Here is a 134174-nt window from a genome sequence, read left to right as displayed (position 1 = left end):
CCCGAGCGGCCCCCTCCTCCCGGGGAGCCTGGTATTGTCCCCGCTTTCCCAGGTGCGGCTGGGGAGCGGGCAGGAATATTTGGAAACCGTGTTTCCCTCGGGATCTGGCTGCTGGGAAGTGTGTTTGCTCCCCCTCCGTTTCTGTGGCAGGCACGGGTGGGATTCAGCCCCTCCCGATGCCACCCTCAACCTGGGGACCCGCTGCCCTTCCTCTGAAGCGCCGGGTTGCTACTTGGGGACCAGGGAGCGGACGAGACCCGTACGGTTGGGTGGCATCAGGATGGTGTTTGCGCTCCCTTTCAAGCGGCCGAAATCCCTCGGTGTGTCGGGCTGGTTGTCCATTTGCTGTGTAGGTTTTCTGGAGAAGTGGCATCTGTGTTTCCCACGCTGTCCTTCTGGCTGTGCCATCGAGCCGGTGGCGGTTCTGCCCCGCTGGCTTCTGCAGGCTGCTGGCCTGTGGCTGCCTCCGCTGTCGCTGCCCAGGGAATTGCTGGTTGTATTTTGCCGAGTGGCCGCTGTGCTGTTGAAGTGGCAGCCATTTGGTCACCGTGGCATTACTTTACAATGCTGCCTTTGCTTGCCGTTGAGTTCTGCCTTGATAGCTATTGTATGTTCCCGAAGTTGCTTTCGAGACGGGCAGTGTCTGTCTTTGCATTTGTCTCAGTGCTGTGGCTGCCTTGACTTCTGCGGCCAGTTACTTAGTTGCCAGGATGGCTACTCTAAGAATTTCTATGGCTTTTGTCTGCAGGGTCTATTTTACAGTGCTGTGGTTCTTGGGGAGCAGCATGTCCTTACCGAGTGTCATGGTTTAGCCCCAGACACTCAAATCTGTTTTCCTTATCTCCGATTGTGTTGGGTGGATGGCATGGGAACCGCTGTGCTTTCCAGCATTGGAAAAGTGAGGAGAAGGTAGTGGGCCATTATCCTAAGATGTGTATCAGGAGAGCAGAGGAGAAGGAGTTGGAAATGCCATTAATTTTCTGTCCACCTGAATGGTGGAGCATGGTTACACTCCCTGCAGGTATGCTTATCCCTAAAGCTTCAGAGTTCAGGCCTGACTTCCCACCAGAATTGATGTGTCAGTGCATCGGCCAAATCCATGCCTGGTCACCTCAGTTTCATAACCCAAATCCCACAGTTGTTTGAGTTGAAAGCTAGACCCTCCTTTCTTCTAGGCCCGAGGGTATTGTGCATCGCTGCTGTGCTGCACATGCATCCCTGAGGGGCTGGAGCTCCAAGATCATTACCCATGGATGGGACACTTGTAAATGTGAATGGTCAAATTGTTTGTTGGAATGAATTTCATTCTTTTTTTCCCTGTTTCTTGGCCAACTCGTTATTTTTACGTTTGTTATTGGTGATGGCACAACCAATCATTTGTGTATTTCCTCAACTTCTTGGGAATGATCTGGTTTTCAAACCAGACTTTTCCAACTGCGATTCATGATGGAGCTTTTCAACTATGGCTATTAAGAAGTGAACATAGAATACGATGGTTCATGCTGGAAACGACAAAAATGCTCCAAACATTTGAAAATTAAATGTGCAGTGAATCCTAATGAAGAAGATTAACAGGTTTAACCTGCTGCGATGGCCTGCCTCTACCTCTCTTCGTATGCATTTACCTCCTCCCCCAGATTTTGTACCCCTTGGATACCTCTGAAAAGTTCTGGCATTCTCACCTTTAGGTTTGTCTGCACAAGGAATTACAGTCAGGTTTCTTGGGGGCATACTTGTATTCCAAAATAATACTGGGCATGCAAGGAGCTATGATTCTATAGCATGGCAGGATCACTATACTAAAAGCAACCTGATCTGTGTTTTTCTTCAAGAGGGGGAACCTTTATGTGTAACTGAAATGAATGAGCCAGGTTTTGCTCTTCCCAAAGTTCAGCCTCTGTCACTCCTTATATACCTTCCTGATTCCTCCTGAAGCTCCTCCATGTTCATCAGCATTTTTTTTTTTGGGGGGGGGGGGGGGGTGGAGTTGAGGGGAGCAGTTGCAGAGCAGTGTGGGGAAGGATATTTATTTACCAGATCTGGGGTGAAATACCTTTGCAAATGCAGTCTCTGGAATTGGTCTGAGCATTTATTCAGCTGTGCCCCTCCTTAAATATCTACCTGAATGTTTACCCAATCTTACATATTTCCTCCTGGGTGTCTGCCTTTTCTTCTGAGAACCTGGTTTCCTCCTCTGTCAGGCTGAATCTTCCCCAGTTCTCGTTTTTCTTTCTCCCATTCTGTTTTGGACAAAAAAATGCTTGCCTCCAGTGGATTTTCTGATCTTTCTTCCTCCATTAGGAGAAGCTATGGAAGTATGAAGTATTTTTCCTGCATTTATCACTTCATCCCTTCCCTCTGTACTTCTTGAGGACTTGTTCCTAGTGAAGTATAGAATAATAATGCTTTACAAATTTCTTAAAGGCCAAAGGAGAAGGCAACACAAGTTCTGAGTGTGTTTAACAGTGGAGGCATCTCTGAAAAAGTCATGCTCTTAACCAAGTGAGCTACACCTAGGGTATGTATTCTCTGCAGAATTAATTCGTGTCATCACTGCCCGAGTCTGGTCACAGCGGATGGTTTAACATGAGCATGAGATACTGCATATCAGTGCCTTGCCTGAGTTACTGAAGCTGCAGCAGTGCCCAAGACGTGTTGCCAGGTTGGCCGGGTACATGTCCCATTGCTCTTTGTGTCATGCTGAGCTGAACACCAGAGAATCTTTCTGTCCTTCCAGTCATGTGGTGGGCAGTTGTGGGCCCACAACCCATGTCCTCAGTGAGGCGTGTGTGGAGAAGGATGAGACAGAAGGGGGTGTTTCCAGCTCAAGTGTTTGAGCTTCACCTCTCTGCTTTAGTCTGGTTGGCTGATTTGGGCTTTGAGCGTTTAGAGGTGAGGATTTGGCATATGTTAGAAGTTTAACACAAGTCAACTTTGTGAGGAAGTGATCCCTTCAGAAGCATTGCCTTGCTTCTAGTTCTGGTAATGCTTCTGCAGAAATCTTTGACAGTCTGTTTTCTGTGTTTGTTGTGGCAGCAAACACTGATTTGTTATTGTCTCCTGTAAAAATATCAATGTTTGATTGATTGTTGTGGCAGTATTTTCACCTACAAACCAAAGGGTAACTGCAGTATCTTCTCCGAGCAATTTTAGCTAATGATGGTCTGTCTGGACTTTGCTGAAGAAGGGTAGCTGGTCGCTTTCAATCTTCCTTCATGTCTCCTGCCCTGATGACATTGTTCATGATAGATCAGTTTGGCTGGAAAGTTTTAGTCTTGTACCTTCCTGCCTTACAAGGCACTTGGTGATACCCTGTTTCTTCCACAAGGTCTCTCTGTATTATAGATCACTTAAGTGAAGGTTGCATTTGAGCAACCTTCATGTCTTTGGACAGTGGATTGGATATACTCTGTGTGTATATATATTTATGTGTGCGTATATATATCACAATATATATAATAGTCTGTATAACATATCTAATACATAATGTTACATCTTATATGAAATTTTATATTGATACATATAGTGTAGTGTATTGGATATAAATTGTAAGTATAGCATAGTATTTTGGATATACTACTGCTTTTCTTTCAGGCAGTGCAGTGGATGAAGTGATTTTCCTCAGAATCATTCAGAGTTTGCCAGACACATGAAGAGGGTCCACCCTCTACGAAGAGTGGTTTATCCAGTCATGATTGTCCATCAAGCTTTCCTCATATGTTGCTAGACCATTGTTTTCAAAGTACATTTTCTCCCAGAGCTTATCACCTCTTGGCCAACCCCTCTGTGACTGCTAATGACTTTAGTGTTGAAAAACCTGTTCTGATTGACTGCCTGGTCCTCTCCCCTGCAGAGCACATGGCAAGGAATGTCACCTGGTGGTCTTTGCAGAAAATATTAGAGTATTTATTTTAGAATAAAATAAAATAAAACAAACGTAAAGATTTCCAGTGATACGCTAGATCCCTGTGCAAGTTTTTCAAGTGATTGATTTCTCCCAGTTTTCAGATTTTGCACTATTTCTGTGTAGCATTCGTCTACCTTCGGCTAGATCCGTTGGATCTGGGGTCTTTGTCTTGCAGGTTAAAGAGCCCTCTGCTGTCAGAAATCTTCTCCCTTTGTAGTACTCATAGGCCATGGTCAAGTTGCCTTTTAACCTTTTCTCTGATAAGCTAAATATACTGAGCTTCTTAAGGGTCTTACTGTAAGGGGGAGGAGTTATCAGACTTCCTTATTGTTCTTTCTTGGAAGTTTTCAATTTGTCAGCATCCTTTTTGGAGTATGTGGGTAAAAACTGCATGCATTCCTCCCATAATGGTCCCAGCAATCTTGTATATAGTCAGGTAAAAATAATCTCTCTGTTCCTGCTCCTGAAGAGTGTTCCTCTCTTTATGCACTGGTGGATTTCATTCATTCAGGAATAGCCCCCTTAGAAGTCTCGTGCTGGGAACTTGTGTTCAGTTTGCTATCAGCCGTTAATTACAAGGCCTTTTCAGAGCTTCTGTTTATCCTTGGATCTTCATCCTTGAACACTTACTACATTCTTCTGCTCTTGATGTAAAAACCTTCCCTAATTAAAACGCTTGTCTTTCTGTGTGACCCCGTTGCAGCAGTAACACCAACTGGTCTGTGCCGAAGTTTCCATTTCATCATTTACCATCTCGCCTGCCTCAGCACCACCTGCAAACTGTACCCATGTATCTGCAAACTTTGTTCAGCTGGTGCCTTTGCCAGCTACCAACAAATTCCATGATGGGCCACCATGGCCTCTCAATGGCGAGCTTTGGGGGACTTGCTTTTTGACAGTGGATCCATGCGTGAGGGCTTTTTGCTGGGAGAGGTAATGCTTGTGCCATAGCTGTGCACCAAGCTTCTGCCCACAGGTTATCATGTGCTGCTTCACAGAGATTACCCAAGGCATTAAAAATATCTCCAGCAGTGGTTTCACTTGCCATCATGCCTTTTCTCCTGGCATGCCAGTCTGAGCCTAATTTTGGATCAGCCTCTGGGCTCAGGTGCCCACTTGAGAGGTAGAGGCCTGTGTCTGTGGCCTGTGAGGTGGATTATGTATCTGTAGGTGGTAGCACTTTGGCATAAATTGCTTGCTTTGAATTCTCTTGGGATCTGGGAGAATTTTAGATACTTGTGACTTTTAATCCTTTGTTGTATTGTGACCAGGAAGATCTTGATTTAGCCATAAACGTCGTGCTTTCTGATTTCACAAAATCATAAGAACTAGAACCATACTTCACTGTGAACTTGGTGAAGTATGTAAGACAAAACCTCCCCTTCCTCCCAGGGGTGGTTCAGCACCGGCACAGGTTCGCAGAGAGGCTGGGGAAACTCTGTTTGCCGAGGTGTTCATGACAACCTCATCTAGCTTTGCAGTTTACTATGAACAGGGGGTTTGAGTGGAGACATCCATCAATCTCTTCCCGTGTAAATCTTCCTGTGACACACTGTTGGGTTTCCCTTCCCTCAGCCCTACTGGTGAGGGCAGGATCATCCCACTGGCCAGTTCTGTAGACCAAGGAAAAGCTGTGGGATCCCAAGCAAAGGAATGGCTCAGAGCTTATCAGTGTCTCAAGTCTGCTGTAGAATTGTTCCTGTGCCCATCTCCCTGGCCCCAATTCCCTCCTTTCCTTCTCGATCTGTCTGTACCTCTTCTTCCTGTTCAGATGCTTGCCCTTTGCACAAATGGCTCTCTGGTTGCCTTTGCTGTCAGTCATGAATCCCTAGAAACACAGAATCAGAAGGGTGTCCTTGGGTCCCTTGGGCACCATGCCAGCTACTTTCTTTTGCAAACTTAGTGAATTCTATCTTACTGATTTTCTTTTGCCCCTGTGTCCCTCAGCATTCTGGAAACTGCATTCGGCACCTTCTCCAATCCACTTTCATCTTTCCTGATGCTGGGTAACTGAAGCATTACATTGGTCTACCGGAGGATGTCTGACAAGTGCAATGTCCAGTGGCATTAATACTTTTTCTCATTGCTTGATACTACCTTGCCTGATGCCTTCAAAATAACGATGGCACCCATAGCTCTACTGTGATTAGTAAATCCCTCTGCTCCTCAGCGCTCCCTACTGATGAGCAGAAGTTCTTAAGGTGGGTGTGCTTGTCACTTCAGTGTATCACTCAGTGCTTTGTACTATTGAACTTGTTAAAAACATACCAATAACCCTACTAGGTCCATCTAGTCCAGAGTCCGCTGCTCCAGCAGTGGTTGCTACCAAATCCCTAGGAAGGAGTGTGAATTAAGGCAAACTTACGTGCTGTTTTCCTCTGATACTCCTACAGCTTCCAACTGTTTTCAGCAGAGGGACTGCTGTAGCTGGATGTGGTTTCTCACTATTCAGTAAGCACCAGTTACTCTCTCTTCCATGAAACTCTGCAGTCTCCCCTCAAGTCCATGCAAATTTCTAGCACCTATAGTGTCCTTTGATTGGAAATTCTTCAGCCACCCATTTCAAGAACTACTACCTCTTTTTGTTTGTTTTGAACTTGTTTCCTTGTGGCATTATTTGATGGTCCTCAGTTCTTATACTGGAAAAGACAGTGAAAAATTCTTTCTTACGTAACCTCTACTTTTCATATATGGTTTTACAGTCCTTGATCACGTCCTCACTTAGTAACCCTTTTCTCTGGACAGAGATGTCTAACCCCTTCACTGCCCTTTCTAGTTCCTATGGAAGGAGCAGAACTGCACACACATTTTAAGACGTGGGAAAACCATGGGTTTGTGCAAGGGCATAATGACATTCTCAGTTTTGTTTTCAGTTCCTTTCTCAGGAATTTCTAGGATGTGGTTTGCGTTCTTGATGGCTGCTGAATGCCAAGGTGACATTTTCATGGATCTGCCTTTCATATCCCAAGGGCATCACTCTTGAGTGTCACTGGTCAGCTTAGAGTCCATCATTTTATATGTGGAGATGGAATTTTTTTTTCTCTGTGTGCATTGCTTTATGTTTACCTAGCTTGAAGTTCACATGCCATTTAATTGCCCAGTCGCTCCTCTTGGAAAGTCCTTCTACAGTTCTCCTTAGTTACTTCTTATCCTCATTATTACCCTCACTAATTCACTCTCATCAGCCACATTGGCTTCCCTTTGCCCTTTTTCTATATCCATCCTGGTTTTGCTTCTTTAGTGTTTTGTTCTCTCTTAAATCGTGATCATCTGTGATGCTGACACTGTCTCTTAACTCAATGCCGTTGGGAGGTAGGACATCGATGCTGGTGAGGATCCAGCAGGCTTTCTTCCACCTAGCCTGATACTTTCAGCGCTTCATTCATTCAAATCCATTTGCAGAGTTTGATCCTTCTAGCTTCTTCTCTACAGTCTGACTAGTTTGCCTGGGACTGAGCAGAATCATATCCTTGACTGGACCTCCCTCTGCCAGCTTCAGAATGATACAGGTTTTGGCAGAAAGGGGTGACCATGCTTTTTACTGGTCTGTTACTGAAGAGAGGGATGGATGACGTGGCTGCCCTGACTTTGGATTCAGATTCTGGTTTCCTGTATTCTTATATATGTCCTGCAGCTGCAAAGTTACCAGCAATTTTCCCCAGTAAAGACTTGCAGCAGAAGTCTGGAACCACGATGGATTGACAGGTGGATAACTTCCATGTACCAACAGTGAGGAGCTATGGTAGAGGGAGTCACGGTCACAAATTGCAGCAAGGAAATTACGACTGGTAATGGGTGTTTCAGCACTGGAATGGGTGTCCAAGGTCAGCTGGGGAAGCTTCACTCCTGGAGGTGTTCAGGACTTGCCTTGGACGAGGCCCTGAGCAGCTCCATCTAGATTTGGGGTCAGCCCAGCTGTGAGCAGGAGGTTGAGCAGAGAGCTGCAGAGGTCCCTTCCAGCCGACATCTTCCTTTGAGTCTCTGGGAAACTAGCCTGTAATGTCTTTGAGCAATTTACTTTGCATTCCTTAGTAAAGGGACATCTAAAAGAGGGGTCTTAAGTATTACAATAGATGCTTAAACCCTAACAGCTCCACAGGTAAGGTGTGCTCAGGCATTGCAAGTATAGAAGGTGCTGCACTTCTTAAAATAATGAGTATGGAGAGTGTGATGTGTCCTTCCTCTGCATCATGCGTCCATAGGCCTCCATCCCAACCGCAGAGGGAAGAGCCCAGCGTGTTACATTTTGTGGTCCTCCATTGGGCTCTGTCAGCCTGTGTCTCCAAGAGATCCAGAGGCCCTACTCTGGGGAGACTGAACGACTCTTCTGAGATTTTTAAGTAAATCTGTTACATACTTACAGTCATTTTAGTGTGCCCTCAGGAATCGTTTTACGATTAACGTAACCTTCTTTAGTACATCTAACCTTCATTTAGTGAATCAAACTTCATTTTCAGTTGCTTCTGCAAAAATTAATATCATCTTTTATGCTGTAAATTAAGCTATTGTTAAATGCATGAATGTTTTTATTATTTATTACCTCGCTTTAGCTCTAATTGTTTTTATTTCACTCTGCTCATCAGAAAATATTTTTTTTCTCAGATAAGTTTTTCATTGAATGGAGGTTCCAGAATTACAGCTTTCACACTTAAAATAACATCCTTACTTCTCATGGTTGTGCAGAATTAAGAAAACAAAACATTAATATAGACTTAATAAAAGGTAAACTGGCTTTATCTCCTAAGACTGCCAGCACTTTGCAAGTTTATTTTTAGTACTCTTATTTGGCACCCTTTCCTGAAATGTGAGCATTTTAATTTTTATTTATCATTTTACTGGGGAGAAGGTGCACCTAGGTAGCATGGTAAGTGAATTTGTCAACAAGTACTGTTGACAAATAAGTCAACAAGTACATGTAAGAAGAGGATTAAAGCTGTTGGCTCAGATTGAGTGTGGGAGGTAGTATTTTAGGCAAAGAATCATAGGATGGTTTGGGCTAGAAGGGACCTTTAAAGATCATCTAGTCCAGCCCCCCTGCTATGGGCAGGGACATCTTTCACTAGATCAGGTTGCTCAAAGCCCCCTCCAACCTGACCTTGAACACTTCCAATGATGGGGCATCCACACCTTCTCTGGGCAACCTGCTCCAGTGTCTCACCACCCTCATTATAAAAAATTTCTTCCGTATGTCCCATCTAAACCTATCCTCTTTCAGTTTAAAACCATTGCCCCTTATCCTGTCACTACAGGCCCTGGTAAAAAAGTCTCTCTCAGTCTTTCTTATAAGCCCTCTTTAGATATTGAAAGGCCACAGTAAGATCTCCCCAGAGCCTTCTCTACTGTGGGCTGAACCACCCCAACTCTCTCAGCCTTTCTTCATAGGAGAGGTGTTCCAGCCCTTTGATCATTTTTGTGGCCCTCCTTTATTGTACTGGGCACCCCAGAGCTGGACGCAGTACTCCAAGTGGGGTCTCACCAGAGCAGAGTAGAGGGGCAGAATCACCTCCCTTGACCTGTTGGCCACCCTTCTTTTGATGCAGCCCAGGATTCGTTTGGCTTTCTGGGCTGCAAGTACACATGGCCATCTCATGTTCAGTTTTTCTTCCACCAGTATCCCCAAGTCCTTCTCTGCAGGGCTGCTCTCAGTCCTTTCATCCCCAGCCTGTATTGATACTGGTGATTGCCCCGACCCAGGTGCAGGATCTTGCACTTGGCCTTGTTGAACTTCAGGAGGTGAGGTTCATAGTGGCTCACTTCTTGGACCTCTTAAGGTCCCTCTGGATGGCATCCCTTCCTTCAAGCATATCAGCTGCACCACTCAGCTTGGTGTCATCTGCAAGCTTGCTGAAAGTGCACTCAATCCCGCTATCTATGTCATTGATGAAGTTATTAAATAGTATTGGTCCCAGTATGGACCCCTGAGGGATACCACTTGTTGCTGGTTTCCACTTGGTCATTGAGCACAACTCTTTGAGTTGTGCCCATCCAGTCAATTCATTATATGTCAAACCCATATCTCTCCAATTTAGAAGTCCAGGTAGATGACATCTGTAGCCGTTCCTTTGTCCACTGATACAGTCACTCCATCGTAGAAGGCCACTAGATTAGTCAGGCACAATTTGCCCTTGGTGAAGCCGTGTTGGCTGTCTCTGATCACCTCCCTGTCTTCCGTATGCTTCGACCTAACTTCCAGGAGGATCTGCTTCATGATCTTACCAGGCACTGAGGTGATGCTGACTAGTTGATGGTTCCCAGGGTCCTCCTTATTATCCTTTTTTAAAATGGGTACAATACTCTCTTTTCTCCAGTCACTGAGGACTTCACCTGACTGCCATGACTTTTCAAATATGACTGAGAGTGGCTTTCCAACTACATCACCCAGTCCCTCAGGACCCTGGGATGCATCTCGTTGGGTCCCATGTACGTGTATGTTCAGGTTCCTCAGGTGGTCTCGAGCCTCGTCTTTTCTTACATACATGGGCAGATGTAGATCAAGAGAGTTCATTTAGCATGTCTAAAGTGTGTGTAATTTGCCCTTCAGTACAGAATGAGGTTTCTGAAAGTGTACATAAACATTTCATAGTGACTCATTTTGTGCAATATTTTGAAGATAGAAGAATCCATTGAAATTCCAGTACATTGCCAATATAAAAATCAATTTACTCATAGAAAATTACAAAAATTGACAACTGTCACTGATTTTACACTGAACTAGTATATTTTGACTTCTGAGTAGTAACAGCAGTTTTCACTTCAGTTGCAGATGGTTGTTTTGTGGTACTTCAGTCTAAGTTTGCCATGTAATGCCATGCTGCCAAGCCTCCCTAGTGGGGCAGGTCGTCGCCCTTCCCAGCCCTGTCCAATAGCCACTGGTGGTCAGATGCTCCTGTCACACACGCAGTGTTGGGGGGCTGCAGAGGACAGGGAGGTGTGTGCTCTGATCGCGGGATGCATGTGTACAATGGCACAGGAGTGGCCCACGGGAGCAGGGCGAGCAGGTGGAGAGAGTTGTAGCTGATGCTGACTGCCTTCAACCCAGACTCATGAGTATTTGAGTCCCCTGGCATCCTCCAGCTTCACGTTAGTATTGGGGGAGGGATGTAGTTAAACTTCATCCACTGGGTAGGCAAGAGTGTTAACTGGAGTATGATTATTTGACCAGGTCTACAGTCTTATTCCTTGATTAATCAACCTTCCAGCCCGAGTTCACAGCCCCTGCATCCACCCAGTGTTGTGATTATTTTATAGGAGACAGAAAAATGCCTGAAAAAGGTAGTTTCAAAACTACCTTTCATTTGGTGTCGCATAAATGTATTTGTTCTTAAGAAAATTTACTGAGTAAAAAAAATTTGCAAGTCATGGGAATAGTCATGCCCAAGGTAATACTAGCCGCAAGTGTTTGCCCACTGCCATCTTGGTATTCAACCATTTTGGCATACTAATCCCTTTGCTCACACCATCATTTTACCTTTTAACAGTAATGTCACGCTCAATCAAAAGACTGACAATAAGACTATGACATGCAACCTGAACCCTGACCTATTAATTTATTGCTATCTAACACTAAACACGGCACCCTTCCCCTTCCCTCCCTGTCTCCACCATGCCCTATAAAAAGACACCAGGGTTCAGACATGAAGTCAGGTACTGAGCCATTGGGAAATGTAGTACTTCAGGTTGTCTCATTGTGGTATTTTAGACAAAACTTTATGTTTTCAAGATACTACACAGTTATTAACACCTATTTCTGGGAATTTTCCTTTCATTTTATAAATGAGGGAAATGGAGACAGGAATTAAAAATGTATTGCCTGGGACTGTCATTCACTGGGCAGTATGTGTAAATATGATGACTTCTGACTTCCCACCCACGGTGCGTGGCCCCTGGCTATACAGCTCCAGTGGGCACTCCCTTCTGAGTGATCTTTACCTGTCAAGAAGGATCCATTGGTTATCATCCCATCTTACTTTCAGGACACTTTCCAGCATCTGCAATGTGTTAGAAAGCAGCTGTGTTCATTTCACCTCCCTGGTTCCTCCCTCCAGTGCTAACCCATCCTTTTGCAGAAGGGGGAAGAGAAAAACCAGGATGGGAACACAGCTAATGAATTGCAGAGAAACAGACTCAGTTTAGTTCTCACATCTTCTGACTTCTAAATCCCTGCCTTTGTAAGCCAAATGCCTTTGATTTCACGTAGGATTTTGGATGTAGTTCCTACATTTCAAAAAATGACTTAAGGAGTAGTCACTATGTACTTTCAACAGTTCCCAACTGAAGAAAACAAGAGGTTTGAACTTCAGAACATCTGTACTTAGACTAAAGGAGGAACTGACTCCTCACTCCAAACTTATTTTCCGTGGACTGGCATCTAGTGGAAGATAACGCTGGCTATGTCTATAGTAACAACACTGGTGCACAGCCACAGCACCATGGCATTCCTTTGTAGTGTGGTCTTTGGTCTGTGCCAACGAGTGCTCTCCCAGATGATGCCTGAGTGTGGTTTAGGAGTTAGTGTGGGACCATGCTGATTGTCAGTGGCCAGGTTAGATGTGTCCGTCCCCTTTTGGAGGGTAGGAGAACTTTGCCGTCTGGGTGCAAGCTGTGTAATGCCAGTCACCCCCAGGACCAGAGAACAGGCACTGTCCCATTTTATTTAAAAGTACAGGTGCTGTCAAATTGTCCCTTCTTGCAGCATTTGTGGTCCTGATGGGTGGCAGAGTTTTTAATTCATTTCTTCTTTGAGACTGAATGATCCAGCCATGCACCTTGACGTGTTTGCACTCAGTGCCTGCAGCTAGGTATATGGTCAACCAGGCAATGCCTAGGCAGAACCTCGGTGGAGAGAGGAGGCTACATCAGAGCTATTCCCCTCCACCCCCAAATCATCACTGGCTAGCTCAGGGGGGACTCCTGTGCCACCTACCATAGTCACATTCTGCCTGCTGCACCTCCCCTCCTGCTTGGACCAGATCTGAATCTGCCCAAGATTACTGGGATGTTACAGTTGGAGAAGATCAGGCGTAAATAAATAAAACCAAGTAGTTGTGCGGGGGGTTCCCCCCCTCCCCGAGAGAGGAGTAATACAAAAGAAGATCGTGGTAACTATTCACAACTGAGTACCAGCAGCTAATCTTGGTGAGGACTGGATCAGGCCTTAAATGTCTGCTGGCTAAAGAAACGCTGCTGAAGTAATGGTGGTGTTAGCTCTTTTTCTTAAGTGGCATGGATGCTGGGAGCCTTCAGCTCTCCCTTCTCCTGTCACTGGCCCTGGGGAGGGCTAGCTGGACCTTAGCTGGCTTTTAACCTTCTCAAGCAGACTGGAGCTCTGGACTCGGGCTGCCCATCCTGGAGCTTGCTCTGCCATTGAGCACCAGCCAAAGTGACAAAACCTTTCAGCCCTCATGGATTTGGAGGCACCTCCCAGACTTCCCTGTCTCACTGGAAATTGCCTCCCTGCTGTTGGAACATGTGTTGGGTGTACCTGTGTGTGCAGCCCTGGCATGTGCAAGCCTTTTGGGCACATGACTCATTTGTCATTTACAGTCCGGGCCAAGACCCCAAACACCATCCCAGACAACTGGGTCCTATTTCCACTTCCTCTGCTTCTGTTGCTAATCTAGGAAAGTTTATTTTCTCAGACCCTCAGTCTAATATGTAAATGCTATCCTGAGCCAAGGACATTGACCCAACTTTCTGAGAGAGACCAAGGGTGTATACTTAAATAGGTAAAACTTGAGTGCATCTCATTTGAGATGGACTTTATTCCAGTTTTGTTACCCATGAAGAGTTGCTCCACACTACAGCCTGGGAAGGAGAGTGCTTATCTGCCTCCTTCCACAGGAGAGGAACTGGAGCCCGTGATCTCCTGGCTGCCTGTGTGGGATAGTGCACCTTTGGCAAGGAGAGTTACTTGAAGCTGGGGAGGAGGAGGAGGAGTGGGATCCATTTTGGATACCACATGGGGATGCCTGTTGAGTGTGCATTGCTCACAGGAGACTGCACCAGGGCTTACGCGAGAATATGGAGGAGTTTGGGCAGTAAGCCAAACCAGGCTGGGTTGTATGAAACACAAACAGAAAATAGCAATTTGCAATGCCTCGTAACTCAATCAAACCTGTAAAGGGCTTCATCAGGCCAGACCTGCCAAATGTCTCATTTCCTTTCCAAAACCACAGAGCCCTAGGAACTCTTCAGAGACATTTACAGGGACCTTTGGTGATGGGAAGGGTTAGGTGTAACATTGTTAATTGTCAAGGCTCACAATGCAAGCTTTTATTTCATAGATATTAAAATTAGAAGGTGGTGGTGTGATCCTCTCATTCGGCCTCTGACATAACGGTTGCTGTACTGAGCCTAATAATGTGTGCGTCAAGTCTGTTACGTATTTTAGAAAAGTCTTCGCTCTCTAAGTCATAGAAACTTCTGCCCCAGCGGTTAATTATGTCTACTGAAACACACCTGTTTGTTTCTGGCTTTGTTTGGTGCTGCATGTTCAGCAGTTGACCTAAGTACCCAGCTGGTACTTCTTTTAAAAAGGGAAGTTTCAGGATGTGGCTGGCTGCATATTATTTCTTTGATTTAATTCTCTGGAAAGAAGACCGTAATTGTCATTACAGGGTTACTGGAAAGCTGAAGTGAGACCTGTGTGGTGCATTGTGATGTTCGGTTCTTTGGTGTGGGAGGTGTGGGTGGCATCCCTGTTGAATGTAAAGAGCAGTGACATATTGGTAATGTGCTGTTGCTGCTTCTGTGCGTTCAGAGCTGAGCTAATACTTGAAGGTTGCCAACATGGCGTGTGCTGAAGTTGAGTCAAATTAGGATAGCCTTACTTACAATGTTTGTTTCGTGTAAGAAATGTTAATTCTAGATGCTTATCTAGAATAGCATCAGTGTAACTGGCTGAATTAGCAACCACAGGCCAAAGTATGACAGAAATGTAAGGCTGTAAAACACATCAGCTGGTAGGGATTAGGAGAGTGCTCTGCCTCCATTAGGTCAGTTATAAACCATTGTGAGCTATTTTTCTATTAAAGAAGAGGTCTCAGTTAATGAATTGTTGTGTGTGGGAATTAATGCTGGATGAGTCCCCCGTGGCTTTCATGATGAGGGTCAAATAAAATATTAATCAAATTAAAACAAACAATCCCCTGCTCTTCCCAAGTACCTTCCGGATGGGTTTCTCTGGTCAGGGAAAATGTGGAGCCCCACAAGAGACAGGCCGGTGTCATTACTCCTTTTACACAGGTAGGGAGATGGAAGCAGTGGAAAGCAGCGACCCTGGGGCCACACAGTCCAGCAGCAGGACTGTACAAGAGGTCCAGGAGTTCTCTTGTCTCGTGCCTTTGCTCTGATACCTAGTTTCAGCTCCCTTCTCAGAGAAATGAAAGTACATCCAGACTGCTCTTGCACTGGCCAGCTGGCAGCTGATCTTTCCAGGTCTGGGATGGCCTTTAGGAGTCCCAAATCTCAAGTCTTCTTATACTTACTCACAAAACTTCTCTGTGCTCCCAGACCAGAGAATATAAACCAGGAGATGTGCATCTCTTCTCCCAGTGCCTCATCCACAGGACACATTTCCTTATCTTGCAGATTGTCCATTCCAGAGGCCAAGTATAGGATCTCAAATGACAGGCTGGGGAAAGACAGTCTCTTTGGTTACACCTGCGCAGTATAGTGCGGTGCAAAGATCTTGAGCTGGATGGAGCCAAGCAAACTAGCTTCAGGAGCAGCATCCCTGAATCACTTCAGTCCAGCTCCCAGGCTCTCAGTCCAGTTCCCAGGCTGACACATTCATGGTGCTTTCCTACTCTAAACTAGGAACTGTGTGGCATTACAGGGTGTTAAATAGCTACAGTGCTTTTGGACATAGCACAAAACTGTAAATTTATTCAGAGGGAGCTCAGAAATCTTCTCGCTGCTGCACAGTGTAGGGATGTACTCTGCATCTCTGGGCACGACTCTTTGGTGAGAAGGAGTCCAGTGTATGGAAAAGAAGGAGACCTAGGCAGGCACTCCAAGCTGAACAGAGTTGGTTCTGTTTGTGTCATGCAAAATCAAAGCTAAATGGATTTTCTCGCACCTATTTGTGTACCTTGGACACTGAACAGCCTAAGCAAGACTTGTCTCATTTTCTGTGTAACATGCTGGTGCATGTTACATGTGCATATGCTCTGGAGACAGTAGGGCTATATAATACCCCTTCAGCAAAGGCCACTGGGGGCTCATTATGCAGAGCTGGCTAATGACAGCACATGGCCAGTTAAGGATAGTGTAACTTACTGCACTGACAACAAGTGCAAGGAACTTACGAAACCAGAAACATTGTCATTAGGAATATTTTAAAGCACTTTCCCATTATTTTTTCCCCTCTCTCTGAAGATCAAATAAACAAGGAACTGGAAATACTAAAATTATTTCAGAGGACGATCAACATACTGATAACCATCCCTCTCTGCTTCTTCCAAAAAACTGGAGGACTGCCTGCCTCTCATTGTGTTGGTATCACTCCTAGAAACTGGAAATCCAATGTGACAGTGGCCAAATCTTTTCCCCTTCTGATAGGGAAGTTTATTGCATTTTTAGTAAAGATCCTTGCATCTGTAAATAATAATTAAGGAAACAGTACTACTTTTGTCATATTTCTATAGCAGACCACAAAAGGATGTCCTATAGTCCACTCACTCTTTCTCCCCTCTCATCTCGTCTGCCTTTCAGGATTCACCGGAATCTTGTTGCATTGCTGGTGTAAGCCCCCCTTCCAGAAGAACTGCTCTTGCTCATCTCCACCTCCCCGGGAACAGCCGAAGGGGGGTGCGGAGTGAAAAAAATTTATGTTTTCATCAAACCGGGCCAAGGAGAATGGGGGTCCCACACCCAAAAGAATGAAGACACGACAGAACAAGGACTCAGTACGTGAGAGGGGGCGTGGGACACCAGAGACAAGCTGGAGCTGTGGGTTGGGACTGAGGCTCACCGCAAAGCTCATGGACATGAGTTTGGCATAGTGGAGTGCCAGGGGTTCAGGGGCTTTGGGAGGCTGGGGACAGGGCAGGAGTGGAGGGAGGTGCAAAGAAGGACTGATTCAGTGATCTCTCTCTTAGATGTCAATGCGGAGTGGACGGAAGAAAGAGACTCCAGGGCCCCGAGAGGAGCTCAGGTCACGGGGTCGAGCTTCCCCCGGGGGCGTCAGCACCTCCAGCAGCGATGGCAAGGCTGAGAAATCCCGACAAGCAACAAAGGTAGCATAAGCTAGTACACCAGCGTGGGCTACCCGAGGACTGCCCACACCGGGTGGGATCTGTTTGGGGATCCAGGGACGCAGACCTGAAGGAATCCACTGAGGAACCCATGCTGGGTTAGCTCTCTGGAATGGGTGGGATCCCTCTTTCCTCAGTATCTTGCACTTCCCATCATCTCCCAAGAACTGGTCTTCCGTCTTGCCAGCCCTTTTTAGTGCTAATTTTTGCCATATTCTGGATCGGCGTTGCACTGCTAAGCTCTTCAACACATGTGCCGTGGTGGCTATGTCCCACCTGCTGCAGTCTGTGAAGGTCTGGCAGGGTGGGAAGTTTCCCCATGATCCTCCCACCTCCCTGTTCTCCTCTCCCTTGCAGAAAGGCCGGGTGGAGGAATCCTGCACCCCCAAGGGTAGCAAGCAGGGCCGAACAGAAGAGATCTCGGAGAGCGAAGGGGAGGACACCAATGCTCCCAAAAAAACCAAAACCGAGGTAAGTTGCCCCTGCTGTGATTGCTGGAATGTCCTGGGTCCGGGGCAAAAGATTCTCCTGTTCCCTACCTGTGCTGCTCACACCTGCCCAGATTGAGGTTCCCGCTGCTTGGGAGCCCTGGCACCTTGGGTTTCACACTGCAGCTCTTCCAACCTCAGTGGCATCTGCCTGGCTACAAAAACACCCCCAGGAGTGACAACTGAGCAGATGGAGGCTCTCCATCTCTTTTGCCTTGTCTGCAGGGGACTGCTGCACCCTGGGGAGCTGGGCACGTACCCTGCCTTTCCTGGCTTAGTGACAAGAGCCTGGTTCCGTGTGCAGCTGCCAGTCAGGTTAGACTCGGCCACTTTTGCTCCCCCAGAGCAGCATGAGACGGAGGTGCTCAAGTCTGGGTAATGGTTGTGCAAAACGTGCTCACGCACACACTCTGCATAGCTGTGGCAGGCTTTTCCAAAATGCCGACAGCACCGGGCTGATCAGTGATGAGATGGTTGGAGGAAGACTCAGCTCTTGCACTTCTCAGTTCCCTGTTAGCCTGTTCAGGGAACTGGCTGTAAAGGCCTACAAACACAGGGATATTTGCTCATGTTATGAGGACATGGTAATTAAACCACTGTGGCTACACCTGTGTAATTTCTCCACGTGGACACTTCATTCAGCTCTACAGTGATTGTTTTTCAGTTTAGCCTCTCTTGTAAGCCCCTGAGGCTCAAAAGTGGCATTTGTTGATTGTCCATGCTAACTGTTGAATCACTGATGCTTCATTGCCTGAGGCGAGAGGTGGTGGGGAGGAGCAGGGATTGGGAAGTGCAGGGGGGACATCTGGAGGTAAGGAGCAGGGCAGCCAGAGGAGGGAAACGCTCAGGGCAGGGGGCCAGAGGGAAGCGGGTCTCCTCACCGAGGGAGAGCCCTGCGGGGACAAGAGCAGCAATCCCGGGCCTGGGGGCTGTGCTGGGCACACTGTGGTGCATGCTGCTCCATGTCAGCTGGTGGTATGCTGAACCGTACCCTGGCCAGCAACCCATCGCCGGTGGTGCTGGTGCTAGGACCTTTTGTATCTGTTCACTCTCAACCTTGTCTGTAAGAACAGTTCCCTGCCCTCCCTTGCTGCCTCTGTAACCAAGGTGCCCATCGTTGCCTCCTCCCTGAGCATGTCGTGCTCATGAAGGACGTGAGGGCACTGAAGTTGCTCCAAGGAGAGGCAGGAGGACTGGTGGTGTTTATACCTTGCCAGACGATGTCTCCTTCCCTCTGGGGGGTCTTCTAGTGCTGGCAGAGAAAGGTCAGAAAGCAAGTACTCTGGGAACTCGAAAAGTATTGTGCATGGTCTGGGAGGCCACGTAACACCTCTCTCCTCCTTCCTACTTCAGGAGTTGCCCTGCCCTCCGTCCCCGTCCGATGTTGACAGCCTTGACGGCCACAGCTTCAACGATGAGATGAGCAGTGACCCACGAGACATTGACCAGGATAACAGGAGCACCTCACCCAGCGTCTACAGCCCTGGCAGCGTGGAGAATGACTCCGACTCCTCCTCCGTGCTGTCCCAGGGGCCATCTCACTCCTACCACCACCCTCCGCTCTTCCCCCAGAGCCCACCAGTAGCTCCCCCTCCCGATAGCCTGGCCCGTCCACCCGAGCCCAGCTTTGGGCTCCCGGGCGAGGTGCACCCCCAGGGACCCCCCGCAGGGAGCTACCACTCCCAGTTGGAGGGCCAGGCCTCCCGCATTTTCCAGGCTCAAGCCCCGCAGACACCCGCCTCCTCCTCCTCCTCCTCCTCCTCCTCCGCTGTTCCTGCCCCTTCCGCTCCCCCTTCCTCCTCCTCTGCCTCTTCCTCCTCTTCCTCCTCCTCCTCTGCCCATGCTCCTCTTTACCCTGCGGCCAACGTGGTCCAGGTTGGGGCCAAAATTGCCGGGGGAGTGGGGGGGCTCCCAGCACCAGGGGGTCGCGAGCAGACCCTCAGCGCCAAGCACAATCCGCCACCCACCACCCCCATCTCGCTGGCGTCCGTGGTCGGGGGGCTCCCCCCTCAAAAGACGCCCCCAGCCAACCCTCCGGCCGCCCCCCCGGCTTCGGCCCCTTCCTTCCCCCACGTCTCCGCCAATCTGCCTCCCCCGCCGGCCCTGCGCCCGCTCAACAACGCGGCGGCCGCCTCCGGCTCCCCGGGGATGGCGGGGCAGGCCCTGAGCGGCCACCTCCCCTCACCCCACGGGATGGGGCAGGAGAAGGCACCCGCCCTGGCCCCCTCCCGCTACCCCTACGCCCCGCCGCCGCTGCCGCCTTCCACCTCCTCGGCCCAGTACCCCCAGCCCTCCCCGGCCCAGCCCCTGCCCAGCTACAGTGCCTCCTACGGCCACTCCTTCCCCCCGCCCAGCGGCCTCTCCGTGTCCAGCCAGCCCCCCAAGTACACCCAGCCCTCCCTGCCCTCCCAGCCCGTCTGGAGCCAGGGGCCGCCCCCCTACAGCCGCCCCCTGGGCAACGCCGGCTCCCACCCCCGCCGCCCCCTTCCCCGGCCAGCCCCCCCATCACCAGCAGCCGCCCCAGCAGCACCACCACGGCCACGGAGGCGGCGGGGGGGTCTCCCCGGCAGCCGCAGCTCCCCCCCAGCCCCCCGGGGGTTACCCCCACGGCCTGGACTCCAGCAGCCATCACCCCTCCCACGCCACCTACGGGCTGCGCCTCTACCCCCCCCCACAGCCAGGCCGCTTACAGCCAGGCCCCCTCGGCTGCCGCCGCGGCCCCCTCTTCCTCCTCCTCGTCCTCCTCCTCGTCCTCCGCCGCCGCCCCTTCCCAGGGAAGCTACGCCGGCATGTGCGCTCACCCCCCGGGGCAGAGTCCTGCCACCTACACCTTCCCCCCGCCGCCGCCGCCCTCCCCTGCCCATGGGGCCGGCCCTCCGGTCACTTCCGCTGCCACCACCCTCTCCACAGTCATCGCCACCATGGCCTCCCCCTCCGCGGCCCCCTACAAGACCGTCTCACCCCCGGTGCCCCCCTCGGCCGTGGCTCCCTACGGGAAGCGGGCGGCCTCCCCCGTCCCCACCTTCCAGCCCCCGGCCCCCTACAAGCCGGGCTCACCCCCCGCTTCCTCGGCTGCCCCGTTCCGGGCAGCCACCCCTCCCGGCTACCGGGTGGCCTCCTCCCCCGTGGCGGGGGGCTACAAAGCCCCCTCGCCCGCCCCCTCTGCCCCCCCGCCCCTACCGGGGAGCATGGCCGCCCCGGCCCCCCCGCCGGCCCCGCTGCCCCTCAGCGCCGCGCAGATCAAGCAGGAGCCGTCGGAGGAGTACGAGCCCCCCGAGAGCCCCGTGCCGCCGGCTCGCAGCCCCTCGCCGCCCCCCAAGGTGGTGGACGTGCCGAGCCACGCCAGCCAGTCAGCCAGGTGAGGGTGTCCCCAGGCTGGGGAGGGAGGTGTGGGGCAGGGAAGGGGCGGTCACCCTGAGCGTGGGGTGCAGCTGCGCCTTTCTGCCTTTTCCATGATGCTCTTCCCTTTCCTGCAGCGCCAGGCCTAGCTTTGCCTGCCCCTGTCCCCGTCCCTGTCCCCATCCCCATCTCCATCCCCGCCCTCCAGCCCCTTCTGCACTGACAGGCTTCGCCTCTCGCCCCCAGATTCAACAAACACCTGGACCGTGGCTTCAACTCCTGCTCCCGCACAGACCTGTACTTTGTGCCCCTCGATGGTTCCAAGCTGGCCAAGAAAAGGGCAGACTTGGTGGAGAAAGTGCGGCGAGAGGCTGAGCAGAAGGCACGGGAAGAGAAGGAGCGGGAACGGGAGCGGGAACGGGAGAAGGAGCGGGAGCGGGAGAAGGAGCGGGAGCTGGAGAGGAGCGTGGTAAGTCTGGGGGTCCTGCTGCCGCAGTGCAGCCGGGGCAGATGCTCGAGGGCCCCCTCAGCCGCTCCCTGCTGAGACCGTGACGCTGGTCTCTCTGCTCTCTTGCAGAAGATGGCTCAGGAGGGCCGGCCAGTTGAGTGCTCATCCCTTGGGCCGGTTCCCCACCGTCCCTCCTTCGAGCAGGGCAGTGCTGTAGCGACTGTTCCCCCATACCTGGGCCCCGACACCCCAGCTCTGCGCACCCTCAGCGAATACGCACGGCCCCATGTCATGTCCCCCAGCAACCGCAACCACCCTTTCTACGTGCCGCTGGGGGCGGTTGACCCGGGCTTGCTGGGGTACAACGTGCCGGCCATCTACAGCAGCGATCCAGCGACACGGGAGCGAGAGCTGAGGGAGCGGGAAGCCCGCGAACGAGACCTGAGGGACCGGGACCTGCGTGAACGTCTCAAGCCTGGCTTTGAAGTCAAGCCAGCCGAGTTGGAGCAGCTCCATGCTGTGCCAGCTGCTGCCATGGATCCGTTCCCACGCCATGGCGGGCTGAGTCTGCAGACGGCCCCTGGCCTTCATCCCGCTTTCCCCTTCCACCCAGGGCTGGGCCACTTGGAGCGGGAGAGGCTAGCGCTGGCAGCCGGCCCGACCCTTCGTCCCGACATGTCCTACGCCGAGCGCTTGGCTGCTGAGCGCCAGCACGCTGAGCGGGTGGCTGCTCTCAGCAATGACCCTCTGGCCCGGCTGCAGATGCTCAATGTGACACCTCATCATCATCAGCATTCCCACATCCACTCCCACCTCCATCTCCACCAGCAGGATGCCATACATGCAGGTAAGGACCCCATGGTGGTGGTGCCCTGCACAAAGCCCTGCTCTCCTCCTACTGCACCCTCCTTGCGTTCACTCTCTTTGGCCCTGGGGAAGCCCAAAAGCTGCCAAGACTAGATTTTGAGGCCCCGGATCCACCTGTTCAGCCAGAAGAGGTCAACATCGCGGTCATTCAGTCTTGCCCTCACTCCCATCCCACCAGAGAAACTGACATCTGTTGCAAGCATCGGGCTGTCTGTCAGTTTGCTGCTTGCGAGCGGAGCTGTTTGCACCATGTCCTTTAGTTCTGGATCTCTGGGGACATGATATGAGTGCTGGGGTCCCCCACTGGCTACTGGGGCGGTGGTGCTGTGGACTGCATCCCTCGCAGAGGGAGTGGGAGCCCTGGTAACAACAGTTTCGACAGTGTCCTTAGGACTAATGAAATGTTGGTTCTCTAGTTTGCTCCTGTGGTTCTTGCTGTAGATGGTGGGATGGGATGGGAGAGAAGATAGGCTAATTGTAAGGAACTGGAGGCTGCTGTCCTTCAGAATTGAGTGGTGGTCCCTTCCATTTCCACATGCTACAGGGAAGCAAAGTAAAAAGAAGTTTAGGGATGAAAATCTCGGGGAAGCAAAGCCCAAACTACAACACAGTAGGAGCAAGTGCTGTACCTGCTCAGGTACTGTGAGCAGTCAGTGGGATCTGGTGGCAGTCACAGACAGACACCCACTCTAAGCAGCTACAACTACTCGGAGATGGCATCAGGTACAAATGCATGTGCATTCCCCCACGCTCTGTAGCTGGGCACCTCCAGCGGGCACTCTGGCAGCAAGTCCAAAACACTGGAAAGAGCAGTTTTCATATAAATAGTACCTTGTACTTCAGCCTTAGATAGTACTTGCAAACTTGCGTGCCTGACACTGAGCATCTGTGCCAGATGAGACCTGGAAATGGAAGCACCAGATATGAGCATGCACATGAACGACAGCCAGGGTGGCAGATAGGCACGGTACTGGGTACAGACGTGATTGCAGAGCAGGTCCTTGCAGAATCGACCTTAAGGAGCAGTACTTCTCCCTGAGGAGGGTAAGGGACAGAGCTATGCCAGGCTGATTCACGTGAAATTCAACACAGGCAAAAAGAGTAACACTTGGAAGGACATGGTACTGCATTGTCTAGTCTTGAAATCGTTCCATCCCTAACACATACTAACCCTCTCCATATCTATTTTGTTGTGCCTTGTGCCTTGTGTTACTTCCTACAAAGCACGGGACAATTATCTTGTGATATCTTTTTCTTCCCAGCCTCAGCCTCTGTTCACCCTCTTATTGACCCACTCGCCTCGGGATCACACCTCACCCGGATACCATACCCAGCTGGAACCATCCCCAACCCTCTCCTGCCTCACCCTCTACATGAGAATGAAGTGCTGCGCCACCAGCTTTTTGGTAAGGATGCTCACAGGGTACTGCTGGTCTTCTCTGAAGAGCATCAGCAGAGCTCCAAGGGTCAGGGTGGTCACAAGGGGTCACAGGACCGAACCGAGGTCTATTAAACAGAGCTCTGGCATGGTGTAGGACAAGCCTACAGTATCCGGGGATGAGCAAGTCCTGCACATGGGCAGGGCTGGAAAAGGAAGTGCAGTAGTCTTGATAGAGCCTATGAGGCCATGGGAGAGGATGGAGCTGTTACGTTAACTCGTTTATTCTCTGTTTCGTCTTTGGCTGCAGCTGCACCCTACAGGGACCTGCCGGGCTCTCTCTCTGCACCCATGTCGGCAGCACATCAGCTCCAGGCCATGCACGCGCAGTCAGCTGAGCTGCAGCGCCTGGCTCTGGAACAGCAGCAGTGGCTTCACGCCCATCACCCTCTGCACGGCGTGCCACTCCCGACGCAGGAGGATTACTACAGGTGTGTGGACCTGCTCTCTACGCAGTGTGGAGCGAGCAGACTGCTCTGTCCTCACAAGTATACCTCCGGGGCCAGCCCCAGCCTGGGGGTGGCAGAGGCGGTGGGGACAGGGAAGCATTACCCCTGAAGTGGGTGACTCGGCCTGAGCCCAAACCTGGGAGCAGGGATGCCTTGCCGCTGGGGCACAGCTGCGGGCTGGCCACCAGGAAGGTCATTCTTGGCAAGTGGCTGTTTGGTGGCTAATCTCATGTAGAGTCTCAGCTCCTCTCCTTGGGGTGGGGTTGGGATAAACTTGCATGTTTCACACATGCTAATACAGTTCCGACTAACTGATACTCCTGCCAAAATACCAAACATTCGCAAGGGTTGGATGCTTTTGCCAAGACGAGGCTTTCACAAGTGCATGGGGAAGCATGTTGGGAAAGAGGGAGGTGCAGTGTTGTACCTTTTCGATAGCATCTCCTACTTCAAGGATTTGCAAAACTTTCTGAGCCAGCAGTGTCCTGGGGGTCTAGACTAACAAAAGGCGGTGGGAGATAGTAAATTGCCTTTTTTTCTCACATGATCACCTTGTTCCTCTTCTTTATCCTAGCCACCTGAAGAAAGAAAGTGACAAACCCCTTTAAATGGACTTCTCCTGTCAAAGTGACATCATCACGTCTTTCTCTCAAGAGGAGCAATCAATCAACCAAATCCTGGGGGAGGGGAAGCTGCGGAGTGACACATCCTGATCCCACCATGCAGTAGAGTGCAAGAGAAGATGGGACAAAAAGTACAGGATGGCATCCTGGGAGCAGAAAGTGGAGGAGAGAAAATGGGGAGGGACTGAAACACCACTAATGGACACAAAATGATCGGTACGTGATTTCAGCAGAGCTCTGAAGAAAACAGCATCAGCATTGCACAGAGCTCAAAAAGACAAAGACTGATGTGAATTCAGGATGGCAGCAGCTCCATCCTTTGTTTTGGGGGAACAGTTGCGTTAAATAAAAAGTGCAGAGCATTACAGGACTTGATGGACATGATGCTGCTGCCTTTTCTGCTTCTGTGAGGAGGTGTAGCCAAGAAGTAACTCAAAACCCAACAGAACCTTTTTTCAAGATGCCTCCTCGCACCCTGCCCCCCTTTAGGTGTAAGATACTGCTTAGCGATACAGAAAACCAACGTGGAACTTTTTCAGATTAGCCAGAGTGGCTTCCCATTCTCCAACATCCCTTCAGATGCAAACAAAGCATTACGGGACCCCTTCAGAAGCAGCTGCTCCTGCCTGCAGAGGGACAGGTCCCAGCCATCAGGGTGCAAAGCACCGCAAGACTGTTTGCAAGATGGTGGCTGTGCTTTCCCACGGCTGACGGGAACGGGCACGGCCACGAGGTGCAAAGCACCGGGAGACTGTTTTCAAGACTGCAATCACCACCACAACCCCTTCGAGCCCCGTGGGGAGAGCTGATGTGGCCGAGCATACTGCATCCTGGGACTGTCTGTAAGATGGCGGCTGCCCCTTTCCCCTCACCCATTCTAATTGATGTACTTTAACTCATGCACATCCTATTAGACGTGGCAGTTTTATGTAGCAACTTGTGACTCCCTTGCCCCCGTGTGCGTGTCTGATTTCACAGTTGTATCTCTCGATTGGTCCCCATATATATATTTACTTAACCATTAAAAGGAAAAGAAAACCAACCAACAACCCAGCTATGGAAAAACACCCAAAGTTCCCCCACGCACTCCCAAGCCCCAACACACATTCTAATAATTTATATATATAAATATATATATGAAGCTCTTAAGAAAAAAACAAACAAAAAAACCCTTCCAGAAACAGGCTCTGTTGTGTTCATTTCTTTTTACCAGGCCCAGGAGGGGACCTGGCTGTGCAGGGCTGTAGCAAGCACCTCGCCTTGGGAGAGGGCAGAAACACGCGCTCCCCAGGCAGGGGGGTGAAAACCGGGGCTGCTAAATAGGGCGGGGGAGCCGGTGAGCGGGGCTCGTACAGCCCGCCGGCGGGGAAAGGGGAGAGCCCCGCGACCTGCGAGGTCCCTCCTGCCGGCCAAGAGGGGAGCACGGCCCGCAAGGCCCCGCCGGCGGGACCGCCCCTGCTGCCAGCCGCTCCCAGCAGCCCCAGCGCCGGCGGCCCGCGCCCTGGGGCCGGCGGCAACGGAGAGCCCGCCCCCCGCGGGGCGGTGCGTGTGGGCAGCGGCACCAATGGGAAGCGCGATATCTGCATACCGCCCGGACGGCGCGGCAGGGCCGGGATTTCGGCGGCTGCCGCCGCTTGCGGGGCGGAGCGGGACGGCGAGTCAGGGCGCGGGGCCGGGGTCTCACGCGGGAGGCGGCCCGAGGCGGGAACGGCCCTCGCCCTCACCTAGGGGTGGGCCGGCCCGGGTGGGGCCTTGCACGGGGGGGAGTGCCTGCAGTGATTTCAGCTCTTTTAGTATTTGTCCAGCAGGTTTCCCGCTGCGCGGGAAGCCTCACCCATCAGTGCAATGGCAGGGGAGGGCGGGGTCGCGCAGACAGGCGGCGGTAGGCGGGGCTGCGGCGCCGTGAGGCGGGTAGAGCCGCGGCCGCCCCGCCGGGCCCCATGGCGGCCTCCGCGCAGGCCGGGGCGGTGTCGCTGAGCGCGGAGCAGGCGAAGGGTGAGTGCGGGAGGGCGGCGGCGGCCGGCTGTGGCACCCGGGCGGGCTGGCAGCCGTGTGCTCCTCTCCCGCAGCGGTGCTGGCGGAGGTGATCAAAGCCTTCGGGGCGCCCGAGAACGCGCAGCGGATGGAGGAGGCTCGGGATAACGCCTGCAACGACATGGGCAAGATGCTGCAGTTCCTGCTGCCCGTGGCCACGCAGATCCAGCAGGACGTGATCAAAGCCTATGGCTTCAGCAACGACGGCGAAGGTGGGTTGTTCCCCGCCGGGCGGGAAGCTCCGGGCACGCCGAGGGGGCGGCGGCGGGCGGGTACCTCCTTCCCACCCCTTTTCTTGCAGGGGTCCTGAAGTTCGCTCGGCTGATCAAGTCCTACGAGTCGCAGGACCCGGAGATCGCCAGCATGTCGGGCAAGCTCAAGGCCATGTTCCTGCCGCCCATGACGCTGCCGCCGCACGGGGCCGGGACCGGCGGAGTGGCAGCCTCCTGAGATCGTGGACCTGTCCTGCCCCGCCGGGTCGCGGTGCTCTGGCCGGCGCTGTCCTCCCGAGGTGGGGGTCCTGTCGGCCCCGGGAATGGAGCACTTCAACAAGGGAGCAGCTGACCTGAAAGCAACGGGATGCTTTGTGCATGCTTATGTGTCTGCTCGTGAATAAAAAGTGTCTTGAAAATGCCCTCGTCTTATGGATGAACGTGAGCTCAAGCGGTGCTCCTCGGGCATAGATGCATCCCCTGGTGCAGAGGCGGTTACAGCGGTGCCCACCTCATTCTTGATGAAACCCGTGCTAGTGTTTTGAGGGGCTCAGTATGTACCAGGTTCTGCAAAAAGGTAATTGCTTATACAAGGCTTGGTGTGCAGCCCTAGGACTTGATATCGAAGTGACTATTTTCTTTTTTAACATTTCAGAGGTGCTAAGCCCTGTCTAAAAAGCAAGCATTTACGAGCGTGCTATTTGAAACATACTAGGCGATGTGTCCTGAAATGTAATCTACCGCTATTGAAAAAGTGCCATAAATGCTGTTGAGACCCCTGTCCCCAGCGGGGCCGGCACAGCTAATTTGCTCTTACCACCACTGCCTGTGGCTGCGTTGTTTTCTGGCTGAATGTGCAATCAAAACACGTCGGCCCTAACGAAAAAGGCAGCAGAGAGCAGCGAGTGGTGTGGTGTGGGAGGGCTGGGCTTGCCCCATTTAGCCACAGCCTGGATTAGAAGGACATAAATGATGTAAAGCGGTATCTTGCGTCTTCTGGGACTTGAAGAGACAAACCTAGTGGAGGAGCCTCACTGCAAGTGTGACATTTTGCGTTCCTGGCTTGATGCAAATGAAGGAGCACCAGATAAGTCTGCTTGGAGCCTCCTGGCCTGCGCGCCTGCCGCTCTTGGGAGCGTTGAGGTCTTTGGGGAGGGCGGTGGGTGGCAGGGCTGGGGGTGAAGAAGCTGGGCCAGGGAGAGCGTGGAGCCGCGAGTCAGGTGCGAGAGCGCTGCGTCCGGTTTTGCCTTCTGTGCCTTTCGGATACGAACCAGGCAGGAATGTAGCCAGCGAGGGCGTGAGCTTAGCGGATAGGAGGCAGGAAGAGCAGTCAGTCCCTTCCGTCTCCATCCACCTCTCCCAGCTTGGCCTTGGCCTTCCCCCACCCCTCTAATTATTCATTAACTACAGCCCAGGAAGTGCTTTGCAAATGGTGAAAATTAAGCCCTCTGCTTGAGGCCTGCGGTTTTCCTGACCTGGAGCCACCTTCTTCTTAGTCTGCCTGGGAACAGGCGGAGTTCGGGACTCTGCCTGTGCGGCTCAGACGCAGGTGAGTCACGGGAGGTGCCACAGCCCCCAAGCGCTGCCAGCTGCTCCTCCAAGAGACATGGCACTCGCCGCCGTGAGCAGCCAGCCCTGTCGGGAGGGTGCCAGTCCACCCGTCCTCTGTCAAGGTCTTTGATCTCGCTCCCAAGTCTGTCTTAAGATACTGTCTTGATAATTCCAATATTGCTTTATTTTCTTTAGTAGGACCCCTCTGGTTAAGGGCTGTGGTACTTCCTCCGCCAGCTGCTGTCAGTCCCCCATCAGTGGGGATCTGGGAGTCAAGATCCCGATGCCATCCTGTGGGTGAGTGCTGTGAATGCTAGTTAGGGGAAGAAAACAGGAGTTGCTGGTGAGAAAAATAAAAATACTGGCAGTAGGAATCAGGCACAGAAGGGAAAAAAAACCCACCTTCTAATAGGAGCTACAGGATAGCTGGAGGACTGGAGTTCACTGTGCTTGGGATTGTTACTGCCATTTGTTCCATCTCACTTTGATAAAGAGCAAGCAGGGTTTGCCATGCCCAGTCTGCCACAGTTACTCTGCCAGCCCCACAGCTGCAGCATCTCTGAATGTTTTTGTACAGAGAGGGGTCAGGTGGCTGACCTTTTAAATCCTGGTTATTTCTTGATTCGCTACAGTCCTTCTAGCCCTTTATGGAGCAGCAGGACATAAAACCTTCATGGTCAGTCCAAAGGGGTGCTCTGCTCTGGGGACTGCAGTGGCATGGTGTAAGGACATGGGATTTAGACTGGCATTAGTTTGTGGTAAGGATCTGGGCAACCACGATGGTCCAGCACCGTCCTGGGGTCCTGTGGCCTGATGGAGAGCTTAGCAAGCCACAGGAAGATTGTCCACCTGCCCGTTCCCCAACCCCAGGTGGCCTTCACTCTGCACTAACAACCAAACTATGATGCAGTTCTGTACAAAACGGCAAAGCCTCCTGTCTAAATTCATCTCAGTGCTGAGAATTAGAAGTAACAAATGCAAAGCTGGTTCTCAAAAAGGGCTCCGAATTAGATCCCCCAAATGTGAGGTAAGCATAGAACAGTAAAGCTGGTACCTGGGAAAGAGGGTAGACAGCGTAACAGAAAGCAATGAGTATGATATTAAAGAGTCAGCATCTGCTTTTGTAAAGGCAAGTCCTGTCTTGTAAAACTGGAGTTTTTTTGAGAGACTTGGCAAGCTTGTGGATAAGGCAGGTCTGGCTGATACAGTTTCCTTGGATTTCTAAAAAAATGATTTTACAAGATTTTCTCATCAAAGTCTTGAAATAAAGCTAAAGTCATGACATAACAAAGAAGATGATGCTTTTCGTGGGTAAAGAATTAGTAGAAAATAGGAAACAGAAGGTGGGAATAAACATCCAGTTTTTACGGCAAAGGGAAGCCATCAGTGATGAGACCACAGGGCCTAACCTGAAATATATGCTGTTCAGTATATTCCCAAACGACCTGGAAATAGAGCTTGTATGGTGAGGTGAGAAAATTGGCCAATGGCAGAAAGTTATTCAGGGTAATAGGGTGGGAGCTGACTGAATAATTGCAGAAGGACCCTATGGTAGTGAGTGAGTGGGCAATAGAACAGCAGATGAAATACAAATATAGGCGTATGTAAAACAATGTTCATGGGGGAAAAAGTAATTAAAAAGTTACATATAAAACAATGAACTGTAACCTCTCTGGAGTAAGACTCTGATCATGTGTAAGTCCATGCAATTGTTAGCCTCAGGCTTGGTTGTGGTGAACAAATAGCAGAAACCATCACTGTGTGTGACATATATGTCCATGTCTCACCAGCATCTTGAACGCTGCAGTTCTGTGCCACCCTTCACCCTTGTCTCCAAAACAATACACCAGAGCTGGAAACAACTCGGAGAGGGACAGCAAAGGTGATCAGAGGTGTAGAAAAGCTCTGTACGAAGAATGCATAAATAGGGTTGGGGTCTTCAGCCTGGCAAAGAGCTGAGGAAGGATGTGGATGTTATGGGTCTGTATCATGAGCAGCTTGGAGGGGGTGCATAGGAATCAGTTGCTGATGTTTCTTTCTTTACAACAACCAGATGTTAATAAAAATGAGGCAGGGAGCAGGTTACAAGCAAGCTGAAGGAGGGGGTGTTTCTGTAGCTGAGCAGTGGAACTCCTTGCCAAAGGATGCTAAATTTGTTATGGATTTGATGGTTGGCTCTACAAGTAGCTGCAAGTAGAGGCTTAGGGAGTACAGGGGGAAAAGAAGCTCCACGCATAACCTCTTCCTCTACCCTTCCTTCAACTACCATTTTGATATCTGGATCACCTAGTCCAACCCCCTGCTCGCAGCAGAGCTAACCCTAAAGTTCGATCAGGTTGCCCGGGGCCTTGTTCAGGTGAGTCCTGAACATCTCCAAGAGCAGAGATTCCCCAGCCTCTCTGGGGACCTGTGGCAATTGCTGAACAGCCCTCGGGGGGGAGTGCGTATGCAATTTTTCTTGATACCTAATCAGAATTTGCCTCGCTGGTTGCTGGGCCTGTTGCCTCGTGTCCTTTTGCTGTGTCCCACAAAGAAGAATGTGGCTCTAAAACCCCCAGTCCCCCTCTGGGTAATCTCAGACAGCTCTTAAATCCCTCCTTAAGTATCTTTTCTCCAAGCTGAACAAACCCAGCTTCCTCCATCTCTGCTGTGCTCCAGGCTCCTCACTGCCTTAGTGGCCTTATGCTGGATTCTGTCCAGTTTCTCAGTGTCTTTTTTTACAGCAGTCCAGATGTGGCTGTCTTTTAATTAGCTATTTCATTTACTGTCTCTAAATTTGTTCCTGTGCTAGCTGTGGCTTGGCTCCACAATGGATTTCCAAGATGAGGTTCTACCATCTGTGTTGTACTGAAAGCCAAACAGCAGCATAGGAGTAGTCTCTTTGAAATCTCTTGACCTGTCAATTATATTAAGAAAGTATTTTAGCAGCTCAATTCTAGTCTGCTCTTGCATGCTGCAGCCATTCAAGAGAGCAACCTCAAAGATACCAACAAATTGCTTCCCTACTCTGATATTTCCCTCCCTTACCAGCAGGAGGTCCTCATTGGTAGTTTTTAATTAGGTGGGCCAGATCAAAGACACCAAGGCAGCTGCATGCATCCAGTCCTTTCCTGAGCAAGTCCTTTCAAGCAACCAGAACTATAAATTAATTCTGTAAATTAGGTGATTTGGGATTTGTATCCACACAAATACTGACATGTGGGTGACACTGCACCCCGTGGTTTGTCCTACTGGAGGAAAATGAATTACATGGGTTTAGTGCTAACTCACCCTTTCTGTTCTGATCTGGACTCTTTGCTACCTTGTTCTTTCCCTGTTCCCCTGTGTCCCACTAATGTTCTCTTCCTCAGACAGATTTTCTGCTTCAGCCAGTTCAGAAGGTGTAGGGATGCCTAGGGTTTGTTTTTTTTTTTTTTTTTGTCTGCCATGGCTTCATATCAACCCTACATAATGTAATATTCTTGTGATATCAGGAATTCTCTTTTGGGACTTCTGCCCAGAAGTTCCTGTCATTTCTGTCCTACCACTAAACAATATTTCTTTCCCGTGCCAGTGCTATATTGGCTCAGATTTAGGTGCAGTCTTTTAGGTGCAACTTCTACAACTTTGTGTAGAAGTTATTCCCTTGAGCCACAGCCTTTGTGCCTTTAAAGTGTCCTTTTTTCTTAATATCAGTTTTAAGTCAGTACAGCTGGATCCCTGCAGCTCAGAACATCCCATCCCATCTCATCACGTGTGTGAAACTGGAAGTATTTCAAAAGAAGCTGTTGTAGGTGCCTGGGCTGCCTTTCTAGCAATGAAGTTTAGCTTCCCACTTGTCTCTCCTGTACTTCCCTTTGTTGTTAGTTTCTGTCTTGGCCACGAGTTTTGTCTCAGTCATTGCTAGCAGCTTTTTGCAGGATTTCCTAGGCTGGTGGTGTGTAGGGAAGTCTGCAGCTGCCGATACTTGAAATGGGCAAGTCTCTTGCTGTTCCTGCTGCCTACACCACCACACAGGGTAACTGAGATGGCCCCAGGGAAGATCCTTTGCCAGCTGGATTGCCCTCTTTGGCCACCGCTTAGCCCCCATTCTTTCATGAAACCTGCAGACCTTGAAACCAGTGCTGTGGAAAAGGGCAGTCATGGGCCGTAGCTGGACATCGCTAGGTAACTGGAAACGGTTAGTTTTCCTTTTTTGTATCTGGTTGTCCAGGTTAACAGCTTTGGCCTCAGTATGCTGTACTGGGATCTTGAAGGAACCAGGCTAAGCTCTCATGGTGCTGTGTGGGCCCACTGCAGACAGTAGTTGTTTGCCCTGCGTTCTGCCTGCTTTTTTGGGCAGCTTCAACACCACCTCCCACCACATCCCTTTTGAGCTACTAATGCTCGTGTCAGTTGCATCCCCCAGCAGGCTGTTTTCAAGAAGGCAGTGCTGTGCTTAGAGTGCTAGCCCGGACCTCAAGTTTGCAGCTCTGAGTTTGCACAGATTCCCCCCGTGGCTGTACAGAGCACATAGGATATTTACCTGCCCAGAGAGTTCACCAGCCAGCGAGCCAGAGTATGGAGGTTTCAGCTGGGTACCAGAGGGCAGCCCAACAGAGCCAAGCTGTGTGACTGGGCAGTCATAACCTGTCGTAGGGTGCTTCGTTGCTCAATGTATGCTAGTGTGTGCTGCCTGCTTCAACCTTGCGGGTGTGTGGGTGACCCCAGGCAGCTGTCGTCCCCTTGGCACCACGACAAGGGCTTGGGGGTGGGGAGCACTCGTGTCTCTCACTGGCGTTTTGGGGAAGGAGGGGAACAGAGGACATGCAGAACTGAATTTTGTGAGCACAGCTGGGACCCAAGATGTGCTTGCAGAGCTGACCCTGGTGTGAAAAAAAGACAGGGACCCAAGAATAACAGGGGCATGGGGAGGAAAGACACAAAAGGAGAAGCAGAAGTGTGTGCAAAGCAGCTTGGGGCTGGGGAGCTGATGGCTCAGAGCGCTTCCTGTTCCTGGAGCCGCGCGTGCCCAGCTGCGCACGGGCTTGCGCCTGCCTGTGCCCAGCAGCGCTGTGCAGAAGGCCAGAGATCAAGGCACGCATCCAGAAGCAGGTGGATGGAGAGGGTCTGAATGGACTGACGGTAGATGCCAGGGGAGATACATGGCCAGCTCCCAAGAGGTGCAGAAACAGCTTGGCATTGGGTGCTCCAGCACAGACCTCCGACTTCCCTTTTCTCGCCAGCGCAAACTGATTTTTCCTCTGTGTTTTCTGAGTTGCTTTGGTGGTAGCCACTTGGTCCCCTCTTCTTTCACCCTCCAGGATGGTGAGGTAAGAGGGGCTGAGAAGTGTGTGTGTGTGTGTCTAGGGAGGGGGACCAGGAAAGTAGGACAGATCAGAGGGGAGATCATCCTAGAAGCTGTACCTCAATGGAAACCTTTCATAGGCTGGGGGAGGTATCGGGTAGGAAGGGATGATGCTGCTGGCTGTCACCTGTATGGGTATCTCTAGGGATGCTGACTGGGGACCATTCTTCACTGTACAAGTCTCCACAATAGTGCCAGGCCTTTTTTTATTCACCTGGTCTTTTTTTTAATCTCCTCTGCTAGGTGGTTTCACCGTGACCTGAGTGGGCTGGAAGCTGAAGCCTTACTGAAAGGACGAGGTGTCCATGGGAGCTTTCTGGCCAGACCCAGTCGGAAGAATCAGGGGGATTTTTCTCTTTCAGTTCGGTAAGTAACTTGGACCCCAACTTCTGTTTTTCCAGGGTTACATATGCAGAATGCTTAGATCCTCACATGTCCTGTGGCATCTTCTTCATCCTGTCCTTATTCCTTTAAGTTCTTTCCAAGCTCAGGTAAAAGGATCTGAGCTTCCCAGCACCTTCTAGACCCTCCCTCAAGTTGCCCCAGGAGCTTCTCTTTCCAGTCATCTCCTTTCACTGGGATGGTTTGCTCGGGTTCCATGGCAGGAGGTAATGCAGAACATTTTCTGCCTCTTTTCCAACTGCCTCACTGGACTGCTCTGTGCATCATCCCACAGGGTTGGTGACCAGGTGACCCACATCCGCATCCAGAATACTGGGGATTTCTATGACCTGTATGGAGGGGAGAAGTTTGCCACCTTGTCAGAACTGGTGGAGTACTACACTCAGCAACAGGGCTCACTGCAAGACAAAGATGGAACCATCATCGACTTGCGATACCCGCTCAACTGTTCTGACCCCACTACAGAGAGGTACAGAGAAAGCAAAGCAAATGGTGTGTCTGTGATGAGACCTCCTCTGTGCTTCATGGTCTTCATTCTGCCCTGCCTGCATCCCCAGGGCAAACCCTGCAAAAAGTGCCTCCTGCCTCCCATACCCTCCTATGCTTCCACAGGGGCAGCAGCCCCAGGAATAGCTGGACACACCTTGACCCATCACAGCAGACCTAATAGGGGGCTCTATTTTTACTTCTGGTTTCCTGTTGCCTTTGCTATTTATATACTGTTCCTAAAAGCAAAGCTTGTGGTCTTAGTTATGGGTCTGCAGTGGTTTGTAGAGCAGCATGTTATGCAGAAGCCCTCAGCTTTGCCCCAGACCTCCTTGGTTCTTCCGGGCCTCGGTGACTCGTGTAGCAGAGAGCGGGACCATGTTCCCCTGCTATTCCTAGCCTGCTTAGTCTCCTTCCTGTCGCCGCTTTGCATATATCTCTGACACCAAGTTCCTAAATCAAATCAGGTGGTTTTGCCCTTGCGTCGTGCTTTCAGGCTCTTTGATGCAGCTCGGGGAGCAGTTGCGCTGTGCTCTGGGGCGGACGGGTCCTCCTTGTGCACCTGGAGGCAGGGAGCAAAGATGCCCTGGGCAAAGCGTCCAGGTACGCCCCTGCTTACTCTGGGGCCAGGTTGCAGAGGGGCCAGTGTCTGCATGCCGGCTAGCCTCTCCACTCAAGGCCGTTGGGTTGCAGCCCTGCAGTTTCCTCCCTTCCTCCCTGCGGTTGGAAACTTCTCCCCCCACCAGGCTCTTACGAAAGCTCCTCTCACTCTCTCCCCAAGTGATTTTCCATCACGTGGCTTTGAGGAGCTGGGCTCTACTGGGGGAAGGGAGGGGGGGAACCCATTAACCCCTTCCTACCTGTGGAGGGGAGGCCCGGAGACCTCTTTGATGAGCAGAAGGGGTCAACCACTCCCTGGGGGGCATCTGAGCACTGGCACACGATGGCTGAACCCTTCTTTGGGAGGCGGATCAGAAATTAATGACTGCTGTGCAATGGAAGTCACCAGCTATTTCTTGCAGTGCATGAGGTGAGGATCAACAGAAGTTACTTGCCAAGGTGCAACAACTGCCTGCCGCGTCTTGCTGTCAAAATGGTTCCTAGATGTTGCGTAGAGGAATATGTTGATCTGGCCAGTTACAGGGGTGAATGAATGCCCTGGCTGCTTCTGCGACTGGGGCGTGGCCTCCCAAACTTCATTTCAATTCTTGGGAACAGATAGCCCTAACAATGTGAAGGTCACCATAGACACCAGTATCGCCCTAGGCCTCCAAGCTTAGCTGCTCTGTGGGCAGCAAACCTGCTCTCACAGCTCTAACCACACTGGCTTGTCTACTAAGCATCAGCCTGGCCTTGATGGCAGTGCGCACAGTGATGTATGGAGCGTGTCTGGTGCTTGTTACGGTACCTGCAACGAGCGGGAGCAGGGAGGGGCGTTGCAAGTCAGTCTGATGCAACAGCTACCTGCTTTTGAAATGCTGTTTGCCACAGGAGATGGCCAAAACGGCTGTGTCTCCAGCTGCTGAATCAGCTCTGTGGAAGCCGGACAGAGCTGCAGTGAACACGGCCTTTGGCTGGCGCAGCAGCCGTGCTGCAAAGGCCCCTGAGCGCAGGGCCCAGCACACGGCTCCAGCTGGAGGTGGGGATGTCCCAGGACCAGAGGGGCCTGCTTGAACCAGGCTCATCCCCGCTGGAGGAGAAGGGCCCAAATCCCCTCCCTGACACTGAGCTGGGAAGGAGGGAAGGGGCTGGGGCAGGAGGACCAGGGCTGTGGTGGCCCTTGGGCTGAGATGGGTTCAGAACCAGTAGAGGTTCCACCAGCAAATGGGTACCAGAAGGAGTGGGATGATTCAGAGCATTTCCCAGTGCCCAGAACACCTCACAGCTCTCAACTTTCTATAATTTGGATCTCTAGCTCCAGCTTCCAAGTGTGTTTTGTGGAAGCAGGACAGAGCTGCAGTGAATGCAGTCTTAAGCATCTCTGCTTGGCAGCTCAGCAGTACCCCCCAGCACCTTCTGGTGTGGTCCAAAGAGACTGTGGAGCTTGGGACAGGCACGAGGAACTAGAGGATCAGCACAGACACAACCTGGGTCACATCTGGAGTTTCTGCAGGGCCAAGAGTCCTGCAGTAGGAGGAGAGGCCAGGGTTATCCCATCTCCCAGCCTGCTTCTGGTGCCCATCACTTGCACCCACACCGCACAGTGCAGTGAGATCCCACCAGGCAGGCACACATCCCCCCAGAGACCTTTGTAGGTGGGGAGGGGCTTGGCAGCAGCTGTGCCATTTGCACCACACTTGTGTCCCTCTGTGCCCTGCGTCCAGTCCTGCAGCAAGGCAGAGAGCACCTCAGTCAAATGGGGGTGTTCCTCACTTTGTGCTGAGAGGAGCAAAGGAGCTGCTGAGTTGTTTGCATTGAGGATGGGAATGTGCACATGGATCAACAACATCGATAAGTACCAGGAGCAGAATATGGGCTCCAGGTGGCTTCTGGTGTTCACTCCCATGGCTAGGCTGATTGCTGCAGCGTGATGTGCCCAGAGAATGGGAATTATCCTTTGATTGAAGAAGTGCCTGAGGTTCAGAAAGAGGGATCACTGGGATGGTTCTTTAATGGATCTGATCTCAACACAGCCATCTTGGGTGCTGCTAAATCTGATGGGAGAGTTTCTGACTCACTGGGGGTTTATTTTTGTTTCCCTGGTGTTTGAGTTTCCAAAGCACCCTGCAGCAGTAAGGCTAGAATTCCAATAATGCTGGGAGGTGCCGAAACCCACAGACTACCCTCCCGCAACTAGTCTTCAAGCCAGCAAGTGTTGCTTACCTGTGCTTGTGTGTATCACGCAACTGGATCACACGGTGCTTTCCCATGGTGTCCTCTGTTACCAGCATTCTGCTTCCTGGGTCCTTTTTACCTCCACCTCATCCCTTGCCCTCTCCTTCTCTTGCCAGCTCTCTAATTCTTTCTGTCTCAACTGCTTTTCCCAAGATCCTGCTCCTCCCTTGGTTCCCTTCCCTCTCTCTTTCCCTCCCCTCTGTCTCTCCTTCCTTTCTTCCTCCCTCACCCTTCCCCAGCATTGCTGTCCTTACTCATTGGCTCAAGGGCATCCACTTACCTGCATCTCCACCCCTCTTTTGACCCTCTCTTGTCTTTTCCTAGGTGGTACCATGGGCATCTGTCAGGCTCTGCAGCTGAGTCACTTCTCCAGGCCAAAGCCACCCCTTGGACCTTCTTGGTGCGGGAGAGCCTCAGCAAACCTGGGGATTTTGTCTTGTCTGTCCTCACTGACCAGCTTAAACCTGGGTCTGATGCTCCACCAGCTGGGGCAACCAGTGCCTGTGGGGCCCGGCTCAAAGTCACACACATCAAGATCATGTGTGAGGTGAGCAGTTGGGAGAGCAAAAGGAAAGGGAGTAGAAGAGGTCTCTGCCAATCTCTGCTGATCATGTCCTCAAAAGCATGGGCCCTGTCAGCTTGATTAGCACCAGCAGTGTTTCTGAATTTGGATCAAAGCGCTGTCACGTTGCAGGTTCCTTATGTCCTTGCCCCGGCCTGTGTGACCATGGGCAGTGCTGGGTGCTTAGACATGGGGGGAAGCAGGGCTCAGTGTGACCAAGAACTCCAGTACAGGGAGTTTGTGGTGAGAGAGAGAGAAGGATTCACAATCTAATTATGAGTTCATCAAAAGAGTTAAAATCTCTTGGAGGAGGAGGAGGGACATCTGCAAGGCCTCCACATTTAGTCTGAAGGATGTTACCAACCTGGCTGTCGCAAGTTCTCCTATTTCTTTCATGTGGGATGGGAGGGAGATTTCAAGGACAGAAAGCAACTGACCTTAAATGAGAGCTGAGGGCAATATACCTTCTCTGGGCTTCCATCCACTGAGAATAGGAGTCAGTACCCATGCTATGAACTTGGTGTTCTCAGGGCAAATGACCATTTGACCTTCCTGCCAGAGGAAATGCTTTTCTAGGTGGCACAGGGTAGTGCTTATGGCTTTGCACCCCAGCGTTACCTTTTCCCTGAGCATTACTAGCTTTGTCTATAGGAATGTTATGAGTGGGACGTTACACATTCTCCCTCCATTTAGAATGGACGCTACACAGTTGGAGGCGCTGAAATGTTCGACAGCTTGACAGATCTGGTGGAGCACTTCAAGAAGACTGGAATTGAGGAGGTGTCTGGCTCCTTTGTGTACCTGAAACAGGTAAATCCCGTTTCCTCTGTTTCTTAGGGATCCTTTGGAGGTACCCACTTGCTGTTTGTTTCTGCTTTGTGTCCCTCTCCTCCTTTTCTCCACAGCACATAGAGGAGACTTTGCTCTCCAGCAGCATCTGTCTCATGCCAACCCATTGTGTTTTCCCATCCCCAGCCCTACTATGCTACGAGGGTAAATGCTGCTGACATTGAGAATAGAGTGCAGGAACTGAACAAGAAGAGTCTATCTGAGGACACGTCCAAGGCTGGATTCTGGGAGGAATTTGACGTAAGAGACTGCTGGGGGACATTATTCTGGCTTTTTGGGAAGTCCCTGTGCACCACCTCGTTCTCCATCCCTGATTTTTTCCTGGACAAAAACTTCTCAGGTGTCTTGTAAATTCTTGTCAATTTATCTCTGCAAGAAGTCTCTGTTTGGAACCTGTTCCTCTGGGGAGTGAGTGTCATCTTGAAGTGAATGCAGTGAGGTAGAAATGTGCTTTTTCATGGTTGGGAGAATGAGTCACCAAGACAGTAAGGGAATGAACCTTGGACTTTTCAAATCTAGGTTTGCTTTTCACTTCTCTGCTCCCCCACAAGCATGCCCATGTGGCCACAGAGTCACCACTGTTCCTCTGAGTGCCCACCTCCCCTGCTATACATTGTGACCTTGCCATGACTATTCTCTCTTCTGCTCTCAGAGTCTGCAAAAGCAGGAAGCCAAGCACCTGTTTGACCGTCAAGAGGGTCAAAGACCTGAAAACAAGAGCAAGAACCGATACAAGAACATCTTGCCCTGTGAGTCTTGCTTCTCTACTATAAAAAAAAAAAAAAACAACAAAAAACCAAAAACCAAAAAAAAAAAGGCAGGCAATGGAGCTGTCCAAGTCGTCCCTGGCCCTGCCTCAGCCCGCTCTATCCTCCAGAGCAGGTTACAAGGTGTGTGGCATTGAGGATTTAAGAGCTGATGAGAGAGGTCACAGCCTTTTCATGTCCTTGAAGGAAGGCGGGAGGGTTGCATAAGACTCGTTAGCTTCTGATGGTCCATCATAGGGGTAGAGAGATGGGAGGATGGGGTGAGATTGGTCTGACCCCAGAGAAGGAGAGGTGAAAATATGGGGCATGCTGCATGCACTGGGTAACACAGATGAGGTGGTGGTGTGGGGCAGCAAAGGAGCTTCATTTGGCTGGGCACAGAGTATGTCATTGTTCTGTTCATTCTTTCACTGCGTCACCAGTTGATCACTCCAGGGTCATCCTCCAAGGAAGGGACCCAAATATCCCTGGATCTGACTATATCAATGCAAACTATGTCAAGGTGAGACTCTTGAAAAATGGCTGTATGCCCAAAATGGGGGAGGGCCTGCCTGCTCCTGCAGCCCTCCTGATCTTCCCCTGTCCACACTCAGAACAACCTGATCAGCCCAGACGAGTGCACCAAGACCTATATCGCTAGCCAGGGTTGCCTGGATGCCACAGTCAATGACTTCTGGCAGATGGTGTGGCAGGAGAACACGCGCATTATTGTGATGACCACACGGGAGGTAGAAAAAGGGCGGGTAAGTAGCAGTTTGTAGGTGTCTTGGAGCTGCCCTCTTTTCCCCTTCAACCACTGCTCTGCTCTTTCTCTCTTCCCTGCCTTCTGCCTGTCCTCACCCTGCCCTCTCTGCCCACACAGAACAAATGTGTGCCTTACTGGCCAGAGGTGGGCAGCACGAAGGAATACGGTCCCTACCTTGTGGAGAATGCTGGGGAGCACGATGCATTGGAATACAAGCTCCGGCACCTCTGTGTGTGTCCAATGGATAACGTGAGTGTGCCTAGTCGAGGGCTGTCATGGAGCCCATGAGTCTAATGGTCACTGTATGTCTAAGGCTGGGAACTGCTGGGTGCTGTGGTGATGGTGCTTCTGTGTCATTTCTGGGGTTGCTGTTCCCACCTGGTTTGGGCTGGAATCACACTGTTGGAATCACCAAGAAGTGCGCAGGAGACAGAGATTCCCTCTGGCTTCCGACCCGCCTCTCCCTGGGACAGAAGCCAGGGACAGGACTGGGTTGCAGTTTTACCAGTAGGGTGTTTTGTTATTATCAGGATAAGGCTGTGCGTGAGATCTGGCACTACCAGTACCTGAGCTGGCCTGACCACGGTGTACCCAGCGAGCCAGGAGGAGTGCTCAGCTTCCTCGACCAAATAAACCAGAAGCAGGAGAGCATCCCAAATGCAGGGCCTATTCTGGTGCATTGCAGGTTGGTACAGAGGCTGGGGTTCGAAGCATTCTCCTTCTTTTATATAGAATGAGGTGTAGAAAGTCTGTCCTGCTGCACCAGCTCTTCCTCAGGACTTGCGAGTGAAGCTTATGCCAACCCCAGTATTTGCTTTTTCCTCTTTGATGCCCTCAAACCAAATTCTGCTGCCTGTTGAATCCTCTTTTGTAGTGTTGCTGAACAGCTTCTACAAGTGCCGCATCCTTCCCCAGAAGCAGCTGTGTTTTGTTTCAGGAGATGTATTGCTCTGACCTCTGCTTGTCCTCTCCTTGCAGTGCTGGGATTGGCCGCACTGGGACTATCATCGTCATTGATATGATAGTGGAAACAATCTCCACCAAGGGTAAGAGGACCCCGAAGTGTCTTGAAGTGAATTGGCCTACCCAGTAGGGCTGTGGTCTTAAGTCCAGCTGCAAAGGCATGAAAACTATCAGGTATTAGTGGGAGAGATCCTGCCACAACCTGAGAAGGTTGTGCTGCCCTTGCTATGTGGCAGCTGCTGGATCCCTGCACCATATCCACTTATTGTGGCTTCAGCCTTCACTGAGCTTGGGCTTTTCCTCCAGAGTCAGACTTGGAAGATGCTGAGTAGGAAGGAGGGATTAGGAGGTCCGTACAGGAGTAAAGAGTATGGAGGGAGGTGGAAACTTCTTGACTGACCTCCATTGTGATGGCTTTTGGTGGAGAATTGGGGTGGGGGTGGGGGTGGGGTGTCAGCGAACACATCCATAAGTTTTTCTGGTGCCCCTTGCTAGGGCTGGACTGTGACATTGACATCCAGAAGACCATCCAGATGGTGAGGTCCCAACGCTCAGGGATGGTGCAGACAGAGGCCCAGTACAAGTTCATCTACATGGCCATCTGCCAGTTCATAGAGACAACCAAGAAGAAGCTAGAAATTATCCAGGTGAGAAAGGGGACTTTACTTTCCTGTCCTGTGAGTCTAGGCCCTGCATGGTGGTGGCTCTGAGCCCCAAGCGCTCTGTTTCCCAAGCTTTAAGCTAGCACTGGAACCTACATAGACTACAATGGTGCACCAAGATTTGAGCCCCTGTTCCTCCCTTTAAAATTCAGGGGACAACATTGGCAGCTCAAGTACCAACCCATTCTGAATTGCTAAACAGCAGTAAGTTTTAATGCAGTTATTTCAACTACATTCTATATAATGTCTCCACCAAGTGTTGTTTTGTTACAAGCTGAATCTAAGACAGGCAAAGACTTTGCTCTCTCCTTTCCTCTTTGTCTTTCCCATCCTGGTTCTGCCGTTGCCTCCCAAGCCCTTGTGGAAAGGATTTTCTCCTACTAGCTGAGAAGTGGCATCTTTTATCTCTCCTTGTAGCCTCTGGCATCATCCACTAGCTGCTGCTATCTGTTTAATATTCTTTAGCTGGCACAAGGCACTCTCAGGTATTCCAGTGCCTCCAGAAATTTGTTGCCCCACTGTTCACCCCTATACAAGGATACACTGGCATCCCTGCTGCTCACCTCTGCGACAGCAGTGGGCAGAGTGCACTGAGCCTGAGGACTTCAGCAATCCACCAGCCTCTACTGAGATCCTAGCATGAAGCACAGTTAAACAGCCAGAACTCTTCTGTGATGCCTCACATGCTTCTCCCAGACCACACTCTTCTCAGCTTGGTTTTTCTTTCCTGTAGTCTCAGAAAGGCAAGCCGAATGAGTCTGAGTATGGGAACATTACCTACCCCCCTGCAGTGAGAAATGTGCACGCCAAGGCTTCACGAAAATCCTCCAAGTAAGAGCTCACCTAAACCAGAGGCCCACCTATGCCTGCCTCTGGCAATAGTCTCCCTGCTGGCTTGGCTGGCTTTTTCCTCTTGCTCACTTTTTCCCTTGTTATTCCCTGGTCTCACAGGCAGAAAGAGGAGTCAACGGTTTATGAGAACTTGGGGAAAAAGGAGGAGAAGGTGCGAAAACAGCGCTCCTCAGAGAAGAAGCTGAAAGGCTCACTAAAGAAAAAATAAGCATACGTTGCAGGTAGCCCCATGAGGGTTTTGAACACGGGGTGCAGGACTGAAGCTCATGTCCAGGCTGGCCTCTCTTGCATTCCTCGCTCTTGGACTGGAACTAGGCCTTCCCCTTCTCTTCTGTGCCACTTTTCAGTGCCTTGAACCAGACTGCTTTCCAGTTCAGCTGACTGACTTCATTGTCCCTTGCCTGTGCTGCCCCTTCATCATTCATTAACAGGAAAAAATCACACCCCTTCTTTCCTTTGCTGTCTGAGCACTGGGGCCCAAGCTCACCTCTGCTGTGTCAGCTTCAGCAGACTTCTTGACGAAGAGCTGAGGAAGCTCTTTACAGGAGCTACACCTCTGCCCACTGCTGTGAGTTAGAGTTTAGCCTGTTAGTGTTCCCTGAAGCCTCATCTTTTAAAGTCTGGAGTTTTTGGCACATTTCAGCTCAGCTCCTCTGTAATTCAACAGGAAACTTCCTCTTGCCTTAATACCAACCCTCTGCCCTATGATCCCTTTTCTACTTGATCTTTCAATTGGATGCTGTAAATATACCAGAATTTGATATGATGGCCACATTTTCTCTTTCAGTTGTAAATAAATGTGTATTTGTTTGAATGCTGAGTCCCAAAAGTTTTTTCTATAATTTCTCTTTGAGTGTAGCTGTACCCCTGGCTTCACTTGCAGCCCTGCAAAGACTTACAAGAATGGCTCTAGCTTAGTTTTCATCACTTCCTGCAGCCTTCAGACTCCTGAACAGAAGCTGTGACCAATTACAGTGGCTCCTTGCTGTGAGGCTTCAGTGTTGGTAGTCATCAGGTAAGTCTGAGTGCAGAAAGTTAGCTGTGACAGACTCAGATGTAGGCTTTTGCACATAAATTTTGGTATTTGGAAGAGTCATCCTCATGCCGTTAGTCATTTTGTCATCTGTCTGTGGTGGTACCTAGCCTTAGCTGGAGGGTAAGTCATAAGGGCTGCTTCAGCAAATAGTGCAGTGCCTGACTGCTCCTTTCTAGGTACCACTTGGTAGAAATGAAACTTCATCTTTATGGAGAAGATAGACCAGAGCATGGACACATTGGGGCTTCACAGATACTAGTCAGTCACCTACAAAGAGGGGCTAAAGGAGCTGGACTGTTTCGTCTAGTAAAGAGGAAGCTGAGGGTTAAGCTACTGTCTTCTACAACTACACAGAGGGGTGGTAAGAAAATGATGGTAGTGGCAGATAATAAAACCAGAGGCATTGGTCCCAAATTGCAGCTTGGGAGGTTCAGGTTGAATACTAAGACTGCTTTTAGCAGACAGCATTCAAGCAGATGATCAGAGGGTGAACCCTGTCCTTGCAGGTTTTCAATACCTGAATGGACAAAGCCACAGCTGATCTGACCTAGTGCTGGTAATAGTGCCACTTGCAGCAGCAGCCTGGACTAAAGACCTCCAGAGGTCCCTTCCCACCACTATTTATATCATTCTCTGAATGCTGGAAAGCATTCCTTAGCACTGGAGCCCATCCTTGGTGGTGTTAGAATAGGCCTCAGCATGGTTTTTAAAGTCTTGCCAGTTAAAACTAGGCCCCAGCCTGTGAACTGTATCCAGGAACTATTTGGGAGAATGCTGCGAGAATTTGGATAAAGCCATAGCTAAAGAGTGCAGACCCGAACTTTCCTGTGGCAGCTGGCCTAGATTGCAGAGAACGTGCTGGGGAATCCTTAATTTACAGGTACCCTCACTGCTTAGGCTGTGCATGTTTGCTAGTCAAAGAAAAAGGTGGCTCAGGTGTCCTGGATTAGGACCTGGTTAGAGCTGATGGCAGGAAGAGCTCCGTCCCACTTTGGGAAAAGTCGGAGCTAGGTCACAAAGTGACCTAGGACGCAGGCCAGGAACACTTGGAAATGTGGGACAGGGGATTTTGTCTGGTCTGAGCCACATCTAGGCCCTGTGTAGGAAGATAATGGGACTGAGGGACCTGCACAATCAATCCCTGTCAGCTGCCTGACACAGGATCGTACTGAGCACTTTAAAAGTCCAGCTGTAATTGTCCCCTGCTTTGGCATGGGGGTCCCTAAGACTGGGCTCTCTCCTCTCATTTTAGAGCACAAATCCAGATGTGGGAAGGGGCAGACAAGAGAAGGAATGTGGCGTGCCTTGAACTCTGTTCCATGTAGCTTGTAATACAGTGGCAATGGCCAACATGCCTGCAAGGTGATGTACCTACCTGGGAGCTGGCAAGGTGAGCCAGCTACCAGTTTGTACAAAGCAGCTAGAAGCAGGCACTGCGTCCTTATAACCCTGCCACCTGCCAGAGGACATGCCCTTTGCAGGAGAGAGCGGGAACCCCATCAGCAAGGCAGTGGTGGGATGATGGGCAGGATGATTTAGCCAACTTCACCTAAGTTTCCTGCTTTGATCTGGTGCCAAATGCATAAACAGAGCCAAGGCAAGGTTGGACAGTGGACAAGCTCTGTGGATGCTGTAGTGATTTCAGTCATGCTAACACAGAGAATAGCGTTCCCCAAGACAATGCTGCATGGGACAGGTACAGCAATAATGTACTTCCAAGATGAAAGGAAAAAACAACTTCACCCTATGTCTAGGCAACAGGCAAGCTTATGAGACAAATCACAGCACCAAGGATGAGTGCCATGTGCCATCCTGTGCATACTAGGGGGTATTCTGCCCCTGCTTAGCTGCACACTCTGCCTCGAGCAAGCAAAGGCAGAAACAATGCCATGGCGGCAATCCCATTCTTTTTGAGTTCAGCAGCTGTTTCTGGAGCACGTGGCTGAGAAAGCTGTCTGGGATAAAGGCACATACCTGAGACACAATATATTAGGAGGAAGGACACTGCTTGCTGTCATTTGACATGGCAAGAAAATTGGTTGGAAGCACTCGGAAGAGAGATGATACTTTGTCAGCAGACCCTCTTCTCCATGTGCAGGACTTCAGCTTCCCTTAGCCTGTAATCGTGCACAACAGGCGCATACATTTCCTGGCTGGCTTTGCAACTCTGCTGCCACTAGAGGAAAAGGCAGGAAAGGAACAGTGGGGGAAAACAATGGACAGAGAAGTAAAGATGAAAGATGAGTAGCGGTATACTGTGTGTGTCATCTCTGAATGATGCCAGATACCCTCTCCTAATCCATGGGCCTAAAGACCTACTCTCAGGAAACACCTGCTTTTGTTTTAGACTCCAATCCACCTCCTTCTTTAAAAGTTGCTACAGCCTAAAGCAAGGCATACCAATGGTTAACTTAAACTCTACCCAAAGCATGAAAATGTGGAGCAAGTTCGGGTTACACAGAGAACTTAATTTGTGTTTAAATTCCAGAGCTTAATGTGTCCATAATACCCACTGACTGCAAAGACTATAAACTGACAAGAACTTTCATGATTGTATATCAAGAAATGCAGCACTGAAGTAAGCGGTCTACTCTTTACGCTTAGGCACTGTTACATACAGATTACTTTTGGGTGGCTATTTCAGAATACATTTTCAAAGCTGGTTCAAAAAAATTGGTGCTTCCTTGATGTTGCAAGTCAAGACATACAGGTGTTCCTTATGTCTCTGATTTCCATTAACAGTGAGTTGTAAAACCAGGACTCCACAGATAGCTGTTCATTTAAACATCTTGTGCTCTGCTTCACCCACTTATGAAGTCCCTAAAGGCCTCTCTTCATTGGGGAGCTTAAGTTGGAGTTGTTTGTAAATAGAGATAGTTGTTTGTAAATACAGATGGTCTCGTGGGTGGCTGTCTTGGCCATCGTGCTCATGAAACAGTTGAGTTTAAAAAAAATCTTTGGAGAAAAACTGTTAGCAGAGCTGCTACCCTGGATTTTGGGAGAGCCGACTTTAGGCTGCTCAAGGAACTAGTTAGTAAGGTCACCTGGGAATCGGCTTTTGATGATATTAGGGTCAATAAATGCTGGTCACTTTTTAAGAGCCCTCTTTCAAGAGCACAGGAGCAGGGAATTCCAATGTGTCTGAAGTCAAACAAGTGAGGCAGAAGGCTGGCTTGGCTGAACAGGGATCGACTGCAACTTAGGTGGAAAAAGAAAGTGTGTGGACTTTGGAAATAAGGACAGGCTACACAGGAGGACTACAGACATGCTATTCGCCTCTATAGGGAGAAAATTTGTATGGCCCAAGCTCAGTTGGAGTTGAAGCTGGCCAGTACTGTGGTCGATAATAAAAAAGGCTTTTTCTTTAAGTATGTTAACAGCAAAAGGAAAACTAAAGAAAACATTGGTCCTTTACTTGATGAGGTTGGTCACCTCATCCCCAAATAGGGATGAAGATAAAGCAGAGACATTTAATGCTTTTTTTCGCCTCTAACACGGATGATGGGCTCTGGGATGCCTGGAGCCCTGGGTTGGAGGACTGCAGCTGGGAATGATAAGCTCCCAGTTGACTTTGAACTTGTACGGGATTTGCTGCTGCAACTGAATGCACACAAGTCTATGGGGCCTGTTAAGATTCACCCCAGGGTATTGAAGAATCAGCCAATGTTATTGTGAGATGTCTCACAGTTATTTATCAACAGTCTTGGGAACCTGGAGAGGTCCCAGTTGACTGCAAGCTGGCAAATGTCATCCCAATTTTCAAGGAAGGCAAGAAAGAAGACCCTGGTAATTACAGGCCTGTCAGTTTCACTCTGGTGCCTGGTGAAATTATGGAGAAGATTATTCTGGGAGTTACTGAAAAAGACTTGAAAGACAATGCAGTCATTGCTCAAAACCAGCATAGGTTCATGAAGGGGAATCATGCCTTACTAACTTAATAATCTTTCATGACAAGGTTACCCACCTAGTGTACAAAGGGAAGGCAGCAGATGTGGTGGGTTTGTTTTAGCAAAGCTTTTGATACTGTCTCTCACAGTGTCCTTCTGGACAATGTCCAGCACACAGCTAGACATGCACTCAATACAATGGGTGAACAGTTGGCTGCTGGGAAGGGCTCAAAGACTTGCAGTAAATGCAGTAACATCTAGCTCATGGCCAGTCACTAGTGGTGTTCCCCAGAGCTCGATTTTAGGGCTGGTTCTCTTCAAAGCTTTTATCAATGACATAGACACTGGAGCTGAGTACACACTAAGCTTGCTGACAATACTAAATTAGGAGGAGCCATCAATTACCTTGAGGGGACAGGGGCCTTACAGAGATCTTCATAATTGAGTAGCTTGCTGGGCAATCACCAACCACATGAAATTTAACAGGAACAAATGTCAGATTCTGCACCTGGAATGGTGTAATCCTGGATGTATGTATAGACCAGGGGACAAGAGGCTGGAGGGCAGCCCTGCAGAAAGGGATCTGGGTGTTTTGGTTGATGGTGAGCTCTGTGAGTCAACCATGTGCCCTGGCAGGCAAAAGGGCCAATGTTATCCTGGGGTGTGTTAGGCATGGTATAGTTAGTTAACTGGTCAAAACAAGGGATGGTCCCACTATACTTAGCATTGGTCCAGGCTCACATGGAATACTGTGTGCAGTTTTGGGCTCCATAATGCAAGACAGATATAAAAATATGTGTCTAAAGGAGGGCAATAAAGATGGTGAAAGAGGGCATGACTTATGGGGAGCAGCTGAGGATACTGGGTTTGTTCAGTTTAGAGGAGACTGAGGGCTGACATCACTGCTGTCTACAACTTCCTCATGAGGCGAAAGCAGAGAGGGAGGTGCTGATGTCTTCTCTTTGGTGTCCAGCAACAGGACACGAGGGAATGGCTTAAAGCTGCACCAGGGGAAGTTCAGATTGGGTATTAGGAAAAAGTCCTTCACTGAGAGGGCGGTCAAGCTCCCCAGGGAAGTGGTCATGGCCCCAAGCCTGTCTGTGTTCTAGATGCATTCAGACAATGCTCTTATCAATGGTTTAACTTTTAGGTTACCCTGTGGGCAGTGAGGATTTGGACTCGATGATCCTTGTGGGTCCCTTCCAACTGAGGATGTTTTATGATTCTGTGAATTCTCCAAGTCCTAACTCTAGTATAGGGCAGGGAGAGACAGGGAAAAAGCTAGCCCCTGAAGCAGACAAGATTTTGCCTTGGAAACCCAAGCACAGAAGAGTTTAGTCAGTGGAGGAAGACTTCTCCTATACTTTTGGCCAAGGAAGGCAGGGGGAAAAGAAAACAAGGTGTAACAATGGAGGTCAGGACACAGCACATACATGCTGCTGTGACATGGAAAAGCAGGTAAGCCTATGCTCATCTCTAGCATCTATAGGCAGCTAAGAAACCAGCCCTGGTCACCCGTGTAGCTGTATGACCATCCACACCTGCTCATTCTCTCTCCACCTTGTGATTTCTCAGTGAACAGGAGGGTATTTCCCTTGCTCTTTTTTCCTCACAACATCCTGATTCTGCCTTCAACCAAATAAAAGCTCTGTTCCACCTCCCCCTATGCAAAATAACCTCTTTTTCTGGCACTAAGCACACTTAGACACAGTATATATTTCAGGGGTTTTAATTTTTACAAATGTTTGAAAGAATCACTGAGCAGTGACACAAATTCCAGCAGTGACAGGCACCCAATGAATGACATTTTCCTGAATTCAGTCCCAGGTTCTCTTGGAGAAAGAGAAACAAAATTCACTAGAAAAAAAAGCCTGGTGCTGATGGCAGCAGAACTCCCTCACTTGTCCAGAAAAAAAGAATTCTGATTTTACCCTACAGAAATCTAAAAATTAATGAAGATTAGAGGTGAATTACTATATCCACATGGGTTAATACCAGTAAGCACCCTTGCCCCTTCCCCAAATTGAACTGGTGGGGTGAGAAAGGGATTACAGCTGCCTAGCGGCAGACCCCAATCCCGTAACTGGATCACCACAGATGGAGCATGGGAACCAAATCTGGCTACTGGATTAACAACTTCAAACTGAGGGCAAACAATGCTAGTGGAGGGACTTCAAAGGTCCTCACTCATATCTTCTGCTGGGCCGCGTCGGTGGTTCTAGGAGGCTTTAGTTTCTTTCATTTCTTCCCTTGTTTGAGTAGGAGACTGTCACTGAAAGGGAGACAGAAGTGAGTCATTAGTCCAGACAGCAGAAGCAAAGCTTAACCAGATCCTCACTACAGATGTGGGGGTGTGGGGTGTCACACCCAAAGGACCTGGATGTCAAGTCCTTCCTATTAGGTAGTTTTTTCAAAGCCCCTTAAGCCTTCGGGGATGAGTAAGACAGAATCGGGTCAGAGGTAAGGAAGAAGGATCTTATAATCAGAGATCGCACAGAAAAGAAACCAGCTCTGGCTTCCTTTCTTGATTCTAAGAAATCTCAGCTTTTAGCTGCATGCTATTAGCTCAGCTGGCACTGCCCTCTCCAGTAAACACTGGACAGATTAGGCAAAGCCACCAAACTCCTGCCAGCTCTGAAAGCAGGGAATAGGGTTTTCTAGCATGGGCTGGAAAGCTTTTGGAGAGTAACAAGAACATCTTTCCTAGAGATCGTTACCCCAAACCAACACAAATTCCTACGATCATCTAACTGCCTTCTTACAGCCCTCTGTGCTGTAAATGCAGGATGCCCTGTATATGCAGGACAGATTAGAGGACGCTCCTCAGTTACTCCTGCCTTCCCCACACAAGGTTCCTTATGGGACACACACATTGCTCCAATTACCGAGTATCTCCTATTTGATGTAGATGTCTGTGTGGTGCCTGCAAGGAAGGCTTCAAGCTTCACATCAGAAATGGGAATTGAGGCAGAGATGGAATAAACTTTCTGCGGCCAGAAAGGCCCAAGCCAGAAACATCCCAGGCACCAGGTAAACATCAACACTCTTGTTCCAAGTACTAACACAAGGATCAAAATAAACAGTGCCTTACCTTCCTCTGTGTGTCAGGAGATGCAATAACGGGAGGGAGGAAGGAAGAAAAACATGAGTAAATTGATTAGATTTAACAAAAATCCCAATTTCCACAGTAAGTACTGCTCCCTACTTAGCTGTGTCCTCTGGCATCAGGCTCCTCTCAGAGAAAAGATCCTGAGAGAGCTCCAGAAAGGGGACCAGCTTCACAGGTAGGGTGCAGATAAATCCAGTCAACTATCCCCTTTACCTGGTGAAGCCCTCATCCTGCAGGTTCAGTACCAAGTTATCTGCTGCGAGATACACACGGTTTTGTGAGCCAGCAATCTGAAAAAGAAATTCATTACAGAGATCGCATAAAGGAATATAAATGCACATGGAGAAACAGCACTAATAATGAACCTATCCACCTGTCCAGATGCAGCACTCTTGTTTTGTTCACTTAAGATCTCGGTTAAATGCAATTCCCCAAAACAACTCTCTAACTTTCTGACTTCCTATCCCAGCACCATCAGACTTTCTAAAAGAAGTGCACATTCTGTCCCCCTGTCAGACAGACCTTTGATCCCATGCTAATCTGTTCCCTTTTCTCAGCCTGCAGGAAACCAGGAGCTTTTGGTGGCTGCAGCTGAGTGTGGGTGATGGAATCTGATGTGGATCTGGCCTTGTCATATGGAAGGCATGAACTCCTAGCCTCACATCTAATTGCCGATCATTGCAAGCTAAATCTTAAGCTCTACTTGCAGAGAAGGGCTAGGCAGGAACAAAGATCACGACAGGGCAGGTCACATTCGCCTTAAATTCATCATGTGGCCACTGGGCTGGGAGGGCAGCACAAGGACTGCAGAAGGACAAAGGAAATTCTGTGCCTCATTGCTCACCGTTTTTGAGATGTTTTGAGCAGCTCGGATCTTACGTAGCTTGATGTAGCCAGGATTCCTGCTAAGAGCTTCACCGAGGTACAGAGGAGCAAAAGTTAAGGAAAAAACCTGCTAAGAGAAGCTGCCTACCCTCAGGGAATTCTTACTAAGCCATATCAAATATCTTGGCAATCTCTATCCCAGTAACTTGGGCCTTTGGGCAGGTATATTTTTACTTCCCCAAATCAAGAACAACATTATGGATTATGGTCACACACAGCCAATAAAAGTTAAACTTTACAACAAGGAGTGAAAGCTCATGGCCATCTCTGCCCTGACCTGTAACCTCACTCCAGCCAACTATAGGGGGGAAAAAAAAAAAAAAATTACAGTGACCTACTTGAAGCTATCATCTGATAACAGTCTCCTAAGCCTAAGCCCAACATGACAGATTCTCAGGACTGTCAAGCTCACAAGCCACATCCCACAAAATGTCCCAAAGCAGGATATCATCTTGGCAGCTGTAGCTTCCCCTTCAGCCTGAACAATCTTCTGCTTCTGCTCCTGCTTGGCCTTCTCCACCAGAAACTGTGCGCGCTGTGCCTCCTGCTGGGCTGCAGAGAGAACAGCCAAAAGCATTTGAAGGAGATCCCATTTTCTGAGCCCTCCACCAGAACCCAACAGCTGAAGCCTGGGGCCTCCACTTCTGAAAGAACTAATAGCATTCTGGGGCCATATGCACAAATAAGAAATGCATCTAAGTGTACTTTACTTTTTCTTAAATAAGATCAACAGCATCCAGGCCCTCTAAACATAATCCCCATAGTAAGTGACAGAGTCCCAGTTTGAAGAGGAACCCTACAGTCTTAGGAACTCAGTCCCACTGACAGTCTATCCCATTAGCTATGACCCAAAGTTTTCTGATAATACTTGTGAAACAACCTGTTTAGCTCCACTACTAAGGAAGCTGAGATCTATAACTCTGTAGCTGTATCGGTGCAAAAACAATGACACACTAGCCCAAATTCTGCTTCCTTGTTTAATAATTCAATGAAAAGGCAAAGGCAATCCACCCTTTCCAGGCATAAACTGAACTCACCCACTTGCTTAGCCTCCACAGCTGCTGTGTATTCACGACTGAAACTAAGCTCTGTGATAGCCACATCATCCAGGATGAGGCTGAAATCCTTGGCTCTCTCTGTCAGTTCTCGCCTAATGAGCAGAGACACCTGAAACACAAATATAGCAAAAAGAGTACCAAACACAGGCTGTTTCTCACTTCTCGTGCACTCCAAAAGTGAAGCACAACTGCTCTTCACAGTTCATTCACATCGGGCCCAAGAGAGACATTACCTAAAACAAACCCTGAAACACGGACATTAATACCATCTCTGAATCTGTCGCCTCTAAATAATGCTGCATATCCATAGCTACATACCGCATTTTCAAAAGTGTATTACAGCTTATTTGTAGTTATTAGTTAACTATACAATTAATAGTGCAAAAATAAGAAAAAACCTCCTTCAAAGTTTTTTTGCTTTCACATCCTATCACATCTAGTTCCACGGTTCCTACACACATTTTGGCAATAAGTATTTCCTTCTCCTTCTTGAATTTGCCACTGTTTGCAGTTTGACTGTCTCCTCATATCTGTATTCAGATTACGAAAATAAAAATTACCACTCCCCACTGCTACACACTGTAGATGTATCACATCTCTTAATTACTGTAGCTACTCATCTAGTATGGCTACTCCACTTTTTTGTGTCTCACTGGATCAGTGTTGTTGGTAGATCTTTTGATTTATTCTACTCATTTCCGAGTTACCTTTAACTCGCCAGTATCTTTTTCAGGCAGGCTGACAAATCCTGCACCAAATATTGACTTAAATAGAAATTATTGCTACAGTTATCACATCCTTGACCAGTCTAGCAGTTGCTTTTACTTTTATTGCAGCTGTTTCTGAGCAGAATTCTAAAATGATGGCAGAATTCATCATCTGAGTGAACTGCAAGCACGTAACTACGTAAAGTCACTTCATTTTCTTCTGATTATCAACCCCTTCAATATGCATCATTTCACAGTAACAAACACTAGGTGAATATATGACAAGAAGGCAAATTCAAGTCACTTTGTTCAGAAATTTCAGATAACTAAGTCGTCTTTGCTTCGATAAACCTAAATCCCTTGCAGACATTGTTTCTTTGCTGTCTCATCCTCCCTTCCCACTCATTGTCTTTACACAAGATGATTTAACAAATCCCGTCGGTGCCAGCACATGGCCTAGCACAAAACCCTGAAGCCCCTGCTATGGATCAGTTCTTACAAGAAGACCTGGACGCTTAGTTCTACTCTTTGCTTTTTTGTCATGGATCAGCAACTAGTTAACAGATGCTTTGTATTTCATCTTTTGGACAATTTATCCTCTTCAACAGTCTCACGCAGAATCTCCTCTAAAGCCTTTTCAAAGAAGATCAGCAACTTCTCTCTCCCTCTGCTGTGATAGGTGACACATATTCTCAGAATCCCTGGCAAGCAAATTATCAGAACACAAACTTTCAGGTATAGGCTTTTATAAGCTAAATATTTCTATCATTTTGCAATCTGCCCAGGTTACTCCCTAATCTTTTTCTAGACAGAAATATCTGCTACCCTTCTGTAGCAGCCATTACTGACAGTTTACTGCTTTGTTAGCTGCTCATCCACTTCGCTTTTCAGATCCTTTAAACCTGTTTAATTTGCTCAACAGCTCTTCTGAGATCCATGAAGTGCCAGCTAATTGCTTTTTAAAGCCAGTTCTACTGTTACCTGTGGACTATGAGGTATCAGCTCTCCCTCCCCCACTGTTACATTATGGTGCAGTTTTGCACTCTGTATACCAATGAATACAGTTTTCTTCTCAGAAGCTAGCAATACAGCCTTAGCGTTTGTATCCATATGGGAATCAAACTGCAAGCAGGACACAGTTCCATGCCCTTTCCGTTTGGATGCACCATCTATCAGCCTAATACATTTATCCTTCACCTGTTACACCATTCCCCATATCCACAGTTTAGTTGTTTCTTTGCAATCTGAGTGTAAGTCTCCTCTGGAAGAGTTTACCTGGGCTCTCTGAGTGATGAGCTGTGAAGCGTTAAACTTGGCTACCACACTCTTGAGCACTTCATTTACGATGGAAGGCAGCACTCGCTCCTCATAGTCCAGACCCAGGCGCTGGTACATGCTGGGCAGCTCTGCAGCATTGGGGCGCGTGAGAACACGCAGCGAAATGTTCACCATCTGCAAATCTGAAGAGAAGAGAGAAAGGTGAGCAGGGCCAGCGCCGCAGCCGGACTCCCACCCCCTCCCACCCCACAGGTGCCGCCTGGGCCTCTTGCTCCGGCCTGCGGGGCCGCTCTCACCTTTGGAGCCAGTGGGGGAGGAGATTTTCCGTGGCCGGGCTCGAATGTCGTAGATGATGGGGTACTGGAACCAGGGGATCCTGCGGGGCGGGGGGAGGCCCGTTAGGCGGGGCCATCAGGCCAGCGGAGCCACTCGCAGCGGCCGGGGCCGGGCCCGCGGTGCCGGGCTTGGGGCGGGGGAGCTGGGCCCTACCTGAAGTGCAGCCCCTCGGCGAGGATGGTGTCCTGCTGGACGCCACCGATGCGGTTGAAGAAGATGGCCCGCTGCCCGCCTTCCACTGCGGGGAAAATGGGGCACGGTCAGCGCGGGAGGCAGAGGAACGGGGGGCGCGGGGGGGCAGGGGAACTCACCGATGAAGACAGACTCGCGGACGCCGTAGGCCAGGGCGCCGGCGCCCAGCAGCAGCTTGAGGGCGGTGCCGACACCGCGCGGCCCGGCCGGCAGCCGCCCCGCTAGGTCCTTCAGGTTCTGCGCCATGGCCGCGCCGCGCCGCGCCGCGCGCCCCGCCGGGAAGGACACCGGAAGCTGCTGCTACGACCAGGCGCTCCGGCGGGAAACCGCGGCGCGGGAGGCGACGCCGCCTTGCGGCATGGCCGCGCTGTCCTCCGGAAGTGGGTCCGGCCGGAGCGAGATAAGGCGAGCGCCACAGGCGCCATCTTGGGTGGCCGCGGCGGCCGGGGGGCGGCCGGGGAGGCGGCCGGGGAGGCGGGGCAGGGCTCCCAGTGACGTGTGCCCGGTGCCGCGCGGTGCGGCGGTAACAAAATGGCGGCGCCCAGGCGGCCTCGTGAGGAGGAGGAGGCTGAAGCTGAAGGCGCTTCGCTAGAGGCGAAGCGACCCCGGGGGCCGCGGCGGCTCTTGGTGGTGCTGGAGGGGGCGAGTCTGGAGACCGTGAAGGTGCGGGCGGCGGGGGACCCGGCCGGGCCGAGCCGAGAGGCGGCCGCGGGCGCCCTTGCCCACCTCTCCGTCCTTTGGCCGTAGGTGGGGAAGACGTTCGAGCTTCTGAACTGCGACAAGCACAAGGCGCTGCTGCTGCGGAACGGCCGGGACCCCGGGGAGGTGCGGCCCGACATCACCCACCAGGTAGCGGCTGGATCCGGGCAGCGTCTGTGGCGGCCTGGGCGGCGGCAGGGCGGCCGGGAAGTTGGCTTGTGGGAGGCTGCCTCTCAGTCTGGGGGTCTGCTTGTGCCCCTGGAACGGGGGTGAGTTTGGCTTTATCCACTATGTTCGTGACTTCTAGCTTTAGTAATTCTCTTTATTTGGATATGGGATTGCTTTCTCCCAGCATTACAGTAGAGCTTGCGTGGCCAGGTGAACTCCTTTCTGCCTCAGCATTGGTCCCTTCTGCATTCGTAGAGCTTAACCCTCAAGTCTTCCAAGAGTCCTCCAATAGGCACCTTTTTTACTTCCACTACTGTGTGTTTTTCTGTTTCAGAGTCTCCTGATGCTCATGGACAGCCCCCTGAATCGGGCTGGTCTCCTGCAGGTTTATATCCATACCCAGAAGAATGTTCTAATCGAGGTCAATCCCCAAACCAGAATCCCAAGAACTTTTGATCGATTCTGTGGTCTTATGGGTAAGTGATTCAAACTTTATACCAGCCACAAAATAATGCAGGAGGGTGGTTAGGAGCGGAAGAATTTTGGTCAGAGTCAAAAAGTTGCACCAACCTTAAAAATGTGAAAGTGAGAAAAGATCAGAGAAATGAACGTGGTTTTTTGTGAGTTCCAGGATGCATAGTCTAGCTGTGTGTTCCTTAGCATAGTGGGGAGTGCCTGCGTGAGACTGTGCTAGCAGCAAAATAGTTTGCTGATCAGTATTGCTTAGGACCACTTTAGAAGATGCTGAGAACTCTAAAGACAGACTGTCTGTTTTAGCTCTGATTACTAGGTAGAGGATAGGATTCCTCTGGCAAAAGAACTGACAGCTTAACTGATTTTCTTGTCTTGTCAGTTCAGTTGCTGCATAAGCTCAGTGTTCGAGCAGCTGATGGGCCTCAGAAATTGTTGAAGGTAAATATTCTTTGACTGTTCACGGGTAATGTCGCAACATTCCTCCTTTGCAGCTAGTGATGCAGGAGTGAATTCTTGGCTTTTTTTCATACAAACCATGGACTTAACTGTGGCGGGCTCTCTTACCTCTATGCCCCTATTAACTTTCTGCTTTCCGTAGGTGATTAAAAATCCAGTCAGCAATCATCTCCCTGTGGGCTGTATGAAGATAGGTACCTCTTTTGCAGTTCCAAAAGTGTCAGATCTGCGTGAACTGGTTCCTGCAGCGGAGCCAGTTACCATTGTTGTGGGAGCTTTTGCCCACGGTTCGGTAAGTGCATGTATCCCTTACTTTTGAGTTGTAAAAATCTTTTATCAGAATAGGTTTGTCTTGTTCTCAGTATGTTTGTGGTTTTTTTTTATTTCTACTCCTTTTCTGCTTGGTCCCCCCTGTCCCGCCCCTCCTTTCTTTCCCCCAGGTAGGCTTGTCAAAAAAGGGCCCAATGCTGCAACACTTGGGACTTTTCTCCCTCCTGAGAGAGGGCACTAGTGACGGCTAGCGGTTGTCTTATTGTGTTTTACTGTGGCTGTGTTCAATGTTGGAGAAATATCACACCTCTCCAACCAATGGAGATAGATGGGACTAAGTGGAAACTTGCAGCTTGATATTTTCCTCCCCCCCCTTTCTCTTCGTCTAGGTCAATGTTGACTATACAGAAAAGATGATCTCCATCAGCAACTATCCCCTCTCTGCTGCCCTGACATGTGCTAAAATTACTACTGCCTTTGAGGAAGTTTGGGGAGTAGTATGAGCTTCTGCTGCTACTACTGTCATAGTGGACTCCTATACAGTGACTCCATGTTTTGGAGAGGCTCTTTTACTTAGGTGTGGACCTGGTGCAACTTTGGGCTCCTGGAAAGGAAAAGGCTTCAATTTCATCCTTGTAGCTTCTGGAGCAATGAAACTTTAAATGGACTGCCCCAACGACCTTTTTTCCTCCTATTAAAGGTCACTTTTGGTAAGAGTGCTTGTGTATTTTACTTTCTCACGCTTAATACGTGGACAGGCTTGATCCCTTTATAGCAGGGACTCAGCCCAAATTTGTCATGGAACTGAAACTGATCACCCTGCAGCTGAAGTTACTCAGTCCTGTAGAATCACCCTGCGCGGTGGTGCACGACAGTTCATGCTCCCACCGAGGCACCCAAGAGGAAAGGAGGTGAAGCAGATATGAAAAAAGACCAGGAGCAATTTTTATCTTGGATGACAAACGTAGAAAAGTCAGGAGGTGGCTCCAATCCAATACAGTGCCTGCGTTGAGTGTTTTACAATCATCTGTTATCAGCAGAGAGACACGAGTGTCCAGTGGAGGGCGGCAGAGAAATAAGGCAACATATAGAAGGTGGAGGCTCTGGAAGGCTTACTCCACTCCCCTCTTTCGGGTCTCTGACCCTGTGCTTTCTCTTTCCCCCTCCTCGCGTTGAAAAAAGTCATACTTCAACACAGCAAACGTGGCAGGTGATGCGTTGCTTCTGGAGTGTTAAATCAACTCCTACCAAATGCACAGGTGGTACAATCTGAAAAAGAGAGAAGTGCTAGACTTTAGGTTGTTTTTATGTTTGCCATTCACCTTGGGGTGTAATGTTGCTGCCCCACTTCACCTCCTCATCCAAATGTGGGATTCTCAACACATAGTACAGCCTTACCTTTTGGCTGTTACTCTGCTTTTTTTAGCTTTTCTTTTCGTGGCACAATTAACCTGCGAATGTAAGGCAACACCAGTAACAAGGTGAAGACCAACACATGGCCAAGGAAATAAATAGACCTGTACACCTGTAAAGAGAAAGGCAGGGTTGAGGATCAGCAAGCACCTTTGAGCCAAGAACATATGAGAAGGCAGGGAGGGAAAAGGATTGGTTGCATGGGTTGTCTGTTTGTGGCTACTAAATACCTTCATCCATTTGTCCCAGGTGAAAAGGCAAAATGGCACCAGAGAGTAACCCATAAACATCCAGTGGTTAGCCTGCAGCAGCACGTAGAATATGGGCTGCAAGGCAGTGATGGAGGCCAAAGTGCTTAGCGTAGGACTGTCCCGAACAAGGCTTATGATCTAATTTAAAGAAAAAAAACAGAATTCTCTTCAGTTGGATGTCCTATGGCTATATATACAGGCTCTGGGGCCAAAGTATCTATCCAGCTGTGTAAAATGAATTTTAGTAAGCAGTTAGTCTAAAAAAGTAGCTAAATACCCCATCCTGCTCAAAGTTTTAATTAAAAAAAAAAAAGGTTAAATATGGAGTATTGTTCTCTCAGTACTGGGAGATTTAGCAGAGGCATTCAGCTCATGTGCTTGTCCTCCAACCTTTCCAACTGCCAAGCACTTCAGTTGCCCTCTACTCATATGCCAAGTTCTCCAGTTTTCTTCCTGTCAGCTTCTCCAATAAATTTATGGCTTGCCTGTGCAGAAGCCAGCAACCTGCTGAACTCCTGAGAACAGAACTGTATCACGTTTGAACAATTCCAAAGTGAGCAGCTATTTTTTGTATTTAATCCAAGTAAAGCCTTCAGCATGGCAGTTTCCAGATGCATGGGGAAAGGCTAATGCAGGCCACCCCATTCTGGTAAGTCAGACAAAGCGCACCTGTCTTTCAACGATGACTATAAGCAACTCCATTTGAAAGCACACCAGGTAGCCAGAGTGCAGCCCATGCCAAATGGCCAGGAAGAACAGGGCCAGTGCCTGTGACAGCAGTTTGTTACCCAGGAACTTCAGACGCTTGAAGATGTAGCTAGAGCAGAAAAGAAACAAAGTGCTTCTAGTTTATTGTCTGTCCTCCCCTCTCCATGCCAGAGGTGCAGGGCCCAGTGACCGTACGCCTTTGCACACTCTGTAGTGACAGAAACAGCAAGACAGCTCCCCTTACCAGGGCCAAATGTACCTCAGCCCTTGTCTTAAAGAAATCCCAGCTAATGCGGAGAAATGGTTCATTCGACAACGCACACAGAAATGAAGGTATTTTACAATTCAGTTGTGCCCCCAGCAAGTGCCGAACCAAAACGCGGTTGAGTCATTGCATAGGGAGCATCAAGAGGCATGATGTAGGAACCAGCTGTGAGAGCAGTTCTGTGGCTGTTTGACCAGGCAGGCCGAAGGGCTCACTGTAGTCCTGTTCTAGCCTCTGCCCTCCTGCTGCCATCAACTGCTTGCCTATATTAATGAACTGCCCTTTTAGATTGAATTAAAAGATCTGTCTAACGCAGTAACCTGGTTCAAATGGGACAGCAGCAAAATGTAGAAGAAAGACTGTAAGACCTGAAAACTAGCAGATTCTTCCTCTAATGCTCCCTCTCAGCCTATGATCTTGGTTCTGTTGACAGATGTTAACTGACACATTGTAGAAGGGGAATTTTGTCCTGCTCACCGGGCCACCCAAGCATTGGTGTTGATGTTGAAAGAAGCAATGGTCCCTGTGAACAAAGGTGTTGTCTCATACAGCCAGACCTTCATGTTGGCACAGGCATCCCACAAAGGCTTTCCATTCTGGTCCTTCCCGTTGTACCCCAGACCAACAAGGATGCAGACACCTTCCTATGGAAAAAGATTCACAAGAAAGATGAGAGGAAAACATTGCCCCCTTTTTTTTTTTGGAAAGGCAGAGCTGGGGAAGCTCTGACTCTCACTGTCTTGAGTGGAGAGACACCACTGCAGATGGAACAAATGGATTAAAAACTGCCTGCTTTTTAGTTGGCTACCCTTTGCTAACTTAAAGCAAGCTAAATGGACCTCCACTGATCTCCAGATAGTTGGAATACTTCAATTTAGTGCTAAGTCCAAGAGCATACTAAGTAGTTGCAAAGGTGATACCTTTGTTCATTTGTCTTTTGTTTCTGGAATGACATCTAGACTCACCGTAACAAGCCAGCAGGTTACATATTTGTAGAGTATAATTTTGCCCCAGACCAGTATGTAACCACAACGGAACCAGAAAGGCTTCTCCTGCAGAGATAAGAGTGAAATAGAATAAAAATTAAAAATGGAGTTGAGTGGCAATAATGAGACAAGGTAGATGAGATCTCATCATTGTCTTTCATTTTTTTAATTTTATGTATGTGTTGAGAGACTGCTTCATGGACTGGACTGGCAGGCTGTTGGCTTATGCAAATTTACACATCATTCTCCTTCCTTTGGTAATATTTGGCTGTACTGAAATAGGTACTTTGGGAAGACTCTGGGATTAGCATAATCATTGTGGAATTTACACCCTCATTTATTCATACTGACACAGAAACAGTGATAATCTTCAGGTAGGAATTACTTGTTAAGAGTTTTCTAAGAACCTCAAGATTCTGGTAAGCCTTGCAAGTTACTCTAGTGAACTTCTTTGTGTGCAATGGTTAAATGGAAGATCATTAAGAGGTCACAAAATACGTAAGTTAGGTTTCCAAAACCAACCGTAGCATCTAAGATTAATTCTCTATTTGTAAAACTTTTCATTTGGTTCAGTTCAGCTTAACACATTTGTGTTCTGCATCAAATGGAATCTACAGGACAGGCAGTAAAGCAAAATCGGTTGTGGAAAGGCTTATCACTAGTTCCTGACTTATTCTATTTTTAAACTGAGGCAAAACTAAAGGAAAAAAAGAAATCCACTCTTGTAGATCCAGTGCCCACCAGAGAAGTGGAATTTCTTCCACTCCCCAGAACTATCAAATGAATACATACCATATATTCATCTGAGATGAGGTACTCATCAGAGATGTACAGGCTTGACAAGGTGTAGGTTACTAGAAACAAGAGACCCAAACTCAGGCGCTTGAGAGCAGGCACAAAACTGAGAAAGAAAAATACGAAGGTCAAAGAAAAGCCTTGGAAAGAGACCTTCAAACTCATAATGTTAAAAACAGAACTGGAGAAGAGGAGGTAGGGGAGATAGCGATAGGGAGTCACCATGTTCCACTGCAGCAGATGCCTCCGTTTGGAAGCTGGGATGCTAACATTACCAGGTTGGGACCAAGTCTGTACTGAAGATGTCAAATGGTTGTTGATGTTCATGCCCTGAAACAATGCTAAGACATTAGACATTATGCAGAGAGTTATGAGTAACTTTTGAAAGACTGCCTTGTCTTATAAATCACGTTTGGTCACAGTACTTCAGGTAAGAAGGCACTTTGCTGCAGGGAACATGTGGAGAATTCAGCATTCTGGGATCTTAGGAAGGTGAGAAGCTAAGTGGCTTTTTATTACCTATTGGGTCTCTGGCCTTGAACGTCGGTCATCTCACCCCTTGCCAGTTTCTGATAGTCTGTCATGGAGAACTGAGGCCCCACCATGAAGGCACCATAGAAATAGGAGAATCCTGAGACCTCCAGCAAGGTAGGAACTCCCCGGACAGCAAGTCGCTGTTGCTCAGGGGTCAGGAACTCCTGCACCAAAGGGAGTGGCATTAACATCATCCTAAGAGATCTGACACTAGCTCTGGATGTTATGGTCTCAGCCTACCTCCTTAACGGCCTCAGTTCTTGCTCTCCATGTATATGGAACTTTCCACTTTGTACTTCATGTCCGTTCCTCTCCCCAACCCTCTCTATTTACCCCCTCTAAATAGCAACAAGATCCAATGGTTGAGACCAGTTGCACAGATCTCTATTCCCACATAAGCTCAAAACATGGAAGGGATCTATTGACATGCATATCTGCCAGCATAGCAGGTACAATAAAAGCACTGTATCTGACCTGTTGCAGTCCCTGACTGCAATTGCGTGTACTCTCCCAAGACCTTATCATCCTAGAATTCCTACTTCTTGATGCAAGAATTCATTGTCTTTAAATACTTGAAACTTCAGCTTAGGAAATTTCAGCTCAACCTTGTCTTCTTGCAGACAGCAGTGATTCCATGGATGCTCAAGACTGGGTCAGGCCCCAAACAGGAGATGGAGAATGCAAATACTTGAAGTAGGATTAAGAGACTGTAGCAAGTGTTCTGCCCTCTCCCACACATTATGCTGTGCAACTTCTCTCGCTGTTTCATCTGCTCTAAAACCAGGGCCCTAACACATGGTAAAGGGCAACCATTCACAAGGATATGGTAAGACTAAACAAAGGAAAGGAAGATGGGAACTGAGATCCAGTGCTGATGGTCTGCAAGTTAAAGGTACACTACTCACAAGACACAGAGCATTGGGGATCGGGAATCTAAAGCAACAGATCTGGGGGAAGGACATGGTGGGGAATTTGGAAGGGGGCAGAATAATATTCTGACATGATTGAAACAACTTTTGTCCATCTCTAATCACTACTGTCTCTGTTCCAAATTATTTCTTTCCACTCCAGAATTCAGTGCCCTCAGACACTCACAGATGCTCCCCTCTCAGCTATGGCTTTTACCAAACAGTGAATGCAGCTTGCTAACTAACATCCTTTGAACTTGATTTTCTGAACTCTAGCTCACTGGAATAGCATGGTAAGAGGAGAGGGGAATGAAGGAGAAATGGTGTCTTACTCACCGGATCTTTTCCTCCATCATAGTAATCGATGGCCAGACCTAGAGGTGAGAAACAATTATTTGAAGCCCGGGGATGGGCTGGTTGGGCTGAACAAGCAGTCCTCTCTTCCCTGAGGCACGGCTTGCAGAGCATAAGAGATAGGAAGGAGGTGTCACTCACCAATCAACTTGAGCGTCAAGACACAATGTGGCATTGTCCACTTGATGTCATACTGCTCTGTGGCTGTGAAGTAGTATCCAGCCATAAGGTAAGTCTGAAAGAAACCATTGTTTGGGTTATTCAAACTAATTCCTCCAGCTGGTTTTGATCTGTCTCCACTTTTCCACCCACAGTTGCTACTGGGAAGTACAAAACCAAACAGAGGGCTCCTTTCTACAAACCGATGGAGTAAGAAAGAGAGCTTTACCATCTGAAAGAAGAACGTGGAGAAGACAGCAGTGATTGTGCGACCCATAAGTCTCAGTATGAGGAACTGGATTAGGACACATAGCAGGGAATGAAAGAACTGCATCCCTGTGGAGGGAGGAAAGAGAGAGAGAGATGTGAAGCAGAAATTACATTTTCTGATTATAGGTACTCCCAAACCACAGCACGCCCTGGGCCAGGCAGCTCTTTCTTCCCAAACTCATCTTACCAAAATTGAAGTAAGCAATTGAGAGTCCTGTGAACACATTGTAGAGATGAATGAGGTAGCTCTCCTTCTGGAAGAGGAAATAGCGCTGGAACAAGGCAAAAGGATATCCTGAGTAGAGGAGGAAAAAAGAAAGATGAGAGAGTTGTAAATTAGTGTAGACAAGCATTTGTAATGGTCCAAATTATAGCTTTCTTGAACATGGTATTAGGAACATGTACTTTACATAGACACATCATCAACACAGGTCACAGTATACATTCCTGATATTGGGTTTCCATCTCAGGAGATAGATACCAGATGACTTACTCTTTATATTATACAGAAGAAAATACTTTAACAGGAACGTTGTTATATCAAAGTTGACACTGAACTGCAAGAAATTCCAGGATTACCGTTTCTGGCCTCATTCAATACATGAGATGGATAATGCTGAAATACATGAATCAGACTTTAGTGTCTGATTCATTTCCAAATTCTGTGACAAATATAGTGAACATGGCAAGAAGCTAGATTAAAAGAAAAAAATAAAGGAGCGGGGGGGGCGAGGGGCAGGAGTATGGTTAATACCATTACATTGTCCTCAAAAATTCAGTACCTGCTCCCACCTCAGTGAGTTCTTACATGATGCTGACCAACTTTATCCCCAGAGTTCCCCAAGTGACCTCCAGTAGTACACTCTTTCTTTTCTAACTCTCTATCTTCAGATTTGCATCTGATTTGTTAAGTACTGGGCACACAAAGCTGTAACTAAAATCCACGGGGACTACACCTCACAGTTTATAAAAAAATCAAAGTCAGAAGCATTTCATATGGAGCAGCTAAGATAAGTGGAAGCATTTTTTTCCTTGCATTTTGTGTGTGTTAGCTCCCAGGCTAATTTAGGAATGTCTCCAGATTATTCATCTGCGGCTCTAGTGAGAAGCAAACATTTGTGAAGCACTCTGGTAGTACAGTGAGAAGTGCTATACAGAAACCCATAAGTAAATTAAATTCTGTCGTCTAGGTGAGGTTCACGTAGCATGCAATAAACATTGCCACATATTAGACAATAAATATATTATGCTGTAATACACATTGACACAGGAAGTGTTGTCCACCTCATGAGTATGTGAAGTCTGTTCACGCAATTAGCGTTTCTAAAGGCATGTGCACGAGCTGAAATGGGATAGCAGAAGCAACTTTAATTCTGGCATTTCATAACATATTGCTTTACTTTGCAAGCTTGTGTTCTTTTATCCTGATGAAAAACAAAACCAAACAAATCTCTTCTACAAAAAAAAAAATGAAATTCATCACATACCACAATACTGGCATCCACACTGCTTATTAGCCTGGCTGAAATCTGTAGCAGCGGATAGATCTCTGCTACTTGCACTAATGGAGTAATAGTAGCAGTAGGTAGTCATGTTTTACATGAAGCAGTAATAAAAGGTGATGAAATGTACATTTTGCTGAGAAGTGTTTAATGGATGAAAGGTTTCCGTTAAGCAAGGCCAAATCTAGTCACTACTCTGAGAAGAAACAAGAAACTCTGTCATGTTACACAAAATACATGTATTGCAGTCTGTCAGTGCTAACGGGCTGAGGCATGACTGGAGCCATTTCAAGGTCCTTTCTGTCCCCCCAAATCCCTTGGGAGAGAGTCACAGAGTTTGGGACTTTTGGACTCCCTTCTAGATCCCGGATGGTGGCACACTCTGCTGAGTCCAGGTGTGTACCTGCTGCTTCCTGAAACTGAGCTGCTGCTCCCCATTTCCTCAGGCTCTTGCCACCCCTCCTTTGGTCTTCCCTGCTTCCTCATTCCTGTTCCTTCCTCCTTTTGTGTCCTGTGCCGGTTTCCATGCCACAGGCTGCTTTCTCAGTCTGAGCGGCCGGCCAGCCCCACATGCCACAGTCCTTCACCCGCAGAGCCTGGCAACCTCACTCCTGCACATTCATCCAGCTTGCTCTTCCTTTCTGCAGCAGCAGCTCCAAATTCCCCTGCAAAATGCCTTACCCAAACCATCCCTTTCCCTTCCTGCTCCGACACCAGAATCAGAGGTACGTGCCTCTGCCATCCCTGAACGCCAGCTGATGGGGAAAGAGAGAATTGGCAAACACAGTTCATCTGTCAAAGACAGGAGCTCTCTGGGGATACAGGAGTAACTCAAAAGAATTAGAGCAATTCACATGATTAAAAAAAAAAAAGTTAGTAGTATTGTCTATCAGCCTTATACACAGAAACACATAGACAATGATTCTTTTTTCATGTGTCATTTTTCCTGCTGAAGTTTAGTAAACATATTAACAACTGACAACAGATTTGTGAAATGGAAAGTGGTAAAAAAAAATTTAAAGTGTTACCATCAGTTTAGACCAAAAGTTAAAATACCGCGGTTTTCCCATAGAAAAATGTTTCCCCCTTTTGAGCAAGGGAGAAAGATCAGATCAGAAATATAGGCAAAGCACAATTTATTGCTGTTTGTCAACACTTATGGTTTTAAAACCATAGTATTTGGATTTCGACTCTCTCAAAAATTGTACAATCTTGTAAAACATCCCATTTTCATCAGGGGAAAAAAAAAATAAAATCTGTTTTTTGGCTCCAGCCATTGCTGTAGACAGAATTAAATTATGACTGAATAATGTAATGTACCTCAAGTTTCTAAAAGCCAGAAATTGTATTTATTTTCTCCCATCCCCAACTACTGTTCCTGCTCTTTAAAAGACCTGTCTCACTTGTCATGCGTACTCCTTTTTAGCTCTACACAGGAGATCATATCGTGGTTTGGGTAATGCTGCTCTGAAGGAGAATTACGAATTAGAATTATTTGCCCTTGCAAATGAGAGCTACTAATATGCACAGCATATATGTTTTTAGAAAGCCACAAATTTAAATCCCAGTCTTGTACTACACAGGTGCTGTTCCAGTTCAAAAGTCACAACATCAGCCTAAATTCTTCTGATATCCAGAGCAACTTGCTAGTACTCTGGACTACAATTTAGTTACAGTTTTGCTGCATGCAAGGTAATTTTCTCAGCTTTACAACTGGGCTAGTTCCACACTGCAATATAAACTTTAACCCCTAAATGGCAGTGGATACTGAATATCAATGGCCATCCTGCTGGGGCCTGTGCATTTTTGAACACTCAGAAACTATCTATTAAATAACAAGCTATTCATACCGATAACAACGGCAGTATTCCCGCTCCACTATGGTGTTCTTGAAGCAGCCTGAATTAGCACAGCAAAAGCAGGAGAGCAGGTTTTGAAGTTACTGTTGCCACCTGGCAAGCTTGCTGTCACATTTGGATACGTCAGTGGCAGGATGCTGCACTGCTTTGCTTTTGCCATTCAGAAGCAACAGGACTGGAGTCCCCGCGCCTTGCTGCCGAGGGACCCTGCATAGCAGCTCCCAGTTTGCCAAACTCCTCTTTCACAGCTCCCTCAGGCAGAGTGGACTGAGGCAGGAAACCAGCTGTAATACTCCTGGAGAAAACAAAAGGTGACCTCCTGATCCAAGGCAATTCTTTCTCTATGCACCATGGAGTTGGAAAACAGTCTGCACGCAGAGTTGATTTTTGCCTCTAGACAGACTTCCTACAGAAGGGAATTAGCAATTGATATAAAAGGGACAAATTAGCTGAGACATGCTGCTGCTGATAGATTCCTCCTTTTTTTTTTTTAAACTTCACAGGAACAAGAGGATGACCTCTGGTTAAGAGAACCCTGGCACTGGAAGGAAAGGACATCAGCTTCTTCACCACAGCCATTTGGGAGAGTAGTGGGCCACTGCCTGACACCCAGGTTGTCCACAGATACAAGAATCTAATTGAGCAAAAGAAGTAAATGATCAAAAGGCTGGATTAGGCAGGAGGAAAGTTCTACTAATTCCAAGCAAAAATAGCGCTGTCAAGTTTGCCATCTTCTGGAATGGATGATTAAGATGCCTGTCTTTTTCCGCAGATAAAGCTGCAAATAAGAACACCAGAAACATTCTTTTAATCTCTGCTCCCTTTATTTCCCCTTTTATATTCATTAGCTTTGTTTCATCTTCAAGAGAGCAGATGAGACTATTTTTCCTCTTCTCCCTTTTGCTGATCAGTTAACTCCACCTTTGTTAACATCTAGCAGACTGGCTATCTCCATTTTCTTATAAGAATGCTAAAACTAAAAGGAAGGGGAACAACAGGAAAAAGACATGTTAAAATATAAGCCTTACCTAATATTTTGACCCCAGAGGTATTCTCTTTTTCTGTCTGTAATACTGCAAAAGTCCCACACCATGTTATCCATTGAGTGCATATACATGAGTATTTTAAGTCAGCTCAGGAGTGTACTCTTGAAGTCCGCTTACAGTGCTTTAGTTTGCAGAGCAGAACCACCTCAAAACACGTGAGCAGGACTCTTCAGATGAAACTGAACCGAAAATGCACTCCAATGGGTGCTCAGTCCGTACCACCAGACTGAAGCAAATCCAAAGTAAATGCCCCAAACCCATGTAGTGAGGACATCAGGTACTGCACACAAACTAGTCTGCTCTACAGACCTGCTCCTACTGTGCCATTTTACTTGCTAACGTAGACACAGACAGTGTGTAGCATTATGCAGCTCTCTCTTTTTTTATTATTATTATTTAAGGAATAAGATGTATTTGAAGTTAAGAGCTTAAAAAAGGCAGCACCATAAGCGCTCTGAGAAAGGGCTGGTTTCAGCACCTGTGGCAGGATGGTGCTGCCTCTTACAACTTCTCCCACCTCTTATCCATTAAAACCAGTTGTTTGCCTTCCCTTCAGTAGGGTTCTTGCTTGGCTGACCAGCTGGGGACTTGATTTGGGCTAAGTCATCAGCTATGGGTGACCAGGGGGAGAATTTCACTGAGCCTAAAAATCTTCAGGATGCAGAGAGCAGGAATAAGCAGAGGATGTAAAGAAATCGGTGAGAGGTAGAAGAGGAGATAAGACCACTTGCAAGCAAAGCAGCTGGTTTCTGGCACCTGTTCAGTAGGAATGTGTTACTTTCTGCAGGTCACTGCTATGTCTCTAGATGAGGGAACACTTCCCCAGTGCTTTTCCTGGCAGGTCTGGGCAGATCAGCAGGGTCAGTTCTGGCTCAGGGCTGTAGACAGTATGTTGGCCCCCCTCCATATTATGCAGCAGAACATGCCAGGTTGCTTGTAAGCCACTGTGTAACAGTATGGCCAGTTAAACATCTTTAATTCTTTGGGATCATACAGCCACGCAAGAAATAAGATCAACCTAAAGTCTGAAATACACAGTGCCACGAGGCCTTCTGTATCCTGGCTTACATTTTGAGTGGTGACAGCAGGAAAGAAATGTCTCCTCTCATTGGAGGACAAGAGCAGCAGCACAGAAACCCTCATCTCTCCCTCGTACCGCTGGATGGGCTCCCTCCCTTTCTCCTCCGAGAGGCTAGGACAGCATTGGCTCAGACTGCTTACCCCAGCAACCGGAAAGTAACTCTGTAGGTACAGAGCTGAGACCATTGGTGTCTTCCATGCTGACCTAAAGACAGAGTTTCTCCTGGGGGAGCACTGGGCCCTGGACCTACTGAAGAATGCAAGATAGAGTACATCTCTCAAAAGACATTTCCATATGATTGACAGACATTTGTGTACTAGACATACCACAATTTTTTAAATGACAGGGTCGAGAACTATGCTTCAAGTATTACTGCTGTTGATAATATTGCCAAATTGCAGCCTAATTTCTTCAAAGGTCATTTATGCAAATTTTCACATATGGGAACTACGAAGTAAGTTTTTAATCTTGTACACTCTGAGTAATGAACTCTATTCTAGTTGCATGCTTTGCTTCAAAATTGCAGGATGTATAAAAGGTGTCTCTGATTTAAATACAAAGCTGTAACTAAAATCCCCATAATGTACTCAGCAGTGTGGTATTACAGTCTTCATTTGTTCACTGAGAAAACGTGGTGCCCTTTACAACTACTCCAATTTTTGTTCTTAGTGGCTCTTCCTTCCTCCTTTCTCCTTCTCTCGTTCTCCCCTGTATTTAAATTTTTTTCCAGTAGTGGCAGAATGTTAACAGTTTTAAATGACCTCTTTTGGTTATTTCAGATCATGACTAACTGAACACTGTTAGAGTCCATTCAGACCATTTTTTCAACAGTAATTCAGCTTTCTCCGGAAATAAATGTAAGAAGTTGCAAAGTCCTTTGCAATTCTTCCTCTTTTGTAGAAGGCTATTTTTACCAGTTTCTGGTGACCTCCTGAACAGTGAAACCTTAGAAACAGTTGTCGCAGTAAAACCGTGCAGTGTAGATGGTAAACTGCATCACAGAGGGAGAAATAAGCAACAACTTTTCAATCCATCTTTGGAACAAGAGTACTGCGCTTCATCCTCATGGTCTTGTTCTGAAATAATTCAGCAGTATTAGCTGCAGCCAACAAAAGTAATTTTCTTCCTGAATCCATGCAAACACCTGAAATGGAGGAAGTGAAGGAAAAGCCATACCTTGCCTGTCCTAATGCCATTTCCAGCTTTCAGAAATGCCTTTCATTTATACCCCATGCCATCCTATGAAGTGGTCATCAGTGCTACTTGCATTACCAACAGGCTTAAAGCTTTCAGTCACATTAAAAGGATTGTAAGCTAAGCTGCAATTAAACGAACATTTCTTTTCATGTTAGTTCTGGGTTAAGGAACTCTTCTCACTCTCCTCTCATGCTGCTCTGGAGTGGTGCTTGGCACTACCTTTTAATGTAATTGTATAATGCTTTGCCACCCATCCATTAATCAGGAAAGCTGGAGTCAATCCTCCCTGCCCGAGTGGCTCAATCTACATGACCTGCAAGAGTACCAAACTAGAGGCGAGGCTGTTTTGCATGCCTTTAAGCCTTCCGTCTGAAGTTATGCCTTCAATTGCATGTAATTAAGAGATACTGAGCGAGGGAGAAAGGACAAGGAAATGTGCAGCTCCAGCCTCCTGGTTTGGTATACATTTCAGGTATGCAGGGGAAAGAGATGTGAGCAGGTTCCCAGTCCCTGATCCCCAGACTTTTAATACAAGTGATAAAGACCCATTAAGACTTTATGCAAAATAGACAGTGGTCTACACCAGGAAGGGACACTGTGCCGTCTCAGTGGCTTAGTGTCAACACTATGTGGAATGTTTGTAATGACACACACGAATCTCGAACTTGAATCTATTGACTGCAGTGGGCATCTCTTCTTACCACAAAGATGATAATTATCTGCTGTTCATTTCAAAGAAGCAAGTGGTTTTGCTTACCTGTAGGACACGAAACAGGTACAGCCTTCCCATGTCATGTTCTAGCTTATTGCTAGTAAGAAGTAACTCTGAGACTATGTTCAAGTATGTGCATTCTGCAAAGGCATCACTCTACTGTATGTGTCTGCCTCCACACACGCTTTCTAACACCTTTTCTGCATCTGTACTTGTTAGACTAGTCCTTTGGTTGGTTCAGTTGACTAACCTGATAGTAAACCATCTGCTTTTTCTGGTCTAGGTTTCTGCCAGGCAAGTAAATTCAATCAGATCATAATTAAAGTACCAGGGACAGATGTGGAAGAAAGGAAAGCAGGACTTTTCCCATTCTGGGGAGCTGCTAGATTAATTCACGCTGACTTATGTGCCTGTCCTGTATATGTTTCCTATTACTTTTTTCTTGACAGAAGAAGTTTGGTTTAACTAACTTCTAAGCAGAGTTCAAAATGATAGTCAGTTCAGTCCCCTGTATCTACCCTTGATGTGAAGAATGTTTTGGTTCAGTTTGATCTTACATGTCATAGATTAAATCAGGCTGAAGTAAGTCTGATCCAGACCACAGTTATGAACTGACACAACTTTTCTTGCATCCCTTTTTAAAAATTATACTTTTAGTTAGCCAAAAGAACTTTATTTTGACAGACCACACCATAGCAGCTGTATCCCTTCAAATATACTTTTAGGTTCACAGAACAGGTCGTATTTCCTATCTGCTAGGTGACTACACCACCACAAGCTCTCAAAACCCAAAGTTTCATTAGGAACCTGCAGAGATGTATGTAGACAGCGTGTATACATACATCTGAATTAATGTTTTGGGAGCTATAACCTCCCCCTCAGTTGTTAGCCCACACCATAACTCTCGCCCTGCCTTAACCATTTTACATGTGACTTCACTCTCTCACGTTTAGGTAAGCATAAGCAGCATGTGTTTTGCAACATCCTTCACATGGCAGATGGAGTGCAGCACAACATCCCAGGTCTTCTGGCCAGTTAGCCAGCAGGCTTCGCTCACCCTACCTGGTAGTCCCCGTGACAGCATGCCGCTCCCGCATAGTTCCACGATTGCTGCAGACGCTAATAATGTCTCTTGGCAGTGAGCTGCCCTGCGCGCGGACAGGGCGACATCTCGGAGGGGTTGTGGAGATTCCTAAGCGTACATCCCTCCCGACATGTGGTCATGAGGAATTTGGTGCACATGCAGCACCTGGCACTCACACAATGCCAGCGGAACAACTGCGAACAAAGTTCTGGCGCCCAAAACGGCGCTCACGACACAGACCCAAACTAGACTCGTTTCGCCCAGTGCCAGCACCACGGCGAGTGGCTCCGCAGCTCTCAAAGCCAGGCTCGCCCCCGGACGCGGGGTGCCTGCGCCCCTTTCACAGGCAGCCTGCCAGGACCACACCCCCACCTCCCTGAGGGGAAACCCACCGGCTTGCCTCTCTCCACCGGGAGAGCCGGAGACTCGGCCCGGGCTCCCAGCCCGACAGCTGCTGCGCGCCACGTCCCGACCCCCGCGCCGCGCCGCGGCACAAGCCGGGGGCACGCCACCCTCCGCCGGCCGAGCCGGGCCGTGGCGGGGCGGGGCCGGTGGCGGCGGGGAGCTCGCCCGCCGGCTCCGCACGCACACGTGGCCTGGCACGGCGGCGCCGACACAGCTGCGGCTCCGCGCCGGCAAAGGCGCTGCCCGGCCCTGGCCCTGGCCCCGGAGCAGCGCGGCGCGGCACGGCGGTGGGGTCGCCCGGCCCCACGGCGGGCCAGGGCGGCCAGACCCGTCACCCCCGACCGCCGCGCCCTCTGCCCTCCCTTACCCATCAGGATGGACACGATGAGGCGCAGCGCCTGCTCCGACGAGCCCAGGGCCTCCGCCAGCTGGGCCAGGCCCCAGCCGGACCCCGCCACCGCCATCTTCTCCCCCGGCCGCCCCGCCGGCCGGTTGCTCCTCGAACCCGGCAGCGGCACCAGCCACCGCGGCCCCCGCACCGCTCACGGCCCCCTCCGCGCCCATTGGCTGCGCCGGGCCGGCCACGCCCCCACGGCGCCTCCGATTGGACAGCCCGTGGCAGCGGGGCAGGGCCCTGCGCTCACTAAGGCAAAGGTTACCCCGCGAGTGGGCGGTGCCGCGGGGCTGTCCCCGCTAGCCAATGATTGGAGAAAGCGCTTCCGAGGGCGGGGCTCGGCCCGGGCGCGGGGGGGCGGGACCAGGCAGGCGAGGCGGAGCCCGCCTCCCCATTGGCTGTGGCGGGACAGGAGAGAGCCGGGCAGGGAGGGGTAGGGGACGGGGCGGGGACGGGGTTATTCGCGGGCACGAGGCGCGCGGGGAGGGCGGTGGGGGACCAACGGTCGCTCGAGCGGGGCGGGGCCTGGCCCCGGGCCTGGGTCTGGGTCGCGGTCTCGGCTTGGGTCTCCGCCGCGGCCTTGGCCTGGGTCTCGGCCTCGGCTTGTGGCGCTGCTTTGCGGGCTGGGGACAGGGCAGGCTACCGAGCCTCCCCCGGGCTGCCCGGTCCCGCCACCCAGTGGCTCCTGGAGGACCGGCTGTGGGTGCTTGGCTCTTGTGGCCTGGAAGGACCCGCTTCCCATACCAGGCGTCACAGCAGCACCTCTCCCTCGCCCTGTCCCTGCGGCGCCCAACTCTTTGTAGTCAGTAGGCGGCTCTGCCTACGCAGCATCTTCCTAACTCATCTGTTGGAGGATCTCGCCCTAGGTGTGTCCCTTCATGTGGAGGTCCGTGGGTGCACCCCAACTTCTCCTCAGCAAAAGCTTCAGGTGCAATGGATGTTACCCTTTTCCCCCTGTTTGTGTTACCGTTTTACCGCCCTGTCGTTCACGTGGGCACCATTGCCCAAACTTAGCTGGAGGGGCAAACACGGACTCACCCAAAGGTGTATATGAAAAGGGGCCTCTGGAGGTCTCTGATCCAAAACCGTGCTCACAAGCAGGACTCCAAAGCTCGATCAGGTTGCTCCGGGCATTGCCCTGACAATTGCTGTATGTTTTCATGGATGGGGAGCTCCCAGCCTCCGTGGGCACCTGAGCCAGTGCTGAATCATGCTTTAGGGGAAGGATTTTTGTCTAGATTATACTCCGAATTGCCTCTGTTGCAAGTTATGCCCATTGCTGCTTGTCCTGGGTAGGGTCTGACTCCATCCTCTTTATAACCACACTTTAGGCAGTAGCACCTATTCGATCCCATTCCTTGTCAAATCTGACTGGGAGAGGGACTGAGCAGCAACATGCCCACATAGACCTCATTTACTTAGGAGACCAGGCTAAAAACCTTGCCTGCCCTTGCCCTTCTCTTTTCCAGGCTAAACAAATCCAGATTCCCCAGTATCAATGCTCTAGTCACCTATCCAGTGGTCCTCCACTGGGGTCTTTCCAGTTTGTTCACACCTCTCCTGTGCTGGGGAGCCCATCTTGGACACAGTGAACCAAATACATCTTTATCTGTGCCATACAGAGGGAAATAATCACTCCTTTTCACCCATTGACTATGCTGTCATTCGGGCCACCCAGTGTGCTGTTAGCTTTCACTGCTACAAGGGTGCATCATGGGCTGGTGTGCCAGGATCCCCAGGATCTCTTCTGCTGAGCTGCTCCCTAGCCCGTTGTCTCCCAGCATGTGCTGGCACGTAGGATTGCTCTGCCTTAGGTGCAGCTCTGACCATAAGGTTACATTGTGGCTTGTGGGGTGGGCTCACCTGCTGGGAACAGGCCTTGGTGGGCATGGGTTTCAGTTTAAATGATGTGTTTTTCCTCCTATCTTCCTTTCCCTGCCCCATAGTGGCAAAGGCACAGATCCAGAGAAGGAAGAGGAAAGAGTCTTGAGAGAGCAGTTTTCCTTGCACATTGGGCAGTGCAGCAGAAGATGGAGAGAGTTCGGAGAGTAGAATAGATAAAGAATGGGAAGAATGAAGGAATGATTTGACAGAAACCTCACAAAGTTCAGAAAAACAAATGCACCCAACATAATGTGTGGCTTAATGTGGGTTCCATTCCCCAGCCCCCCTCCATGAAATTAGGGAGTTGCAGTTCGTGTCCCCTGTTTATGGTGAGTGAGCTCAGACACAACGTGACCAGCACACACTGGTGTCACCCGCGGTGGGGTCAGGGAGCACAGCGTTAGGCATGCCACCCCGGTGACATCCATTTGGTCGCTGGGAGGGTGTGGGGGGGTGCCCCCCAGGCCCAGGCCTCCCTGCCCTTGCTGGCTTTGCTGCCGCCTCTTGGGTGCCGCCAGGATGAGCTGGGGCAGGCTGGGCCTCCGCCGTTGCTTCAGACTGGGGGAAACAGGCAAGAGACCCTTGCCCGTGCCTGCAGTGCTCATCACTCATGGCATGGCAGCTCTGCCCTGGATGGCAGGAGCAGCTGGTGCGTCTGAGAAAGCTTGAGCATCTTGTCACCCTACTAGCCCAAGCTAGCCATCTCCTGGAAGTTACTGGTCCTGTTGCAGAAATGTTGCATTTCCTCTCACAGCAGCTGCTCCACCACTGCAGTTTACAGCCTTGTGGTTTAAAGTAAGCCAAAGTTCTTAGGAACAATTTAATAGACGAAACTCTGAACTGTTCTTCTTCAGCCACTGGTTCACCGCTGGTGAAGCCATGCATGTGGTGAGGATGGAAATCCCTAGGAAGGTCATGGCAGAACCCATGCCAGTTGTCCCACAGTGGGATATCTCCAACTGTGAGTCAGAGCCCCTCATCCACAGGGAAAAGGCCTTGGGTGCAAACAAGGCTGTAGGGCTTCTGTTTTGTAGGAAAGGTGGTGCATCGCCTGTGCAGGCATTGTCTGTGCTTAACAGTCATGGGCCCTTGAAGCTACATCCAGGGATGTAGAGGAAGGGAATCCAGAAGGGAAGAGGCATCTCAGTGTGGTACAGTGCGTGGAGCAGAATGGTCCCAAGTCCCAGGTTTTACTGGGAGGCTGTGGGAGCTTTGCGTTCAGACTTGGTGCTGGAGGGAGTAAAAGAGGTGGACAGACGCTGGTGAAAATTCCCCTGGTACAGCATGCAGAGGTAGCAATCAGTGGGTTATACCAAGCAGTTCTGAGCCAGCGCAGGTTTTCCTGGGGCTTACCCGAGGCTCTGAATTTAACCAGTGACAACAAAACCAGCCTGGATTACAAGAGCTAGGTGGGGAAGTGCGGCATGCAAGAAACCCACTGAATCCTCTTATTGGCAGAAAGGGAAACAGGCAAACTACTGCCGAGGTCTTGGTAGATCAAGGATATTTTACTTGCTACTTATGTATCCTTGATTCCGTGCTGAGGGATTTCATCTAGTTAATGTTATGTTTTCTCTTTTAATATTTACTCCCTTTGTTTTATGCACTGACTCAGTGTTTCCAGATGGGAAAGTGTGGCTTTTCTTAAGAACTTGGGAAAAGCTTTTTTTTCTCCCAACTTCCTGGGGGAAGACAAGCCCGTCAAACCTGTTTTAGATGATAATTTTATGAAAACTGGAACACTACTGCTCTTCATAACATCTGGCAGAAAGGTTACAGCTATGCAGCTCTGAGTCATCTTAAGAAAAGGTTTGTCATGCAATTTGGGAAAAGTAGTATGTGGTCATGTAATTTAGGAATTTAAGAGAATGCGTGTACCTCTGAACAGAATTGTATTGCAATGGCAAAGTTAATATTATAATTTATTTACCTTAATGGCATGATTTTACCTCTTTTAAATTATTATTTTAATATAATTTCTGACATAGTTTCAGTTAATTGTAAAATAGGTTACCTAGCTGTTTCATCTTCTGATTGTAAAAACCATAGAGATCTAGGCAAATGCAATTAAACGCTGTATGTGTATTCAATGTAAATATATACATCAATATCACTGCTCTTCTGCATAACTAGTTAGCGTTATGCAGATATGTATCCATATAAAATGCAGCTACCTTTTTATTTAGCTATCTTCAGCAATCTTTTTCTTGATTAGTAGGTATATGTCTTCTAAAGAATTATTAATATTTACACACATATTAATTTACCACTGGTACAGACAAGTTGAATCAGGTTTATATGAAAATATACAATTCCCTTGCGATGAAATGACATGCATAATATATCAGCCCACACTCATTTTACTTCTGCCATGCCCATTTAAAAATATGATTGTAACTTAAAGAGTCACTGATGGGGTCTTTACTTTGCCCAGTTCGGAGAAGAAAACATCTCTCCATGATTTGTTGTGTATCTTTCATCGCTGTTTTTCTGGTTCCCAAAATTCCAGTTAGAAGCATCATGCTGTGCTCCCAAGAGATATCAGAAGTGAGATGACACACTGTTTTCTTCCTCTATCCATTCTCAGTTTGACAAAAAAAACAGACTAGGTATCTTCTTCAAGTAAAGCCTTTATCCTGACTACAATGAAGTCAGTTATGATTCATCTGTAGGTGTTTCTCTCCCTTGATAATACAAAGGAATCTTTCAGCTGGGCTTTGCTAACAGACTTTGCCTATGGCCTGTTGAAACTTGAATAATTTTTTTCCTGGCCAAAACAAGTTCTGGAGCTTGCTGTGCTGATTGTAAAGGGTAGAGGTTGTAATGGAGTTTTAAATTTTCATTTATAGTCTGGTCCTGGTGTAGCTGGTTTGTGAAGAGGAGGGTTTTTCTAGAGTATTTGTGACAGGTCTTTTAGCTTCTACGGTGGTATTTTGGTCTTGGCTTGTGGGCACTGGCTGGATTAAGGGCCCTACCTGGCATAAGTCCTGAAACTCCTTTCGGGAAGGGTCTTAGATCTAACTTGCTCCAGAGATAAGTCCGATGAACAGTTGCTCTGACATGAAGATCACTTGGTAAATAAAGAGGTAGTTATGAGTTCTCGGTCAAGTTCTTACTTACAGGAGTGTTCCCATAACAAAACCCAGCAAAACAATGCACTCTTACTCTTGCTGGTAGCCTGAGAGAGGCACAAAATTGAACAGGCCACTATCTTTTCCTTTTTTTCCCCTAAAAAAAGGGTCTCTGAAGCATCAGATGAGGAGCAGTGGCAGCAGCCCTGTGGCCACCAGGTTGCAGTAACAGAGTGGACTCTGGCAAGGTGGTCTCTGGACAGGATGATAAAACATTTTTTTCCATGCAAAAGCATTGGACCAGTTCTTATGTGGACTCTCCTGTTTCTACACCCTTTGGATTTTGTTCCTAACTTTTAAAAGGGAGGGGGAAGAGGGGGAAAGGGGAGGCAGCCGAAAACTCTGTTCCCCTCCCCTTTCCCAAAAGTCATCTGATTTCCCGAAAATGCCTAATACAGACCAGATCTACAGCCTGAGCCAACAGGATTGTGCAACTTGTTCTGGAAATTCCCGTTCCTGCCGAAAGCCGGCAAGCCGAGCATCTCACCCCAGCCGGGAGGCTGGGAAGCCGCATCCCGCAGGTAGAGGGTGCTGCGATACTGCGAGTTAGAGGTCTCTTCCCCAGCCTTGGGTACGTTTGGAGGAGGGTGTGAACAGGAAGAAAAAAGAAAAAGAGAAAGAGAGAAAAGAGAAGGGAAGAGAGAAGAAAACCAGACACGAACTAGGGAGAGAAGGTAAATATTGCAAGCGTTGGAAATGGGAAAGGAAAATATTCCTGAGCATCACTGCCTGAGAGCTGGAAGAGTCAGGACAAGTTGCTCCCCAACCCCAGGGTCTTAGCATAATTTTTGGGGTGGATTGGAATGGATTGGGTACGCCGGGGTGGAGGTGCTTTCTATCTGAATTTGCTGTGCACCAGCATGGTACTTGGAGACACTGATGGTCATAAGGGGAGAACGTGAGTACCAGTGAGCACCAAGATGTAGATCATCTCTCCATTTTGTTGGTATGGAGCCTAGTATCCCTTCTTGATGCTTGGGGTTGCTGTATGCAGGAAGGCACAGAGATACAAACTTGCTTTTGAGACAAAACATTGACATGTTCTCCACAAGCTGGGGTTCTAGGGTCTTTGACCTGCCTAGCAGACACGCAGAAGCACAGGCAACATTAATCAATCACACTGTTTTTTGTCCCAGACCATAACTCCAAAGTCCAATTCCTGAAAGTTTTCAGAAAGGAAGATCTGCTTTTTCCAGATGTGGTGAGTTATTGAATCTCCAAGGGGAACTCAGGTTTATTAATAATTTCATTTTATAAATAAGGTGTTTTTCCTGTAGTACTGTACTGATTCTCAAATCTGAATGTAGGTATAGCCCAAGTAGCCTCCAGAACAAGGCAGTGAAGTAGGCAATAGCACTTAAGACCTTTGTGTTCAACTCCTGCCGCATTACCAGCTCTCATAGAGTAGAGAGGAGCAGAGAGCACGACTGAGGTTGTACTCCTTCTCTGTGGGAGGCTACAGGAGAAAGACAAGCCCCACACAGCCACAGCATTGGCCATTAAAACTCCAAAGCCAGGAGCTATCCTGCATGCTATGTACAGCCAAAGACTAGCTTTTTCACTAGGGACTGTGTGTGTATGCGTACAGCGAAGTCTACTGCAATGTCATCTTCCTTCCTCTTTTTTCAGGTACCTTATCTTCTGCTGTCTCCCTGTCTGGGCTGATGCAGCCTCCATGTATGGTGAGATCTTGTCACCCAATTATCCTCAGGTGTATCCCAATGATCTGCAGGAATCTTGGGAAATCCAGGTCCCTTTGGGATATGGCATTCGCCTTTATTTCACACATTTGGATCTTGAACCATCACCGAACTGCGAATATGACTTTGTGAAGGTACTGTCCCTGTCCTCAGGTCAGAAAAAGAGGGTGGGTTAGAGCACAGAACAGCAAAGCTGTGTACAAAGCTCAGGGATGGAAGAGGAGATAGACATATCCTTCCTGTGCTGAGCTCCAAGAAGCCCAAATGACTGAATGTATCTGCACTAGCAGCCACTAAATTGAGTTGAGTTTTCCTCATAACCACATGAGCAGTGTCTGCCAACTGAGTGTCCCATCTATGTCCCCCTCCCCATGTTTCTTCTATATTCATAGGAAAAGCCGCCTTAGCCGTCATTGAAACCTCCATAGGTGCAAGGCATATTCTTAGCCAGTGAACCATAGGTATAAAGCCATAGGTATAAATGGACCATTTTCTTAGGGCATTGCTTTTTTATCCCTGAAATTATACAGAATTAATCCATGAGTGGACATAGATGATTTAACGCAATCAGAAATTGATTTGAAATGATGAAGGTTAAAAACAATCAAGAGATCTGTGTATGGATAGTGGGCACTGAGATAAAGTGCTGTGGGTCTGTGGCACCACAATTTTCTATGATCTACGCACCACAGATTTCTTAAAACTTGGAGACCCACTAGCTCTGCTCCATGTTGTCCCACAAGACACAAAAGATCAAGCATTTCCACACAAACAGAAACGAGACCATCTTATCCTGCAATAGCTATGTTTGAAAAGGACCAATAAGATCAGGTGCAGCATCAGAAGGAGACCTTGGAGAAGGACAAAGGTGGGACAGTAGGATGGATGTGCTCTGATGGGAGCTGTAATAACATGTGTCCTTTTGCAACAAACTGATGAACCTGTTAGACTGCTCTGCAGACCATCAATGATTGGTTTTGCCATTGTGAACCATAGTGTTGAGTTTTTGTACAAGTGGGCCTGAGGAAAGGATTTTAACAGAGAACTTTCTGGATTAATTTGTATTTGAGAAATTAAGACAGGTATTTCACAGCTAGAAAGTCAGTAGGAGGGAACACCCCTCAAGCGCCTTATAAATGTCATGAAACTGGTTTTCTAGGGGCTCTGTTCAGCTGTACCTTGGCTGGCTGTCTTCCACCCTTGGCCAGCTTGGTGGATGACACAGCAGCCTTGGTCCCTCCTGCTAGCTATGTGACATAGCTGTGCCCTGGCAGATCTACCTGAATGTTGTGAGAAATGCATGCAATTTAGGAGCCTTTGGTTAGCCACCTATAAGCTGAAGGACTCAAGTGTTGGTAATTACACATATTCCAGTAATGAGATAAGACCTCTCTGCATTCTTCTGCAGATCCTGTCTGGTGGCCATGTCGAAGGCATACTTTGTGGTCGGAAGAAACCTCGTGCCCCTGGCTCCTCGATTGTGGAGGAATTTCATGTCCCTTATAACACCCTCACTATGAGCTTCCAATCAGACTTTTCCAATGAGGAGCGTTTCACTGGTTTTGCGGCCTACTATGTTGCAGTGGGTAAGGTTAAAACAGCCTCCTCTGAATCTCTGTAGTGTCCAGGCTAGTGGGGGAGGAAAGCTGACAGAAGGGTTTTCCTTACAAGAATGCCTTATTTAAAAGAGATCCCAGCAGACAGGACTGCTTTCCAATATGGCCAGTACAAATGCTGCCTCAGACATACCTTTTCCTTGTTGTCCACCAGTGTTTGCTTCTTCACTTTCTCATGTTCCTCCTGCCCTTAGGGCCCTCTCCTAATTTTGGCTGATTCATCTTTTCACACTTGCAGACTTGGATGAGTGCACGGATTTTGTGGAGACACCTTGCAGTCACTACTGTAATAATTATATTGGAGGTTACTTCTGTACCTGTCCACCAGATTATTTCCTTTATGAGGATAATAAAACATGTGGAGGTAAGAGATCTACATGAGCTGTGGTCAACAGCAAGAGTTAATTTAAGCCAAGTGAGATATTGTACATGGAAGACCTTCTTTATCAACCTGCTCAACCAGTTGTGACAGGTATATTTTGGGGAAAAAAACAGCTCAGTGCAAATCCGAACTGGCAGCAGACCGTGATTTTTGGGAGCTTCTATTAACATATTCTTAACATTCTTCTTTTTTGTGTCAAGAGAATTAAGCAACTACTAAGTGACATTCTTTAAAGGGTGCGATGGAGACCCTTCTTAGCATGCTGCTATCTGTGAATCTTTTAATCTCTGACGAAACAAGGCAATTCGATAAAGACACAAAAATGGCCAAGGGGCTGCTTGGCTTGAATCAAAAAATTGCAAAGTCACAAATGGTGCGTGTTGAAAGGAGTATAATATGAGGACCTGAGCATGAGGGAAGGGGGCCTAAATTGCAGGTGGAAGGTAAAAAAAAAGGCCACTAGAAGTTAAAGTCCCTGGCTAATTGGATAGAGAGTGGCCCTAGTTTCTGTTTCTTGGGAAGATGCAATGTTGTGACATGGTTAATGCAGGTGACTGGGGAGACTGGAGATGTAGTGGAAGAGGGAAAGCTTGTCAGCTTCATACATGGACCATTTCCTTTCTGAATCCTACCAGTGTTCCTTCCTTAATCCTAGTCAACTGCAGTGGAAATGTCTTCACTGAGCCATCAGGAGAGATTGCCAGCCCCAACTATCCCAACCAGTACCCAGAGAACTCACGGTGTGAGTACCAAGTGGCTCTGAGGCCAGGCTACTTTGTGGCGTTGACCATACGCAGTGGGGACTTCGATGTGGAACCAGCCGATTCAAAAGGGAGTTGCCACGACAGCTTAACAGTAGGTGTGGGGCTTAGGGAGGGAGTCAGGATGCTCTGGATCTCCCCTCAATCTCCTCATATTCAGAAGACCCTCTGACTGCTTAACTTTATTTTCAACTATGTTGCCTTTTGAAGTTCTTGGGAATACATTTGAATATGTATATATTGAATGTATATTTCAATATCTTGCTGAATACATTTGGTATTTCTCATTTCTTCTTGTTTGTTATTTTCCCAGCTTGTCTCTGGAAAGCAGCATTTTGGTCCCTATTGTGGCAGCAAATTCCCAGGTCCTCCTGAAATCAAAACTAGGAACAACATTCTTGATATAATCTTCCAGACAGACCATGCAGTACAGCACAAAGGCTGGAAAATACGCTACTATGGGGATCGTGAGTAAACACTTGGGAAAGCATTCCCTCTGCTGCTGAGTTAGAGAGAGAGTTTGTCCCAGGTCAGATTCATGGTTCAACAGCATGTTAACATGTTCACAGCTGCTGGTATTGAGTAAACAGAGGAAGCCTGTTTACTAGGGAAAATAATCATTGGGGAGAAAGAAGTTGGGAGCTGGAAGGAGAGTAAATCTTGAACCAGTTAATCACTGATTTCCACCTATCTCTTCAAAGCTGTAACCTGTCCCTCAAGTGTCATCCCCAACTCTGTTCTTGAACCAAAGAAGGACCGGTATATCTTCAAGGACAATGTGAAGGTGACCTGTGTGGAAGGCTATGAAATTGTGAGGGTAAGTTACATAAAAAAAGCATATATCCTCCCTGGCCCTCTCAGCAGCTTCCTGATGCCATTTCCCATCAGGTGTCCTGAGCACCTTTGGGGACTCAAAGTTTTCATCACAGTGGTAGCAAGTGGAAACTTCTTCCAGCCACTGCAGCATTGTGAGGACCCTCCACTGGAGTGCACATGTCAGATATATTTCATGGCCAGTAACTTACATGGATCATGTGTTCTTTTCCCTAGCAACGAGACAGCATCAAGACTTTTCGCTCCAGCTGTCAGGACAATGGTGAATGGAGCAACTCCCATTTCAGCTGTGTTCGTAAGTGACCCATCTCGATATTGTGGGAAGCAGACTGGAATGGAGCCTTTAGGCTCTAGATTCACTATATCTCCAGATTAGGAGAATACTGAAGGACTAGGATGTGAGCATGCTGAAGCGACAGAGGAAGTGAGTGCTGATGACTGTACAGGGACCAGAGGAGCTGAGTGGTTCCCCATCATACAGAATAATCATATTGTTGGGTGACAATGCCCCTTTGATTATATTTGATAGTTTTTGTTTCTTCTCTACAGCTGTGAACTGTGGTGATCCCATTCCTATTGAAAATGCTCAAACCATATATGTCTCTGAACTTCATGAGCCTCTGTACAAAGCTGCTTTCCAGTATCAGTGTGATGCACCTTACTATACCCTAAAAACCAAAGGGAGTGGTAAGCATTGCCTCTGCTACACAAACACATTTCTTTGATCAAAGGCCTAAGAAATGGTACTGGCATCATCACAGGGCTGGGATTATATCCCATCAGGTCAAGACTGGGAAAAAATTCTTATTGGTGTGGGGTTGCAGGCAGTAGTTTTGTGTTGCCTTTGTGTTTAATACACCCTAATAATGTCTGTACTTGGGCTGTTGACCTTAAATGTATTCGCAAGTCTTCTGCATTTTCCTGGTGTGTGAACCATGGAGATTTTTGTCACATGTAGCACACATTTCTGGTGGAGAAGTAAAGGACTGAAGAAATCTATTAGATGAGGTCCCTCCAAAATAGGGGCAGAAGTACCCTGGTGGGGTTATGTACTTCTAGGGAGATCTCAGCAATGTTTACCAAGCTGTGCTTGCTTTGGAAATGAGAAGGGTAATACATCATCTTATACAGTAATGCTACTTACCCTCTCTTCATCTTGATTGTATCTTTATGGCGTTCTTTTTTCTTGTATTTTCCAAGCGGTGTATCAGTGCTCAGCCAGTGGAGAATGGGTCAACGAAGAGATGGGAACAAAACTACCAAAATGTGTCCCAGGTACTGCCAAAAACTGTGTATATGTACACACAGCATATGAAGACCACTGCTTCTTTCATCTCTCTGTTTTTAACGTGTTAAGCCTGAAAGTACAGTTAATCCTTTCTATGTTGTTTGAATCACATCAGACAGGGTATTTCTGAAGGCTGTGGGCCCCAAAGAAAGGTCAGATGAGGCAGTGGAAGGAGACTGGAAACAAAAGTGGGCAACGTAGTAAGACATCTGATATAACAGGACCTCTTCAAGTATCAGTGTGTGTTTCTGCACCAGTTTCCCCACCTTCAAGTGTGCACATTCTCAAGTCATTCGGTGCTTTAGATGTCTGTCTGCATTACAGGTAGCAAAAAGACTCACAGGTCAAAAGAGATGTCTGACAATGCTGGACCGTTCTGTCTTTGGTCCCTCCCAAACTACTTTGAGAGCTGTAGCTTCTCTTCAAACCTCTCCTGGGGGAAGTGCCCAGCTGTCCACGGGACGCTACAGATACAGTGCTATAGGGAAAGTTCTTTCACTACTCTCACTGGAAGTCATAGTCTAAACCCTTAACGTTTAATGTGTCCTTTGGTATTCAGCAACACTTACTGTGTCTGAAAGCTCAAGCAAGATCCCTGTCAAGGACCTTCTCATCCTCTCTTTGTGTACTTGGGAGACACTGAGGAGGGAAGCACATGGGTACTACTCCTGCTCCTGACTGCTGGTAGTTATGGTTGGGTCTTAACTTCCAGCTGACAGAGAGAATTTTAAATCCTTTGTATGCTGCACACTGTTCAGCTTACCCTCTTAGAGGAGGCAGCATGCCTAGGGCTAGTTGTACGTGATGCCTGCTCACTACTCCAAACCCCCAAATCCTCATTGGCAAAGTACAAGATCCAGCTGAAGACGATTCAGCCTCTTAAGGGCCAGCTCAGCCAGTGACTCGGACTATACAAGTGCACAGTGCAAAAGGCAAATTGTAAGATAAGGCTCAGGGAATTTACTACCCAAGAGGAGGTTACAAAGTATATCAAGCCAGACTCTTCTCAGCAGGACACAGCAATAAAAGACAATGACAGGCAATGGACACAAGTTGCTACAAAGGAAATTCTGACTGTATTTAGGGAAAAATGCTCCCCCACAGCACTGGAACTGTTGTCCAGAGAAGCTGGCTAATCACCACCCTTGGAGATGATCAGAAGTCACCTGTCAAAGCCCCTGAGCAACCTAGCTTTGCAGTTAGGAGGGCAGGGGAAAGGGCAGTTAGGGATGAACAGGTTGAACTAGAGACATCGAGAAGTACCTTCCAGCCTAAATCTTTCTGTGATTACGTGAAATTCTTTAACAAAGTCTGCTTCGTTTAAGTTGGAAGCTACCTACTGGCTCTTGTTCCTTAATCTCTGACTATATGACTAAGGGTTCAATGTAAACAAGGTAATGTGGTAAGAAATCAATTTCTTAGCTATGTCAGAATGGCCAGCCTTATTTATGCCCTTAGTGCTCACATTGTGCAAAACCTTATAGAACATTTTACTCAGAGAGCATGGAGCATCTCAGCACCCATAAGACCCACAGATAAGATCTCCATTAACCCACTGCTTAAGATTTTACATAGTAAAAGAATGGAGAGGAAAAGTGGTAAAACATCAGTGACAAACCTGGACACTTAACCTATCTGGAGTTCACAAAAAAAAAAAATAAAATTAAAGAGCAGTGTTGTATTTCTAAAGCAAATATTTTTTCAAAGACAATCCCTTCACCTACAGGACATAATTCAGCAAAGGAAAAATGCTAACTAGAATGCAATTAAATTGCGAACTTTGACATACCCAACACTGGCAGGGTGACAACTGCTTTCCAGACCAAGAATTTGAGAATGAGTATTTTCAGCCTAAATTGAATGTTGATAGTAGTTTTACTTGAATTTTATTGAATTTCTCTGTAAATACTAGTGGCAAATTCTATGACGTAGAATATAAACATCAGCTACTCAGAATTAAAAATGATTTAGACACAGGAAGGAGGGGACTGTGGGCTTCTTAGCAGTACCAAAGAACCCCATATGTGTAAACTGCTAATTCTACCATCTGGTTCCTCTTTTTTTCTTTTCTTTCCAGTCTGTGGGGTGCCTAGTAATCCCATCAGAGAGAAAGCGAAGATTTTTGGAGGCACCCGTGCAGAAAAGGGCAACTTTCCCTGGCAGGTGTATTTCGATTACCCAAGAGGAGGTGGCGTACTCATCTCTGAAAGATGGGTAATGACTGCAGCTCATGTGCTGGAGGGATACGACAAGCCCAACATGTATGCTGGGGTAATCAATGTTGGTAGAGATTCTCTGTACCGGGAAGGCAAGCAGTTGATCCCAGAGGCTTCCTTCATCCATCCTGGTTGGAAGAAGCAGTCCATAGAAACCAGGACCGATTTTGATAACGATATTGCACTACTGAAGCTGAGGGATCCTGTGAAGATGGGCCCAAACATCTCACCCCTCTGTCTTCCTGGTAAATCATCTGAGTACGAGCTGCAAGAAGGGACTCTGGGCTACATTGCTGGCTGGGGCCAGAGAGAGAAAGGAAGACTGCCTATTTATCTTTGGAAGGCCCAGATTCCCGTGGTTGACATGGGTAAGTGCCGATCTGTGAAACCAGAGGGCTCTGCTGATTCCAGTGCTTACAGATTCACTGACAATATGATCTGTGCTGGTGGTGACAAGGACAGCTGTAAGGGGGATAGTGGTGGAGCCTATGCTATCCAAGATCCTCTTGATGACAGACGGTACTATGTGGCTGGGCTGATCTCCTGGGGACCAAGATGTGGTACCTTTGGTCTTTACACCAAGGTAGTGCGTTATTTGGACTGGATTACAGAGACCATGAGCAAGCATGAGGATGCAGAAGCTTGGCAGGATTAGCCCTTTCTCCTTTCAGCACAGTCACCCTTTCTAAATGTGTTGTTTACATGTTCAGGCTGGCTGTGATCCTGTTCACTCTGTGTATGTAATGGGTCTACTCATTGTGTCTGTGCTGAGTGGAGAGTCAGGAATATGTATCTGTTCCTCCCGCTGTTATCATGTCTGGGAAGGGAAATTCTCTTTCTTCTACTCATAGTAGCATAAGAAGAAGATGCTATTCTGGATAAAGAGGCTCCCTCTGCTTCCTCTCATTTTTTTCTATCCCATTTTTTCCCACTTGGATAATACCTAGCCATGCCCCACCTGACAGGGAGATTTCAATGAAGACAAGAGAGAATAATTGTTGGTTCCCAGGGTAGGTTCGAAGCCTGGTTTCTGATTTATGTATTTCCTGTATTGTTCAGAATATCTAACAGCATTAAAGAATGTCCAAATTGCCTTTTGTGTAGTGTGCTATTGTGTGCATATTGCCTTTCTTCTTCTCAGTCTACACCTAGCTCTCCTTGACTCTCTGTAAATCAAGTGTCTAGTCACATTTTGACCTGCTATGCTGCCAGCTTTTGTCAAGCTGTAACTTGTGCTACCTCACCTCTCTACCTAAGAGTCTTTATGAAGTTCTTCTGAGATGGTTGCATCTCATTGACCAATCATTACCAGCAATGAGGACTTCAGATTTCTGAATCAAGCTGAGCAGAAGAGACATCTTGAAAATCCTTTCATTCACCTGTCCTCAGGGCTTTATTTTTCAAACTTTATTGTGTTAGATAAGAAACAAAGCTTGCTTGAATTAGGGAAGGTAATGTTGTGGGAGAGGATTAACTGACGTGCATTACGGGTGTCTTCTGCTCCAGAAAGTCCTATATCACTCACAGATATCCTTCCACGAAGATGGTCAGGGAACTGGTGCAGATGACATATGATGAAAGACAGGGAAGCTGGGTTTGTTCACCTTGAAAAGGAGGAAGCTAAGAGGGGGATCTAACTGCTGTATTCAAATGCCTAACAAAGAGCTAGAGAGTGCACAGAGCAAGACTCTTCAGAAACATGAACACATAGGACAAGAGACAATTCACACGGCTTGCAATAAGGGAATTTCCAGTTGGACTTTTTCCCAGGGTGTGGGTCAGCAGTGGAACAAGTGCCATAAAAGACTGGGGAATCTCTGTGCCTGGACATCTTCATAACTTGCCCAGGCAAGGCCCTGAAGCTCTGAAGTTAGTCTTACTGTCAGCAGTGGATTGGACTAGAGACCTCCTCTTCCAGCCTAAGTTTTTCTGAGAGTCTAGGAAATGGTGAGGAGGATGTGTGCAGCTCTTGGGAGATTTCATATAGATTCCTGCACTCAGCTCAAGCACCTTCAATTTTGTGTAACAAGCAAAAGGTTATTCTGTTGTTGGGCTAGGAACCAAGGATCTTATCCTACATTCCTGAGGAACTGTGACCCACAGGGTGTTGAATGCTTTTTACTTTTACATCCATATGTGCCAACTTTAATCTAGTATAAACTTTTATAGTCATTCCTTCTTGTTGCTAAGTAGGTGGACTCATCTCAGTTTTCACCTTTCGGAGCACAAAAGGGAAGCGTCCATCCCTGGTAACTAGTCCAGGCTGCAATCTTAGCCTATATTCCTCTTGTGCAAAGAGGTGACTATATACTGGTAAAGAAACAATAATGATGCAGTGGTGCCATTGTAACAATATTTTATAACTTCACAGTATGTATTAGAATTTCATAAATCATACAGACATACCCAAATATCTGGGGTAATCGTGAGCAAAGCCACTGGAAATCTTACAGACTGCTATGTCTGGCTATTAGGAAGCTTCTGCTTTGGTATGTGATGGATACTTCAGCAGCAGAAATAGCTCAACAAAGTACAATTTGGGGAAAATTAATCCATTTTAAGTTCTGAAAAAGTGACCTTCAAACTAAGGGAAGACATTTCCTTTGCTTCTATGACCACAAAGCCACTCGGGCAAGCAGTGTCACATGATTATTCAGTAGCTCACTGATTAACTCCAATCTTTCTGGAAAAGGACAGGAAGACAAACTGCTGAAATCAGTTCAGGACAGCAGAGGAGGAGAAACAGAAATGTGGCTGAATGGTCCAGGAGACAGGAAAGATACTTACTTAGCTGAGATTGCTATTCCTAGGAGGGTCACAAATTGCTATAGGGGGTTTGGGCAAATCGTCTATTCTCCATGCCTCAGCTTCCCAAAGTTTCCTAGTCTCCTTGCAAAGCAGGAGATTCTTTAAGATGGCTTCTCAAAAATTTTTCCCAATTTTTACAAGGACTGAAGAGTCGGGTATTTTGTTGTTCTTGTCACCTGTACTCACTGAGCATCCCAGAAATTCCCTGTTCTTCATCTGGAATACCCTCCAGTTGCATATGCTTTGTTCTCCCTTCCCTCCCCCTGACCAGGGTTTATCCATTGCTCCTGTACAACTGGACACCTTGTTTTTCCATGCTCTTGTTGCTTCTCATGCTCCCCTCTTGCCCATACAAATGGGAAAAATCAACAGAATTCTGACTCCTGGAGATCATGGCTGAAATTATATCAGATGTGCAATTTCACAGATCACTCCCCAGGGTATATTATCTCAAAAGCAAATGAGAGATACTGACACCTGAGAAGATCTGGAGCTGGATCTCACAGAAAACAGTGCGAGAAGGCAACTATGACCTTACCCCCTCTGAGTTCCCCTGTCAAGCTCTCACAGACTTCAGTTCTCTCAGTGACTCACAAGAAAAAGGTAGGTTGTTCTGCAGCAGCAAAACTAACCAAGAGATAACTCCAGAGAATACCCACAAGAGGGGTCATGTTCTCTCTGAGTCAGCATCATTTTAGAGCTGCTGTCCTGCAGTCAGAACTTTATTTCATATAATATAAAAAAATCCATCCTCAAATTCTGGTCGGTGAAGGTTCCTGGGCTCTTTTCTCCATGAGATTGTTGTTGTCTTCCCTCTCTTTTGAATGTGGCATCACCCAGACAACTTCTTTTTGCCTCTTTTTTTCCCTTGAAGTCATCTGGAGTTTCAGACTGGGTAATCTAATGGTAGTTTTGTGACAGGTGAGCAACTGCCACATGCCTTTACAGAACTGGAAACACTTTAGTGGTAGGTAAAGCAATCCCTATATAAAGTCCGTAAGTTACTTTCAGTGATGGGGAATATTTAGTAGTTGTTAAACAAAGACACAAAAAACATAACACACCTGGTTTCTCCAGCAATGATTTTAATATTCATAGAATCTCACTGATGCCAACGGGCATATGCAAACTGTACTCAGCACAAAGTACCAGATCCTTCAAGAAAGTCTGCTGCCCTGCAACCTTCCCACACAATAGAGCACAAAAGTAGACTGCAGTAGTCTGACGATATTGTCAGCACTTCAAACAATAACATGTTTGCTGTCATGAGATTTCCTGAATTATTAAGGCTTGATCTAGTAATAAGATTTGGAAGAACTAGAACGTCCACAAAGGCATCCCACAAGCTGCCAGTGTTACAGCAGCTTTGCTAAGTTTTGATGGTACCACCAAGAATTCATCAAACAGTATGGTGGCTTTCAGAAGTGCGCACGATGAAGGTACATGGTCTGCGTGTTTGAAAAGCCTTTGGGACATCATCAAAAGCTTTAGATATGATTTGCTGTGTCTGGAAATTTATATGCTATCAGTGATTCTTCAGCTAGTAGAACAGCAACATTCAGAGCCTATCTTCCCTTATTATCCCTTTGATCCAGTCCAAATAGTTGAGGGTCTTGGTGTAGAAGCCGTAACCTTCGGCACAGCCAATACCCCAAGAAACAATACCCGTAGCCACCCAGCGACCACTTTCTGTGTCTAACACTGTGAAGACACTCCCACTGTCCCCCTGGCAGGTATCCCGTTTGACTGTGAGGAAGCCAGCACAGAACATGTTCTCAGAGAAAACCATAGATATATCTCTCTTCTTACTGTCCAGCCAACTCTGACACTTCTCTCGAGCAACTGCTGGTAGGCTCACATATTTCAAATCATTTGAAAGAAAGTTTTTTTCCACACCAAAGCCACTCACGTAGCCCACGTGCCCATCCATGTAGAACGTGGTGTTGGTAATATCTGGGAGACAGATGGGCAGTACTGTAGGGCCCAGGGTTACTGGGTGTTTCAGCTCCAGCAGGGCTATGTCCCCATTGAAATTGTGCTCATCTTTAGGGTTGTAATCTGGATGGATAAAGATCCTACGTACAGGGTGGTTACCCATCTTGTGGAGCTCTTCTACATTGGTGTGGCCAAGGAAAACATTAGCCTCCTCTGCTAGCTGGTCCAGGCTTACATTATTCACTCCTGCCCCTTTGGGGAAGATGGTGTGGGCAGCAGTCAGGATCCAGCGATCGCCCAGGAGTGCACCACCCCCTCGTCCATGGATGCCAGTCAGAGCCTGCCAAGGGAAATTGCCACTCCTTGCTGGCTTGCCACCCAAGATCCGCTGGACTTCAGTAATGGGACTGACCGGCTTCCCACACACTGTGGAGAAATGCAAAGAGATCATGACACCCTCCGTTACCCTGGATTGTGTCTCTCTTTCCTACACCATCACTGTTCAATTTCACCTTATTTTTGCCTTCTTGGATAGATCTCCCTGTCCTCCCTTGCTGATACCATTATCCTCACTCCCCTCCCTGCATGTTGTCCCAGCTTTGTACCGAGTGTAAGCATGAATTGGTAAACACCAGACAAAGTCAGAGTTTTTTACTGACCTGGTAAGCAGGCAGGAATCCTCACCTGGCCATCTCGATCCACCCAGGTTCCCTCAGGAGAGCAAGCGAATCTGTCTGTAGGATGACAGGGAAGTGAATGAGACCCAGGCCTGCAGTCATGGGGTGGGAAGAAAGAACAGAACAAGAACAGAACAAGAACAGAACAAGAACAGAACAAGAACAGAATAGAACAGAATATTTTCAAGGGGTTCCTCTCTCCAAGGTTTCCCGCATGCTGCACTCAGCCCTTCCATCCCAAAGGCACCCTTTCCCATGAAAAGCCGCCTGTGGTATAGTCTGGAATGTCTCCATCTGGGATAGCATGTACATCTTGAAGCAGCTCAGTTCCAGGGGACCAGTAAAGCTCAGGCACTGCTGCTGTAGAAGAAAAGCCTGAAAAGCCATCTGAGTGAAGTCTTAACTTTGCTCAGTCCACATGCTTACAGAGCACTGTTTGACCTTATTTAGTCCAAAGAAGGGAGAGAAGTAGTGAAGACATGGCTTTTAGATTCAGCTTTCTGGTCTCTGTAGTTTGCAGAGACTAGGGCAAGGTGGTTTGCTCCAGAAACAGGAAAAAGATGAGTCAGTTACTGTACATGCTCAGTATCTATTTCTGAGGTCATATATTGCATATATTGAATAGTTGAATTGCATATATTGAATAGTTGTTGTTTGCAGGTTTGTTAGCATAGCTGAATGCCCCATTGGTCAGATCTGTAGGGTTGCCACAGTTCACAACTACAAAAAAGAAAAAAAATACTATATTGCAGGTCAGCTAACTTGCATGTCACCTCTCAACACAAACTCCACTACCTCCAACATTCTCGCTTTTCTTAGAAAGTTTGTGTTGGTGACTAAAAATAATTTATATACATTTTATCTTACACTGTAGTAAATGCTTCCAAGAAAGTGTTTGCTGTTCTCTTTCAAAATTGACTAAATCATGACGCCTCCCCATCAGAATTTGGCTGGTGCTGATAGTTACTTGCTCCTGATTTTTTCCCGATGAGATTGAGCTCTGACTCTTTATGAAAGAGTTAAACTCAGATGCAAGAATAATCAAATTCAACATTAGCATGAACTTAAAGAACTCCTTAGCTGCTTGCTCCTGGCCCCAGTGCTAGCATGTCACCTGTCTCAGGCATGCTGCAGAACCATGCATCTGTGCTGGCAACCATATCCAAGAACCGATTCAGCTTAAAAATCTACATTTTTTGTGGATGCTAAATGAGCAGCCAAGGCAAGGAAATCATGAGCTCCTTACACTGTTCTTGTAACCAAAGCTCCTGTGTCATCAAATCATATCTCAGGTGCAAAAAGAAGGCATGTGAATGATTTTGAATGTTGCCTTAATTTTTGTGACCTGCTGCATAAAAATAGATTTTTCTGTACATATATTATTTAGTCCTTAGATGTCTCTACTGCTGAACAATATTCCAAAGAGGTAAACAGTGTTACAGTGGAGTGGAGTGTGTTTCTTTATTTGCATCTGTAGCAACTTGGACTGGTGTGGTGAGGTTTCAGAATTTTGGTGATTCCCAGACACTATGCCTCAAATTTCAGTGAAAGAATGAAATCCACTAGAGAAGAATAAATCATGACTACAGCTGAGAGAATAAGACCTTCTGCCAAAGTTAAGGAAAGTGTGGAGGAGAGATGTGATGGACTCTGGGAATGAAACACGGTGGGAATAGGCTGAGACAACAAGCCTTAGGAGCTATGCTGCAGAGCCAAGGAAAGACTGGAGAGCCTTCACAGGAGGAAAGCATGAGCTCTAAGCCTGGGGAGCAGAGTCAATTCTAACTGGAAATCTGAGAGGGCTTTTCATGCACAGATTTCAATGTCTGTGTGGGATTAGGACTCACCACCGCCTGTTCCGGTGACAATGTGGTAATATGGCTCATTGCATCGGTATGTGATCACTGACTGGTAGTTGTTGTTTGCAGGTTTGTTAACATAGCTGAATGCCCCATTGGTCAGGTCTGTAGGGTTGCCACAGTTCACAACTACAAAAAAGAAAAAAAAGAGATGAATCAAAGATAGTCTTACTGCCTGCAGGTTTAGGCTCAACTTGGATTGTGGCCATGATGTGAAGGATCAGTTAGTACAGTGGGCAGAGAGAGGTTGTTCCAAAATGGATCCCAGACTGCAATATTTTGCTTTTAGATGTTACAAGATTATAGCAAATTTTCAGTGATACTTTATGTGTTTTTGTAAGGGAGGAAAAACATTTAAATTTTTGCAAGCGGAAAAATGTAATGAAAGTCAACAGTGGACCTCCACAGGTCCTTCCAACCAGCATATCCATGAGTCTATGGCCACAGACAAATTGAGTCATAGAGGCTGAACTTCCCCGTGTTCTTGGAGGGGAAAAGCCACGGCAGGGGGCATAATCCCCGTTCTCAGATCACTCACTTTCACAGCGGGGCATGGATTGATGCCATGTCCCATCAGCCTGGCAGACAGCTGTGAAGGACAGCAGCTTTCGGTTGCCCTGCATGGGAGAGAAAAACATCTCTGTTGGTTGTACAGAGCCTTACATTCCCTTCCTCATATTAAAATATTATTCTATCTGCCCATCTTTTCACTGCTGTCCAATAGTTGCCCCTCTGCAGTCTGTTCCAGTTGCTGTCCTCTCCCTTTGCTGCCTTCCTGTGTTTGCCACAGGCTACAAATTCTTCACAGCAGGCCAAGATATCAGCAGCCAGCAACCATAAAACCGTGACAAGTCTGGGGCACTACCCGGTCCTGGCAATAGGATGGCAAGGGAAGCAGGTAACATCTTCTGCTTCAAGTCTGATTTCACATCCTTCCAAAGAGATATTCTTGTTTACCAATGTTTCCTGGGATCTTTGTCTCTCATCTTCTACCAGGGCTTTGTGAAACAGTAACTGCATAAGGAAGGGAGCTGGAAAGGAGAAACCACTGGAAGAAAGACAATAGAAGCAAGGAAGAAACAGAAATTGCAAGAGGTTGCCATGAGTGAAATCTCCAAAGAAAGTTTTACTGAAAGGTGAAAGACTTACACAAACTGAAGAGAAGCCAGAATATGGCTGAAGGGAGTGGAGAAGGGATCTCACCTCCATCAGGTTATACCCAGTCTTGCAGCTGACAACGAAGTAGTCCTGAAATTGATACACAGGCTGCAGGTCTCTGATGATGGTAAACTGATCCCGTGGGACAGGCTGTGGGCACCGTATCTCTGTTAGAGGACGGGACAAAGTAAGTTGGCATTAACAAATGGTGTAGATAAGTTGTAGTAGCCACTGGGGAAGAAATGTCTTACTCTCCGAGGTGTAGTGGATCTTCCAGCCACGGCTGAACCCTGACTCATCGGTGAGGAAGAGTATGTCCACCTCATTGCTGTTGGTTTCAATGCTGCCAGGTGACTCCTTGCCACAGAATTCACCAATCTCTCTCCCTCGTGCTTGGATCTGATGAGGAAAACATGTATCACAGGGACAGAAACACACATGGCTCTCTGCCCCAGTACCCCTATTTCAATCCAGACCAAGTTTGCCACAGAGCCTATGATGGTGAACAGGGCTGTCTGTGTGACCCATCTTTGCTGATGTCTGCACTGACAGATCAGAACAAAGGGCTGACCTACCACAAGCTCAGCTTCTCCCTTATCAAGGGAATCAGGGCTATCAACCCCTTCAAATCCTGAGATTAAATCAAAGGGAGATAAAACTGAAAGAAGAATGATTTTTTTGTCTCCACTCACAGGGGCCTGTGACCCAGAGCCTCTGACCTCCGGACAATGGTAATTAAGCATTGAGGGAGGGACAAGGGAAGAGCTCAGTCCTTCATGCTGGGGCATTCTCTTTATACTGATCCCATATTTCTCATCCGAATAGTGGTGTCCCCACAATTCCTGTCCAGGTCTGGCAGCAGGGTTGGATGTAGAGTTTGCTAATCTCCAGTACCTTCAGCTGGTCATAAGGACAGTGGACTTGCTGGTGTTCATCAATCTCAAAGGGTTCCAAGAACTTGAGGATGATAGACAGGCCCTTTTGCAGACGGATGCTGTAGTTACACCGGAGGTCTTCAGGATAGGGCTGAGGGTACTCAGGGCTGCTCAGGTACCCAGATGCCTCTGTGAACAACTCACTGCTGCACTCCACTGGTGTAGAGGAAGAAAGCAGAGGTCACATTGTGAATCACAGAATCACAGAATCATAGAATGCTTTGGGTTGGAAGGGACCTTTAGAGGTCATCTAGCCCAAACCCCCTGCAGTGAGCAGGGACAGCTTTAACTAGATCAGGTTGCTCAGAGCCCCATCCAACCTGACCTTGTGGAACTGTGTCTTCTGCAGCCCTGTTAACTGCTCCCTAAGTCACTTCTCCCACCCTTCCTGGCTGAAGGGCTCCTTCCCTGGAACCCTCTGATCTTTCAAAATTTCAATTTACCTTTGCAGGAGTGGTGGTCACTCTGAAGCTGGTAGCCAGTCCGGCAAGAACAGAAGTAACCACCCACATAGTTGTGACAGAAGTGCTGGCACTGAGGCCTTTCACCTTTCTCAGCAGCATTGTTAGGGTCACATTCATCAAGATCTGAAAATATACGAGATGCAGGGACAAGGGGAGGAAAGCATTAAACCTCTCTGCTGTACACTGAAAGTACATAAAGATCCATACCCTTGCTTACAGCTTCTTTTTATTTGCCTGACAAGGAGGAACATTGGTTGGAGCCACACAGGCTTCTTTCTGCATGCTGAGGGTATTGCCTACTCACCCACAGCTTCATAATAGGCCAGGAAGCCCCTGTAGGGAATCACCATGCCATTGTCTTCATTGGAGAAGTCAGAGTGAAATGCCAGGTGCATCCTGTTCCCCTTAGATACAAACTCCTTTCTTCCTGGGTGATTGCCTGTGGTTGACCCAAGCTGGCCACAGTACCGGCCCAAGTTCTTCTTGTCTGCTTTGATCTGTCAAGGTTAAGGAGAAATCACTGTAGCCTCATAAGATTCAGTCTGCTCCATGCATTACTATTACCCAGCCATGAGTTGCCAGTACATGCTCCACCCATTTCTATCTTTAACTCCTTCCCTTTCCTTTGCAGGAACCATGAGAGGAGGCCTGGTGAATGAAGAGCCATTGCATGTGGTGGCCGCTAGATTCCCATCTCCAGCCACCCCTTGGCCCAGGTATCTATGTACATACCTTAACATAGTCATAGTAGCAGGACTCAGATGGCTCCAGGTCAAAATATCTGAAGGTCAGCTTCACCACATAGCCTTTTGGGACGTGGATATCCCAGGTGCTGATGTTATTGTTGGGATATGGCTTGGGATAACCAGGGGATCTGATCTCCCCAAAAAGGTTTCTTGGGACTGGACTGGAACTTGGGACTGGACTGGAACCGATCACTCCAAAAAAGAGGAAGGCCCATAGGAGAAAGGGAACGTGCCTGTGAACATGGCAAGTAAACTATGACATTGCACAAAATTAAGTAATCCAAAATCAGGGGCAACTTCACAAGTGGCTTGAGCACTGCCTAATGGAATCCAAACCCAGGAGGCCTGGTTGCGGGTCCAACTTCTGGCTTGGATCGCTCAGGAACAAGGAGGACAGCTGAAGTGAAGACACGAGTACTACCCAGGTTCCAGCAAGGCATTGTGACCCAGCCAAAGAGATTCATCAACCCAGGAAACAGTTTGAAGGAGCATGGGTGAATCCCCTGAGCAATGTCTACTTGTTCCCAGCAGTCATGGGGCTAGGTCCCTTAGAACCAGGGGGAGTCTGGTTCCCTTTGGCTCTGGGCCAGCGGGTCATTTCTGTCGATTGCTCGTTTAGGATCTCTGCCCAGTTCATTTGGTGAGGGTCTGAAGAGCTTAAGCTCAGTTTGCTGAGGAGCAAATCCTGCAGTGCCTCCTGGGCAGCCCTCTACCCAGTCAGGCCTCCATCCCTCTCCTCCAAGAGTTGGCCCTCATTTTTTAGCTCATTCTGCAGATCGCCCCTCTTCCCCTCTGGGGAACGGGGCTACGAGCGTTCCTCCAAAACAAGCTCACCGCCCAGATCTCATGAAAACATCAGCCAGGAAAAGCCTTCTTCCTCAACCCTACATGCTGGCAAAGCTTTAATGGAGGGACAGCGAGCATGAGCTTAGCCCCTTGGACCTCTTCGCCTTCCTGGAAGGGTCTAACCCTCCTGCTCTCTCCCCGCAAGGATGTGGCCCCGCGTTCCCCCTCCCCAGCTGCCCCCACTCACATGTCCATGCGCTCGCCCGCCGTGCAGGCAGCCCTGCCCGTCCTCCCCGCTGCCCCGGCCGGAGCTCCGGAGCGGCGGTCAGCGGGAAGCCCGGGGGCCGGTCAGGTAGGTGGGGAGAGGGGGAGGGAGGGAAGGGAGAGCCCGGCTGCGAGCAGCCTGGCAGCGGACCAGGCTCCGGCGGCCCGGCGCCTGCTGCCCTCTGCTGCCGAGCTGCCGTCGAGCTGCGGGTCCTCCCTCGGGCCGCGCAAACACAGGCTCCGGGGAGTGCTTTTGGGGGGCTGTCACATCCGAGCGTGGCAGAGCCGATCTGTCTCTCCTGGGTGAGAAGGCAGGAAAACGATTGCTGGAGACCTTGCCTAGGGTATGAGCTGCAGTCCAGCAGCTGCTCTGAGTTTGGTGTGTCCCCCCCAAAGACATCCTCCCAGGAAGCCTCTCCCACTGCTTCTGGGCAGTTTTCTGGTGTAGGAAGAAGACCAGAAATTTTAGTCTTAACAAATTAATTTAAACTTTAGAAAAACAAACCGTCAAAAAAGTCAAGTTCCCTCTGTTCTGGCTTGCTGAAGAGTACTGCAGAGTTTGATGGGAACTGGGAGCTCCTTCAGGGAAAGCAAGAAACCTCAGACATTTGAGTTAAATAGCTACTAAGAAAAATGAACAAACCTGTAAAATTAAGAGCATTCTGAGAACAAGGCTGTTTTCAAGGACCCTTCTTGCTGTTTGTTCTGCAAGCATTTTTAGGAGAAACAAGATAGATAAGGCCTTCAGTATTTAATGGGGAAATGAGAGAAGAGAACAACTTACAAACACATTTCAGACTTTTGTCAACATAGTGCCCGAGACATATATTGTGTGCCACCAACTTTGTGAAGTTTAAAGTTTCTTGGCTTTCAGACTTTGGAGTAAGAGGTAAAACACCATTTTAGTGTTTTCCCTTAGAATTACGGGTGGCTTCAGAGAAATTAGCAAATTTCGTACATTGAAATCATAGGAAATAATTCACAGGTACAAAAACATGTTGAATGAAGATGAAAATAGTGTTTAAAAGAATGAAGAAAGCGTCTTTGGGATATTTATGGAAGTGTACTAGAGAACCTGCTCATCAAATGTCTTTGAATTATTATCTGAAAAAGACCACATAAACATGTAATTAGTGCCTCTCTAATAACAACATATGGCCCCACACATCCAAATTAAGATTAAGCAGGGGACATTACCCCAGTACTTCCTGATGTCCAAATATCTCCCCTGCATGATGAACATATTTGGGCAGGCTCACTGCTGTGCTGTGCCATGCCATGCCGGAGCAGGTTCTGCTGGCTTACTGTGCTACCAGAAGGGAAGCTTTTACTCAGAAACCGCATCTGGAAAGTAGCTGGCAGGCACTGGAAACTACCCTCTGAGAGATCTGTTATGAACAGGCCACCGGTGGGAAAAGTGTTCCCTGGCAAAGCACGGATAGACAGATGTGCTTGAGGATCATTTGTAAGGAAGCTGATCATTTCAGTGTCTTCTTGACAAGGAATCTTCTATCCAGGGGGCTCTACTGGGAGTTCCCCGTGGCACTTTCAAAGCATATCTCCCGTGTCTTCATTTCCTCCCCGCGCCCCGATAACGCCGTCTGGGCTACTAGGAGAGTACTTCAGCAGGTAAAGCAAGGGTGGTTAGCTGCGGATATGCCTAACTGGAGCGGCCCACCCCTAACACATGTCCCATAGACCCACCTGATCTGGACAATACAACTGTGCTCTGAGTCCTGCTCAAGTGCTCCCACTGGTGGCGTTCCCCTTCAGATGCTCTGTGCAAGCCTCTTCCTGTTAGGTAGGAGCCAGGAAATACCTGGTACCTTTTTTCCTTGGGAGGATGTCTGTACCTTTCCTTGCTTAAGGGCAGAATACACGTAGGACCACGGAATACATGCAGGACCACAGAACGCCAAAAGTAGCACCTGTTTGCTTGACTCAGCTGGGTTACAAGAGGACTGGACAATAAATCCAGAAAATATCAGAGCAAAGTAAAGAAACAGTAGCTCTTCAGCATGGTCAAAGATGCGACCATCCTCTCATGGAGAGAGACTCCTGCTTTAAATACAGTGTGGTGCAGGAGGTCACTGGAAAGAAACCTGCTCTACAGCCTCAGAAGCCATGAGATCATCCTCTGATGTGCAGACCTTCTCATCCACTGAGGAGAAGATGAGTTGGATACTTTAGCCTCAAACCTGAAGTGAGGAGGACAGAGATATACCTCTGTTGAGCCTCCTACAGCTACACCACCTACCCTACAGTACACTGGGGCCACAGACCCAGGTTCACCTGTAAACATTGAGCTGCTTTTCCAGGGCACTCAACCTTCAACCCCTTGGTCTGGCTACCTATCACAGCCTTTTGGGGACACTCTGCCACTAGCCATAGGGCTTGGGCTTCACACAGCCAGGCCTGTCCTATCCAATGGGTTACCACTTTTTTTCAGACAAATCATGCTACTCCTGCAGCTCTGGCTGATACAGAGAAGATGACCTACACTAAAAGAAGGCTCAGGACTCTAAGAGTGGGTCTTCCCCCTGGCATGAGATGGTGAGCAGCAGCTTCATCTTGGTAGTCTGTTTCTGTGCCTTCTAAATCAAGGAGCAAAGCCAAGTGTAATACCCCAGAAGGGATGTAGTTCTGCAGTACTAGCCACTCAGCAAGGGAAGAACAAAGACACTGTTCTCCCAGTATCACACCTTATCCCCTGCCCTATGCTAGCATCCTCACCTCCCACAGGCTTGTGTCTCAGCAATATAGTACTGTTGTGCAAAGTCACCATCTGACAGGCATCACACCTATAGCATGATTACAAAATAAAAAAACAGTGAATTATTAGTGCTGGTAGTTACTAACTGTAGCCCTAGAATAGGTTGGAATACTATCCCTTATGATTATTATGAGTGTGGACCACATCAGGTGGCTATGATTCCCATCTATGGTTCTGGCACAACCAGATGCTTCCTGAAGATCAGAGGCTGTCATGGATACATGATGGCTGGCACCCAGTCAGAAGCAATCCACTCATCACATAACCTCACAGGCTTACATGACAATTACATGGATGGTTGGCATGCCAGCGGAAGAGTCTGGCTAACCACCTGAAGGCAATAGCTGTCTACCATCAAACCAGAATGCACGCTCAGAAAATGAAAGTTTGTACCAGCTTTTGGTGAGCTGATTAGTTGTTGATCACACAGTCTGGAAGTTACCAGTCTGGACATGGTGAAGTGAGCTTGGTGTTGGGGATCAGAAGCAGCTCAGAAGGACTCTCATGGTATGGAGTATGAAGAGGGCAACAGTTGAACCAGCTTCAGCTGCCGTCAGTCAAAGTTTTGCCTTTTGCAACCTCATGATACAACAAAGATAATGTAGAGGTTCCTTATGATAGAAGGAATGATGGGTTGTGGAGGTCTGCATAGAGCAGATAAATGACATGCTGGATGGCGTGGCTATGATTGCTCATTGGGTTTGATTGTGTCCCACTCAGTGGTACTCTTCCACTGTGGATATTGACAGGGTGCTGCAGCTTGGGATGTCCTCAGAGACAACCTTGAAGAGCCAGAGGTCGACATTGTAGGTACAGCTGCAGCTGCCCAACCCCTTGCTTATCGCATGTTCTGAAGTAATGCTTTTCTCATGGCACTCATCTTTGCAGTTCCCTGAAAAGAAGCTCTTTGGAAAATACTACTTTTTAGATGAGCTTCTGGAGGAAAAAAATGCATTTTCTCAGCTTGAAAAGGGACTGTCTTTTCAAAATCTGCCTACCTCTTGGTTCTCTGTGATGTCAGTAGCTACACGTTTCTGCATACCCTGCCCTTTTACCTTTTGTTGGGGGGCAACCACAAGTGTCTTTCAGAAATAACTGCCTGTGGGCTCGTGTATGTCCCATCAGGTGTCTTCAGTAAAGGACACCTCTGTCTTTGGCACTGGTCTGGCTTTTCAGGGGACCTCACCTCCTTTGGTTCTGTCCCTTGGTCTCTGTAGAGAGGAGCTGTGAACCAGGGGACCTATGATGGCCATGGGGAGACACTGCCAGGAGTGCCAGAAGGAGTGCTGGGGCTGGAGGTGCTGGCTGTGGTTTCTTACACCAGGACGAGAGCCTGAGCGTTCCTCATCCTCGGGACCTTGTCAGGAGCGCAGTGAACACAGGGCTAGTTCCCTTGCCCCAGCCCTCGGATTTCACACCATTCCATGAAAATCCTTGACTCTGAAGGACGAGTTCTGTTTCCCACCCATCCTGCTCGAGGATCCCGGGATCCTGAGAAGAACGTGGCGTCCCCAGAGGACAGAAGACTGCTGGTGCTGGTGGCTGCAGCAGAAGGGGCAGCCTCTGCCACCCTTGCCCACTCGGGCACCGACTCCTGCGTCCCAGGGGGAGCCGGGGGGGCACCGCGGGGTTGGGCCTCGGCAGGGGCGGCAGGAGGAGCGCGGGAGCTGGGGGGGCGGGACGGGCGTGGGGCAGCCCCCGCCTCGCTCCTCCCCGCACCGCTCTTATTCTGAAAGGAGCCTCCGTGGAGCCGACGGCCCATCGCCCTCCCTGCCCCGGCCCACCCCGGCCGCCTCCTCTCCCCGCCTCCCGCTCCCCGCAGGTCCGGCCCCGCCGTGACCCCCGGCCGCGGGAGGTCCCGCTCCGTCCCATCCCGGCCCGTCCTATCCCATCCCATCCTGCTCCGTCCCATCCCGGCCCGCTCCGTCCCATCCCGGCCGCTGCTGGGCGAGAGGCGAGGCAGAAGAAAACACGCTGCTACGGGGGAGGCGGCGGGGGGGTGTGTGTCTCGCCTCGCCAGGGTCTTGTTTCTTTTTCAATCCGGGGCAGTTTGCATTCGGGAGCAAGGGTCCCATCCGGGCATCCGTCCAGGGGAGCGTTCACTTCACTTTCTGGAAAACCTGGACACAGACCTCGTCTTCAGCGGTCATGCGCTGGAGAAAGGAGGGCGAAAGAGGAGTTTAGGCTGGATCCCCTGCTTCTCTCCCTCCCCACCTGCCACCACTGCAGCCCTGCCTGCCCTCCAGGTGCCGGCTGGAGTCTTGCAAGGCCACATGCTGCTGCACACCCTTCCTGACCCTGCCAAAACCCCAGCTGCAGGGAGGGAAGGGCCATTGCCTTTGCTGACCTGTATTAAATTTTAAACCCTGCGGCGGATGTTTGTGTGAAGTGGTGGTTGCCCCCGAGGAGCCAGGGCTGAAGTCTGAGGAGCTGGAAGGAAGCTGCTCGGCTGGCTCAGAGCCCGCAGCACTCGCACTGTGTGTGTCCCCCGCCCACTGCGATTGGGATTTAGCAAGCTGTGCTGGACCCCTCCTCACCAGATGCAGCTTGTCCCCTTCCAGCCAGTGCCTCCAGCCTCGGTTCCTCTTCTCTCCTAGCTGCTCACACACCAGCTGATCCCCCTCCCAGGAGACAGTTGTCTGAAAAAAAAGGACAAGAGGGGAAGACACGGTCCCAAGACAAGCGGGTCCTGGAAATACAGGTTTCTGGCGATGACACTGGCTGTTTCTCTCGGACACATTTTCAAATGCAGTCCCTGATCTGGTGCCTCTTTGGTGGCTCCTTGGGGCTGATGCTCTTTGTGGGAGGTGAATGACCCTCCGGCTTCCAAGTGTGAGAGAGTACTGCCAAGTGGGCTGATGTACTGTCTTTTCAAGGCTTTGCTCCAGAGGATATACCCTCTGGGTCCCAAAATACTGGGTTTCTGACTGTTTGGTGCTCATCCCCTTTGCTGTGAGTGATTTACTCATAGAACCACTTATTCTGGGACCTGCAGGGGCATGCCAGCTCTGGGCTGGGCTCTCTCCTGCTTCATGAATCAAAAGCTGAGTGAGTCCCTGAACTTCTAGTGCACCCCAGTCCGCAGCCAGCCTGTGCTGCTTGGGCTTCTCACCTGGCACTTGCGTCCATCCACAGGTCCCAGGTCTTCCTCAAACTGGACTCCCAGGTCAAAATCCATAACGTAGTCCCGCAGGGAGGTGATTGTGCGGATGACCATATGATCTCCCGTGTGGATGATCTCTTTGTCAGGCTTCAGGAGGCAAACCAGTTTTCGCAGGACCACATTGATATCTGGAGGATGAGAGAGAGGGAAGACCTGTGGACGACCTGGGCCCCTCCTCTGGCAGCATCCCCGCGGAGCTCCTCCACTCTTGTAGCCAGGGAGCCCCAGCCACGACGCCTCCTCCCCGCTCCCACCACAGCGCAAAAGTGACGGTGGCAGACACAAGGACCAGAGGCTTCCCAAACCCCTTCCTCCCCTTCCCGACTTCTGAGGTTTTTGGAGACAGAAGGGCGCAAAAGGGGAGGGAGGAGCAGGATGAGGAGGGCAGAGTTACCTAAAGCGCGCAGGTAATTGTCCATGTTCTCCTGGGATACGAAGCGGTAATAGCCGGTGAGGTTGGGAGGCATCCCGGGGCGGAGGGACGGGGCCGACGGCGAGGAGGAGAGCGGGCACGGAGCGGGGCAGGCAGGCACCGGGGCCGAGGTCTCTCGCCGGGCGGGCCGGTGCCTCTCCCGCGGCGCGGCGAGCTCTGCGGGGCGGCCCGGCCCCCGGGCTCCGCGCTGCAGTAAGAGTCCCCGCGGCGGGGGGCGCGGAAAAGGCCGGCACTGCCCCCGCTCCCGCCATCTCCGCCTCGGCCGGGGGAGGAGGTGAGAGCGGCAGGTCACCTCCTCGCCCTCCGCCCTCCCCGGGGGCTGCTTGTCTTAAATTGCTGGCTGACAACCGGGGCCCGCCGCCCCCGTCGCCACGCCGGTGGCTGCGAGCTTCCTCGGAGCAGTGCCCCGACCCGGCCAACCCGTCGAGCAGCCGCGGCGGCAGGCTGGCAGCTCCGCCCTGCCGAGCCCGGGGCGGGATGGGCGGCGGGCTCCGGATGCGGTCTGCAAGCCCCTCGCCCCGCCACCCCCCCCGCCATCTTCACCCCCCTCCTCCCGCGCCCCCCTGCAGCTGCGAGGATGTTTCCCGGGGCGCAGCCGCCCCCACCGCCAGCCCTCGCCGCTCCCCGCGCCCTGCCCGGATTGCGGTGAGAAGGGAACCAGCGGCGCCCGCCCCCCCCCCCCCCGCCCCTGCCCCGCAGCACCTGGCGCGGCGGCCCCTCGCATTGGCTGCCGACCCCCGCCGGCCCCCGCCGCGCCCGTGACGTCATGCTGCAGTGGCGGGGCGGGGCCGGGCGTGGAGCGGAGCGGGGCTGGCGGAGGTGCCGTCCCTGCGCGCCGCCGCCGCGGGAGCGAGGGCGTGGGCCGGGCCGGGCAGGGAGGGCAGGGCCGGGCCGGGCCGCGCCGCGCCCGCCGCCGTCCAGTAGCCCCGGGCGGGCTGGGACCCGCCGCCGCGATGGGCGACCCTCGGCCCCGCGCCGCCGTCCTCCTCCCTCTCCTCTGCCTCTGCGCCGCGCTGCCCGGCGGCGCCTCCAACAAAGGTGAGCGGCGGAGCGCCGCGGGCACGGCCCCGGGCGGCGGCGGCGGCGGCGGCGGCGGGGCGCTCGGCTGGGACCCTCCGGCTGCCCCCGCCGCGACGGCGGGGCCGAGGGGCACGCTGGCCGCGGCTCCTCCGTCCGCCCCCGCGGTGGCCGCGCTGCCCGTCGCCTCCGTCTGGCACGTTTTTGGCGGGGGATCTCCGCGGTCCCCGGCGGCTCCGGCTTGCCGAGCCCCTTCGGGCGCCCGCATCCCATCCGCTCTCTCTACTTTCTCCATCTGTCTCCTGCCGCCGCTTTTTTCCTCTCCATTCTTTCCTCTCCTTCTAGCGTTCCCCTCGCGTTTTCCCCTTTTCCACCCACTTGTCTTTGCTTTTGTTCCAGTTATCGCTGTGTGGGTTTAGCTTCCCTTCCCTTCCTTAGCGTGCCGAGAGAGAATATGTTGCTTCTCCACAGACCCCCGTGGTCCCCGAAACACATCCCCTATCTCCATCTTCCAATTCTAGTTCATCCATCTACAATCTGTCAGTAGGAATTATTGTACAGTTAGTTATGTGTTAACTATGCAGGTTGCTAATATAAAACAGTGTTTTATGTGCTAAATATGTAAAAAAAAAACCCTAATGCTACAGCTGTAACGTTCTGAATGCGGATTTCTTTGAACATGTAGAGCAATGGAGAAAGATGTAGGTTTCTAGATCTGTGGCTGTAGACACAGGCGCGAGAAATTCATCCCAGGGGAGTCGGTGCATCAGTAATCTAACAGGGTGGGAGAATGCGAAAACATGCGAGGGACTCAAGGGTCATCAAGGAATGTGACACCTTAGGGTGCTTTCTGGGCTTTGGCAGAGGTAGGGCTACAGGGCGGGTGCAACGCAGAGCTCTTGTGTATGCTGACATTGGCAGGGGCATTTATTTGTACTGCTGTGGTGCCAAGGGGCCCAGTGGCGAGGCAAGGCCCCTTGTGCTCTGGATTTTCTCTCTCCTTTGTGAATTTACACTCTGAAACATCTCCCCACCTTTTGCAAATTATTTTAGATTTACAGGAGCTTCCTTGAAGCTGGTAGGAGTCTGTATCCTAAAAATATTCCCAAATGTTTTTCTAGTCTCCAGTAACTCATTTCCTGAGAAATCAGATTGGTGATTCCCAAGTTGCAGGTAGATGCAGCAAAGGATTTGTCTCTCTACCACCGGCTTGTTACCCCAGCAACAGGGCATATTTGGCATTTGTAGCTATAGATTCCCACCTCGGTGGTGTGGCGCATGGACTAGAGCCATCACAGAGTGGAATCTGGTGGGGGCAATGGAGGGGCGGGGTGAGACGTGGGCACTTGCACACAGGAAGGATTCCACCTGCATACTGAGCAGGATGGATGTTTCTCCGGATTTCCTACGCAGTGCTTTATAATCTTAATCAATACGGGGAGGGAGAAATGCCAACCCACGCTCTTCGCTGCTACGCCAGGCTGGGTCTGCCCGCTCTGCCCTGCTGGTGCATCCCCACTCTGACCTGTCCCCTGTCTGCTGGCCCACCACCCAGCTCCGGCAGCACCCCCTCGCCCCGATGAGCGGAAGTGCTTGGTTGTAAGGGATGCTGTCCCTCTTGAGTCAACGCATCACGCAATGCCGGTATGGTTTCAGAGGATACTGTGCTGCAGAGAATGAATTCACGTATTGGAAGTAGTGCCCTTGAGGGAAAGGCTCTGTATCCGACTCCCCACCAGCTCTGAGCCATGCTGTGCTCAAAATACTGCTCGGTTGTAATAAATCTTGGTCTCCAGCGGGTGGGAGAGTGGGGGATTATCTGGCAATGGGCGTTGTAACTAGGCCATGTAATATAATCTCTGAGGCCCATTTGGCAGGGAGTGGGCATGGGGGAGGGGTTTTTAATTTGTAATGATTTTTCTTCTCTCTCCCCGCCTCTCCCCTCTCCTTCCCTCCCCACACCCCTTTATTTCTCCCTTTTCCTGCCCCGGAGCCTGTGTGATAAAGATTAATTTGCTATTTCTGGGCCTGTGACATTTTTCAGAGCCTCCTGCTGGCTGCTGCCTCCATGCCAAGCCTGGCTGGGCGCCAGCCAACGGGATTAGCAAGGAGGGGCCAAGGGAATATGGTGCTCACCATGGAGTAGGGATGGAAGGAGCAAGGGACTCTGAGTAGGTTATTACACGTGTAGGATGACTGACTGAAAGTGTAGCTGGGTACACATGTGTAGATCCTGGGCCTTAGTCCAACGGATGCGAGGCATAAGTGATAATAGCTGCATGCAAGGCTTGTCCCCTGGGGACACCCCAAGGGAAGATGTATCCTGGATCCTTTAATTATGGCTTCAGTGAGCTAAAGGATTTCGTATTTGGAATCTGTCTCCAGAATCAGGCTACTTCTGCCTCTTGATTTTTTTTAACTGCTCCAGCTTTCCTGAGCACCTAGATGCCTCTCTACGTATTTCTAATAAGATAGTAATGAGGAGGCCAGAAGGAACACATTGTTTCTGATGAGGTCTCCCAAGACCTGTGTAGAGTAGAACTAAAGAAAGATAACTTCTTCCTCCCAGCCTATTTTAGACTTCTTTATTTCCAGAGAAGAAGGTGGGGAGGGGCAGTTGTTACCTGCCACTGGATGATATTCTGTTCTTTTGCTACTGTCATTGGTGGCTAATACATTCCTGTGCTCCATCCCTTACCCCAAATCCACCTTAGCAAACAAGCACAAACCCTGGATTGAAGCTGAGTATCAGGGCATCGTCATGGAGAATGACAACACAGTCCTGCTCAACCCACCGCTGTTTGCACTGGACAAAGATGCTCCACTGCGCTATGCAGGTAGGTGGGTACCAGCTCTGGGAAGGGTGGGAGGCAGGGAGAGGCTGATGAAGAGGCTGATGAAGAGGCAGGGACAGGGTGACATTCATCCTGTGCTGGATTCTAGCTCTCTTCAGGAAACGATCACCTCCAAACCTTGTTCCGGAGGAAGTCCCCAGTGAAGTCTGGAGGCAGTTTGGGCACAGCTTGATTTAGGATGCTGTGAGCTGTTTCCCTGAGGGAGAGAAATTGAGGGTGGAGCCAGCTACTTTTTGACGCAGTTCTGCTATTCCCAAAGATCACATGCACAGCTCTGTGTCTGTGAGTGCTGGAAAAAGCCGGTAGGGCACACTTCGTTGGCAGTGCTACATACCCTCACAGTAAGCACAAATCCCTGAACCTACAGACGAGGCTTTACGAGGGCTTTATTCCTGGTGCTTGCTTAGGCCATGTCTGGTGCTTCCTCACACATCCTCCCTCAGCTTTGGGAGAGGAAAAGTGGTCCCTGTGAGCTGAACTTTAGGATTTAGGTGACCCTATCTGCAGTTCCGTGTGGTGCTGTGCACATCTTGCATGTGTGGGTGGATGAGACGTCATGGATCTTCATGCCTTGGCTGTCTATCTGCAATATATGGCCTGTTTTGCCTCCCTGAGGGATGCAGAGGAGAAAGAAGGTGCTCCCTCAGTACTGCAGCTGTGTAACATTAATAAATCTAAGCTTGAGCCTTGTAACCTCTCATCTTTTCTTGATGCTGGTCAAGACTCCTTGCTGTGGAAGTAGTGTCCAGTAGAGGGCAATCTACACCACTAATGGCTGTAAGAGATGGCAGGAGGAACTTCTAGGGAATCAAAATTTGCTTGAAATGAGGCGTGATAATGAGCGAGAAAGGAGAGTGTAAGTTAGAAAGGAAGAAAATATGGGAGAGGGAAGCAAGGGGACATAATGCGCTTGCCTCAGTCCTTTTCTTTCTCCCCTTCCTCTCTGCCTTTGTGGGTACCAGGTGAAATCTGTGGCTTCAGGATCCATGGGGCAGGGGTACCTTTTGAAGCTGTGATCCTGGACAAAGCTACAGGTGAGGGCCTGATCCGGGCCAAGGAACCAGTGGATTGTGAAGCACATAAGGAGCACACATTCACCATCCAGGCTTATGACTGTGGAGAGGGACCTGATGGAGCCAATACCAAGAAATCACACAAGTAAGTCCATGTGGTCATTGCTGCATGTTACAAAATGTGATCTGTCACAGAAACACAAATGAAAATTGCTGTGGGAATGTTTCCTTTAGCAGGAATTATTTTTCTCTAGCCTTGATACTATAACTCAACATGTTAATAAGACCCAAAGAGAAATGTTCACTGACTGAGTCACATGAGTGAATACCCTAGAAATGAGGGCTGCTTGACAGTTGTGTCTAAGGCTGGTGTTTTATGTTGCTGCATATAGGCAGGAGGTCCAGATTACGTTATCATTCCTTTTGCTCTTTCTCTGGGGTAGGAAACCATTTTCCAAGCTCCTGTGTGCCAACATTGCTGCATTGAAAACAAGGTGTCTTTCCTTATCCTTGCTTTTGACAGCTGCAGATCAGACTGGTGCACTTTAGGGGAGTGACTTAAACTGAAATTTAGGTGGTGTATGGCTCCTAATCAGACGATCAGTTCTTAATTATGTCTCTCTGCATCAGGGCCACAGTGCATGTTCGAGTAAACGATGTGAATGAGTTTGCTCCTGTCTTTGTGGAAAAGTTGTATCGTGTGGCAGTGACTGAGGGAAAGCTGTATGACCGCATCTTGCGTGTGGAGGCCATTGATGGAGACTGCTCGCCGCAGTACAGCCAGATCTGCTACTATGAGATCCTGACCCCCAATATTCCCTTTCTGATTGACAATGATGGTAAGAATCCACACCTACCATGAGCACGTCACTCCCCCTTTCCTGCTTTGCTCCCTCTCTGCCAGTCCCATTTGCTGGCAGAGCTGTGCTATATAAATTTTCTAGCACTGCTGATCTATCTCTCCTGGTGCAGAGATGCAGCAGTCATTTTGTGGGATGCTATACCTTGTTACAGGGTGGTACTGGGGAGGGGGACTCAACCCCTTTTTGCTTGTTTTTGTAGTTGATCAAAAATAAGAGTGATTTCTAGAAGGAACACCTTGGAGGAGGCTGTCTTTCTTCTCCCTTGATCTCTTTGTTTTGCTAACCAGGGAACATCGAGAACACGGAGAAGCTGCAGTACAGTGGAGAGCATCTCTACAAATTCACAGTGACAGCCTATGACTGTGGAAAGAAGCGGGCTTCTGATGATGCTGAAGTGGAAATTCAGGTGAAACCCACCTGCAAGCCCAGCTGGCAGGGTATGAAACCTCCAAACAGTTATGTCTTCCCTTTGCTTTTGCTGAACTACTACCCAGCCTTACTCATTGCAAATGTTTGTATATATACACATATACATTTGTATGCCCATATATGTGGTTCAGTTCTGGCACCAGCCCATCAGTTGCATCTTAAGGGGATGGCAGCAGACATGTAAGTCTGTTGCAAAGCCACTGAAAGGCAATTCTAACATTGGAAAATCATTCCTTGGGTTTCTGCGAACTACTATGTATTTGAGAAGGCTCATAGACTGTATTCAATGTAGACTGGTTTGGGGGCTGCTCATCTTGAGGATATTTGGCTTTTCCAGAGGTGTGGTATGTCTACAGGTTCACCTTAGTCGATAGGGGAAATCAACACAGCTAAATATCTGCTCTGCCTGATAAGAGAGGCTGACAATCCAAGGAGTGATGCTACACTGGTACTAGCTGTAGAAGATGAGAATTTGGACTCTGTGCTTCTAGGAAATCTTCCCTTGCACTGATGCCAGCAAGGGCCAAAAATCTCTGTTTCTGGGCTAGTCCATAGATGCCACTTGTGTGTGTGCCAAATGTTCTGGCCTTGGGTCCTCGGCAGGACCTGACCCCTCTCTTTCACTCTTCTTTGTTAGGCTGGAACAAGAGGATTGAGTACACCCCGGGTGCAGGCAGCCTTGCGCTCTTCCCCAGCATTCACTTGGAGACCTGCGATGAGCCCCTGTGGAACATCCAGGCCACGGTGGAGCTGCAGACAAACCACGTGGCCAAGGGTTGTGACCGGGATAACTACTCCGAGAAGTCACTACGCAAACTCTGTGGTGAATTGATTCTTTCCTGGGCTGAGGGCAGCTGTGGCACAGCAACCTGCCCCTTCCCCTGGAGGGGCTCACAGTGGTAGCTCTGTGCCTCACACCACAGAGATGCTGGGGGACATGTTCCTCACATCTGCTGTGGCCAGTGGGGCTGGGAGGACACCTAGTTCACATGCTGTGTTGGGGGGCAGTGGGCACCCTGCCCATATTTACCAGGGGCTCCCCGTGCTTCCCTTGCTGGGAGGCAGGAGGTTTCTGTGCATTGCCCCAGTACGCAGAGTCTGTGGGAGTCCCCTCAGCACAGATAGAAAAGTCACCATCCTTCTGCAGATAGGAGAAGGCCTATAGGCAATTCCTCCTCTCCCTGTGCTCTGGGATGTTACAGCGAGCCCTCTAGCACCTTCTTCCTCTGTTTCCCAGTTCTCAGGCTCCTTATTCTCCTGTGCTGACATTCCTGACTCCTTCCCTTCTCGGTAGGTGCTGCCTCAGGAGAGATTGACCTGCTGCCGGTGCCTAGCCCCATGGCGAACTGGACCGCGCGGCTCTCGGTGCACTACAGCCAGGACAGCAGCCTCATCTACTGGTTCAATGGCAGCCAGGCTGCGCAGGTGCCTGTGATAAATGGGCCGAATGCCCATGAAGGGCTGAGTGACCACTTCACCCTGTCTGTATGGATGAAGCATGCCGTGGTGCCTGGCAAAGGCAGGCGGGAAGAGGAGACAGTGATCTGCAGTACAGTGCAGAGTGGTGAGACACTTTTCCTGGGGTGGTAATGCTTCTGCCCACTGCCTCTAACTTAGAAGGGATTGTCCCTGCAGGGGGAAATCTCTTGTGTTCCAGAGCGGGACCTGGGCAGGGGTCCCTGCTTAGGAACACAGCTTCTTCAGGTGTCACTTTTTCTGGGAGCAGTCAAGCCTGCTGTGAGCACACGGTGCTGAGTGCCAGTCGTGCAGGCTAGTGTGTGCTTCTGGGCTCTGGCTAGTGAGACTGCTCTGAGGTGTGATATGTAACTCCCTGTGCTTGTCCCTGGTAGAGGATGGCTACTCGCATTACTCTCTGGCTGTGCACGGCTGCCGGATTGCTTTCCTCTACTGGCCATTGCTGGAAAGTGCAAGGCCTGTGAAATTCCTCTGGAAGCTTGAGCAGGTGAGGAAGCGTTTGCCTCTTCCCCATGTCCCTCCTCCTTCTGCCCTTTGCTGATCCCTTCCTCTGCTGTCTGCCATAGGTCTGTGATGATGAATGGCACCATTATGCCCTCAACCTGGAGTTCCCCACTGTCACACTGTACGTGGATGGCGTCTCTTATGACCCTGCCCTCATCCATGACAATGGCCTCATTCATCCCCCACGGCAGGAGCCCTCGCTCATGATTGGAGCCTGCTGGACCGGTAAGTGCCCACTCCCTGAACCATGCTCTTCCCATATGGGAAACGAGGGAGTGGAGGGAGAGCCAGAAGAGATGAAAGAAACACCACCCAGTACTAAATGATGTAAAACACATTGCAGTCATCTTGCCTCCTTGGCACCAAAGCCAGTGTGGCTGCTTCCTTCCTTACAGACCAAGCCATCAGGCCATGGTAATAATAGCTCAGGGACAAGTGTCATTGGCAGCTTCATGGACAACAGCAGTAGAATATGCGATGGATAACCAGCTCTCAGGCAGAGGAGAATTGAAACTCTGTACCTCGTTCAGGTGTTGGCGTTTCTATCAAAGCTTTTCACCAGAGAGCAGGCAGTACTATTTGTGCTGCTGGTGTTATTGATGGGGATTTCTGTGTCTTGACGGTCTATGTGAAGAAGTCACAAATCATTCTGTTAGGAACATAGTTAAGCCACTACCAGATTAAAACCCATTCTGTGGAGATGTAAGGCTGCATTTCCCAGGTCTTTCAGCTCTCTTGCAAGACTGAAGCAGGACAGAACTAAAGGAATTTTCCTGCTTCTTACCTTCACTCCAGCAGAAATTTCTAGCAAAAATCAAATCTTTACTGTAGTACTGCTTCTCCCAGGTCAGGAATCTTCCCACAGCTCTGTGCTCTCGATTGGCCTTTTGCAACCAACACGTATTAATCAGCTTGGGACACCCTCCTGGAACCATCTGAGTTTCAAAGGGATGGTGAGAACATGGCTTGTTGCGAACATGGCTAGGACCATGTTACATAAATGGGAATCAATTAATTCCCAAAACAGGTATCATTGGGAAAGGAGGAAAAGAAAAACATCCTATACTTTCTCCCTTGTATCAGATACTCATTCTACAGTCTCACCATCCCCTTCATGAGAGGGACTCTGCCCTCTTTCATCTGTGATGTACTGTCTCTAGGGTTGAAGGGTACACTGCTTGGCACATGACTCCAGAACTCTTCTTTTGGACTGGCTAATACAGGCACTTGTTTAGATACTTGCCTGGCCCTGTAACTACCCTTTTCCAATGCCTTATTGCTTGTCTGAATGTTCTCCTTTTGCAGAGGAGAAGAACAAAGAGAAAATCAAAGGAAACGAGAACTCCACTGATACTGTACAAGGTAGGGAAAAGAAGGAAGATGGTTCTCTTCCTCTCTTCACCGTGCATGACTATCACTTCTTGCATGGTGCCTTCCTCATACAGCTCCCCCAATCCTGTCCTGCCACCTCCCACCATACTGGGAGGAAACCCCTTATTTGGCAGATTGGTCCTTTATACCTTGATATCTGTGGAGCATGAAAAGGCTGATAGGAGGACTATGGCCTGCTTTGAGAGATGGAGTATGCTTTTCATGTGGAAAAAGAGTCCTCATGCCTGAACATTAAAGTTGGTCTCTGAAGAACAAAATAGCCATTAGAGACATCAGGAGATGTCACCTCATCCCTAACTATCTATGGAATAGTATAGTTTCTTTTAAAAGCCCTCACAGGAAGCAGAGTGAGAAGGGGACAAGAAATTGTTTCCATCTGGCATTCAGCGGTTTGGCAGAAACTTCTCTACGCTACCCACCGTTCACTGCCCTAGTCTTTCTGTTTGTCTGTTTTTCTCACTTTCCCCCACCTGGAATTAAAAAAATTGTCATCTCCTTGCTTCAGCATCCCCCATCTTCTTATTGTCTTTGATTTTCCATGTCCTGTGTACCCCTCTGTCTCACTCTACCTCCCTTAACATCTGTATGTCCCTCACACTGTTGCTTTTATTGTCTTTGCTTTTCCATGCCCCATGCACCCGTCTCTCTCTCTACTTCCCTTAACATCTGTATGTCCCTCACACTGTTGCTTTTGTTGTCTTTGCTCTCTTCCTTGCCATGTCTCTCACACCCTCCACCTCCCATGTTTCCCTCAGGAGATCCTCTGTTGATACACCACTACTTCCATGGTTACTTGGCTGGCTTCACTGTGCGCCCTGGTAGCTTGGAGAGCCGGGAGGTTATTGAATGCCTGTATGCCTGCCGTGAGGGGCTTGATTACAGTGACTTCGACAGTCTGGGCAAAGGGATGAAGGTATGCCCATCTGCCCAGCTTGCATGGGTCTCCTCCACTCTCTGCCCCAGCCTTGCTTCCCAGGATGTTGCTTGCTCTCCTGCCTCAGACAACTCCCCACCTTTCTCCTTTGTGTCTCTCTTAGCCTGGACTTTTGGCATTTGCCAAGGAACCCTGAGTGTTTTCTTCTCGTTCCACCTGTAGGTTCATGTGAACCCCTCTCAGTCCCTGCTCACCTTGGAGGGTGACGATGTGGAAACCTTCAACCATGCCATCCAGCATGTGGCTTACATGAATTCCCTGCGCTTTGCTACCCCTGGAGTCCGGCCACTTAGGCTCACCACTACTGTGAAGTGAGTGGACAAAGCAGCACCTTCTGCTAAGTTCAGCAAGAGGATTACCTCTCTTTTGACTAAAATCACACTCCCTCACCTTTGTATTTTAATGCTAATTGATGGTCTGGAAATGGGTAGGAGTCTTCCTGAAAATTAACATTAAAGTATGCGATATCCAAATGGATACTGTATGTGTCTATGCACGTAGCAGAACTTCTGCCTTCACTCATGGTGTTCTAGGTATGTGGGCTTGTTTTAATTTTCTCTGTGGTGTGTGGATGTGACCAAGTCACCGGAAACCCAGTGATGTCATTCCTACCACACCTCTCTGTCTTGCACAGCAGGCTATAGGGAAGCTTTAGGAAGACTACCAGAAAAATGGTATTCCCTTCACTGGCAGTAATGGGCAGGAGGTGTTCTTTTACAAGGTTGCTGGTGGAAGCTTGGGCCAACTGATGCTTTCTACTTCTCTCCTTCAGGTGTTTCAGTGAAGAGTCCTGTGTCTCCATTCCTGATGTGGAAGGTTATGTTGTGGTGCTACAGCCTGATGCTCCCCAGATCCTGTTGAGTGGCAATGCACACTTTGCTCATCCTGCATCAGACTTCGAGGGACCTGATGGGGTCCCCCTGTTCCCCAACCTCCAGATCACCTGCTCTATTTCTCACCAAGTGGAGGCCAGGAAGGATGAGAATTGGCATGGTACCGGTGAGTAGAGTACAGGGCGAAGCATAAGAGACAAACTGGAAAGACCTGCAAGTATTGCTGTCCTGCAGAGGAAGTAGAGCCCCTCATTACACCTGAAATAGGAGAGAGCTTACAAATATAGAAGCAAGGCACATTGTCTGTTAATATGTAGGCTAATCAGTTCTTATCCCTTTCTGCTCCTCCCTGTAATTTTTCTATCCACCCAGTTCCTTTGCCTCACTCTCTCCTCCTTCTTTCCCAGGCTGCTCACTCCTAATCCCTTTTACATTTTACCTATATTTCCTTTTATTGAATCCAGCACTGGAGGAATGTCCTGCCTTGTTATCCTCTCCACTCCTGCACTTACTCAGTCTCCTCCTGCTTCCTTCTGTCCTGCTTTCCTTATTTCTCACTCCTTCCCATCTGTTCCTGCATCACTTATTCCTGTGAATTCCCCAGTTTCCTCACACCCTATAATATCTTATCCCTCAATCTCTCTCCATCATCCTCAGACTACTTTTCTGCACTGTGTTCCACATGTCCTTTCACTTCTTTTGTATCTTTTCTGGTAATGGGATTTTTTGCTCATAGTTTTCTGTTTAGCAGCTTTGCCTTTCTTCATACAATGATGAGTTTCTTGACTTAGAGCAGGATGGTCTTAGCCCTGCTGAAAGCAGTTAGTCATTGAATGTGGCTGCCATTTTAAAGAAGATAAGATCTCAACCATGGTAACCAGCAGTCATGAGACAGGAGGGCTTTCAAAAGCAGTCAGGGTCTGGGAATGTGTGATAGAGTTGTTCCTAATTTGCACATTGTCATTGTCAACAGAGTCCTTACAGCCAAGATGTGTTACCATGAACAAGTCTGATAATAGTATGTTGTTCCAAAATAAAGTTACTTTATTATGTGCATAAATAATGTCATTAGAAAGAGGGGGACTCCTCCAACAAGTAATTAGACTGACAGTGATTTTACTCAAGGTCAGCACTAGTCAGAGAAGGAGAAGTCATTACGTATGATGTGAGCAGTTCTAAATAAGTGGGTACCACTCTGACAAACTCCTGCCTTCACTGATGGCTGGCTGGCTTTCTGGCCCTGTCTTCTTTCTGTTTGCATCTCAGTGACAGACACACGAATGTCAGATGAGATTGTGCACAACCTGGATGGCTGCGAGATCTCATTGGTAGGAGATGACTTGGACCCAGAGAGGGAGTATCTGCTCCTGGATGGGGCACTGCTGCAGCAGCGGGGCCTGGAGCTTGTTAACACCTCTGCATACCTGACCATCACAGGTATGTCCTCTCCTTTGCCACAGCCATCTAATTATGCCTGTCTCACTGCCTGTCAGACATCGCTCGGAGAAGCACTTAACCTGATGTTGGAGACACATCTGTGTACTTTGTGAGACTCTGAGATGTAACCATTTATTGAGCTCCTGGCTTCTGGAAGTCCCCCCAGGCCATCTCCTTGGGGAGTTGGCTCCTCCAGCACACAGCATGGTGTCTGAGCTCTGACCCAGGCTTCTATCACTCCTCCTGACTTACTTCCATTGCCCTTGGGGTTTGGTGTTAGATGCCAGCAGCATTTTGTGTGATGTGACTGGGGGACAGCACATCCCACAGGCTGCAGGCTGGTACAAGACTATTGTACTTTCCAGAACTTAACAGGGCTATTGCTCTTGATTCTTCTTTCCCTTCCACGTGTTTTAGCAATGCAAGCAGGGATTTCATCAGGTCCTTTGCAGCCAGCTCCCGCTCTGCTCCCTTCCCCAAATGAATCAATCTAGCATTGCCTTGGATTCTTCTGTATTTCCTAGTTGCTACAGCATTGTGATGCCAGATGACTTTGAAGCTTCCTCACTCCACACCAATTCTCTCTTCTTGTCTCAGGTGTGGAGAGCATTGCAGTTTATGAGGAAATACTACGCCAGGTCTCATACCACATCAACCATGGTGCTGCTCTTTATGAAAGGAAGTTTCACCTGTCCTGCACTGAGATGAATGGACGCTACTCCAGCAATGAGTTTACTGTTGAGGTACAAGATCAATACATGGACATATAAGTGCTTGCGCATGCATGGAGAGGACATGGTGGACAGGAATGCGGACAATGTAGAAAGTATTGCAATGAACACAGGGCTGAGCCTCTCTCACTCTGGTCTTTCTGTAGGTGAATGTCCTCCACAACATGAACCGAGCTGCTCATCCTAACCATATTCTGAGTTCCCAGCAGTTTGTGCACCGAGGTCATCATTTACCCCCAGAGCTATCTGGGCACAGCTTGGCAAGCACCCATAACAACCCAAGTATGTAAGACTATCTTTTGGTTTTATTCTTTTAGGTCAGGATGATGATTTTTCTGATATCCTGGTAGAACCTATAGCAGAGGATTCCTTTCAGGCTCCCTATTACCCATGTTATCGAGTTCTCATTATACTGTCCTGTCCTCCCACTCCTCATTAGCAAATGGACTGAAGCCTGCATCAAATTGTTTTTTAGAGCTTGGTAGAACAATCCTCCTCTTTCTGTGTGTTGTTTTCTTGATGTAGAAGCAGTCTGAATTCTGCGCCTGACAAGGTCTAAAAAGAACAACTGTAAGCTGGTACAATTATTTCATTTGTGCACTTTGCAAAGGTGCTATGTGGGCTTGGGTAATGTAATTTCAGAAGGAAACTTCAACAGCAGAAGAGAAACAAGAGAATCAAGAGTGCTACTGCTCTAAAAAAAGAGATGGAACTAGGTGGTGATCAGCAAGGCAGAAAAATACAGGAGACAGCACCACACAGAGAAGAGGAGGATTCTTGCCCCCAGAACAGAGGGGAGAGAGAAGCCTGAAAGCTAGAGATTAGATTTGCTGGTTTGCCCTGGCAGCCCTGTCCCACAAGCATGACTGCAGTCTAATTGGCTCCTCCTAGGCTGTGAAAGCTCTAGGAGTGTTACAGAGGACCCTGCATTGGTCTTGGCCCCCCTGTTGTAGGGAACATGGAAAGCACCTTTGGTGCTAGCTTTTGCTGCAGCTTCCTGCAGCAGCTGATCCCAAGCTGGTCCAGTCCTGCAGCCGACACTGAGCCACTGTGGGGACAGCCTGCGTACATGCTGGGAGAGCACCAAAACCCAGCCTTTGCCACTCCCTTCCCCAGCTCTGCCTGATCGCAGCAGAGAAGAAGTTGTCCCTGCTGCACGGAACCACCCAGAACAAATAGATGGAGGGCCTGGAAAGATTTGCAGGGAAGGGGGTTATCTGGGGAGTCAAGGCTTGGCCTACAGGTCTAGAACAAAGGGGTGGGCGTTGGGCTAAGGGTTTTAGATGAATTTCAAGTTTTCTCCTGTGGAGAAGCTGGGCTTTGACCATGGCACTAGTTAGAAGGCCATCACAGCCCTCACCTCTGCCCCATGTGCAAAGCAGGCTTCTTTTGGCTTCCTTCCTTCTCTACTGCTTGCACAGAAACCACACCATCTGAAAATCATCCTTGTGCCCTTAGAGTCTCCCCAGCACACATTTCTCCCTCCCAAGGGGAGAATACAAATGGCTGCTCTGCAACATATTCCAGTGACTTTTGTAGATGAAGATGTGTAGTCTACAGGCAGTGCCGATGTCAGAGGACGCCTGGACCTAGGCATCTGGGAAAACTGTGCAGGCCTCAAGCAAAGATACAGCAGCTGAAGGCAGGAACTGCCTGTGCCCAGGGGAGCAGGAAAGTCAAGACATGTGCCTGCCTGGACCAAAAACCCAAGCTCTGCCCAGGAACCCCAGTTCCTGCAGGTCAGGTTAGAAATGCCTGTTTCTGTGACAGACTAACCATGCCTTCTCGTTTTCTTTCTCCAAAGTGGTCCCCAGTGCTGCCACTGTCATCATTGTGGTGTGTGTGGGCTTCCTGGCACTCATGGTGATCCTTGGCATCCTGCGCATCCACTCCCTGCACCGGCGGGGAGTGGGGCAAGAGGTCCCTGGGGCTGCTGAAGGAGGGCACGCAAGCACCGGAGGCAAAGAGAGTGACATGTTCTGGGATGACTCAGCCCTCACCATCATAGTCAACCCCATGGAGGTGAGGGGCAGCCACAGTGGCTGAGGCTGGGAGGGCAGCTGGGTTGCCAGATCCTTCCCCTTACACCATGTCTCACCTCCCCAGTCCTACCAGAGCTGCCAGGAGAGGGCAGCAGAAAGCGGCAAGGGCAGAGCTAGTGAGGGCATGGAGGATGAAGATGACAGCACCGATTCGGAGACACCTGACTCCCCGGACAGCAATGACGTGGATGACCGACACATCATTGGCAAAAGTGATGGCTCTCACCGCTACTAGGAGCTTTAAAACACCAGTCCAATGGATCTCCTAAAACATGTGGCTGGAAGGAGGAGGTGTCTTATTTTTGACTTCTTCCTTCCCCCACCGTGTACACATGCTCTCCTCCCTCATTTGTCATTTCTGCCTCCCATGTTCCTTCATCTTCTGCCATTCGCATTGTGGACATTCCCCACATTACTGACCCCCCCATCTGGCTCTCTAGAAACATGACAGTGGCACAGTCCAAACTATGAGGAAGGAGGGGCTTGGAAAGAACAGAAATTTGGAATGAGGAGCCAGCCATAGGGCTCAGAGTGGGGTCTCTCACAACCCCTACCCAGATATTATATATATATATTGTATATTTTTTCAATGTTGTCATTTGAGGTTTATTCTCGTTTCATGCAAAAAAAAAAAAACAAAACCAAACCACTGCAGCTTGTGTCGCTTTGTAAAATTGTCGATACTCCTAAACTAAATGAATGAAGGTAAGAAGGATGAGGAAACAAAGTGGATTTTAAAATAAATGGATTTCAAATAAAATGTTCAGGGCTCCTGCAGTTTTTCTCTACAAGCAGGGAAAGAAACAGTCACTGTAGCCTCTAATGTGAGACTGGAGATTGTCCAGAGCATGTATTTACTGAAATTACTGCCTTATCTTGGGGAAGGGTTACATTTTTTAGTGAATGTGTTGGAACAAGAAAACACATCACCCCTGACTGTACACCCACCTTTCTGAGAATCCAAATTCTCTTTGTAAACACAAATGTAGCCTTCCCCAGGACACAGGCCTAGGAACCCAGAGATGAACAGAAGGCATCCCAGCCTGTCACAGGCAAGTGTAACGAAGCGAACTGAATTCTTGATTACAGAAAAAAATAAGGCTCTTCCCATACACTTGGTGTACCATCAACAGAAACAGGCCAAATCCTCAGCTTCATCCATCGTTTCACCTAATCCACTTTCTTTACCAGCATAAAGAGTATTTTTCACACCAGGGGTTTCAGCTTGTAGCAGAACAGCCCCAGCACTTCTGAGGGAAGGAGGTGTCCTCCTCTTTCTGTTGGGAATGGAGGGGATGGAAACACAATAGATACTGGCAAAGCATAGCTATTAGCCCAGTAGCATGAGTTGTTAGGGTAGTGCTTCATAGCAGGTTGTACTTCTTCCCTTGATCTACTTGGTCTGATTATTCAGATCCTGCTAGCCAGAAAGAGGCTGTCAGCTGCCTGACACGACTTGGGGCAATGGCTGCAACATGTTAAGGACCCAAGAGGAGATTCTGCAATAGGACATTTGCTGCCAGCCAAGGTTGAGAAATCCTCCTTAGGGGCAGGAATGTGGCACAGTAGGTGAGAGTGGAAGAGCCCCTGAGGGCATGAAAGGTCTCAGCACAAGATCTTTGCTTGCTGCAGCTCTCTCAGATGTCTCAGCTCTAGCCCATCTTCACATCCAACTGTGCCCACAGATGTTACTGGCTCCAAAAGAAGTGAACATGCTGAGACTGGCTAAGATACTCTTATGCTTTCTCCTTTGTCTCCTTCCCAGTTAAGTTCCATGCCCTTGTTTTATAGAGGGAGCTTACAGCAGGCACTGTCAAACCAGTGCCCTGACATCTTCAAGCACTGGAATAATTCAAGTCTCCAGAAAGAAGAAAGGCTACACTGTGCATATCAGAGCCAAAAACTTTGCACAAAATAGTCTTACGTCCTGAGAATGCTATGCCTGACCCAGTTCTGATATGCCATGGAAAGCACCACCTCCCGGAGCATGGAAAAAGACCAAGTCTCAGGACCATGAGGTCCCTGTATCTCTACAGCAGCCTCAGCCAGGTGCTACAGTGTGCTTACAAGGTGGAAGAGGCCAAATGTACAATGAGTTCATAGGTAGCCATCACGATAGCTGTGTTTGGGATCTGGCGGATCAAGTGAGCCAGAAGCCCTCGGTATAAAGCCAAGGGTCCCTCTTCATGGACCACCAGCTGCAGAGTCTGTATAAAGGAACGGTATCGTGTCCCTTCTTCTCGCAATCGTGTCCGAATGACCTCTGGACAGACAAAAAGGGAAGTGATATTAGCAGATTGATCCTACAGGCATGGCATCTGCCATTGAGGGGGACAGAAGCAAGGAGAGTGGACCCACTCACCATGTGGATATGCAATGCACGAGGCACATGTTTTGGAGACAGCAGCAGCTCCCATTAGTCCAAAGAAATCATGGCTGTTTGGTGAAAGTGTGAGCGGTGGGGAAAGGGAATGATGGCTGTTTCTCAGCTGCTGTTTCAGTGCTTCATAGATGACAAAGTGTATGATGGTCTCTGACACTCCAGCATAGGAGGCAGTGATACCACGGTAAAATCCACGAAGGCCTTCAGTGCGGTACACATGCATGGCACACTGGAGAGCATTGCTGGCCACCTCCCCCTTCACCCTGTAAAGAGGAGGGAGGGTTACAACGGCATACTGCTCCACTAACCTAAAATGCTGTTGTGAACACAACTGTATGACTCTTCCCCAGCATGCCTTGAAGACCTATGTTCTGATGGCAAGTCACGGATCCCTACCCAACCCCACCCCCAAACCAACCAGTCCTGATTTGACAGAGTGGCTCTGCATTGCTAGCCTGCCTTACCTGGCTTCCAGCTGCATCCTGGTTTTCACTAACCAGATAGGGTTGGTGAGTGTGGCAGAGGTAATGCCTGGAGAACAGAAGAGGAAGACAGCCATGAGCACCAGGATCACGCTAACAGTTTGTGAGGAGGTGCTAATCTATCAGCTCTCTGAATTCTGCTTGGCAAGCTGCAGGCATTTTCAATTTGAGAATGACCTTGAGCTGCCGTGGGAGAAGAGACATTTAGGACAGACTATCTGATTCTCCTCCTCCCCCATTCCAGCCTTTGTCTGGTGGTAATTAGCTCCTCTGCCTCCAACATAACCCTACTACAGGCCCTGGTGTTACAAAGAGGCAGGAAACAATGGGCTAAACTTCCATAAGAGTGGAAGATTTCGTTAGAGAACTGGAATATATAAAGAGAAATGATTCTGTAGGTGGTCTAAATTACACACTGCCTTCTCCCTCTCAGAGCTGAATGGAGCTCTTTTCCTGATAGCAGCTCAAGGGGTAAAGACTAGATCCTTGACTTGAAGAGATGAACCTAAGAAGAATGAAGAGCGAGAAAACATTTTGGTTACCCAAGGAACTCACTGCTCCAGGTGTGGAGGGAGAAAACTTCAGATGGGAGAGCAGGACTGATGGGAGCAGCAATGGGGAAGGAATGAAACCTGTTTACACTTGCAGACAGAAGGACCCCTTGGCTCTGATTTGAGACAGAAGAGGCTCACCTGCACAGGCTGCTGATAGCATGTGTACTTTCTTGGACTCCGGTACAAGGACAGCATTGAGCCTCTCCTTAACACCAGAATAGGCAGCAAAATATATAGCCCTGGTTGGAAAGAAATACAGAAGAGGTTACAGCTCCCCTATGAGGAGCAGAGACAGCACTCATATGGGGTCTCACTCCAACTTTTCTTACTCCCAGCACAGGTTTGTCTAATGTGACATCAGATACCATTTATACTAAGCCCTCAGCAATCACCTTGTCTTAAAACTATGATCAGAAGGTCCAGAAAATGTCTGTGTGAAGGGGTCCTGTGGCACGATAAGCACAAGGCCCAGACTGCTTTCAGAAAGTGGAGCAATAGCTGTCACGGAGGTCCTTTAAAAAGTGTACAGCATGAGCTGTCCTCAGGGAGCAGTACTCACCGGGAAGGAGCAACCCCAACAAGGTTTGGACCCAGACCTCGGAACAGGGATCGCATGCCTTCCTTCTCAAGGATGGCCCTACAGAAGGAAATGAACAAAGAAATCAGCAGAATAACTAAGCTGGGGGTTCTCCTGTTCCTCCTCCTCCTCCTTCGTTCTTCAGTACTTCTTGTAGCATCCTCTCCTCAACTCCCATGTTATCCTTTTTTTGCCCTACTCTCATTTTCTCTCCAACCACTTCTCCTCTCTCCATCAGTCATTTCTTCCTATTCTTGCTGACACCATCACTCTGGGTCTGATCAAACTGCTAGCTGAAAAATTTCTCACAGTCCCAAAAGCTGCCTTGCAGACTCACAGTTCAAAGCACAGATCAGCTGTGAGAAGTAGATGTACCTGTGCTCTGATGAAACTTCCTACCCCATTTGCGGTTTCCAGAGCCTCAGCTCAAATTCTACTTCCATCTCCCTGCCCCCGCCGCCTCTCTCCACCTGATGGCCAAACCTTCACCTCCTTGGTGCTAACATGCATGCTGCCTTACCCTACTCACCTCAGCAACTTGAGCACTCCAGGAGATGGTGGGGTGGGGTTCAGCAGCCTCACACTCATCCCTGGCAGCTGTATCTCTGAGAGGCACAGAGGCCGCAGTGTCAGTTGGGATGACTGTAGACGTGTCTTCACCACTTCCAGGGGACAGGTCAGGATGGCTCCAGCTGTGCCACCACATCTAGGGCATAACAAGGGCATAAGAGCACATGTAAGAATGACCCCTGTGCGGGAACAGGACAATAATTCTGACCCTGCTCATCCACAACCTCTCCCCTCTAGGAGAGGAGGTTAGGTCCCACAGCCTGCGTCACACATGACCTCCTCCTCTGACATTGATTAACGTAATAATGGCTTAGCTTGGGACATCTCCTGGCAGCCTCACTCTGAAACCTCACTCAGTATTTGAGACAAACAGACCCAAGTCCACAGGGACTCAGCATTCCCTCAGCTCAAAGCTGCTGATCTTTGCATTCAGAATTTCCCAGAGCAAACATTTCTGCTGCCCAACCTCGCTGCAATGCCTTCTACTGAGATCACCAGGCACTGTGCCTCACACCTCCCACAGCAGCATTGGCTCAGAGACGGGCAGCACAAAACTCTCACGCCCCTCAGCCTGCCTGTATCTTCAACCCATAATCCATTCGGACCCGCATTTGCAAGGCCCTGTAAGCAAGATCTGTATTTTCTGCCAACAGCCAGGCTCACCCCCAGCCTGACTTGCTTAATGAAAGAGGACCCTGACCTTCAGCAGACAGAAGCTATTTTTGGAACTCATGAACCATCACCATCAATCAGTCTAGCTACACTGCGGTAACGCTGAAAGGACATGTATTCCCTTTTTCCCTTTCTGCCACCCAGGGACAAGTCAGAAGCAGAGAACCGATACGTTCGGTTCTCAGCTTCCACCCCTTCAGATCCTTTGACTGACAACTCTGTTCTTCTAGACAATGCTCAGTACCTGACAGACTGTTTTGAGATGAATTTGCATAGAACAGCCATGCAAGAGGCTTTGATGAACAGACAGATGTTTGTATCTGCTACAGCCAAACTCACTTTGTTTCACAAGAGATGGAGGCTTAAAAAAAGGTCACTCTGCTCCAAAGAAAGAAAAAACAACCAAAGAACTACAAGATATCAGGGGAGAATCAAGTATATCAACGGATTTACATATGATGTACAGGACAGCAAATGGCTAGAGTTCTGAAGAATTATTTTGAAAAAGCCTATACAGCTCAGTGCACACACACATTGCTCTCATAGCCTTTGCTCCTAGGGCTTCATTTATTACTGCCTGCAGGTCAGGGGAAAAAGAAAAAAAAGAGAGGCCTGGATGCCTATTGCAATGAAGTCCAAGAGTTGAAGATCTGGCAGCCAGAAAGTTATGCAGCTAATGATGCCAGCAACTAGCAGCTAGTTATGCTACTCCATTACACTCATGCTGCTTTGTCTAGCGCTTTGCAAATCTACACAGTGGTGATGACTTGCAAAGCAGCCAATCAGCAGCAATTTTCCTCAGGAGATACGGTGAGTGGTGGGAGTCTGGGATCAGGTGGAACATGACCAAAGAACTTAGCTGAGGCTCAGAAGACAACACAAAGCAAAAGCAGTAAACGTCCTGGCTCAGGTTCTCTGGATGAACAAGCTGATCAAGCACGGACACCAAGACAGCCTACGTAGCAATCCAGGAGTCGCACGAGGCGGGGCTTCCTTTTACAAAAGCCATGTTGATTTTTCCCATGTAGACCATATTCATTCAGGGGTCCAACAGTCCTGTTCTTTACCATAGTTTCTACTAATTTGCCTGATACAGGCTCCAGGCTTACAGGCCTGTTGTTTTCTTGACCAGAAGTGTAGTTTCCATTTCAGGAGAAGATTGAGTACAGCTGTGACAGATCAAGATGTCTAAGAAGTCTGAATAGAGCAGTTTCAACTTCTTACCTAAAAGCTGAGCAAACACTACAACAGAACAACACTTACAGAAGCAATTGCTTGGTATCCTTAAGAGTCTTCTCTCTAACAGTGCATATGGAGGTGCAACTTTATGTAACATTTTCACAGTATCTCATTTCTTCAAGAAGTCCCTACCTGAGCATGGTCAGGATATGAACTTGAACCCACGCCTCTAGCATATATATAAGTTTCCTGAGTTCAAGTTCCTCAAGCTACTGATACGTACAGATAATAGAGAAGAATTTTAAAAGCAATAATAAGAGTTAAAGAAATTGTTACTCCTTAGCATGGTGGTCATTTACTCAGCAGTAAGAGAGTCTGAGGTAAAGGGAGACCTCTGAGCCACTATGGCTCAATGGCTAGACTAAGGAGAGGATTTTTCAGGAAGAAAAGAACACTCACTAAACAAACCTAAGGAAATAAGGTGTACCAGTTGTTCAAAACTAGATGAAGTCTCAACTATGATGTCTTATCAAGCACTGCATGATGATACAGCTGCTCACAATGTATGAAAGCCATAGGTCTCCAAAATCATTCTCTTTCAGGAGAAATGGAAAATTATGTACTCTCATCACAAAGAGATGAACTATTTTTCAGTCCAATACTAATGAAGGCAAAATTGAACAAAATCTAGTCAGAACAAACATTTTAAAATCAGCAGGTACAAAAAAAATCCATGACCATGGATATTAAAAATAGCTGATTGAGGAGACTTCATACCTACAGATTTAAATGCTTAAGAAATGTTAGGGGACTGGGGAAATACACTCGCCTAGAAGACTTCTAATGTCTACCAGGACTAAAAAAAGAATTGTATTTGTAATAATTTATGCTGCTAAGGTTATACGGTTATATGACCTGAGATTCAGGCCAGAAGAGAATTACAGTATCAGATCACTGTAGACTTAAAAGACACTTTGTACTAATCAGTGTTGGTGGGGGAGGCTATATTGTTTGGGGTTTTTTTAATGGAACTTATCAAACAAAAGCTGGATTGACGAAAACAACTACAAAGACATACTGCAGTTTTGCAAAAACTGAGCTTGATAACTCACAAAAACACACTTAGAGCCTTAGCACTCCATCTACAGCATAGATGCTAAATGTATCAGGCAACAAAATCAGGCAACAAAATCTCAAAAAGAAGAAAAAAAAATCTGCCCCACTCTTTCCCTGCCCTGAAACCAGCTGTCAGTAAAGAATCCAACAGCAGTGGTCCAGCAAGAGTCTAGGAAAATCACTTCTAGACTAGACCTAACAATTTTCAGTTTTTCCACCAACAAATAGGAGGTAACATTTTACTCTTGATAAAATCCATGGGTGACAAAGATTGTCACAGTACTGAGCAAAGCTGCAACAACTGGCAAATAACAAAAAACCACATGGAACTGAGTAGTCACCAAGGGTCCTTACGCTGGGCTTAAACAGACTGGTTTAACAAAACCAAAACCCTTAAGTCATTACTCTAGAAGCAGGAACAAAAGCAATTCTTGCAAAATATGATGAAGAGCAGCAGTTGACAACCAGTACAACATGTACTCCCAGAGCAAAGCAGTGGCAAAATTGCTAATTAAAGAAGGCAGGTAATTTTACCTTAGAAAAAAGTAGTTGCCTCTAGATCTTGCTTTCACATTTTAAAAGGAAATCTGGAAAGTTTGAGGTGGCAGAAAAAGAGGATTAGTTGAGAGAAATAAAAAATCACTATTAACATTTTTTTCAATGACCTGAAAAGGGCATGGGAACATGCACAGAGGTGACAACATTTACTGGTAGTTCACATTTTAGCCCTTACTCAGGCTAGCCAAAAATTGAGATGGCTTGAAGATCTTCATTTAAGAACAGCAATGCTAGGTCAGACAAATCTGCAGTTAAACCACGATTCTGCCTAGGGGACAGACAAATAAAGATCACCTATGGAAGAGTAGGAGAAATACTCATCTCCCAAACACTCTCGCAGCTTCCTGCAATTTTTGGCTCAGCGATTTCCTCAGCCAGAAATGTTGCATTGCATTTAACAGCCTTCAACACATTCTTTTTCACTAGTCTTTTGAAAATGCTTTCTGGACACATAAAAAGCTTCTACCCTCTAATAGCCTGTGGCCAGGAGTCCCACAGTTTAACTACACACTGTGTTGAGACCTATATTCTTGCATTAGTTTTGAACAAACTTCTCAAGTTTCATTCGATGGTCCCCAGTTCTCGTACTAGAAGATAAAGTGAACAACTGTTCCTTCATCAGTGAGATCTGTTTCATTAGGTAAAACGACATTAACTATATGCTGTAGCAGTAACCTGAACTTCTTATTCATCTCTTATTCATCTTATTAATCTCTTGTGTTTTAATTAATTGTAATTCAAGGATTATTGCTCAGTGGGTGAAGACAGGATACAGACTGACAAAGCCCCCACTAGCAATGCTCCTGTCACTAGCCAAACTCTCACAGTTTTTCAGGAACCGAAGTGGAAAACAAGGAAGAGGGAAAGCTTAAGAAAGCTAAGAAATATGAAAAAATACATTAAGAAAGGCTAAGATGCAGTGACTATATAGTTCAAAGGACAAATTAATAAAAGAGAATAACATGTACAAAATAACACTGGGAACAGAGAGGGCAAGTACATATAAGCAAAGATCGACATAGCACAACAACTGCATTAGCTGCAGAAAACTGGAAATTTACTAATTAAGAGCAATTAAATGATGTGCTTTATTGCACATGCTATATTGTGGACCTCACTGTCACACAGACTCCAACAGGCTGGTGGAATTTGGAAAGGGATTAGGTAGCCATCTAGGCAAGGGAGTTGTGCAGTTACTCAGCAAAGTCCGGAGGACCACAATACCTTCTGCTTTAGGACATCATAAACTTGAAGCTCATTGTTTTGAGACTTAAATGATAAATATTTCTTAAGGAGAGGAAGGGTGAAATGCCATGCGAGAAGCGACTGGCTCGAGGGCACACTGCGAATTCAGAGGCACTGCTGGGATCCACGCTCCAAACACCTGACTGGCCAGCATCAGCCACACTATTTAAAGCCAGAGAAGACATGCAGGAATCTCAGCCACGCGATGATGGAGGGTTGGCTGCCCTCCTAAAGACAAGGATGCTCCACCATTTGCTCCGCCGAAGGGGCCTTGCGGTGCCTCTCATTCCCCCGATCCGCACCCCGCTTCCTTTGCCCCCACGATCTCCAGTAAGCTCAGGCTGGATGAAACGCCAGGCGAAAGCCCCCATGACTCACGGGGAGGCTCCCCTTCTTCCCAAACTGCAGAGCCATACGTCCACCCCGGCACTGAGCGGCTGCGCCACACCAATGCACCCACATTTGAACCTGGCACGGCAATGAAAGCGCGGGTGAGGGTTATGGGGCACAGGCAGCCCCTGGCGTGGGGCAAGGCAGGGTCTCCTCTCCCCCGGCTCCTCTCAGCTGCCGCTGGACGTGCGGCCCCACAGTCCCCGCGCAAGGTACGGCCGCGACCCGAGGCCCGCCCGTGGGCCTCCCCCCTCAGGGGCGGGCAGGCCGCCGGGAGGCCGCGGCGAGGACGAGCCGGCGCGGCGGCCGAGAAGGAGAGGCCCCGGCCTGGCAGCAGGCGAGAGCAGAGGACGGGCCCAGAGCTCCCCGCGGCCCGGGCCGAGCCGGGGGAGCAGGACGGGCCGCGGGCCCCCCCGGCCGCGTGTCCCGGGACAGAGGCCGGCAGGCCCCGGCCGCCCCGCCCGGCGCCACTCACCCTCCGGCGAGCAGGTGCAGCAGGGTGCTGTGCTGCGGCATGGCCCGGCGCTCTGCGGCGCCGCCCGCGCCCCCCGCCGCCGCCGCCGCCGCCCCGCCGGCCACCGCCCGCCGCCCCGCGCATTGGCTCCCGGCCGGCCGGAGGAGGAGGCGCCCGGGCGGCCGCGGGGCCGGGCCCGCCGGCGGCGGCAGCGGTAGGGGCGGGCCGGGGCGGAGGGCTGCGTGGGGAGGAGACCCCGCGGAGCTGCCGCTGCTGAGCCCCTGCCCGTGGGGGCCGGGGCCCGGGCCCGGCGCCCCAGCCTGGGCCGCCTCGGGGACGGTGCCCCCCGCCCCTGCCTTCTCTGGGCTGAACCTAGGCCTCGCTCCTGCCGGGGTGGGCTCCCTGCTTTTGTGCTCTCCTTTCCCTCCGTGCAGATTTTAGGGAGCTAATTCACACAGCTCCTTTTGCCCAGCCACGCAAGGCTCTTGCACTAAAAAACGCAAAAAGCAATCAAAGAAGCCTTGTCTTTGTTTCGCAAGTGGGGGAACCGAGGCAGAGAGGGCAAAATAATTGCTTTGAGGCCAGACTACAGGGAAGTGATGGGTCCAGGAGCAGAGCCTAGTCGTTCCTGACTCTCATCCTCGCTCAGTGGGGCCACAGACGCTTCCTCAGATGTTTGGCTTTGTATGAAAACAGGCCAATGTGTTTCAGACAAAAAAACCTTAGAACAAATTAGACCCATGATTTTGAAGTTCGAAGAATCACTATGTCAAAGATGGGGAATATTTAGGGCCAAAATATCCTCTGTTGCTTTTGCAAAAGCAAAGTTTCAGATGACGTCAGAGTTCACAGAATATCATCTTCCTTGGAAAAAAGCAGAACGTACATCAACACCATGCTGTTGCCAAAAACGCATGCATCGTATCGGTTTGTATGGCTAGAAGAATAGCCTGTAGGTCAGATGAAATAAGCTGTCAGATCAACTCTGTACTCATGTGACTTCAGTGCTCAGCACCAAGTGACACAGGACTGAGTGTCCAGTTTGGGTACCACACTGCTACAAAACAAGCAAATGTGGGGAGTTGTCCTGGATTTAGCTGGGATAGAGTTAGTTTTCTTCCTAGTAGCTGGCATAGTGCTGTGTTTTGCATTTAGTATGAGAATAATGCTGTTAACACACTGACGTTTTAGCGTTTGCTAAGTAGTGTTTATACTAGTCAAGGACTTTTTAGCTTCCCATGCTCTGCCAGGTGCACAAGAAGCTGCGAGGGAGCACGGCCAGAACAGCTGACCCAAACTGGCCAAAGGGGTGTTCCATACCATATGATGTCATGCTCAGGATAGAAACTGGGAGGGGGTTGGCCGGGGGGCAGCGATCGCTGCTTGGGGACTGGTCAGGCATATGCCAGTGGGTGGTGAGCAATTGTATTGTGCATCACTTGTTTTGTATATTCTTTTATCATTATTACTATTACTTTCTCTTCCTCTGCTGTCCTATTAAACTGCCTTTATTGCAACCCACGGGTTTTACTTCTTTTTCCTGATTCTCTCCTGATTCTCTCCCCTACTCCATGGGGGGCCAGGGGAGGGTGAGCGAGCGGCTGTGTGGTGCTTAGTTGCCGACTGGGGTTAAACCACAACAGGAGTGAACCCACAGAAGGGAACAGCTCACCTGGGCCATCCAAGCAGGAGGATTGAAAAAAATGCAGTGTGTAGTCTAGAGAAGAAGGAATTGAGGGAGACATGGCAACTGACTTCAAGTACAAAGATACCTCAAAGAGGAAATGAATAATTACCTCATTTGTGGTGGAGAAGAAAAGAACTATCAGCCCATCAATAGTGCCTGTCACTACACGGGCGGTGAAGGGAAGACCAGTAAAAGGATTGGCCTTCTGCTCAGTGAAATGGAAAATCGACCAAAGATACGACAAAGTTGCAAGTATTTTTCACTTGTCTTCACTGTGATGGTGGCTAGGTGAATGCCTTAAATAGCACCAACGACAAGTGGGTAAAAAGTCAATTCTAGATTTCTAAGCGCTTAGGCAAAGTCAATGCTTTCAGACCAGTTAAGCTTGAAATTCATCTTGTGATCGTTGGAGAACCGGCTGAAGCAACGTCAGGCCCACTGTCAGTTATCTTCGAGATCTCTAGAGAATGGAGAGGTTCAGAAGACTGGAAAAGGCCAAATATATTGGCTATTTTAAAAAAAAAAAAAAGGATCTGAGGAATTACTGGCCAGCCAGTGTTACTTTACTGCTTCCCCCTGTCATACTGGAACAAGTAAATATTAAGTAGACAACTCACATTTTCCATTTGCCAAAAAAAGAAATCAAGTCAAACCAATCTTTCACAGTAGACTAACAGGCCTTGTGGATAAGGAAGTAACAATACATGTTATATATTTTGATTTCAGTAAGGATTTTTATTTTGTTTCATCTGACAGTCTTACAAACAAGCTAGGAAACATGGGAAACTGGATCTACTGAAATGACTGCTAGGAGACTCTGATGCTGATTAGAAAACTCTAAGATTGGTTTTCAATGGCACGCTGTCTATCTGGAGAAAAGTATCAAGAAGGAGTCCTGCAGAGATCTGTTCTCAGTGTAGTATTAATAGTTTCTTCAGTGATTTATACAGTGGACTAGAAAGTGTGCCTATTAAATCTGCAGACAACACTAACCTGAGAGGGGTTGCAATGTATTTGGAAGACAAAATTAGTATTCAAATGATCTTGATCAATGGGACAAATGGCCTGAAAGAGTGGAACACCATTTAATAAAAGCATGTGCAAAGTTCTGCACTTGGAAGGAAATAATAAATTTCACAAAGTTAGGATGTGGAATAGCTAGGTGGAGACCTCCGTTTTGCCACTGGTCCCCATCAGGCCCAGGACCTTCAGCAGAGTACTGTCCACCATCAGACTCTGACTGGCTGAAGGATGCAGAGCCCGGAACAGCCTTTTCAGGAACTGTACAATTTGCTTTTCTCACCTCTCCAAGAGTTATTGAGGCTCCCTGATATTTCAGTTCTTAATGCCAAAATACTTACACTTCGCATGCAAGGGTCCATGACTTTGCTCCTTTTCCTGCTGACTCGAAATCAGACCCTTTGCTTTC

At 48.7% G+C, this 134174-nt stretch overlaps 11 protein-coding genes and 1 non-coding gene across 16 annotated transcripts; 7 read left to right on the top strand and 5 right to left on the bottom strand.

Annotated features, from left to right (window-relative positions):
• Positions 1 to 16737: 16737 nt before the first annotated feature.
• Positions 16738 to 24800, top strand: ATN1 (atrophin 1). Its single transcript, XM_075720143.1, is given in 11 exon segments — positions 16738 to 16815; positions 17008 to 17145; positions 17521 to 17634; positions 19005 to 20123; positions 20125 to 20316; positions 20318 to 21009; positions 21237 to 21459; positions 21568 to 22285; positions 23568 to 23711; positions 23994 to 24174; positions 24767 to 24800. Coding segments are annotated over 11 exon segments (3633 nt in total).
• Positions 24801 to 26588: 1788 nt separating this feature from the next.
• LOC142597200 (U7 small nuclear RNA) lies at positions 26589 to 26648 on the top strand. The gene has a single exon (XR_012832017.1). It is a non-coding gene; the product is annotated as a U7 small nuclear RNA (small nuclear RNA).
• A 107-nt stretch (positions 26649 to 26755) lies between these two features.
• On the top strand, positions 26756 to 27299 carry C1H12orf57 (chromosome 1 C12orf57 homolog). Its single transcript, XM_075727621.1, has 3 exons — positions 26756 to 26810; positions 26885 to 27061; positions 27151 to 27299. Exons 1-3 carry the CDS (start codon positions 26756 to 26758, stop codon positions 27297 to 27299), a joined length of 381 nt encoding a protein of 126 aa, XP_075583736.1.
• Positions 27300 to 28895: 1596 nt separating this feature from the next.
• PTPN6 (protein tyrosine phosphatase non-receptor type 6) lies at positions 28896 to 43822 on the top strand. Of its 2 annotated transcripts, none has more exons than XM_075706286.1 (15): positions 28896 to 28909; positions 34182 to 34304; positions 34615 to 34809; positions 37986 to 38208; positions 38917 to 39033; positions 39199 to 39312; positions 39725 to 39821; positions 40262 to 40341; positions 40433 to 40582; positions 40702 to 40833; positions 41115 to 41269; positions 41563 to 41630; positions 42043 to 42194; positions 42943 to 43040; positions 43161 to 43822. In XM_075706286.1, the coding sequence occupies exons 1-15, from the start codon at positions 28896 to 28898 to the stop codon at positions 43267 to 43269; spliced, it is 1827 nt and encodes a 608-aa protein (XP_075562401.1). In that variant the 3' UTR covers positions 43270 to 43822. The 2 variants fall into 2 exon arrangements, with proteins under 2 accessions (XP_075562401.1, XP_009480136.2); XM_009481861.2 differs by lacking the exon at positions 28896 to 28909 and adding an exon at positions 33655 to 33903.
• Positions 43823 to 49697: 5875 nt separating this feature from the next.
• PHB2 (prohibitin 2) lies at positions 49698 to 55795 on the bottom strand. 2 transcript variants are annotated; one of them, XM_075706745.1, is made up of 10 exons: positions 55669 to 55795; positions 55511 to 55595; positions 55318 to 55397; positions 55019 to 55203; positions 53016 to 53145; positions 52427 to 52530; positions 51938 to 52015; positions 51307 to 51383; positions 51076 to 51081; positions 49698 to 50256 (listed from the first exon to the last, which is right to left on the bottom strand). In XM_075706745.1, exons 1-10 carry the CDS (start codon positions 55793 to 55795, stop codon positions 50223 to 50225), a joined length of 906 nt encoding a protein of 301 aa, XP_075562860.1. In that variant the 3' UTR covers positions 49698 to 50222. The 2 variants fall into 2 exon arrangements, with proteins under 2 accessions (XP_075562860.1, XP_075562869.1); XM_075706754.1 differs by lacking the exons at positions 49698 to 50256; positions 51076 to 51081; positions 52427 to 52530 and having other exon boundaries at positions 51272 to 51383; positions 51938 to 52005.
• A 285-nt stretch (positions 55796 to 56080) lies between these two features.
• On the top strand, positions 56081 to 63492 carry EMG1 (EMG1 N1-specific pseudouridine methyltransferase). Of its 3 annotated transcripts, none has more exons than XR_012831179.1 (7): positions 56081 to 56212; positions 56297 to 56398; positions 56751 to 56892; positions 57270 to 57328; positions 57489 to 57638; positions 58006 to 58326; positions 63189 to 63492. XR_012831179.1 is itself a non-coding variant. In XM_075713489.1 (6 exons), the coding sequence occupies exons 1-6, from the start codon at positions 56081 to 56083 to the stop codon at positions 58117 to 58119; spliced, it is 699 nt and encodes a 232-aa protein (XP_075569604.1). In that variant the 3' UTR covers positions 58120 to 58330. The 3 variants fall into 3 exon arrangements, 1 of the variants encoding a protein (XP_075569604.1); XR_012831178.1 differs by lacking the exon at positions 63189 to 63492 and adding an exon at positions 60687 to 60767; XM_075713489.1 differs by lacking the exon at positions 63189 to 63492 and having other exon boundaries at positions 58006 to 58330.
• LPCAT3 (lysophosphatidylcholine acyltransferase 3) lies at positions 58540 to 73709 on the bottom strand. The gene is given in 14 exon segments (XM_075713466.1): positions 58540 to 58885; positions 59015 to 59141; positions 59260 to 59418; positions 59950 to 60097; positions 60731 to 60897; positions 61219 to 61305; positions 62032 to 62140; positions 62554 to 62732; positions 63813 to 63850; positions 63972 to 64065; positions 64219 to 64325; positions 64447 to 64554; positions 73513 to 73666; positions 73668 to 73709. Coding segments are annotated over 13 exon segments (1509 nt in total). The 3' UTR covers positions 58540 to 58885; positions 59015 to 59024.
• Positions 73710 to 78939: 5230 nt separating this feature from the next.
• C1S (complement C1s) lies at positions 78940 to 88006 on the top strand. Its single transcript, XM_009482471.2, is given in 12 exon segments — positions 78940 to 79023; positions 79637 to 79755; positions 80184 to 80388; positions 81663 to 81840; positions 82109 to 82234; positions 82908 to 83107; positions 83327 to 83480; positions 83715 to 83830; positions 84064 to 84142; positions 84397 to 84534; positions 85048 to 85122; positions 87213 to 88006. Coding segments are annotated over 12 exon segments (2268 nt in total).
• A 3711-nt stretch (positions 88007 to 91717) lies between these two features.
• C1R (complement C1r) lies at positions 91718 to 98974 on the bottom strand. The gene is made up of 11 exons (XM_075716078.1): positions 98967 to 98974; positions 97920 to 98166; positions 97492 to 97684; positions 97167 to 97310; positions 96683 to 96879; positions 96040 to 96187; positions 95834 to 95955; positions 95169 to 95247; positions 94619 to 94759; positions 92754 to 92828; positions 91718 to 92520 (listed from the first exon to the last, which is right to left on the bottom strand). Exons 1-11 carry the CDS (start codon positions 98972 to 98974, stop codon positions 91718 to 91720), a joined length of 2157 nt encoding a protein of 718 aa, XP_075572193.1.
• Positions 98975 to 103855: 4881 nt separating this feature from the next.
• RBP5 (retinol binding protein 5) lies at positions 103856 to 105386 on the bottom strand. Its single transcript, XM_009493762.2, has 4 exons — positions 105314 to 105386; positions 104869 to 105047; positions 104294 to 104395; positions 103856 to 103909 (listed from the first exon to the last, which is right to left on the bottom strand). The coding sequence occupies exons 1-4, from the start codon at positions 105384 to 105386 to the stop codon at positions 103856 to 103858; spliced, it is 408 nt and encodes a 135-aa protein (XP_009492037.1).
• Positions 105387 to 106159: 773 nt separating this feature from the next.
• CLSTN3 (calsyntenin 3) lies at positions 106160 to 121113 on the top strand. The gene is made up of 19 exons (XM_075726735.1): positions 106160 to 106223; positions 106277 to 106390; positions 109084 to 109206; positions 110187 to 110382; positions 110868 to 111076; positions 111388 to 111537; positions 112167 to 112352; positions 112824 to 113093; positions 113380 to 113492; positions 113572 to 113734; positions 114815 to 114871; positions 115657 to 115814; positions 115998 to 116146; positions 116608 to 116834; positions 117935 to 118105; positions 118703 to 118848; positions 118983 to 119118; positions 120641 to 120858; positions 120943 to 121113. Exons 2-19 carry the CDS (start codon positions 106306 to 106308, stop codon positions 121111 to 121113), a joined length of 2928 nt encoding a protein of 975 aa, XP_075582850.1. The 5' UTR covers positions 106160 to 106223; positions 106277 to 106305.
• Positions 121114 to 122941: 1828 nt separating this feature from the next.
• LOC104030634 (solute carrier family 25 member 36-like) lies at positions 122942 to 131120 on the bottom strand. Its single transcript, XM_075726856.1, has 7 exons — positions 131080 to 131120; positions 125404 to 125580; positions 124857 to 124934; positions 124436 to 124536; positions 123726 to 123792; positions 123241 to 123524; positions 122942 to 123141 (listed from the first exon to the last, which is right to left on the bottom strand). Exons 1-7 carry the CDS (start codon positions 131118 to 131120, stop codon positions 122942 to 122944), a joined length of 948 nt encoding a protein of 315 aa, XP_075582971.1.
• Between the last annotated feature and the right edge of the window lie 3054 nt (positions 131121 to 134174).

Source organism: Pelecanus crispus, chromosome 1 (assembly GCF_030463565.1).
Source record: "Pelecanus crispus isolate bPelCri1 chromosome 1, bPelCri1.pri, whole genome shotgun sequence".
Lineage (NCBI taxonomy): Eukaryota > Metazoa > Chordata > Aves > Pelecaniformes > Pelecanidae > Pelecanus > Pelecanus crispus.
Note: the sequence above shows the minus strand (reverse complement) of the source record. Positions and strands in the feature narration are given on the sequence as shown.

What these genes read in the sequence shown, in the direction of transcription:
- C1H12orf57 (XM_075727621.1), top strand. Translation starts at nt 26,756, where the DNA reads ATGGCGGCCTCCGCGCAGGCCGGGGCGGTGTCGCTGAGCGCGGAGCAG. An exon ending in GAGCGCGGAGCAGGCGAAGG is followed by an intron (nt 26,811 to 26,884) that starts GTGAGTGCGGGA and finishes CCTCTCCCGCAG; the next exon opens with CGGTGCTGGCGGAGGTGATC. An exon ending in CTTCAGCAACGACGGCGAAG is followed by an intron (nt 27,062 to 27,150) that starts GTGGGTTGTTCC and finishes CTTTTCTTGCAG; the next exon opens with GGGTCCTGAAGTTCGCTCGG.
- PTPN6 (XM_075706286.1), top strand. An exon ending in GTGTGTGTCCAATGGATAAC is followed by an intron (nt 40,834 to 41,114) that starts GTGAGTGTGCCT and finishes TGTTATTATCAG; the next exon opens with GATAAGGCTGTGCGTGAGAT. An exon ending in GGAAACAATCTCCACCAAGG is followed by an intron (nt 41,631 to 42,042) that starts GTAAGAGGACCC and finishes GCCCCTTGCTAG; the next exon opens with GGCTGGACTGTGACATTGAC.
- PHB2 (XM_075706745.1), bottom strand. Translation starts at nt 55,795, where the DNA reads ATGGCGCAGAACCTGAAGGACCTAGCGGGGCGGCTGCCGGCCGGGCCG. An exon ending in CCGCGAGTCTGTCTTCATCG is followed by an intron (nt 55,596 to 55,668) that starts GTGAGTTCCCCT and finishes TTTTCCCCGCAG; the next exon opens with TGGAAGGCGGGCAGCGGGCC. An exon ending in GCCGAGGGGCTGCACTTCAG is followed by an intron (nt 55,398 to 55,510) that starts GTAGGGCCCAGC and finishes CCCGCCCCGCAG; the next exon opens with GATCCCCTGGTTCCAGTACC.
- EMG1 (XM_075713489.1), top strand. Translation starts at nt 56,081, where the DNA reads ATGGCGGCGCCCAGGCGGCCTCGTGAGGAGGAGGAGGCTGAAGCTGAA. An exon ending in CGAGTCTGGAGACCGTGAAG is followed by an intron (nt 56,213 to 56,296) that starts GTGCGGGCGGCG and finishes CTTTGGCCGTAG; the next exon opens with GTGGGGAAGACGTTCGAGCT. An exon ending in GAGCTTTTGCCCACGGTTCG is followed by an intron (nt 57,639 to 58,005) that starts GTAAGTGCATGT and finishes CTCTTCGTCTAG; the next exon opens with GTCAATGTTGACTATACAGA.
- C1R (XM_075716078.1), bottom strand. An exon ending in GGCCTATTATGAAGCTGTGG is followed by an intron (nt 97,311 to 97,491) that starts GTGAGTAGGCAA and finishes GTATATTTTCAG; the next exon opens with ATCTTGATGAATGTGACCCT. An exon ending in GATCCACTACACCTCGGAGA is followed by an intron (nt 95,956 to 96,039) that starts GTAAGACATTTC and finishes GTCCTCTAACAG; the next exon opens with AGATACGGTGCCCACAGCCT.
- RBP5 (XM_009493762.2), bottom strand. Translation starts at nt 105,386, where the DNA reads ATGCCTCCCAACCTCACCGGCTATTACCGCTTCGTATCCCAGGAGAAC. An exon ending in CAATTACCTGCGCGCTTTAG is followed by an intron (nt 105,048 to 105,313) that starts GTAACTCTGCCC and finishes CTCATCCTCCAG; the next exon opens with ATATCAATGTGGTCCTGCGA. An exon ending in AAGGGGACAAGCTGCATCTG is followed by an intron (nt 103,910 to 104,293) that starts GTGAGGAGGGGT and finishes TCCTTTCTCCAG; the next exon opens with CGCATGACCGCTGAAGACGA.
- CLSTN3 (XM_075726735.1), top strand. Translation starts at nt 106,306, where the DNA reads ATGGGCGACCCTCGGCCCCGCGCCGCCGTCCTCCTCCCTCTCCTCTGC. An exon ending in TGCTCCACTGCGCTATGCAG is followed by an intron (nt 109,207 to 110,186) that starts GTAGGTGGGTAC and finishes TGTGGGTACCAG; the next exon opens with GTGAAATCTGTGGCTTCAGG. An exon ending in GTCACTACGCAAACTCTGTG is followed by an intron (nt 112,353 to 112,823) that starts GTGAATTGATTC and finishes CCTTCTCGGTAG; the next exon opens with GTGCTGCCTCAGGAGAGATT.
- LOC104030634 (XM_075726856.1), bottom strand. Translation starts at nt 131,120, where the DNA reads ATGCCGCAGCACAGCACCCTGCTGCACCTGCTCGCCGGAGG. An exon ending in CTGCACCTGCTCGCCGGAGG is followed by an intron (nt 125,581 to 131,079) that starts GTGAGTGGCGCC and finishes GTTATGCCCTAG; the next exon opens with ATGTGGTGGCACAGCTGGAG. An exon ending in GCTATCAGCAGCCTGTGCAG is followed by an intron (nt 123,793 to 124,435) that starts GTGAGCCTCTTC and finishes TCTGTTCTCCAG; the next exon opens with GCATTACCTCTGCCACACTC.